The sequence below is a fragment of the Engystomops pustulosus genome, chromosome 5 (genome assembly GCF_040894005.1).
Source record: "Engystomops pustulosus chromosome 5, aEngPut4.maternal, whole genome shotgun sequence".
NCBI classification, from domain to species: Eukaryota; Metazoa; Chordata; class Amphibia; order Anura; family Leptodactylidae; genus Engystomops; species Engystomops pustulosus.
The window spans coordinates 187,650,625-187,794,803 of record NC_092415.1 but is presented as its reverse complement, the minus strand read 5'-3'; the positions used below and the strand labels follow the sequence as shown (position 1 = coordinate 187,794,803).

Sequence of the window (144,179 nt, the reverse complement as noted above, 5' to 3'; positions counted from 1 at the left end):
CAACTCATATCTTAGCAATGAGGTTACAGAATTTGGTTATAGTAAAAGCGTAAACGCCTAACCAACCCATCTAAATCATTCAAAAACAATTATTAACAACTATTAATATCGGGGCCCTTTTATAATGGTTATTTTAATTCTATATAATTTTGTTTATTTATTTTGTATTTTGGCATGTTTTTTTTTTCAAATATGTTAAGAACTGTATATTTAAAAACAGGACAGGTGATAAGGAGGATAATCACTAATAGTAGTTGCAGCATTTTAGCACATTTCACCTTTTAAAGGGAATTTTTTTTTTTTTTTTTTTATAGATTAGTGGATTCTTTCTATAAAATCGGTTACCCCTTTAAAAAAAAGGAAGGAACTGCTTTTAAACTGCTTAGGTTTTGGACAGGTTTCTGATTTTGCAGCATATATTTTATTTCATTCTACGGATGGTTTAGAAGGGGTTAAAAACAATAAAGGCGAAAATACCCAGCAAACCTTTGCGACACTTCCCGGATTCCACGCCTGTCCCTCCCTCCCTCCCGACACACAGGAAGTGGAGCTCAGCCAATCGCAATCTGAGGTGGGTGGACACTGCGGTCAGTGATTGGTGGATAGGATGGAGAGGCCAGTGGGAGACTGGATTGTGTTATAATATAACAGGTATTGGGCGATGGAAGTTTTACTTTTTATAATTTTATTTTTAACTAAAAAAAAAAAACAACCTGGAATTCATTAAAACCTTTTCTTTATGAATCCCCCTGTTCTGGTGCTGGGAAGGGATGTGCTTGTTTATCTCCAGTGATTTCCAGTTAATGGGAGACGTGAGCTTCTTTTCTGGGGATTTTCATTCCTAACAGGAAAGTGATTTTCTACCTGTGTTTGCTCTACATTAGACTCCTCTGGGAAAGGTTTAATTTAGGCCTCAGCTGCTCTGCCCCCACTGTTTACTCAGCTGCCGGGACACAGGCGGCTCCTCTAGATCCTAACCCCTCTGTATCATGATCGGAAAGAGGAAAATGAGAGGGCTTTGCGTCTGTAGTATTAAGCTGCACGGGGTATAATTGGGTAATGGAAGCGATGGGAGAATGATTCTTCTCCCGGATAAGCCAGCTTTTATCTGGAATATAGACTAGCTGATCAAAGGGAACCTGTCTCATTAACAATGAGGTCAGAGCTGCAGGCAGCATGTTATAGATCAGGAGTAGCTGAGCACATGGAACATGGTGTCCTATCTGCAAGCAGCATGTTACAGAGCAGGAGGAGCGGAGCAGATTCTACAGAATTCCCTATCAGCAAGTGAGTGTGTTTATAGAGTAGGAGGATCTGAATTGATAAGACAATATGGGCAATCTGCAGACCGCATTGTGTATATACATAATCTACTCCGCTCCTCTTGCTCTATTTTATGCTTCTTGCAGATGGGACACTATATACCACCTGCTTAATCCCTTGTGCTCTATAACATGCTGCCTGCAGATAAGACACTATGTACAATCCGCACAGATCCTCCTGCTCTATAACCTGCTTCCTGCATGTTAGAGAGCATAGAATTATTAATAGAATATCACATGTCCTGTATAGATGGATCCTGCCCCCTCATCTCCTTCCTGCTGCTCCCCAGTTCTTGCCTTGAATTCATACAGACACATGGGATGTTTGGTTGTGTGCAGGGTACAGGTTGGCGCTTGTGACCATGTTATGGAGCTGTCTGGGGGAAGGATGTGCCGGCTCTGTTGTAACAGCTGATGAAGTCAATCTTCGTGTCGTGTTGCAGCAATGTCGCTGGCAGGATGGTGGTAACAGCAGCTCGTGTTTATCTTGTTCCTGGATTGCACCCATACCCTGCCGGCACGTCAGTGTTTGTCTGAAGAACTGACCCTAAAGCCTCTCATCTAGATTTGCTCTTAGGCTAAAGGAAATCTACCATCCTGCTAAACCAGGGCCACTTAATCATAGATCCAGGCCCCGTGACTGTGGTAATCTTCTTATGTTTTTTTAGCATGCCCTCCTTCCTTATAAAATCATTTTTTATAATTATGCTAATGAGCCAGAAGGGCTTTGTGGGCATTTTAAGAGTCCTTCCATGCTGCAGCTTCACAAACTGTTAAACTCTCTACTCTTTTTCTCTGTTCCCTCAGCACTTCCACCCTCCTACTCCAATGGGAAGGGGACATGCTCCTGCACAGTGTAACAGACTATGAAGCTACAGCATGGAGGGGCTCTTGTAACATTCACACCCCAGAGCACTTATGTCTCATTAGCATAATTTTAAAAGTTTGCTTTAGAAGGAAGGAGGCCATGGATAACAAATAGAAGATTACCACAGTCACGGTGCCTGGATCTATGAGTAAGTGTCCCTGGTATATCATGATGGATTTTGATTGTTTGAAAGAAAATCTATTGCACTCTGTTAGCAGCCATTATTCAAGGAATTGGCTTCGACTGGAGTGTTCCTTTAGGGTGCCGTCACACTATTTTTCTTTGTCTCGGTTTTGAAACGGAATCAAAGGGCGCAAGGTTCAGACCGCGGCCTATCACATATGCGCTTCTAATCAAACACTAGCAATTGGCTACCAGCCCCCTTTTGTCTTCTATTGTTTAAATTTAAAACGAGGAGCTGGTTACCGATCGCACCCCCATAGAGTCCCGATAGAAACGCATATGGATTCAGCTGTGGCCCACCCCCCTCGTGCTTTGAATCTGTTTCCAAATTGTGTGACAGCACCCTTAGACGCGCTGAGGTAGGTGCCACACATGGTGTTTTGATCCTGTGTTTTGGTTCGTTTTTAAGCAGTCCGTCCAAAAAACGCATGGATTTTTCGAAAATGCATCAGTTTTTGACAGGTTTTACCAATTATCTTAATTAAATCTGGTCAAAAACTGATGCGTTTTTTTAATGCATGCGGTTTTTGACGAACTGCTTAAAAACGGACCAAAGGCGGATTACAAAACACCATATGTGGCATCACCTTTACTGTGTGTGTGTGTGTGTGTTCAGCGCCCTAGTTTGGGGGGGGGAGGGTCTGTCAAAAAGAGGTAGAAACTACTTTCTTTACATAGAAAAGCATTGTCCGAGCAATCATCTACTACAGACGTACTGTGGAGCGTGTAGACAACTGCTATAACCCTTCTCTATTAGGTATCACATGACATTTGTCCAGGGCTGATTTGGGCAGACGCCGCAGGTCGTAACGGAGGTCCCCTCCGTATAATGGAGACACAGGGGGAGAGATTTATCAAAAGTCTTTTAGACCTGTTGTAGTTGCTCATGGCAACCAATCAGAGCTCAACTTTTATTTTCCCACAGCTATTTATAAAATTAAAGCTGAGCTCTGATTGGTTTCCATGGGCAACTAGACCAGTTTTACCTCAGAAACTTGATGATAAATCTCCCCCACATTTGTTTATGTTCATATTGGGAGGTAAGGCCGGGGGTGCTGTCTGTGCGCCTGGTCCGCTGCCACTTGTTGCTTGTTATACGGATGAAGCATTGAACAGCTGCTCTGCGTGCGGCCGGGGACACTCGCTCTGTGTCTGCCATTGTGCCCGGTATAAACGTGTATCACAATTTTGGATAAAATAGCAGCTTGTTGATGCGAGGCCCAGCGCTCGCCAGCTGTCCCCGTCTTGTGTCTGCAGGCCGGACAGCTGCTCCATGCTGCCACAACCAAGAGACGTTACCGCCAAAAGATGCAAATAGTCCTGATTGTTTTCATCTCATTTTTAATTAAATTTTTCCTATTTTGTGACACATCTAGACCATGTTCACACACCCCATATAAGCACAGAGTGTAAGGGTGAGGACACACATGGCGTTTGTAGGCCGTTTTTAATAGTGTTTTCAGATCGGGAAAAACCGCATGCGTTTTTGACCAGTTTGAATTAAGATAATTGGTCAAACCTGTCAAAAACAAATGCGTTTTTTAATGCATGTGTTTTTTTATGATCTGAAAACACACTAACGGACTGGTTAAAAACCAAAAACGGACCAAAAAACGTCTTCTGGTCTTGGGTGTGTTTAAACCCTAAATACTTTACATCTGATAACAAGCAACATGTGTCTTACTTTGATGGTCGTTGCCGATCTGAAGCATTTAGGGTGCGTTCACGCTTGCGTTTTCAAATGGCTCACAACAGCCGAGAAGAGATTTTCCCATTTACATTGCTGATAACATTGCGTTTACAAACGCATGTGTTAATGCCACGTGTGAACTAAGTTTGCATGACGCATCGAAACCTGCAATCAAAATTCTGGTGCTACCCAAGTGTGAACGCACCCTTAGGTCTAAACACATCAATGCTAGGGAGAAATGCAGTGTGAGAACATGGCCTTGAAGGACATCTACTGTCAGAATCACTGATGGTTGACCCCTAACATTTACATATACATGTGATGTGTAAATGAGTCTGAGGGGATCAGCAGGGCTCCTCCACTCTTGGCCGTCTTAAATTAATCATTTATCATTCAAGGAAATCTACCATCAAAATCCATGATCTGGTAATCTACTTATATGTGTTATCCATGGCCTCCTCCTTCTCAAATCAACTTTTACAATTATGCTAATGAGCCAATTGGGCTTTGGGGGGTCTCTACCAGATCCCTTCTGTGCGTCATCTTCACAGACGGTTACGCTGTCTACACCCTCTGTCTCCAGTTATCTCACATAGTGGGAGGAGGAAGTGCTCCTGCACTGTGTAACAGCCTGGGAGGGGTTTTGTGCTGTATCACCATTGGTGCGAGCCTTCGCCGTTGCTTGCTTTTACAAGGATCACTGTATGTATACTGCAAAAATGCATTTTTTTCTTCTCTTTGCAATAAGTCCCCCTAAATTCATGGATGCAAAACAAAAGTTTTTACTTTGCATCCAGGTCAGGATTGTGGCTGCTCAGTAATGTGACAAGTACAATGTATATATGTATACAGAGTGTGTATATACTGTACACCATCGCATACGCTTAGCCTAATTATATCTCCCCTGACGCTGCACACAACACGCTTGTTGTGCTCCATGAACATTTCCCATGTGGATTTCCCAGAATCCCTAGTTTCCTTTCTTCACAGGATGTTTCTCCTTTTTTTTTTTTTTTTTTTTTCTTTTTTTCTATTAAGTTAATATTGTACTTTTTTTCTCTCCTTATTTTCCAGACGCATTAATTTTCTCGAATTAAGTTCTTATGCTAAATTCCAGCTCCATATGGCGACGTTCTCATAATGATCTTAACAGACTGTGAGGAGATGTCGCTGTTCTTTTTGGAGAGTGTTGTTCGTTGTGTGTGGTTTTTTTTTTTTTTTTTTTTTTAAATTGTGGAATTTCTCAAACTTAAATTCCATAATTGAAATTTAGTAGCACTGTCATCCTGTGTGGACAGATCATTTAACCATTAGTTTCTATAGTTATTTTGGTTAAGTGGGGGGGGGGGTGATAAAAAAAAAACTTTTGCCATGTCCTGGTGGTTAATCCCCTGCCACCAGTAATGCTGCCGTCATGCTGTCATGTACTGTGCGAGGTGTCATTTTTTGTGGGATGAGGAGATGTTTTTATAGCTTTACTACCTTTTGATCGCTCTTTATTCATATTTCTGTGGGGATGATTCTTTATAATTCTTTCATCATGTGCTTCTATTTTTGTGCCAAAGAGCTGATTGTGCCTATATATTCACACTTTTTAACCTGTTCACAACTGGTCATCGTTGTGCTGAAGTGGTTTATGGAGAGGGCGCACAGACCTGTATACAGCTGTATTACACCTGCCGGTAACTGAGGCGGTCACTGCTGGCACTGATTGCGGCAGTTAACCTGTTAGGTGCCCTGGTCAAACCTCTGTGGCATTTAACAGCTCTGCTCCTGGGTTCCGCCTTTTTTCAATGCCAATGGGCGCCCCAGTGATGTCATTGGAAGGCGGCGGTCGGTTTTATAAGGATTTCCATATGGCGGTCTGCCTGAGATAAGCTGCTTCTATAAAACAAAATACTGTAATAATTGTATTACATTTTATTGTATCAGTCATCAGACCCCACAGGGTTCTTAGTACCATAGGGGGGCTGACATAAAGGAAAAAAAGAAAAGAAATAAGCTTTTAAAAAATATATATATAAAAACAGTACATTTTGGGACCGAATATATGTCTATCTAGCAAAATATAAAAGCTATTAGTGAAAAATGGAGCCTAAACTTCCAAAGCACCACTTTGTTGCCTTCATTTTTTTGTTAACTGTATTTAGGGTTTGATCCCTGATACCATAAACCGTAACACAACTATATTGAGAGCATGGAGCAGGGCTGAAAGTGGAGTGCGGACATGACCAACAGGGCTACGAGGGGATAGAAAATGGGGGGGTGGATGACTTGGCGTAGGTTGATAGAGGTTTTTGAATTTAGTGGGTGGAGCTGTATAGGGGTTTATATAGTCTAAGGAGGGACGGCCACCCCAATTTAGCTGTTTTATGTGTTAGTCGTCACTCGTGCGATTATCAGGGAGGAACAGATACAAGAAGTTGTTTAGTTCTTGATGTGCAGGGCTGGGGTTCAGGGGTAGGTAGTGGCAGGTTGGTATTTCCTTTGTTGATTGGCAGATGCTTGGAAACGGCTATGGAAGAAAAGGTGATGTGTACATTTTTATTACATTATTTTATATATTTTAGCTTGCCCAGAGGATTGATTGTGGGAAGGAAGGTTTTGTTTGCTGAGATCACACGTTGGAGGTTTGCGGCTGATGGATCAGGTTGTGACTTGCACGCCTTGGCGCGCTTATTGTTATTGCAGGCACTGGCTAAAGTGCTTACATTTTTGTTTTATGCCACCAAAGGGATTTTTTTTCCCTTGCTGACATTTTGTGTTTTTTCTGATTGTTCTATTCTAATTTCCTAATTTACAATCTGTAATATAAGAACATATCTTCAAATAATTTAATAAAGCTGTGACCATCACAATTTCAAACTCCAATTGTGTATTGTGTGTTTGTTTTTTTTAGTTTGGTGGTGGTAGGCAGCTGTTTTCTTCCTTCTCTTAGCCCGTTTTCTCCCGAGTCAGCCCTTGCTTGTTCATGCAGTATATGGTGAATTTGCTGCCGATCTTTATTGGTCTGCCTCAAGCAGGCTGTAACAGATGCACCTAAATGACTGGCCTGGAAGTCCAGTCCACGATGGCTTGGATTATTCCTGACCTTATAATTTCATACTTATAGAGCTTTGATTTCTTATCTCTTTATGGAGAAATACTTTTAGTCTTTCCTCTACTTGTAGCGGTGGAAATCCACTGTTTTACACCTAACTTGAGTAAACTGGACCCTTGTGAGGTTATTGCAGATGTGGAGGCTATTTGCTTCAGGAAAGTTCCTTGAAGTGGAACCATTTAGGTTTCGGGTATGGGCCTGTCGATGTTGGATTCAGTTTGCTTTGATTTGCTGTGTTAGAAGATGGTAGAAAAAATAACATTGGCTTCTAATGTAGTTGCCAAGAAGGTCCTTGTCCTGAGTTGGAAGACCCCTAAAGCTCTCTTGGTTCAACAGTGGATAAGACTTGAATAGAAGTCAAATGTAGCCTAATACATGAAGGGGAAGCCTCGGATAGATTTATCTACAAATCTAGACTGGAGTTTATTAAAGGAAACCTACCGTTTCATTTGATGCATTATGAAGCAAACATACCTTGAGAATGCTGTAGCTACATTGAGGCAGAAACATATCTTGTTTAGTCCCTGAGTCTCTGTTACTCCTGGATTCAGCGCTTTTCCTTTCATATTAGTTATTCAATGCACCAGAAAATTATGTAATTGCTGTTCTTCCTGCCAGACAGAATAATCAATTGCTGCACCATCCCCCAGCTGCTGTGTATGAGTAATCCAGCTCAGGTTGATTAGTCCTGTCTTGGCTCTTCAGAAAGCGCCGTGTGATGTGGATCCAGCTTTCCCAAGGTCCTGAATGTTATAATTGTTTGTTCAGCAAAACCACTCGGCTCAGGGATTAAATAAAATATGTTACTGCATCAGTGTAGCTACACCATTCTCAAGGTATGTTTGCTTCATAATGTATGAAATCAAATGGTAGATTTCCTTTAAAACCTGAGTAACGTTTATTTATTTTTAGCTTTCGCTGCCTATGGACACAAAATTCACAATCCGGAAGAACCTGACGTTTTGCTGCTTTTTCTTAAAAATTGAGATTCTATCGAGATGAATGTTCATTGTTTTCCGCATTTACTTGTTGAAACCCTTAGAAAAACATTTTTTATAGCTTTTATTAAGAGTTGTCTCTTGCACGTAGCATATGGTCGTGTATTGTGGCTGTCTGTCCTCGCTGTCTTAGATGTCGGCTGTAGAGCAGCCATTGGGTGTCAGTATAAGTACACGGCAGTGTCTGAACGGTGAGGACACTGAGAGATCATCCTCTGTAGATCGCTGTCCATCTGTAGGAGTATTTCTATTGTCCTACAACCTGGAGCAACTATAATATTTTTAGGATAAAATAATTATACAATATCATTTATTCAATTTTTTTCTTTGTTTAACCCTTTTAAGGCTTTTTTTTTTTTTCTTTTCATTTCGAATTTTTACTCCCCACAATCAAAAATCGATAACTTTTTTTTTTTTCATTTTGGTGCACGGAGTTGTGGGTGGTGTCATTTTTTGCGACTTTTGATGAAGTTTTCAATGCTACCATTTCTAATCACTTTTTATTGAACTTTTTTTTTATATTTTTCAAAAAGGCAAAAAAGTGGCATTTTCAAATTTGGGCGATTTATTTATTATTTTTTTTTCCGTTGCAGGGTTAAATGCAGTGAAAAACTGTTATATTTTGATTGAGCATTTTCGGATGCGGCGATACCTAATATGTTTGATTATTTATTTATTTTTTTTACTGCTTATCTATATCAGTTCTATGGAAAGGGGGTCATTTTTAATTTTTAGGATTTTTTTTTTTTATATATTACATATTATATTTTAACTTTTTTATTTTTTCAGACTCCCTAGGGTACTTTAACTCTAAGTAGTCTGAATGATCCTACCATATACTGGCATACTATTGTATGGCAGTATATGGGGATTTTCATTCTAATACATTACTATGTGCATTGAGCACATAGTAACGAATGGTTAAATCCAGACAGCCTCGGGTCTTTGGAAGACCCGGGGCTGTCATGGCAACCAATCGCCGCTCCCCGATGACGTCAATCTCCAACAAGATGGTGGTGCCCATGCGCTGCCATCCTTTTGAAGCTGCCGCCGCCGATGTGCGGGTTAACACCAGTAAGTCTTTGCTGCCGGAGTTCATGTGCAGAACTCCGGTTTAGAGGACGAGGGTGCGCAGCTCCTCATAGCTGCACGCCAAAGATATCTGGTAGGAGGATCAAAGAGGCTACTGGGGAGTGGAGTAGCAGCGCCGTGTAGCCTCAGCTGAAACTTCCTTACTATTGATTGCCACTTCACCCATAACTGAGAACCCACCACTAATCACATAAACTGTAACCCAGTTTTGCACTTTGTTGTTGGGGTCATAGAAGTCAGACCCTCATTGATCACATTATTATCCCCTATCTAGTCATTACAGGAAAACTTAAAGTAACACTTGAGTTTTAATCTACCACCAGGATGAGACTGTATGTAAATGAGCTTGAGGGGTTCCTGGCTCCATAGGTGTTAATGAAGTCTGGAGCCCCTCTGGTTCATTTGCATACAGCCCAGGATCTTGGTGGTAGATGCCCTTTAAATAGTTTGTGCTACCCCTTTTGAGTGCCCATCATATTGCTGTCCTTCCTCTTGGGTGACTTAGTAGCTGCTAGACCAATGGGCACCTAGAAAAGGGCAGCATCGCAGTATTTTATATAACCTGCTACCCAAACCTGTGGAATAAACAAAGTTATTTTATTAGAGAATAATTCAAGGACTTTTCTGAGTTTAAGATTCTTCTGAGCCACACGACCATCTCTGAAGACTGATCTCATACAGATGAGCTCACCAAGTTTCTTATAGGAGGTTATGTCAGTACCAGATACGAGGCTCTATATTTGGAGACTTGGAAAAACCTCTGCATAGATCTGTATATGTACACCGTGGTTGTATATACAGGCAGTCCCCGGGTTACATACAAGATGGGGTCTGTAGGTTTGTTCTTAAGTTGAATTTGTATGCAAGTCGGACCTGTATATTTTATCATTGTAATCCCAGCCAGAACTTTTTTGGTCTCTGTGACAATTGGATTTTGAAAATGTTGGATTGTCATAAGAACCAGGATTAACACTAAAGCTTCATTACAGACGCCTGTGATAACTGTTACATCTGATTACTGTAGCCTGAGGCTAAAGTACAATAAATTACCAATATCCAGAGGTCCGTTTGTAACTAGGGGTCGTATGTAAGTCGAGTGTTCTTTAGTAGGGGACCGCCTGTATTGTGATGTGTAGGATCTGCACTGCTGCTTCCGGTTATTTTCTATAACTTATGGTTCTTTTGAGAAGTTCATTCTCTTAGCATAAGGTGGATATTGAGAGTAAAGCGCCTTCTCAGAGATTGTTAATCATGTGGTTGAGTAGTTTTGCATGTATTGTGTTATTTTTGGACCCTATAGAAGGTGTGAGCTGTTACTAGGGAGCAGATCAAACATAATCTATATTGAGTATATTGAATACTAGGTGTGAGCTGTACTTGGTAGTAGGTTTGGGTGTAACATAAAGCTCCTAGACGTCTAAGAAAAAAACTGTCGGTCACCGAAGCAAAATACTGCAACTACATTCTCTGCATCTACTAAGGTTATAGTGATGGTTCACAATCCAGATAAGAAATCTGACCTAATGTGCACTTAAAATGCAGAATGAAGAAATGCAGCAGGCCACATCTTTCCATCTAGCTCCATCCTGCTGAGTGATGTATATGCTCAGCAGAAGCCTTTAGAGCCTATGGGGGGGTACAGATGCAGTATATTGCATCCATCCCCAACCTCCGCTGAGCAGACACTCTGGCAGGTCCTCTGTGATGTCCATGTCCATATGAGGGGGAAACACCTTGAACATCTGCAGCAGACAATCAATCTTCTGCCGATGTTCACTCCTCCCGCTTTTAGGGGGAGGAACAGGACGACGTATAATGTTTGTTATATTATATAATATTTCTTATTCGCTCACTGATGTAAAGACACAATGGGAAACCAACCAACATATCCTTACAACTGAAGGCAAAAACAAGTTCCTGTATGAACGCATCTATTTTTTTTCCCTTGGATTTTTTCCATCCATGTGTTTATCGGTGCACAAGCCCATTGTATGTCTCTGTGTAACTATTTTCTGGTGGTTTAATGTCCTCCTGTTCAGCGTTGGACAAACTTTTTGAAAATTTAATTTCCAGATCAAAAGAAGCCAAGTTTTTGCAAAATCAAGAGCTTGTGAAACTTATTTTCCCACTCAATGTGAAAATTAGTTTTTCTGCTGTGTGATCCTGCACTTTTTAAGGTAGTTGTGTTTTTATGACCTCTAGTCCCTCTAGCATTAGATATTTCTGAAAAGTAGAAAAAGGCTAATCCGTGGCCTCTGATTTATAGCTCTCATATTTGAGCAGAAGCAGAGATTCAGATTGTGAAAGGTCTGTGTATATGAAACGACCATCAACCTCTCCCGCAGCAATACTCTCATGTACACAAATATAGAGAAAATGGGTTACTCCCTAAATTATCCCCCCCATGAGGGTAGAGGTTCTGTTAGAAAAGAGACTCCACGAAAAACAAACATTCCTGTCCCCAGCTGTAGAGGCCAAAGATTGGCTCAGCGGTTACATGGATAACGGATGTGATGAGACTGGAAGCACCATATACCGAGAAGTGTCACCCCCCCCTCGCCAAAAGGGATATTTTTAGTCCCTCTATCTCCTCTACAATACCTGCCCTCTTAGGGGGTTTTCCAGGAACTGGAGAACCCTCTAAAGTTTTAGTCTCCACAGAACGGCAATTACGCATGGAGATAGACCTGCTCTTCAACATCCTCCAAAAATTGCCCATATTTGCAGGTATTTTTATGTTCTGTAATTCCACCTCTACTTTATATTTGAAGCCAAATCATTTCAAAAAGTTACCACCACAGAAAGTTGCAACAACCACCAGGAATGTTCCCTGTGATGTACAGCTATGTGACGTGTTGTCCATGGTGCTGAACACAAAGCTGAAGGCGCTGGATCCAATTGCTATGAACCCAAATGAGAGTCTAGAGATAATGGGGCTCATTTTCTTACCCGGTCCATTCACAATCCTGCGGCGCGTTGTCCGATGTTGATTCGGAGCTTGCTGGGATTCACTGAGGTTGTGCGCCTGATATCCACTAGGTGTCGCTGCTGCACCAAGGTCTGCCGGAGTTCACCATCCTCTTCCTGGTGCGTGCCAAGCGACACATATATATTTATTTTTTTCCGAATCCGTGGTTTTCTGACGGCCACGCCCCCCCCCCCTGATTTCCGTCGCATGAAACCCGGTGCCGATGTGACACAATCCGATCGCATGTGCCAAAAACCCGGGCCAAAACGGTAATTTTCGGGAGACCAGACAAAAATGAGCGGTTCGGGCCCTTAGTAAATGACCCCCATTGTTTGTACTGATAACTCTTGAACCATAAGAGATATTACAGATCTGATTGTGGGACAATCAATTTCTGGGACAAATCTGGTCTTTGGTTTGCTACATGAACACATTCCCATTAGAAAAACTTGCCCTTGATCCTGTGTGGTGGCTTTCAAGATGGCGGCCATGTTCCGGTCATGTGCTGTCTATATATTGCACATGCCACCACCTCTCTCTGTATTCTGAGGTGTGAGCAAAAACTAGGCCAAGCCCGTGAAACAATGTTGCACAAAACATATTTTATTCGCAACCTGGTAAAGAACAATCTGATAGGATGATAATTCACACAATATCGCTTATTAATACCGATCTCACTAGAGAGAGGAGGGAGAGGACAATCGTCCAGGACTTTTTCTGTCTTTAGATAAAGCCTTCGATTCTGTAACTTGGGAATATTTATTTTACACTCTTGGGAGTTGGGTTTGTGGGAACAATTTTCTCATGTTTTTGAAGGCCGCCTACTCTTCCCCAATGGGTTCTGTCTGGATTATGGGCTTTGAGTCTTCAGATTTTTCCAACAGGTCTTGATTTGACTTGGTTGCTGCACCCTCCGCGGTATGTCTCCATTTTTGGGCGCCCGCCCCAGTCATCCCTCCCATGTCTGTGCTGTTTTATGTTATATAGTTTGCCAGTGGCCCTGGCTTATGGCAGACCCATGATACATAGCTGAGATATGGGTGGCACTAGTGAAGCTGAATTCACTTGTTATCTTGTACTGCCTTATTATACATATTTGTTCTAGTAGAGTGGAGATATCCAATAGAGTGAGTATTGGGCCCAATGTTGGGCTTTCTGTTTAGGTCTTGTGGATCAGCCTGTAATTTTGCAAAAGTGACCTATTTTATATGTTGTACACAAATTGCATATGGTTTTAGATGTTAAAGAAAAAAAAAACTTTTGAAGTTTTAGAAGCATATTTTAGATTTCTGTATTATTCACTGTTACTCGCCATCTCGTACATTCTGGAAGAAGCCTTTTCATCCGCAGGAAATCTTGGGACAGTCGACTCTTTGTAAACTCTAGCAAGAATAATAGTCGGGAGGTCAAGTGCTGTCGTATATCATGTTCTGATGAGCCAACCCTAGTAGATGGGCGGCTAACTAACTATGCATTGCCATAATTAATGCACAACACTTTCCAAAGTTTTATTTTACCACCTTTTTGTGTGTGTATATGTATGTATTTTTTCATGTTATGTGCTGTACTGTTACATTTCTTATAGTACAGGTAGTATACTATACTGTAGCATTGTTTATCACGCTGCACTATCCTATCCCTCTTATTCCTCATGTATGTGTGTGTATAATAAAATATATATATATTTTATTTATATGGTCAGCAGGGTGTGTCCCTATGTTGTTGGCAGCTCTGATTGGAGAGTGAAAGACTATGCAAAGACACGCCTCCAACTGTTAACGCCCAGTTGTAAAATTGTTGTTCCAGGAATCTGGGGGAACAAAAAAGTAAACTTGCTTAGCCCTCTCTCTGGCTTCCGGTCCCTATATTTCTGCGGCCACTAAATCATGGAAGTGAAGTTCCCTGGAAACTAGAAGAGATGAGGGGCTATTCATATGCTGTATCAGGTCCCCTCCTCCTTTTCTCCAGAACTTCTAGCCAGACACAGGCCCAAAACCAGAAGTACCAGCGCAACCAATGAGTCTGTTCCATAGGAGTTCATCAAAAATCTGAAAAAACCCTTATAATTCTGCTTCATTTTTTGTTCCTCGTATTCCATTAGTACATTAGATTTTCTATGTGGCCTGCTTTTTCCAGTACTGTTTTTTTGAGCCTTTGCCCTGCCAGAAATTCTGTAAGGGGGAAGAACCCAAATGACAGAGAAACTGGTAAAATGGCAAAAAAAGAGTTCCACTTGAAGATTTTGCATCATGTAAAGACACAGCTTGTTGTGTTTGCGCTGGAGATCCGCTGACAAAAATGTAACACGTCTTCTGCCACAATTCCAGCGAAGTAGAAAGAATGCTTCCCTTTTATAGGAACAGATTCCTATGTCTTTGGTTTTCTTCACATTCCACTTTTTGTGTGGGTTTGTACTTTCTATGGTACATTTGCAGTTCTAGAATTTTGAATGAAGAAATCCTATATTATTATGAAGAGTGAAGACAGATTTGTGATACTCAACCATGTGGATTTTTCCCTATGTTAATATCATATAGAATTATTGTATTGTAAATGATATGTAGAGACTGGTAACTGGAAGAATTGCTGGGTATTGTTGTCCACCACGTTTGCACTTAGTTTAAACTCCTGAAAAGCAAGGCCTCCTAAAGAAAGTTGCCATGTTTTTCTAATCTTGGACTTCACCTTTTAAGTCAGTGATGGTGAACCTTTTGGAGACAGAGTGCCCAAACGGCAACCAAAACCCACTTATAAGTTGCAAAGTGCCGACATGACAATTTAAGCAGTAACTTATTGATCCCTGCTGTATCACAGGTTTCAATCGTATTGGCATCCTGATGACACCCATACAATAGAAAGAAGATTGAGAAATTTGGATTGTAGCTTCCCTTCAGTGTCTCCTGAAGAGGAAGAATCAGGGGACCCAGAGCAGGAGCTCCGACAATAATCCATCTCTGTCCACACCTTCTCGCTTCTTGTGTAGTCCTGGCAGCCAAGGATGCCGCTTTAAAATGGCAAATCCTGGGCTGTCTTGGAGCACAGGAGAAAGTTTGCCAGACAAGACTCAAGGCTATGGGCTGGGCTAAAGGCCTGGGTGCCCACAGAAAGGGCTTTGAGTGCCACTTCTGGCACCCGTGCCATAGGTTCGCCACCACTGTTTTAAGTTGTCTTCTGCTTGAGATTATCCTTACCCCCTCAGGTAGTGTATGAAATGTCCTTTCTAAAATACCCTCTTTTATGTGAAATGAAACCAGTTTAAAACGTGTGTGTCCTGGTTACTGTAATTAGGGTTGTTTTCAAACTAAGTACATTGCATATAGTACAAGTACAGTTGGTAGCTTTTTTTTTTTTTTTTTTTTTTTTTTTTTTTTTTATCATTAAGTGTTGTTTTATGTCCTGTTATCCACTCCTTGCACCAAGGCCAGAAATTTGTACAAAAACACTTCACCTAGGTGGCATAATCACATACACATACATTACAGTATACCTGCTGCTGTCTAACCTTAGTGTATGACGTCTACGTGTTACTGCTTAGACACCCCTGGTACCCTAAAGACCTGTGGTTTCCAGAGGCCACACAAATACGTAACTCCAATTTGAGGTATGAGCTTCTGGTCACGATTTGACCTATACAGACATAGAAATGGTCCTATACTGTCCACCCTCATAGCTGTAAAGCCTAGTAAAAGGTTTGTGCAAAATTAATGTATAGTAGACCGTACCATATCAGTGCAAACTCACATTGGCATTAAAGAGTGCATCAGGACTGTGGATACACAACTGCAGATAAAGGCAGAAACTGGAACTTTATCTACAGTTCACATTTCCAACAATGTAATTAACCGCCCGTATCTCTGGTTCTGTACGGAACCAAAATCACCATCTGAAAGCTGAGATTCTTATCTTTTAGTATGAGCATCTGAATTGACATTGATCTTGACGCATCTTGGGCAAAATATGACTCTTCTCTGCATTTTGCAGGAGATTTTTTTTTTTTTTCCCCATAGGTAAATGGGTGGGCATTCTAGACAGAACATTTGATACCTTACCTGAGGGACCTGATCGTTTTAGTGGGGTAAAATCTGATGAACGTTTCCTTTTTAAGTATTACATGATACCAATTGTAGATTGTCTCTAATTATGGAGAGGGCTTAACTTACAGAGAGCTACTCACTACATCGGCCAAGGGATGAATCTATCTCCCCCCCCCCCCCCCCCACAATATTGTGCTGTCACCTTGGTCTTACGCGGTTAGTAGTCCTAGCAGTCAAAGCAGTCCTGGGCTGTAGTATGTAGAGCGCAGGCCATGCGGCTGATTTCGGTGATGAGTGTTTGACACCTGACCGGTCAGTATAGGGAGCGCTGTACTGGAAGTTGTGAAGAAGTTTTAGGATTCTTCTTACTTTCATGCATAGTTTGCCATTAACTTGCAATTCCAGTGGAAGGTGGAAATTATAACCTCATTTATTTTTATTTTTTAGAGGTTTGAGTGGTTGCTGTTTGGATTGTAAAAAAAAGAAGCATCCTCCAGGCAAGGAAAGGTAAGTGCTCTTTGACTATTGCCTCTTGTGTAATCAAGTGAAGCGGACACCGGAAAGACTACAATCTACTTCTAAATGGGTCTAAAATATCCATAGAACTGGTGTTGTATCAATGGGGAAGGGGGTCCAACACTCTCACGGCACCTCCACAGATCAGCTGTTATCAGTAGCTAATAAAAAGATAGCAGATTCCTCCGTTCTGTGTGTAGTGGCCAGCCCTGGTTACTACAGGTCGCCCCTATATCATTTCAATGGAAGCTAACTGCAGTGACTCCATTCAGCCACTGCACAGAGAATGGAGCTGTCTGCTTCATGTTCCATTCTCTGTGGATCAGCTGCTGATTGTATCTATCAATAGACTTGTTCATCATTTATATATATATATTCCCATTAACATATGGATTATAAATCAGCCACACAAGGGAATGGTAGTCTGCTTCATGGTCCTAGGGACCACTAATAAAATGGGATATTATGTGAACTACAGCAAACGGAGCCAAACACTATATTTAAGGCAAATGTCAGATACTTTGGTGACAGGTTCTCTTTGAAGTGTTAAGATTGTACGACATCAAACACCTATATGACACCAAAAGTACAATTCTAGGTACTATAGAACTGCAGTTGGGGGCATCTGACGCAGATGGAATGTTTGCATACAAATAATTCTAGGGAGATGTGGTAAGCGCCTGCGGGGGTTCAGCATCCATCTCACATTTAAGGAGGTTAAACCAAATTCGATTGTTATCCCCTCAATAGGAGGTGGAGGTCCGATTGCTGGGGACCTGAGCTCATCAGGAAACCAGGGGTCCTGTTCTTACTAATTAATTGATTTGAATCAGCAGGTTGAGCATGAGTCTTTCCACTTTAGTTAATGCTATGTGAGCAACAAAAATTGCAGAGCACAGCGCTTGGGTATCTGCTGCATTCTGAGCGGGTTGGAGATACCTGAGCACTGTGCTTGGTAATTGATGACGCTCTCATAGTATTGAATAGAGCAGCAGGACATGTTCTGGACCAGTTGCTCTTTCAATTACATTGGAGATGGAAGTTGAGCCCCCACAATCTTTTTGTTATCCCTGTTCTCCTCTTAAAGCCGAAGAGATGGGAAGTGTCTTCTTCAGATCTACCAAATTCAGCGTTTTTACCTATAATTATTAGTTTTGGGCCAGTGTTCTGTAGGTTTCTGCGTATCTTGTATTTCCATTGGTTATTTTTATTTACCTTCCTCTGTGTCCATTCACCTCGCCCTTTCTATATTCCCATGAACTTTTCATCTTGATAACTTGGCGTGAAGGATGGATGACACAAGTTAGTGGATGGTAATAGACGCCAGGGATCGGATCCATGATACTATGAATTATTGGGGGAATATTCGGTACAGCTGTTTCTAATGACTCTTCATCCTCAGAGCCGGCTATAAGGAGGGCTCTCCCCCACCCCTCCTCCCCTCTCCACTTTTTGGCTGAGTACATTAGTGATTTAGTAACACTCGCTGGAAGGATTACTATACGTCCTGAGAGCAATAACCATGCATAATGGGAAATTACAGTAACTAGGACTGAGGGGTTAATTTATAGCCGCCTTCTAGGCACAATAAATCCAATATTATACTCTATATAATTTAAAGAGGATTTATCTGCTTTCTTAACATGTCCCTTTTATTAAAGGGGTTGTCGACCCCTTTAATGTTAAATATTAATATTATTATTAATAATATTAATTTAAAATATTTTATTAAAGGGGTTTCGGTAAAGAAATTTGGATGCTTTTGAATTTTTAAAATTTATAGATATTTTCCTTAGAGGAAATCTACCATCATAATCCATCATGGTACACCAGGGACCATTACTCATGGATCCAGGCACCGTGACTGTGGGAAACCTCTTATAATTGTTATCCATAGCCACCTTCCTTCTAAAAGCAACTTTTAAAATTATGCTAATGATCCACAAGTGTTTTGAGGGTGTTACCAGAGCCCCTCTGTGCTATAGCTTCACATGCTGAATCAACTTGCTGATGTCCGTTTTTAAGTTCAGTGAGTCAAAGTTCGGTCTGGGAAATCCCATAAGGTCACATATTGAGTTTCTCTGATCTGGTTTTACTGATCCCTACAGTTCTGAATTATCCTGGTTCCTTGTAGAACTTTGTATGTATTTTTCCCTCCTGTCAACTTGCCATCATGGACACGAGGTCTTGTACAGGCGGACCCCTACTTAAGGACATATAATATGAGACTGCTGGGAATAGGGGAAAATCTGTGTATTTGGGTAAGTAATTGGCTTAGTGATAGAAAACAGAGGGTGGTCATTAATGGCACATTCTCAGATTGGGTTGACGTTACCAGTGGAGTGCCACAGGGGTCAGTATTGGGGCCTCTTCTTTTTAATATTTTTTATTAATGACCTTGTAGTGGGTTTGCAGATGATACTAAGCTGTGTAAAGTAATAAATGCTGAGGTCGATAGTTTAGCATTACAGAGGGATTTCTGGAAGCTTGAGGAGTGGGCAGGGAAATGGTTGATGAGGTTTAATGTAGATAAATGTAAAGTTATGCACTTGGGCCATGGAAACAAACAGTCAATTACTTGGTAAAACTGAAGCTGAAAAGGACTTGGGCGTATTGGTGGATGGTAAACCTAATTTTAGTGACCAGAGCCAGGCGGCTGCTGCTAAGGCAAATAAAATTATGGGATGTATCAAGAGAGGAATAGATTCTCATGATAAAGACATAGTTCTGCCCTTATACAAATCCCTGGTCAGACCACACATGGAATATTGTGTACAGTTTTGGGCACCAGTGTATAAAAAGGATATAGTAGAGCTGGAACGGGTGCAGAGGAGAGCAACCAGGATTATTAGGGGAATGGGGGGACTAGAATGCAATGACAGATTACAAAATTTGGGATTATTCAGTTTAGAAAAAAGACGACTGAGGGGAGACCTCATTACAATGTACAAATACCTGAACGGACAGTACAAGGATCTCTCCAAAGATCTTTTTATACCTCGGCCTGTGACCAGGACAAGGGGGCATCCTCTACGCCTAGAGGAGAGGCGATTCTACCATCACCATAGACAAAGGTTCTTTACTGTAAGAGCAGTGAGACTATGGAACTCTCTGCCGCAGGAGGTTGTTATGGCCGACTCTATGTACATGTTCAAGAGAGGCCTGGATGACTTTCTGGAGAGCAAAAATATCACGGGTTATGGGGATAAAACATTTATTTAATTCTTAAAGGTTGGACTTGATGGACTTGCGTCTTTTTCCAGCCTTATATACTATGATACTATGATACCCTACTTACAGACGACCTCTAGCTACAGAAGGACCTCTCTGCCCACAGTGACCTCTGGTGACGCTCTCTGGATGCTCCAGAGTGCAATGATCAGCTGTAAATTTTAGTAATGATCCCTGTTCCAATGACAGCACAAAATCTTGAAAATCCAGTTGTCACTGGGACAAAAAAAAAAAAATTTTGTCTCTAACTACAATTATGAAATATACCAGTTCTGACTTGCATAGAAATTCAACTAAAGAACAAACCCAAAGAAACTATCCCGTACGTAACATTTATATCCTATCTGGAGGCCCGGCTATAGAGAGTCCGGATTGGATCGGTAGGGGGACGAGACTTCCATACCTCTGTTCTGCTGGTCATAGTGGGCGTCCAGTGTTAGGACCCTCACAATAGGACATTTATTCACAGACCTGTTGATAGTATATTGTGTCTTCTAAAAATAAAATCCCTTTAATGTGGCCTATTGTGTGTTCCATAACTCTTAGTGCATGGGTATGAATGTCCTGACCTCCTGCAGATGAAGGACAAGACGTGCAGGGATTTCCTGGAAGATGATGTGTGTCCAACCAGGACAACAAAACAAGTTATGGTTATGTAAGTGTGCGGAGAAGGAACAGACGCTGCAGACATTATGTTCTTAACCACCGTCATACACTGGACATTCACCAAGATATCATTGTCTATTTTATTTTTTGTTCATCCAAATAAAATTGCATTGCAAAGGGGTAAAATTCTACACCCGGAAGTGTCAACGTTCTTTGCCATTTTGTATGTTTAATCCTAAAGTAGAAACTGATTTTCAATGCTGTTTAGGCCGCGTTTACACATTGCGTTTCAATCGCATTGTGTAACACAATTCAAAGGCTGTGAGTGGGGACGGGCTCAATTCCATCCACTATGCTAATACAAACTAGTACTAGTAGTTTTTATTGATGCCGCTTTGGGGGTATACATGACATTTTAAACATTTTCAATTCAGAATTGTATGGGTAGGTCAGCTTAAAAATCTGTTTCTAAACACAATTGAAACTCAAAGTGAGAACTTGACCTCACACGATTTTTCTTGACTTTCTGAATTGTGTTAAAGGGAACATTTTTCACATATGCAGCTAGTGACAGGTTCCCATAGAGCCCTAGTAACTGACACCCTTCTTTTAACTAAAAAATTGTTCCCTTCAGATTCCCATATATTCAACTTTATAAGTTTACGTGGTATAAAGGGATATCTATAGCGAGTAGAGGTGGGTGTGGCCTCCCTGGGCTGAATCCAGCAGCCCCTCCCCATGCTTTCGCTACATGCATCAGCAATGTCATGTGACCAGGGTGACAACATCGCAGGTCCTTTAGCCTTTTAACACTAGCAAACTGTACACCAAGCATATCTCTCATGAAATCACAGCATATCATATCACGCGTAATCACAGCAGCCTGCATGGAAAAAGAGTTGAAGTCTATGATGGGATTTTTTATGTGGTCATATATGTGCATGGGACACGTGGTCATATATGTGCATGTTAAGAGGCCAAAGGACCTGTTATTTCACCCTGGTCACATGACATTAGGCCACACCCCTCAACTCTCTCTGTAGATCCCTAGATACCAGGCAAGTTTATAACTCTGATTTTATGTGGATCTGAGGGAAACCATTTTTAGTTAAAAGGGGGTCAGATAATTTCTAGGGCTCTATAGGAACCAGATGGATTTGTGAAACATGCGGTGACAGGTTCCCTTTAACAGTTTCTAAAATCCTATTCAAATGAATAGAATGAAAATCTGAGCACTCTGAAATCCTTATTTTGTGGCGAGATTCACGGCCTCTTTGGACTTTTCACTTAGTTGTGGTCTTTATACATTTTTGCTCAAATTACACCCAAAAATTCTTTTACAGCCACAATGTGTAAAAGTATCCTGCTGCACTGCGGTTCTATCTTATGTATCTGGATCTGGAGTTTCTTTCCTTCCCCCTATAGACACTTATGACTAATAGTATATAACGCGCTCGGTCAAGCCTTCCTGTAGGTACAATGCAAATGTTGACTTTGTCTTTGGGCTCAGTGGCCACAGGCAGTGAATATGAGAACAGCTGATTTGATCCCAGCAGTTTGCAGAGCTATTTATGGTAGATCAGCCCGGAGCATGTGTTCCTCTCTTCAAGCCATAAATGGTTGCTCCTCTGTTAGTTACCGCACTGCATTTGGCTTGGAGCGTCCGGAGGTTGCAGCAATCCTCTCACTTCACACAGGCAAAGCCAGGCATGGATAAAGACAACCCTGGCAAAGTCAGCCTCTTCTGCTACTTCAAGTCCGAAAACTTTTCCCCAAACTTTTTCCCTAGCCAATCCAGAATTTTCCGAGGCAGTGCTGGGGTTGTCCTCTGGTCACGTGTCTGGAGCGAGTGCGTTTTAGCTGCCGTCTGAAATTACTCTTCTTAGAACCTTCTTGGCAGCGGGCAACGAAAATGTCTGCTTCATAATATTCCCTCATTATCATCTCACATCTGGGAGTGACCTCATTTCTATTTTTTTTCACTACACTTCTGTTTTTTTTTTCCTTTTTTGAATATACTTTTTGAACTTTTTTTTTTTTTTTTTTTTTTTTTCCACTTCAAATTTTTTTTATTATTATTACAAACAGGTTTTTGGATCCTGAAAGCGGATGGTTTATTCTCTGAATTAATTGAGTAAGTCTCTTCTTGAAGATCTGGTCTTATTATGGAGCTAAACTTGGAGTAACAGGATTTTTTTTTTTTTTTCATGTGTAATGTTACGTATATATAATATGGGTTAAATTATTTTTTGCCATGACGTATATCTCTATTTTATGTGTCTTGTTAAGCTTTTATTTACTGCAAGGTGTTTTTAAGTGCTTGAATCATGGCTTGGAGGAGCTCGGATGAGATGTTGGAGGTCTGGCTTCTTTCTGTGTGTTTTATCCCTATGGTAATGTCTTGATGTATTTTATATGGATGTGTTTCGAGTCGTCGTATGTCTTTCCATGTATTAATTCTCTGTGGAATTGTAAAGCTTTATGTTGGTCTCGCTAGTTTTGAGGCCTAGGTGGACCCAATAAGTGGTATTCTTACGATTCCATATGTTTTGGATAGTTTTGCCTACTATTTTACGATTGAACTTTCTTCAGATTCAGTAAGTTTTTAACTATACATCGATGTTGTGGCCGCTTAGTCATATCATCCATTGCAGACCTGGTAATACATGAGCTACGTTTGTAATCTTCTATGAAGTTTCCTTTTAACATCTCTGCCATCGAGCTATAACCTTCACACCTATGTGAGATGTTGAGGGATGTTAACAGGACCATGAATGAGGCCATTGACTGTTCCTTTCTGTCTGTCACCAAATTTTTCTTGTCATGGTGGTCGTCTTCTGTTGCTTAGTGTTTGCTTGAAAAGAGATAACGAGATATTTGGGGACCATAATAATGTATTTAAGTTAAGGGTTGCCAACAAAGGCCATAATCCAGGAGGGGACGTTTCTTGTTGAGGACCATCTAAGATGTTAACAAAACCATGAATGATGTCATTCACCATGATCCTTTGCTGGGTTATCTTGTTTCATTATCATAGTCTTCTGTCGCTTAGTGTTTTAGGTTCCTTTTGCTTGAAAAGAGGAAAAAAAAGCATAATTAAGGTTCACAAATACTTGTTAGTTTAATGGTAGCCAACAAAGGCCATAATCCATGAGATGACGTTTGTTGTTGAGGAACATCTGAGAGGGATGTTAACAGATCTATGAATGATGTAATTCACTACGTCCCTAAGCTATATCTTGTTTGATGGTAGTCGTCGTCTTAGTACTTGGGTTCCTTTTGCTTGAAATGACGTCTCTAGTTCGGTTACATCTGAGATGAGTAACCTTCAGCTTTATAGATGTAATTAATCCTCCTCCTTCCTGCTGCCCGGCCACGTGGTCCACGCATACCACCATGTGGGAGAGATTCATGTAGGAGATGCCTGCCATAACTAGTCATAAGTATTTGGATGTAAGAATCTCTACTAATAGTAACCAATACAACCAGAACTACTTGTAGTAGTAATAGAGGTTTTCCTTGGACCCTTCCCAGACGATAATAGGCTGAATGGCCAAAGTCAAAGTAACCAAAATCCTCTGTGCTGTAATTGGTGGAAATAATTTACTAGAACATCAGTGCTGCCGGGCACAATATTCTTCTGTAACATAATGATTGTAATCCTAGAAAATTTGACTAAAGCGTGCAATAAAACTTGGCTAGTGCTACTGGTTATGTGTACTACCTCAATGGTGAACAAGGAAGTTGTTGGGCCCCTGCAGGAATGCTTTATGGGCCCCATGTTGTCCCATATCTTGTCATCGAGCACCATCATTGTACTTATTACTTAGGATTCATCGCGCCAATGAGTAGAACTGTAGGAAGGGACTTTGTGGAGACAGTAGATGCCTTATAGCCTCCCCTGGGCAAAGTTCTTAAACACTCCCTAGGAAGACCCAAATTTAATGCAACTTTGGATGGTGACCTAAGAATTTTTAGCTCTTCATTTGTTATGTTTAAAGGTATAACTGGTTTAGAGAACATCTTTAAAGGACATCTACCAACATCCATGAAGGATTGTAAACCAAGCACACTGACACACTTTACTAAAAAAAAAATATTACAATTATGCAAATGAGCCTGAAGAGCTCCAGGCTACATTGACATCTACTGAGTTTAGAGCCTCTCAGGCTCATTTGCATGAGTTTTAAATTCTCCTTTTGGAGAAACAAGGGCTTAAGAAGCTAAAATAAGAGCATAACCTGCCAGAGGGGGCACACACCAGTATATCCGTGTGCTTGGTTTACAATCCTTTTATCCTGGTGGTAGATGTCATTTTAAAGGGAACTTGTCAGGAGCGAACTGGGACACTAAACTGGTCACAAGTCCTTACAGACTAAACCTTAGTTGTGTAGTGGAAGTATAGAAAGTTTAAAATTTTCTCACTGTAACATCTGTTTTTACTCATTAGCCATGAACAATGTACAATATTCAACCAATTAACACAAGACAATAGTTATAAGCACGTGGCTCTTTACTGGCAGATGAGTTACAGATCCTTCCTTATTAGGCTCTGTTCACATCTGCATCATCTTCAGAAGCCTCTGTCAAAAATACTTGACAAAGTTGAGGGGCATACTGTGTTATGTTATGTTTTTTTTTACTGCCAAATCCCATATCGGTAACCTGACAGAACGTACAGTGCCCGGCGAAGGGTCTACCTGTCCATCACGCTCAGTCAGTATCTGCCATGTCAATATGTTGTCCTGCTGGGGACTGTGAAAAAAACTTCAAAGAACTTCTTCATGTTTACAGAATCGCCACCTTATCTCCAAAAAGTTCACAACGAGCAAATCCATAGAATTGGTGAATATAGGCTTAAGTCGAAAGTATAGTGAGAGTATAAGGTAAACCTTTTTCTATACTTTTAGACATTTACTTGCCTACACAGAGTTTCTGACCTTATCACTTGCCCGGAGAGGTCCTGGAGGTCAGTGCATTCCAGAGCTAGGATACATTTCCTTTTATGTATGTCCTCTACCCGTATGTTAATATCTACTAAGTGCGCTATAGATTGTAGGGCCTTTAGGTATAAGTGAAGACGGTCTGCGTCACAAGCTCTGACTCTGTATCTCTTCCTTCTCGATGTTTCTGCTAAGGTACGACCTATTGCGAATAGCTGACAAATATGGCCACTTGCTTGGCTCATCGAAATATTCTGAATGGATTGTTGTCTTGTGATCACTGTATTACAATGAATATTCTTGGTTCAAATGGTCAAGGGGTTTCCAAACCTTTGAGATATTGATCGCTTATCCATTGGATAGGTTATCAATAACATTTGGTGTGTAATTGTTCTGGATCCATTCTTTGTAAGCCAGAAGTCCAATCCTGTACTTTGTGGATCTACCGTTGAGCTTCTACTAGAGTGTGTAGGACTGCTACACAGGGATGGGAGCTGGACTCTAAGCCTAATTTTTTAGTAAAAATAGCTGCTCACTGGGGCTCCCCCTCTGATCAGATATTGTTAGAGATAATGGTAACCTACAGTATCCATATGTTAAGTGGACCTTTTAAGGTCACTTTATCACAAAAGTCAAAACCATGAGTAGGTCCAAAGCACATTTGCAGTAATTGTAAAAATCTGCATAAGACTCATTTAGACATTCATATTTGTTGTTTACAAAAGCCCTTAAATGTTCAGCACAGTGATCTGTAGCAGTGTACTCTACAATTTGTACAACCAAAAATAGCTATACTTGCAGGGGTTATCCCCTTTCACCAAAGAATTGATATTATTTGTGTAATGAAAAGTTAGTTTTCCAATATACTTTCTATCAATTCCCCGGTTTTCTCGATCTCTGCTTGCTGTCATTTTACAGGAAACTTCAATGTTTACTTCCTGTGGATAGAAATCTGCCCCTGGCCATGTGATGTCACACAGGTGCATGGATCGTTATGTCACATAAAGTAATCAGAGCTGTGTGATGTAATGAACCTGTGCGACATCACATGACCAGGGATACAACGAGCCGTGCACCTGTGCGACTTCACATGACCAGGGATACGAGCCGTGCACCTGTGTGACATCACATGACCAGGAATACGAGCCGTGCACCTGTGCGACTTCACATGACCAGGGATACGAGCCGTGCACCTGTGTGACATCACATGATCAGGGATTGGTGTTTATTCACAGGAAGTTAACAATGTAAGCTTCCTTTTAAATGACAGCAAGCAGAGATCAAGAAAACCATGAGAAATTGACACAGAAAGTATATTGGTAAAATGTGTTTTCATTACACAGACAATATTCATTATTTGCTGAAAGTGGACAATCCCTTCGAGTCTTTTTCTCTTGCCTTCACCTTCTCACTGGACATAAGGACTGAACACTTGTATGAAGTAGTTATCTGAATAAGGCCTTTATGGTTTTATTTCAGATTTTGGTATACTGCCGAGTAAATGTGGCCAAATCCTGAAATCGAGTCCTGGACAAGCCAAGCAGCCAATCCAACCTACCGCTGGCACATAACTTTTGTGTTTTCTGTTGTCTACAGCATTTGCTTGACTTCTAACATCTACTTGACATATATATATATATATATATATATATATTTTTTTTTTAATTTTTTTTATTTTTTTTTTTTTTTTTTGTAGGTCTGGAGTCTAAAAGGGGTCACTAGGGTGTTTACTAGGGCAACTGATTGTGATTATGATGACCTTTCTTTCAACAAACATCCATCCATTGCTTATGACATCCATAGCTGAATGTAGGGTTGACTGGAACATATGAGTCATGTCTAATAGTCTGGTGGGTAGGGATACTCGGAAGGACTAGAGCCTGTCACTGTCACTTTATCTGGTGGCATATTCTAGTCTGTGTCTGATTACTTGGTTCCTCTGCTTCGTGTAGATTTGCTTTTCAGCTGAGGGTTGAGAAGAGACTGTGATCCTTGAGTAAACCACCACTTAAAGTTCTAGACAAGTCTTTAAATTTATTTTTGATAAGTAGAAACCTATTATTCTTGACATTTGTCATCAGGTCTATGAAGTTCTTCTCCATGGTGTCACCACGCATGGAAGAGCAAGTGTTTTTTCCTTGCAGTCGGTGACATTGGTAGAGAACGTTGTGGAGAATCAAACCTGCCAAGTCAACAATCAATTTGTAGTTGACTTTATTTAAGTGTTATTGAAGGTTTCATCACCTATTTGTGTTGAAGGTCAAATTTTAACAGTTAAACACGTGGTAGGTAGGCTCATTTTGGTGTCGAGTGTTGCACTGATGCTATCCAGGAGACCATTGTCCACCATGAAACCTCAGGATTTACTGTCTCCTACTGTTTTCCCTGCTTGCTAATAATGAGTTTTCTTATAACACATGGACTTCTCATATATGGAGATTAAAAGCAGATAGGCTTTATTACTGAAGAGATGATCTCACCCCATGCCTGGCATTTCTGAAGTGTGTTTTTGGATGACATAAATAACCTCTAACAAGGTTGCATAGAAGGCAAGGGGAACGTTCTACACGTTGAAAGGAATCTTCTGTCTATATCCTACTCCTTTACATGTCCTATTAATCGAATATCACAGATCTATTGAGGTTAGGTTTGTTTTACTTGTATACAGTTTTAGGCTACATTCACACTGCCCGCCCGTACCGTAGCGGGCGACGGCAGTGCACCCCCGCCCCTCTCCATAGAGATACATGGCGCACGGCGATGTATTACGGGAAAAGATGGGACAGATCCTATCTTTTTCCCGGTTACGGAGCGGTACGGTGCCGCACGTGTGCTGCACCGTACCGATCCCGTAGGGCGCCGCGTGCCCATTGCCGTCTATGGGGGACGTATATCGGCTGTATATACGTCGCCGTATATACGTCCCCCATACGGTAGTGTGAATGTAGCCTTGGTGAGTTTCTAAAGATACACATTATTGATTTGCATAAAAAAAAAAAGTCTTCATTGTATCGCTAATGGACTTGATCAAGTAACAAGAAATGTATGAAAACTAAAAGAAGGATTTTCCCAGACCTTTTTGGGCCCAGTATACATAACATACTCTGCCTCCCTGGTCCTACCTGAACTTCTGCTCTTTGGAACTTGTGTATGGCCCGGAGATCACAGAACCTGCTTTATCCAATCTGTTTGTCAGCCACCTAGGAAATTTACTGGGGTGAACTTTACAAACTTTACAAACTTCTTGGTCACCCAGCATGAGCAACCCTCAACAATGAGGGATTGTCTGTAGAGTCGCCATACTGCGTTTTCGATGTTATCCCAGTTCGGGTACCTGAGGACCATAAACTAGCCAAAAAAAAAAAACAATGGTGGGGGGGTGATTTAATAAGGCTGTCTATTTAAAAATCCCTGCTTGCTACCCGCCACTTCCATAGTAGCGTGCAGGACGAACAACCAGCAAAATCCAGGGAAATGCCTATATTAATTACCCTACCGTGTGTCTGGACTGTCTCTAAAGAGAGATTCCAGTCCCATCTTCTACCATGACATAAGTAAACCATGTCTTTAATTTGCACAAACTTTGCAGGAATCCGTCTCGTCAACAGTTTCTGGTCATCATATGACTTGCATTCTCCATATTCTCGCGGCCTTCAGGTCTACAGTCTTTGGGGGAGATTTCTCTTTTGCTGAGGTTCTTGGTGTATGATCCAAGCCGGTGCCGGTGGATACATCGGGCAGTTCCAGCCTTCTGATGTATCAATTGGCTGCACAATGTACAATTCTACGATGGGCGCCGCCTGCTGTAGTTTTTTGCATTTAGATATGGACCCTTCAACTGGAACTGTCGAATCTACATTGATTGTGAAAACCACTGCACTGCTGCCCATGCCAAAGGAACATGGAAGGGCATGGAGGAGGCCGTGGAGGTTGCGTAAAGGGTAAAATAATCGCAATGCCTGGCGGTTTTTAAGGCGTTGCTATTATTTTAGGAAATATGGCATACAAGACCTGATGAATCTCCTCTTTAATGTTCAATTTACAATCCTCTCTGTTGTAGAGGATGGAGATGTAGCTACTGTGACTCCCTGCTCCCCCCTCTATGTAATGTGACGCATTAGGCGTATTCTGCTACCGAATTGTAACTAGCGGAGATTTCCAATTGGGACGCAGTATGGAAAGAGAAAACTTTCTTGTAGTCACTTGTTTTATTGGCGCCTAAAAGTGCCTGTTCTTGTTAGTGACCATTTCTATACTCCCAGGGTCTGAACTAAAAATGTGATGGTAAAATATTATCTGAAGGGTTAAAGAAAGATGAGAATAATTCCTGTCTGTAATTCCCTATGTCTGCCTACTTTAGTTGGCCGAGTAGCGGGGGTGCCCAGGGGAGCATACTTCATTAAACCCCAGCCTCCATGTGACTTGGCACAGATCTACTTCTCACTCCCAGGTAGGGGGTCTACGAAACTGTGCAGCTATTAAAAATAAATCATCGTTCTTTCCCGGACGAGTAATGAGCTCCATGCCGCTGCTCACTGTAGAGACGTACAATGTCACCTATGCTGGTAATTGGGTCACCTATTACATATCACCTATAACAATGTTAACTTTTTAAATAGTTAAAGGGGCTGAATATGTACAAGCTGTTTGTTTGATACAAAAGTCTTATCTGGTCTAGATAAAAAGGAATTCAGCCCTTCTATGCTAAAAGGATCCTAAATAGGGCACCGGCCAATGGTCCTATTGTATGTAACTTGGCAGATGACCAAATGGACAGTTTATAAAAAGTTGATATTCGCTGCTAATGAATTGACCCAAAAATGTGTCCACTCACTGGTGACTAAGCCAAGAACTAAAGTGCCACATTGTAGACAACTGAGATGAAGATATGATGGAAACTAAGATCTGTGAAGTCAATCCAGAAAGTCCAGCTAATGTATCACTCGGTACTCCATATGCAAATTAAGAAGAGTTCTTTAGTGAAACAACCTATCGCAATCCACAATTATTTCATTTAACGTTTCGGTCGCAATACCTTCATCAGAAACTGTGAGAATAGCAATCGGTGAAATAAGTACGTTAGACCATAAGACAGGTTGAACATGATAACATACAAGTTGGAATAGCATAATCCATAAATAATATATAACTGATTGTGTTATCCTGACTTGTGACCAAATGTTAAATGACATAATTGGGGAGTGCGATTTGATGTTTCAATAATGAACACTTTTTATTTGCATATGGAATGCTGAGAGATACATTAATTGGAATTTGTTAAGGGTTGGAACCCTACTAGTGCATCGACTTCTTTAAGTTCCACATGTTGGAGTGACATATAGTAGTCAATCCAGAAAAGACTCCTAGTAGAGAGGGTGAGGGTCCTGCTTACCCCACCCACACCCTGTCAGTCACTGTGGTATAGGATGAGAATACATGGGACTTTGGTCTAGTCTGCATATATCTGGAAAGGTTGGATGGAATAACTGATGGCATATTAAGTGTATAACGGTTATCGAACATTTATGGCCTTGTGTATGATGGGGACAGGGGACACCGAATATTAAAAACAAATTTAATGTAGGATAAAATATTCCACATCGGCCTGCTCAAATTTAGGGTTGGGTATATTCCCGTTACCCTTTCAAATGTGGTAGTCTGTACTCCAGGTAACAAAAAAACTTTGACTCTTGTATCTAGAATGACAAGGGATGTGTGCTGGATAGACTAAGGTCTAAATGTTAAGCTAGAAGGTAGAAATGTGGTACCAAGAATCAAATTCTGCCAAAATCATTGACTTTTCTACTGTGTTACAGAAATGAGTGACCTCTCCCATGAATGAGATCCACTCCCATAGTATGTAAAAATATATATGTATTCATGATTTAATACCTACTTGGAAAATACTCGGTGCAAACCTTTCCTGTTGGAGATCCCGTAGCTCGGCGTCTATGAGGTTGTTTCTTCATTACGTGTATGTTCGGCTTTCTTGTCCATTGCTTTTCTATTTTGTGTGACTTAGTTTATACCTCAAATTCCCATCACTAAGCACAACACGGGTTGCACTGCCAGACCACGGAGCTGTAACACTCAGCGAGAAGCCAAACCCGGATTAACAAAGGAGACAATCGGCCAATTTTTAGAGGAAGCCGAAAAACCACCAGAGTCCTGTCCACCTGGCAGATAAAGTGACTGCAAAAGGAGAATGTTTGTTTTATTGTTGATGGCGGAACGTGTCCACCCACATTAGTGAGGCTATGGGGGAATGTATTACCTTAGGACAAGTGCCTTTGATTAGGATCCTGATATGGAGCAGTCGCCCCCACAATAAACCCAGCATTGTGTATGTGCACCGGGGGTGGGGCTGAGTCTGCTGGTGGTCTTTTTGCCAAGAAAGATGTATATGTAGATTTCTTTAAAGAAAATCTAGCATCAAAATGTATCCTGATAAACCAAGGGCACTTTACTCAGAGATCCAGGCAATGTGATTATCTTCTCATAGTTGTTATCCATGGCCGCCTTCTTCCTTCTTTTAGAATTGTGCTAATTACCTTGAAAGGCTCTGGGAGTGTTACCAGAACTCCTCCATGCTGCAGCTTCATAGGCTGTTACACTGTGCAGGTGCACTTCCTTTCTCCCCACAGTTGTACTAAAACGTCCTCTGCTGCTTAGAGGTTACTTCAGGGGAGGGGAAACGGTGTAACACCCTGTGAAGCTAATTCATGGAGGGGCTCTGTTAACGCCCGCCCTAGCCGTTCGGACTCTTGAGCATCAGATGATTTTAGAAGGAAGGAGGTCATGGGTAAAAAAAAAAAAAAAGATGGTCACAGTCACGGTGCTTGGATCTATGAGTAAGTGCCCCTGCTTTATCATGATGGATTTTGATGTTAGATTTACTTTGAAGGGTCAGCAAAAGTTGACTTGGGAGGGAAAAAAACAGCATTTTGGTTTATAATGTAAAAAAATGCAACACTGCTTTATACAGGTGGGGTGATGTGAGAACTGGAACCTTTCTTAAATTTGTTATCCGTGGCCTCCTTCCTTCTAAAATCGGCTTTTAAGATTATGCTAATGAGCTATAAGGTCTCTAATCGTGTTACCAGAGCCCCTCTGTGCTGTATCTCTCCGGGATGTTACATTGTTCAGGAACACTTACCCCTCCCACCTACTGCATAGCTACAGAACAGAGGTGCTCCCTTACCAGAGATGAATTCATTTTAGAAGGAAGGAGACCATGGATAAAACAAATATACGTAAGAGGATGACCACAGTCCCGGTGCCTGGATCTATGAGTAATGTCCCTGGTTTATCATGATGGACTTTGATGGTAGATTTCCTTTAATTGTTGTTCTCTGTCCACAAGATTGGGGATTACAATCTAATCATTTGGTGCACAACTGTTTGGACCCTCTCGATGACAAAAATAAACTCCTGCTTATCATGAGATCAAGTTCTCAAACATGCTATGGGAGTGTGGGATATTGCTGAGCACAGTGCACAGGTATCTCTGGCATATTCTTATCACTCTCCTGGACAGTGAAAGGGAGTGCCGGAGATACCCCAATGATGTGCTCAGCATTTCCCATAGCTCCTTTGGTATTGAATGAAGCAGTAGGATGCATGTTTACCTGTTCATTTAGTCAGTAATGATGTTGTGATCTGTGGGGATCCATTCCCGTGATTAAAGTGTCCTAACAGTTGTATCCCCACCCCCCTAGATGTGACACCTTATTATCACATGATCTGTGCAGTCACTTCTGGTGTAGATGTTCTGCTCCCCCAAGGCCTTTTGTTTTATATATTCGTGTATTGCCCTGATTTTTTGTGAATTGTTACCTTTTTTGGATTTTATATTTGATGACCTTGAGTTGGCACATACCAGCTATGCCCCTTTTATATGAGACTGATTCATAGATGAAGGTTTACAGATCCACTAAATTGTTATGAAATGCCCCCCCCCCCCCACTTTTTTTTTTTTCCCTCCAGCAACTACGGTAATTTCCCTTTTTATGACCGCTGTTAGTTTTGTACTTGGAGGCAATATTTTTTTTTTTTACAATATTGCAGAATTGTGCTTTATGTATAATGATCAACCAGGTCTCTGTCCAAGTCTGCTTTTCCGGGAAAATCAAAATGGTCAAATCGGACTACACAATCCCAGAGACTTCAGTGTATAAAAAAAACAAACCAAAAAAAAAAAACACACTGGTGATTATGAAAAAAAGAAAAAAAACATTGTGGGAGATTTGTCAGCACTTTTTGGGGTAGAAGTATAATCACAATTTCTTGAAGTGTGCATTATGTTTTTGTGACTATGCCATCTTTACGCCATGTGAATGTGGAGGACCATGGCCACCGGTGGCAGGGTAGACCCGTGTCTGTGTGCTTTTAAAAAAAAAAAAAAAAAAAAAAAAAGAAAAAAAAAACACAAAAAACAAAACTGTTTTCCATGAAACTACGCCAGGTCAGGCCTGGTGTAGTTTTTCTAGGCGGCACGAGAGGCCTAAGCCGGCGTGGTCTTATCCCCCCCATTGTCTGTTACTTTCCAAATAATGTTTGTGCTGCTGTAATTCGCGGCTAAATGTCCTCACAAAATTTACATCGAATTTATTTTTTGCAAAGTGTGCTACATCTTCTACATTGAGAAGCAGCACCCTGTCTGCCATTGCAGTGTTGAAAGCAGCAGCAAATCTGGAAGATGCGAACAAGGTTCTAATAACATTTTTTTTTTATCCATTGACCTGTGGAGATATTTGGTGTAGTCGTAGTCAGAGGGGTCCTAAAATCTTTATTACATTTTTTAAAAATGTGTTATTTTTATGCACACAATATTCTGTCAAATGTCGGAAGAATCAGTAATACAGATTTTTTTTTTTTTCTCTAGTGCAGACTCGTATCCGTGCAGATGGGCTATAGGTATCTGCACCGGAGGGGAAAGGAGTTGCCTCTAATATCTGCAGCTTATTTCAGTTTTCGTTTGGATCGGTCCACACTGTGCTCATATGTTTTTATGATGTTTATGATACATTCTTTAAAGGAAATCAAAATCAAGCATAATAAACCCGGGACACTTAACCATAGATCCAGGCACATGGACACTGATAATCTTCTTATATTTGTTATCCATGGCCTCCTTTCTTCTAAAATTATCTTTTTAGAATATGCTAAGAAAGGGCAGAAGGGCTCTGAAGGTGTTACCGGAGCCCTTTGATGGTGTAGCTTCACAGGAGGTTACACTGAGCAGGAGACCCCCCCCCGGCTATGTGAGATTACAGCAGGCAGAGGGAGGGGTAAGCGCTGAGGGGGCAGGTAGAGAGTGCGCCAGTGTAGCAGCCTTTTGAAGCTACAGCAAGGAGGAGCTCTGGAAATGCCTCCCAGAGCCGCCCTGGCTCATTAGCATAATTATAAAAGTTGATTTTAGAAAGGAGGCCATTGATAACAAATGCAAGAAGATTACTACACAGTGCCTGGATCTATGAGTAATTGTCCCCGGTTTATCCTGCTTGATATTGATGGTAGATTTCCTTCAAGGGTGGCCACAAAGTGTGTGCTTGATTGTTGCAGGGTCTGAAATTGGATTGATAAGAATCCAGGTAACTTTAATGGAGATTGTATTCAGACCTCTAAACGTTTTGCTTTCAGGAATGAGTAACATGTTCCTGTTCCCTAAGCGTTTAGTTCCAACCGCCTCTTCATCCGGCAGTAGCTCCTCCTCACTGCACTTCAAAAAGCAATTCAAGTGCAACATGTGAACACGGCCTGAGGTTTTTTATCCGCTACACAATGGAACAAATAATTGTCTCTTTAGCACGTGGTTTACATCCTATTGTGGTCAATGTATGAATCCGGGTAATACAAAGCCAAATCAATTATCCGGAGCGACTGAGCCCACGCATTGTCCTGACATCATTCTCCTGTCATTCCCAGATTACTGTCTGATATTCCGGGTAATACAAACCACATGTGCAGCAATGTCCTCCATCAGCTGTGTGATAGCGCTGTGTGCACACGTTCCTACCTGGCGGTATACAGCTCCTTAGCTCAGCGATCTGATAGGAGGGGTGACCCGCACACTCCTGGAGGAGAGATAGCACTTTGGAACATTTTTTTTTTCTTCCCGTGTCTCGGATTTTCACTTCCTTCTGTTACGTTGCTCTTTTTTATTTATTTATTTTTTACATTGTTTTGTGTCATTTCTGTAGCGTATGTTTCACGTGCGCTTCTCCCCATCTGCGGGTGTCGCCCAGCGTGCACTTGAGTGCCTAATTTCTGCCTGTAATCTGATTACTGGCTTGGTTTGCTCCGGCTTCCCAGCCCATTGCTATGCACTCGCTGTGCTTAGTCTCTCCAGCCTGACAGCTTCAGTGCAGGATTGGGACGTTGCTCTGTCTCTCCTTTTGCCGGAACGGGCCTAGAGCTTGGGGGTCTCTTCACATCTGCTCCGCTCCCGGGTTTACATTGAGGCGTCCGACAGGGAACAATGTTCAGGAACCGATGGATTTCCAGCTATGTCGGCAGCGTCATTTGCCCTGAGGATCCAGGTTAGTGGCCGAGGCAATTAACAAAATGAGCTTCATCTGATTTTTCTTATTAATTTCTCGCCGCTCTCCTTTTACAGGCAGTTTTTTTTTACTATTTATATTGTGTGTCGTATTGTCCTTTGTCGCTTTCCCTATAGACTACCTACAGATTACATAGATCTGATAATAAGCTTACGCGGACTCTGCCTCCTTAACGAAAAATATGTCACTAAGTTTAATCCAGATCTGTGCGTGTGCTCTGCTGTGTTTTTTTTTTTTTTTTTTTTTTGTTTTATTCATTTTTTTAAGCTTCTGTTTGAAGGAGATTTATCTCTGGAGCTCGCTGTGTTTTCAGGTAGTGCCCAGTCTGTACACAGCTGCAGTGTATGGAAGTGCTCTGTGCACCCTGCTGCTGCGAGTTATCTCTACATATTGTGTATCCCCGAGTTGTGGTTGGGAAGCCGTTTTTGATATGGTATTAACTGCATCTCAGACTTGGGGTGTGTTCACATATTGCACAAAATGCAGCAGATTTGTGTATTGGGGTAGATGAAAACCTGCACCCGATGCCCATCTATATCCATGCAGAAAGCTGTGTATAATGAGAGAGATCTACTGTGTATCCGAAAGGAGAAAATACTTATCGACGTGAGATTTGATGTGAACAGTGGTTTTAGAAGTTTGTGTCATGTCGATTTTCTGTAAATGCAGTATAAAGTCAGCGTGTGATTGCAGCCACTTGCTATTATGTGACCTCCATCATTCACATAAACTGGGCTATGGAATTGGTGAACCAGACTTCCAACTCCTGTTGTTCTAGCAGCTCTAAGATGAGATTCCCAGATCCTTCCCAGTGACTTTTTCCTCTGGTCTGTTGCGGAGGAGCTTCACCACTGAGCATGTACATAAAGTGCTGCCACATTCATCTAATTTAAAAGTGGTGCACAACCGAAGGCCGCCAGGCCACATGGGGCGTGTCAAACCCACTCTGCAGGCAAGTCAAGAGTCCAATGGGCCATTACATCACTGATGGAAGCGTTCATTGGTGTAGGAGGCCGAGTAGCAGTGAATGCAGCTGAGAAATCCTCTCTAGCTGCTGCTGCACTCTATATCCGGACACTGGTTTTATGCAGCGGCCTCAAGTCCCAGAGCAGGAGAGGATCCAGGATTGGTAAGTACATGGGAGCAGTACAGTACAGCTGACAAGTACTTACTCCCCCACTCCTGTTACCGCTCTGCTCGGAGTCCTGATACTGGCGCATGGAACCAGCGGAGGACACAGAGTGGCACATGGAGGAGAAACAAAGTTTGTTTAGAGCAGGATTTTTTTTTTTGTCCACTCTGGGGTCTCTCCATTATTGTTGTTGTCTGCACTGGGGTTTCCACTATTATCGTCTGCTTTGAATACAGTGTTTGGTACTTTCCTGTGCTGTAGCACTTGGTGGTGTTAGTGCATCTACTGATATATCGTGACACCAAGACTAAAATTCACAACTTTATTAATCCATTAACATGACCTGTCCACTTTGCAGTATTCCTGGCTGACGTGGTTCGGGTGCTCCATTGCCTTTAGTTTTGGAATGTACCAAGTGAATACACATATATATGTATAAAACAAGCTACAGCTCTGTGTTTTTGTCTCCCTTGTGTCATCGGCTCAAGTAAGCTCTTGCTATGAAGACTTCCTGAAATATGGTTGTAAGTTGTTCTAGATTAAATCAAATAAAAAGACGAGGGGGCACTGTCTCCGTTTGGAGAAAACGAGTTTTAATCGCCAGAGGGCTACAGGGCTTTTTTACTGTGAGAAATGTCAATCTGTGGAATAGCCTGCCTCAGGCGCTGGTCACAGCAGGGACAGCAGAGAGCTTCAAGAAGGGTCTAGATGCCTTTTTACACCTAAATAACATTGATGGCTAAGTTATATAGAATTTTTTCATTCGTTGGTTGAACTTGATGGACATGTGTTTTTTTTCAACCGTATAAACTATGATACTATGACACCCACACGAATCCATGAACGCCATGGTTGTGTGTATGAGCCCATAGATGTGAATATGTCTCTGTGCTGTGAATTAAAACTGCATTCACTTTCATCTGTGTTTGTAAACACAATTCAAGCTTGGTGGGAAGAGTTTCTAGCAATCATATGCATTTAGAGGTAAACGTTTGCGACCGGGAATAAGCAACATGTATTTGGCACTTTAAGTGCATCTCTAAGTGCAGTTCACATGCACAGTGTGAATGCGGCCTCATGGAATGATTTCCACTTGAAGCAATCTCCATAATCTTCATTTGTTACATAACGGCCTATGGATTGCCTTGTACTCTGTATGTGCCATCATGCAGTCTCTTCGGACGGACAGGATGATATATTATGTTTCATACAGATCTTCCGAGGAGAAACAGTCTCTTTGGTATTGGATTCTGTAGACTCTTAGTGTTGTATAACCCTGGAGTATGAGGAATCTCCGGTCACTGTTATTACCCACCTCCTGACCATAGAAGCCGCATTACCTTTAATGATTCGTGCCTTCCTTAATGAAGCGGAGTAAAACGCTGAAATCCAATAACGGCTCAGTCACTTAAGGGAATCGCCTTATGCAATATATTCCAGAGAAGTTTCTACCTGGGAAAATTGTGAGACCCAAGCCCCGCTTCTCCTCTCCTAAGTTGTGGTGTCCTACATAGGAAAAACCCGATGGCACGTTATTCTGCAAGCGACAGTGTCTGGCCTGCGATTTGTGCCACTTCAATAAAACTGATCTGAATGACTTGTGACTGTGGAGCACAGCTCCATTGTCTGTACGGAGATGTGGAATGGGGGGAGTATGCCTCCCATTCTCTGCCCGCTCTACTCCCATTCTCCCTCTTATGGCACAAAGTCGAGCCGGATGCTAATCCGTGGATGTGACAGTTGTTCTTGGATTCAGGTTGGACTGTATAAGCTCATGGAAGGTGCTGCATAAAACGTCAGCGGCAGTAATTTTCTTATATTTTAAAGTGACTGAATATATTTTATGAACCTTCTATAATAGCAACAGAGTATATTCTTATTATCTGAGTTGCTTCATTGACTTACTGGGTGTACATATTAGATAATTGGGGAGATGTCTCCCGTTTTCTTAGGACAGGCCAATTGTATCAGATCGGTGAGGTTCCAATGCCTGATTTCTGCATTGCTCCACCATTTCAGGCATTTCTAATAATAAACCATCCTCTATGCTGTGACTGTAAATCACTTGGGGCTAGCCTGTAGCTTTTGCATCACTTGTCGCCCTTGCATAGTGATATTGATGACCTAAGTGTCTTCTGCCAATACAATATTATATCCTCTCTGTAGTCTCCCAGCATCTAGATTTTGGGGCCTGTCCTTTTGTGTAATGACAGCAGCCTGTAATCTGGGGGACTCCGTTTTTGCAAATGATCCAGAAGTTGTCCTCCACAATGACAAAGGAAAACGCTGCTTTGTTGTCGATTTTGCTATTGCAGACGACCAAAATGTCACGCTGAATGAAGGAGAGAAATTGTTCTGTCGGTTTCCTATAGGTTTGCAGAGACGTGGAGCCATAATAATTATAAAAAATAATAATAATGTTTGGCAAGGTTCCAGCTAAATAAGTGCCGATATGAAGTGTCCCAGAAATAGTTTTCCCGTCATACAGGAAGCACTTCAGAGCACTAGGAGAAGTATTGTTGTATTGTCCTTACTGCAAGTATACAATTCCTTTATTTTTGTCTTCCTGCTTGTCAGTTAACTTCTGCCTTGAAAAGCATCTATTTATTTTACTACACCTATTTCCATATCCTTATAAAAACCCTGACAGGACTCCGTGGGGAGACAGCAAGAGTCCTGATTGCTCCGCCCACACACAGGGATTGGCAGTGAGTGACTATTACTCCGCCCACACACAGGGATTGGCAGTGAGTGACTATTACTCCGCCCACACACAGGGATTGGCAGTGAGTGACTATTACTCCGCCCACACACAGGGATTGGCAAGCCGGCAAGATCTTGTCTTGTATCAGCCTGGACTGGCCTGGACTCTCAGGATAGGGATATAATATTACCCCTGTACAAGGTATTGGTTCCGCCCAGAGATCGTGATAACGCCTCTACAAGCTCCGCCTATCCCCATGGCTGTGTGCGATCGTGCACACAGAGCCATGCACAATATTGAGGGCATTATGCCATAATTCTCTCCCCCCCAAATAAATTAAATAAGTTTAGTGGTGTTGGCTCCAGCCCACACTGTAGGGGTTTGTGGCAGGCATTGTGTGTGTGTGTCGAAGTTGGCCCGCTCTTCCGGTGGAGCGTCAGCCCTGGACCGCTTATTTATATAGCGCCATCATATTCTGTAGCGCTTTACAAATCATAGGGGACACATACAAATAAAATAAGGCATTACAGAGTTAAAACAGTCATATGGAACAATAGTCTATTAACACTATATACGACTATGAGTTATATATTTGTATTACTGAAAATTTCACACTCCTCCTCGGCTGAAATTACACCTCAAAAATGGTGAGAGGAGTATTATTAACCCTTCTGGAAAAATGGAGGGTCTTGGTTATGAGGAAAGAGTAAAGCTACCAGGTTTATTTAGTCTGGAAAAGAGACGACTAAGAGGGGACATGATTAAAAATATGGTGGTAAGTTGTTTCAGATTAAATCAAATCAAAAGACGAGGGAGCACTGTCTCCGCCTGGAGAAAACAAGGTTTAATCACCAGAGGCGACAGGGCTTTTTTACTATGAGAACTGTCAATCTGTGGAATAGCCTGCCTCAGGCGCTGGTCACAGCAGGGACAGCAGAGAGCTTCAAGAAGGGTCTAGATGCCTTTTTACATCTAAATAACATTGATGGCTATGTTATATAGAATTGTTTCCCCTAAATCCCTTCCTCATCGAATCCCTTCCCTTCCTTGGGTGAACTTAATGGAAATATGTTGTTTTTCAAGTTGGGCCTCTAGAATAAGGGTCCATATATTGATGGTGGATGTTTTTATCTTCTCTTGGAAGTAACACTTGATCCGGTATGATGCCTGTCCGTCTTGGCGCAGGGTATGGTCTCATATCTTGGCTTTTTATTGGCCACATTTTAATGCGGTGACACAATTGTCAGTAACTCGGTATAGTCACCTTTTAATAAAAGCAGAAATCTCTGTCTTGTACTTATGGCATCGGGTCTGGTGTCATGTTTTGTTTTTAGAGCAATGACTCAATGCCATGACATCCTACCGAATACCAATTACCACCCCTTCTATATTTGTTTTCACTAAAATAAGTGTTCTGTGTGTTTCCTCTTGTTATGGAAAAGTTTCCATTCATCTGTACATATAGATATTTTTGCATGTTCCAGGGCTGTCCGGATATTTCCCTTTTTGACCCTAATAATTAAAGGGGTTTTGTCTGGAGATGTAAAAACGTGGCTGCTTAATATCATTCGTCTACCGATTTTAAAAATGTTTTATGTAAGGTTTTATGTAAATGAGCAGAGAAGCGTCATATTTTGCCCATGAGGAGTCTCTTTTAGAGGCTTAACCTTGACCTAACATACATCTTGGTAGGGTTTCCTCCTGGCTTTCGTTGAAAAGACTTAAAATTTACAGATATCGATATTCAGGAATTTATTTTTACCTAATTTTATTCTTTTCCATAGGTTTTAACAGAGAAGGCCCAATCAGTCATAGGAATCCAAGACTCCAACTAAGGAAAACCTCAAGGTACAAATCACATCTATACTATATGAATTATATATCTGTATGTACGGTATATATTATATAAAATATGGTACACTTTACATCTATACATCTGAATGGAGCATGCGTCCTTCCACTCCACCCATATGTGAGAACGGGACCCTGCTCTGTGGATTGGCTCCGGCACACAGACCCTCGCCATTCAGTTTGTTCTCTTTATCCTGTGGATAGGGCAGTGATGGCGAACGTTTTAGAGACCGAGTGCCCAAACTACAACAAAGACCCGCTTATTTATCGCAAAGTGCCAACACAGAAATGTAATTTGTGATTTATACTCCCTGCTCTGTCACAGTTTTCATTGATACCAGCACCTGAGGACACCAATAAAGCAGAAAATAGTCCCAGGTAGTGCTGTCACTTTAAAATAGCTCTGTGCACAGCAAGTCCTGGGCTGTCTGGGACTGCAGGAAGATACCTGGAGTCATCTCTGGTGATGGCCTGAGTGCCCACAGAAAGTGCCATAGGTTAGCCATCACTGGGATAGGGGATAACTAGCACAGTCCTGAAATATTTAGGAGGTTAAATATTCTTGAAGAAACGGAGGCCAATTCTTATTTATTTTTGTTCCTTTTTGCGCACACACCCTTCATTTGCTGAGTAAGCAGTGTGTGTGGTCACGGCATCTCGAGAGCACTGGGCGTAGAAGCCAAATCAGTTTCCTTTTTTGAGCGAAAGGGCAATGGATTTTGGGTTTTATCCTCTTCCAACGCACATTCCTCCACCCCACGTCCGACTAGAATCCCTTATCTCTGCAAGTTTTCTCAGCTCCCTTGTGCCAGCCTGGAGATTTCCCTTTCATTAGACAAAGGGGATCCGGGAGATTTTCCATGTGAATTCCTCGCAGCCTGAGGTCACGTCACTTGTAATAATCCAAGTATTCTATAAGAATCTACATGGCTGAGCTGTCGTTGTGCAGCGGCCGTTCTCCTCCCTTGCCTATATACATGGCTGAGCTGTCGTTGTGCAGCGGCCGTTCTCCTCCCTTGCCTATATACATGGCTGAGCTGTCGTTGTGCAGCGGCCGTTCTCCTCCCTTGCCTATATACATGGCTGAGCTGTCGTTGTGCAGCGGCCGTTCTCCTCCCTTGCCTATATACATGGCTGAGCTGTCGTTGTGCAGCGGCCGTTCTCCTCCCTTGCCTATATACATGGCTGAGCTGTCGTTGTGCAGCGGCCGTTCTCCTCCCTTGCCTATATACATGGCTGAGCTGTCGTTGTGCAGCGGCCGTTCTCCTCCCTTGCCTATATACATGGCTGAGCTGTCGTTGTGCAGCGGCCGTTCTCCTCCCTTGCCTATATACATGGCTGAGCTGTCGTTGTGCAGCGGCCGTTCTCCTCCCTTGCCTATATACATGGCTGAGCTGTCGTTGTGCAGCGGCCGTTCTCCTCCCTTGCCTATATACATGGCTGAGCTGTCGTTGTGCAGCGGCCGTTCTCCTCCCTTGCCTATATACATGGCTGAGCTGTCGTTGTGCAGCGGCCGTTCTCCTCCCTTGCCTATATACATGGCTGAGCTGTCGTTGTGCAGCGGCCGTTCTCCTCCCTTGCCTATATACATGGCTGAGCTGTCGTTGTGCAGCGGCCGTTCTCCTCCCTTGCCTATATACATGGCTGAGCTGTCGTTGTGCAGCGGCCGTTCTCCTCCCTTGCCTATATACATGGCTGAGCTGTCGTTGTGCAGCGGCCGTTCTCCTCCCTTGCCTATATACATGGCTGAGCTGTCGTTGTGCAGCGGCCGTTCTCCTCCCTTGCCTATATACATGGCTGAGCTGTCGTTGGACAGACGTATTTGATAATAAGATACAGAGGTATTTTAGTGAATCTTAGGTCTAATGCTTCAGGGATCTCCTGGTCCACCAAATAAACGCATCTATGAATAGTGCCCTATAAATCAACCATTTTTTTGCTTCATCAAGTTTTACTTCTTTCAAATATATACATGTATTTACATCAATTCATTTTCATTTTCTTAAATCTTCTTATATATTATAACATTTTTTCGGCTAGTGTACGTACGTCCTAGTGAGTGTGCTATCACATGAATTTTAAAGATATAAAGATATAAAGAAATTCATCTCATTTGGCGTTCTAGTAGTGTTTTTTTTTTCTTTTTTTTCTTCTTCGCAACACTCACATGTTTGGAGGCCCCAGGGCTGAGACTGCCTTGTCTCTGACTGTTGGACAGAGTGGTATCGTCCACCTGCTGTGACGTTTCGAGGGACACGCCCCCTTCCTCAGACATCATTGTACATGGCGATCGTTTATTAGATCTGGCGACAAGTTCACATGCGGCTTCCCCCACTTATTTTTGTTCCCACATTACATTTCTATATGGAATAATGACATATTTTTGGATGGAATGTGAGCGGAGGATAGTCTTGTATAACTAGTCGTCCACCAATAAACCCAGTCAGCAGTGATGTAATATTTCCACAGGCTACACAACCAGTTTATTTTCATTTAACAGTTGTATTACAGCCATGACCCCGTGCATCTCTCTGGTGGATTTCAGTATCGGAGAAGTTAATCTTGTGTCAAATGCCTTTCGGAATGAATTTCCTTGTTAAGGGATGAAAAATGAGACCGGTGTTTTATAAGTTTGTATGGTTTGTGGAGCAACAGTTTTATTAAAGGTTTACGGGAATCGGAGGTCAGATCCTTACCAGTGGGAAATTGATGGCATATCCTAATGCATATAGAACACCCATGATTAAAGGGTTTTTCCAGGACTAAAATATTGATGACCTATCCATCATCCAATGGTTGTCGTGGTGCAGGGTGTTGGACTTCCATTATTGATCTGATATTGATGAACTATCCTAATGAGTCAAGGCTTCCCCCTGCCCACAGGGAGATGGTTTCGATTACCCCCTGCTCACCGGCAGCGAGGGACATCGTACAGCACCACTAAGCCCAGCTGTATATACCACCAATTTGCTAATCTCTCCCAGTGCTCTCCTGCTGCAAATGTCATGCATGTGCAGATGCCGACACAGGGGATCTGTTAGTAATTTTGGCCATACAAAGCTGCATACCGTGTTCGGTGTTGGCCCTGGATATCTGTGTAGTCATACCTTTGTGAATGTTGTTAGTGGTGCAGGAACTGTGAAAAGTGAAGTTCTAGTCCAGCTCTGCAGATCTTTCAAGGACTCTGGATGGGTCTTTGGCCTGAAGAGCTTTCTGCTCTCTACATTGTGCCGCTTACCAGCCCCTACCCTCTTCTATGAGTAGGGGATGTATCAGGATTTTGGTTGGATACTTACAGCACTCTCTCCAAGCAGAGGGGAGGGGCTGTGGAACAGTTCATTGCAAAGAACAGAAAGCTCTTCAGGTTGAAAGACCCGCCCAGGGCAGTTGTAGGAGCTCTTTCAGCATATTTTGCTACTTATTACAGCCACAACTGTGATTCCACAGTTCTATGGGGCCTAGAACCAGCACTGTCTGCAGTTTTAATATGGTCAAAACTGATAACAGGTTGCCTTTAAAATGAGGCCCATCATCCAATAACACTTACCGCGTACGTACCAGCCATCTGCGCATGCGTGTGGTGTGCAGCAGGTGAACAATTTTATCAGGGCAGATTAATGGGGTTGGGTGCATAACTTGCACGCGCAGATTGCCGACTTTGCCGCTTGACTCCATTGAATTGAACAAAGCTTAACTGCAATACCGCTTATGAACAGAAGGGGCAATTTAAAAAAAAAAACTTTATTTTATTTTGTACAACCCTTTTTATGTAGAATTATTGTCAGTGATCGATCGGTGGTGATGTTATATTTTATATCCCCGATTTGTAGCTTCCAAAAAACCTTTGGCTGCGGAATTCAAGGAGATCTCGGAAACAACGCAAAGGATATTGATGCACACATACTTGCTGTTCTTCCTAAAGGTAGGAACCTGTAATATATACATCTTTACCCACCTATATACTCTCTGTATATTCGCATATGTGACTTTTTATATAGACAAATCCCCCACTAGACACACACGTTCCTAGTAGAAGATCCTACTGGCACGTTCTGAAAGTGAACACTATCATCTTCTGCCTCGGTTATTATAAGTGCTGCAGTTGCTGCCTCATGTGGAGCCAGCAGATTAATATTCCGCCTCATGGAAACTCTGAGATATGGAAACCTGGAAGCTGTTCCTCTAACACCCGTCCTGGACGCTGCTTACTATAAAGAAAGTCGACGTTACTGTTCCCTGTTAATCCTCTGGCAGCCGATCCGGGGGTTCACGTGTAGAACGTTTCATTAAGTTTAATATTGAGGTTATAGCTGTTTTCCATGGTTATTAATTGTTCATGGGGGAATTTTTTCTTTTCTTTTGTAGTAACTTGTGTTTTTGTCCTTTTTTAAAATTGGCCTTTTAATATTTAAGTGTCAAGAAATGTAACGCTGATACTTTGTAGAAAGAGCTGGGAGCGCAGAGCTTGAGGTTAGCTGCACATTGGCCGCTTGCTCCATTACTGGGTCAGCGAAGGTTCTTCTTCTGGGTGGGGCTGTCCTCGTACTTTTATAGATGCAGCGTTTTCCACTGATTTTTCTTTTCCTTTCCCATTTTATATGCTGAGAAAAATCCAGGGAAAATAGATGGTTAAAGGAGCATAGTTTATGGAAACTCCACCGTTTGTCAGCTTAAATCTTTTAATTCTTCTGAATACCAGCTTGCAGGTCCTGGTCTTTGTAGGGTACACAGTCTATTCTCTCAGTCCCAGATGCAGACTGAGGCCAGTTGCCCACAAGCCAAGAGACAAATTCAACTTTTTTTGGGTCAGTGCTAGTGCTATCTGACTATTTGATTTTTGTTGTCCCAACATAACTCTCATCAGAATAGTGTATGCTGCAATCTTTCGGTTATGGCTTCAACGTGCAAAGCATCGATGGGTAATTGTGCTATGCATTCATCCAATCTGTCAAAGTAATATCTGCATGCTGTCTGACGTAGACTCTTGTACGTAACAATTAATGGGAAAGGGGCCGAAGCTCAACTCCACAACTTTTATATGAGTGCTGGAGGACTCGCAAGAAAGGAGAACATCAGAAAGGAGGTGTTACCAGTTTGGACTCAAACCCAAAACCCAAGGCCTGCAAGGCTAACCAACGATCCACTGTGCAAGTGGCTAGAGTTGTGTCCCCAACTAACTATACAGAATATTTATTATAGATGTTCAGTCAAAGACTTTTCTAGGTACATTTACTAAATGTCTATTTCACTGTAAAGTTTAAAGGGTTTTACCCTTGGTAAAACACTTTGAAATCTTTTACATTTTTCATTGCCCTTTTAAGAATTAGAAAAATTTTCCTAAAAATATGCTCAATAGATTTGCTATACACAGTAAACTCTCTAAAATCTCAGATGCTTCATTCCTCTAATACTGAAAGTGTTTTTACTCTTTAGTTTCAGAGTTGAGAAAACTTTTTGAGCCCAACCGGAGGGTGATCACAGAGATGAAGAGGTAAGTGCCACGTGATGACTTTGATAGTCACAATTGATATGTTGGGGTTCTTTTTATTGATGTGTGTTTTGACTTTAAAAATAGAAAAAAATTAAATAAAAATGTCAGTGAATTTAAAAAAAAATTATTTTATGTTCCATGAATGTGCTCTTCTTCTTCTATATCAGAAAGGAAAGAATTGCGAGACGTCTTGAAGGCATTGAAAATGAAGCGCCCCCTATTATGTTGCAGAACAGACTACTGGAGGAAGACACCCCAAGATACATGCGAGCAACTGATGCATATAACCCTCATATAGGTAGGTGATCTCTATAGAACAGTCCTCCCTCTTCATATGGTATGTATGTTTTCAGCAATAGGGCAAAATTTCTGGTTGAGCCATTTCTTTCTGTGGGTGGAGGCCTCTCCATTTTTTTCATGGACATGGTATGAAGTATGGGGCAAAGCAAATGTGTAAAGTTTGTTTGAGAAAACCCCATAGTAACCCATGCAGCTCTACTGGACAGGCATACAACATCTCCAGTCAGAAGTTGCGAGTTCCCACCTCATGGATGAATAATTAATAACATTTGCCCAGGAGTCCTCCTATCACTGGTTCTCCTGCTTGTTTCTTATGTAGTCAATGAATATTTGATGTTTAGAGTTAACGCTTGCCTACATGGAACATGCCTTGGTTTAATGTCAATTCTCTCGAAAACCACTTACAATATTTCGTTTTGCTAAATGCCCTTTTATATATCCCCCAGGACACTCAAATGATGACGCCACTTCAGAGTCTTCAGTAGAAGCACCTCCAAGATTACGATATCATCCAAAACCATCGGACAACAAGGCCGAGACTAGTATCGTTCCAGGAAACATGGATGTCCCAGAACAGGAAACTAAAGCGGACAGGATAGCAAGATACAAAGCTGAACGTAGGCGCCAGTTGGCTGAAAAATATGGCCTACCTTTGGACACTGAAGGAAATTCGGAATGCCAGTCTAGGTATACGCGAACAAGGAAAGACAGCGACACGTCTGAGAAGAGGTCGGGAATTCTTGAGGATGATGATTCCAAGGACAGTCTATCTGATTACTTGTATCGGCCGGAGATCCGGAAGACTCGTCTACCTGACATGAAACTTCACGATGTTAATGAAAATTTAGCCACCCGAGATGCTCTGCAAAATTTGGAAAATAACCAGTTTCATGGAATCTCAAAAGTAGATGGTCCTGCACCAGTTTCTTCTTATGCAATGGGAAATATTTTGGGAGAAGCACCACAGTCGCCCAAGGTCCCCCGTCGCGCATCCCAGACCTCGCCAAAGCGCCCTTCATCTCCAGTTTCTTCCACTTCTGAGCAGCAGATGGAAATCAGGCAAGGGTAAGCAAGAATCTAATGTTTATTGCTTTTCACAATACAGATTTTGAATTTTTTTTAGTTTGTCCGGGTATATATAAACTGATATGTGAGTTTTTTGCAAATTGACCACGTTTGAGCTTGAAAATCTCTAATTTTAATGTAGTGATGACCACATAAAGAAGTAACGGAGAACCCGATACCAGCGATGGGTCTTTTACGTCTTTTCTTGATGTGTTTTTCATGGAATCACTGTTCATCTACAGAAGGAAAAATATTCATCAGTCTCCAGCTGCTGCTGATTGACAGCTCTTCCCTATAGGGTACATAGAGGAAAAAGCCGTCCTTCAGCCATAGGTGGGCAGAACCAGTAGTGAATGGATGTAAAGGACTCAAGAGCTCAGTATTGTGCAGGCGTCTGCCTTGTCTCCTTTCATACCTTAAAATTGTGATTTTTATGAAATTACGGTATTAAAATGGTGTCAAATATAGATAAATTAAGTCCTTCTTACCTAGAGACAGATTCCCTCTAAGTGGTCCCTTATAAAGCCCGGTCTGGCAGAATATGGTGGATTTTAGGCAACTTTGCAGGTTTTGTGCCACTTGTAGAACAAAGGGACTTCCTTGACCGTGCATCGAGAACCCAATATAATGTAACCCATGGAACAGCGCCGGGAAGGCCATTGCGCTGGAATTTTTTTCGGAACTTTCTTGTACCATAATCTTGTGTATTGATTCCTTTTCCTTGTGGTCTTCTCATTGAGGTCCTAGATGCATCATAATTGTTTTAGTATATCCGTTGCTTTGGATGACTATTTGGGAATAGAAGTCCATGACGTGTAGAAGACTCGTGGAGCCTGAGAATTGCTTTCATGTTGTGGTGCTGTATATATTCTCCTATAGACGCCTCCATCCTTGTCCTCCATATGTCCTCATTGGGAACAGCCTGTAGATTTTGTGGCATAACCCGTAAAAGTCCTGCAGAAAAATCACACAAGTGTCACATGGACCTCTGACGTACAGTATGTAGTTGAGGGATTCTGGAAAAGGTTACAAACCTTTTGAACGCTTTGCTACTATTTTCACCAAAGAACATTTCCCGTTCGGATCCATCTCCAGCATTTTAGGTCATAAACTCTGACTTTGGCTTTCTTATTCTTTGCAGTTGAATTTTTGTGTAACTTCTCGTGTTCTGTGGCTTGGATGCATGGAGGGTGTTGGATATAGTCGCTCTCTCTGGTTTTCGCTGTCTTCTACAATAAGAAACGTCTTCCGATGGGTTTCATTTTTGGACGTTTTGTGACTATTCCTACTGAAAACTGGGGTAAATCTGCAGCACGGTGATCTGTTCTTTAAGGGGTCATCCACTTTCGGCACATAATTGATATTGTTTGTGTACTGAAAAGTTATCCAATTTTACAATGCACTTTCTGCATCAATTCCTCATGGTTTTCTAGATCTCTGCTTGCTGTCATTCCATAGGACGCTTCAAGGGGGTATTCCCACTTTGGCAAATCAATGTTATTCGGCAAAAAATATTATTTTTCCAATATACTTTCTGTATCAATTCCTCACAGTTTTCTAGACCTCTGCTTGCTGTCATTCTATAGAAAGCTTCCATGTTTATTTCCAGTGGACAGAAATCTGACCATGGTCACACAGGTGCACGGCTCGTAAGTATCATAGAGAGTAATCAGAGCCGTGTGATATAACGAGCCGTGCACCTCTGTGACCATGGTCAGATTTCCATCCACTGGAAGTAAACCTAGAAGCTTTCTATAGAATGACAGCAAGCGGAGATCTAGAAAACCATGAGAAATTGATACAGAAAGTATATTGGAAAATTGCATAACTTTTCATTATTCAGACAACATCCATTATTTGTTGAAATGTGAAAACCCCTTCAATTGTTTTCTTCCTGTGGATAGAAATCTGTCAAATATTTGTTGAAAGTGGCCAACCCCTTTAACTATCCATTTTCTGCATTAATGGGATTATAGGTCCCTGACCCTTGACCTTGAGATCGCGGAGTTTGGTGCCCACTACCTCTACACTGCGCCAGACGTTGCATTGTGGCTGTGTTTGGTATTAAAGCTCCCTCTTATTAATTTCAATAGGGCTGAGCTGTGGATGGGCCACGTGATGTATAGACTTGGAGTCACCGGCCTGTGAAGCAGAAGCCGTGATCACTAGAGCTCATTAATGGGGGATGCTGAGTGTCCGACCCCCACCAATCTAATATTGATGACTTGTTCTAATTATAGGTCATCACTATTTCCGCCTTGGGGAAATAAAATTCCCTCAAATTACACTTGTTTACTTTGTACGGTGGAAGAACCTCTCTAATGTTTTGTGTGTCACATATCGGCACCCAATCTAACATGAGGTTTTTTTAATGTATTTGCTGTGTTATTCTGGCTGATCCGTCCTATAGTCCTCCTAGTAATAATGTGCCAGTCATTTGCAGGGACGTGGTCCTGATGTGAGACCTCACACTCTGCATGTCGAGGAGTGTATCCATGGTGGGGAATGTCCTTGGCAAAGGGAGATTTATCCCTTGTGTATTTATCCCCTTCAACTTTGGTGCTCTTTTTTTTTTTGTCCCCCAAAAATGGTGTCAAAAACTATGGTTTGTGTGTACGACATGACGAATCTTCTACGATTTGGTGAGGACTGTCCCATGTTATGTTCACCTCTCTCTCTCTTCTAAATCCACCGCATTAATTTCAGTATAGAGAGAAACATTAAAGGGAACCTGTCATCAGCAATTGACCCCCTTTTGCCTTCAGAACTGCTATATATATATATAATACCCTCACCAGCCACTTTATTAGGTACACCATGCTAGTAACGGGTTGGACCCCCTTTTGCCTTCAGAACTGCCTCAATTCTTCGTGGCATAGATTCAATAAGGTGCTGGAAGCTCCTCAGAGATTTTGGTCCATATTGACATGATGGCATCACACAGTTGATGCAGATTTGTCGGCTGCACATCCATGATGCGAATCTCCCGTTCCACCACATCCCAAAGATGCTCTATTGGATTGAGATCTGGTGACTGTGGAGGCCATTTGAGTCCAGTGACCTCATTGTCATGTTCAAGAAAACAGTCTGAGATGATTCCAGCTTTATGACATGGCGCATTATCCTGCTGAAAGTAGCCATCAGATGTTGGGTACATTGTGCTCATAAAGGGATGGACATGGTCAGCAACAATACTCAGGTAGGATGTGGTGTTGCAACGATGCTCAATTGGTACCAAGGGGCCCAAAGAGTGCCAAGAAAATATTCCCCACACCATGACACCACCACCACCAGCCTGAACCATTGATACAAGGCAGGATGGATCCATGCTTTCATGTTGTTGACGCCAAATTCTGACCCTACCATCCGAATGTCGCAGCAGAAATCGAGACTCATCAGACCAGGCAACGTTTTTCCAATCTTCTACTGTCCAATTTCGACAAGCTTGTGCAAATTGTAGCCTCAGTTTCCTGTTCTTAGCTGAAAGGAGTGGCACCCGGTGTGGTCTTCTGCTGCTGTAGCCCATCTGCTCTTCTGCCTACCTTGGTTGTAACGGGTGGCGATTTGAGTCACTGTTGCCTTTCTATCAGCTCGAACCAGTCTGCCCATTCTCCTCTGACCTCTGGCATCAACAAGGCATTTCCGCCCACAGAACTGCCGCTCACTGGATGTTTTTCTTTTTCGGACCATTCTCTGTAAACCCTAGAGATGGTTGTGCGTGAAAATCCCAGTAGATCAGCAGTTTCTGAAATACTCAGACCAGCCCTTCTGGCACCAACAACCATGCCACGTTCAAAGGCCTCAAATCACCTTTCTTCCCCATACTGATGCTCGGTTTGAACTGCAGGAGATTGTCTTGACCATGTCTACATGCTTAAATGCACTGAGTTGCCGCCATGTGATTGGCTGATTAGAAATGAAGTGTTAACGAGCAGTTGGACAGGTGTACCTAATAAAGTGGCCGGTGAGTGTATATTGTCGAGAGTAGAGAACAAGGGAAGACTGCATATATTTGCAATGTGGGTCTTGTAGCCTTTGTGCCTCTTGGCAAGATGAATCGCTTTGTATAACGCGAAATGAATCGTCCTTCACGCCCTATATCCCCTGCATGTTCTACCCCTCCCTGTGTCGCTTGCATGTCTTTTATGAAGAGATGAAATAAACACAGATTTTCTACAGGACGGTGAGTGCCGACTTTTCCTTTCTCCTTTGAGTACTACCAGTGTATTGTCAAGCAGTGTAACACCATCTAGATTTTGTCTCTTTCATGGCCCAGTGTGGTGACATCGTCCAGAAAATCAACTTAGAAGTGAGATGTAAATTGGTTGCATAAAGTCAAGGAGGTGAAGATTTTAACACTGAAGTTGGGGTGAGGGATCTTTGATCGCCTCCTCCTCTGTGATTGACATCATGCATCGGACTTCAGGAGATCTGGTTAGTTCTGTCTCTGGATGCAGGACAATCAATTACAGTGAATGGGGGTGTTCTGAGGAAGAGAGAGCTTGACTTTAGTGTAAAAATCTCCACCTCCTTGACTTTATGGTAAAGTTGATTTTCTCGATGATGCCACCACACTGGATCATGAGAGAAACAAAATCTGGAAGGTGTTCAGTTGTATAACAACGTACTGCTAGTGGTTTGTTAGGTCACTTTCTGCGGACAGGTTCCCTTTTAAGACCTTTTCAAAAACTTTGCGGAGCAGCTTAAGGCCTAAGGGAACAAAGAATAGGCATACAATAAAATCCAGCAGATGTTGGTGGTTGTCAGAGAAATCCACCCACGTGATACACAGCCGTTAAAGCTCACCCTGCGGATCAGATATCCGCAGCACTAGGCCATTTCTGATGCAGATTTGTGTGTGTATAAAGGAGAGATTTGTATAATAGAGCAGTTTCCCGAGAGTGGGTGGGGGCGACCGCTTCTCACTGGCCGCTCCCATGGGACACAGGACACTGCCCTGCGAAAACAGAGAACTTTCGTCTAACTTTTCTTTACATCGGAAAAAGCCGGCTGGGGGGGAAGAGGGGGAGCCAGTTAAAGGTCTCCTGATGACAGGTTCTCTCTAACTTTTATAACACAAAGCCTTTTCTTATACACTGAGCAGTGATGTCATTGGAGCGCTGTGTTTATTCAGATGTTATCTCCAGGCGTTCTTACCCCCTGGCTATGTATGGATGCTCTTATTTCGGAGATACGGTGACTTCACAGCTGTGTATATAAGAACTCGCAAAGCTCCTGTACTTAAAGATGGATTTTTTTTTTCCTCCACACTATCAATTGTATATAAATGTATAAATTCCCAGCCCGATGGGAGACAGGTTATTTGTGTGTTTATGGTCCCTTTGGTGGGCCTAAAGTCACTCTGGACAAAAATCATGTAATTTCCAGTTTTTGTGTTTTTTGTTCATTTTATTTTGTTTCTCAAAGTTTTCGAATGTAATTGTTTTAATTTGTGTATCTTGGGATCTCCGCGCGCCGATATATTACATGTAGTCAGGTCAGAATGACTCGGGAGTAAAACAAAATCCCATATGTTAATATTTAGCGAGTGGATGTCAGATGGTATTTTAATAGATACCAAATGGTCCTGAAATAATAGAAATCCTCAATATTTTCCTTTCTGCTGTTTTACTCCTCTCGTCTCTTTTTGTGAGAATTCGGGATGGTCTCCACAAAGTGATGATTTCATAAGGGTCACTGTAAAAATTGATGTAAGGGAAATGTGTGGATGGCGTGGACTCTGGATTTCGGAGCGGGTTTAGATTAGTATTTGGTGTGTAGGAATGGTCACTGTCTTTTATAAAAACATTTCACATGTAGAAGAGTCGTGTCCGGAGTTATGATTGGTGGGGATCTAGCAATTAGACCCCCTGACAATCTACAAAGTGACTGTCTGTCTTCTATGGGCTTTCTTTGACCTAGTTGCCTGTTTTGGAAGGAAGATAAGAGGAGCCAAAACCCCTAAAATGAAGGGATTTTTAGAGCGGTTGTCTGGCCTTCTTAGACTTTTTGATAACAGATTCGTTATACAGTCAGTCCCTGGGTTACGTACAAGATAGGTTCTTTAGGTTTGTACTTAAGTTAAATTTGTATGCAAGTCAGAACTTGTATAATTGTACCTCCAGACGACAATTCTTTTTTTTTTTTTTTTGGTCTTGGTGACAATTTTGATTTTTAAAATTTTGTGGTACCATGTAAACAAGGATTATCAATAAAACTTCATTACAGACACCTTACAGCTGATGATTGCAGCCTAGGGCTAATGTAACATCCAGAGACTTCACCAGAGGTCACATTAGGTGGAGAGATCAGTGTGTAACTAGGGGTCATCTTTAAGTCTGGGACTGACTGTACTCCGTGGCTGGGACTATGCTTTGAATGGAGCTATAAGAAGAAGGTCTAGCAGTTTGACCTGCACGGTTTTGATACTGATGACCTATTCTGTAGTAGATCCTCAGTACCAAAAATGAATAAGGGATCAGACAAACCCTTGGGGTACCCACTGACCATTCAATCCAGTGAGCATAGTTTTCCTTATGTGGACACATTTTTTTCATACCACTCTGGTGTCTAACCCCATGTCCTGACAGCCCTATCCAAACCATGTAGAAGGTGATGGTTAGCAATTTGCCTGATCGCGCATGTATTTCTACAGACAGAGATGCGATCAGACTATGTGTGAACTACTTCTCGAGAGAGATCCAAATGTTTTTTTGTTCCATTAAGAGCGTTGGCCAAGCATTTGGACCTAACAAGGAATTGGGCGCTGAACAAATCTCACATTTATCTCAATGGAAACTAAATTGTGTCTCGCTATTGACTTTTGTGTGGGAAGAAACTCCTTTTAATTCTGGCAAAAACTAGTCACTTGTTCTCCTCTATGTGTTTAGGGGAAATCTGAAACCTTCAGTGTTTATTGGACACTAAACTACCTCTCCAAACCTTGGAAAAAGCTGAAATGGAAGGCAGAGCATTATAAATTCTCACAGCACATTACGGCTTCCAAGAAAACCACCGCTGTGTGATCCTCCGCTCATGTTACATTGCATCGTAGGGCTAATGTTAATCAGGCAAGAGACCGCAACGCAATTACCTAATACACAGCTGTTGTTGGAAGCCCCTCTTACAGGTAGTAAAGCGTCTACTCTTATCTGGCAGCATGAAATAGAATAATGGCTCCTATAATTTTTGGCTATTCTTTTAATGACTAACTAGATTCTTCCAGCCGGCCAAAATGAGATTAGTTTTAAATGTACTGGGAGAAGACCTCTGGCATATAGTCTCCCACCTTGGATTCTTCCCCTTCCTTGGCCCTTTCCAAGAAAATCAATTAAAAATGGGAGTTTCAACTTCATTGATGGCTTCTGACTGCTTCAGGGATGCAACCATCTGCTTCCAGCTCTGCCTCCGGTGGCTTACACTCCACTGATCAGTATGGGGGCTGTGTGTCAGCCCTCGCTGATCAATCAAAATTGTACCTTACCGGGACCTGTGCGTGTTAGATGTTAAATACTTTGTAGGGTTTGGTGATGGTTGCCTCATTTGCTCAACCGTTTTATGTATCGGAGGTTGATGGGCAATGTACCCATCAATCTCCCAGCAGGACCCCATGGAAGATGTTGCTAGTAAGAAGCCATAGCCTGCAGTGCCCCAAAATTCCATTTGATTTCTTGGGGTTCCACCACCGGGTTCTTTGCAAATGACAAGAGGAAGGGTCTTGTGTAGAGTTTTGGATAGTCGAGTAGCCATTTCCATCAGTCCCCATCAGACGTGGACACTCTTTCCATGACTTGTTGTGGGACCCCCCCACCTGTGTATCTGTGAGGTGTGAATGTGGCCTAGCACCTTTATGGTTGCATCTCGACTTTTCCCAAAGACGGCAAGTTTAGTGGGTAAGGCACGTTCAATTTTTAACATAGCTGTGTCAGAAATGTGAACATGCACAGTAACATGGACCATTCTCATTGTGCCAAGAATCGGGCTGTGTCTGCTCCATTGAATTTATGATCTCCTTTCATGTGACATTTTTGATGAAGTACAAGAGCTTTAAGAATGTGTGTTGCATTGCCTTCTGTGGTGGTTGGGAATTGGGAAGACCGGACTAAATCATATGGTCACCATTCAATGCCGAGGTCCCTTAAAGGCCGTCTACCACCAGGAACAAGGACTGTATGAAAATAAGCCTTAGGGTATCCAGGCTCCATTAAAACCTATGAAGCATGGAGCCCCTCAGGCTCATTTGCATACAGTCCTTCACCCTATTGGTAGATGCCCTTTATCATGAAAAGTTAATGTGTATTTTCTTCCATATATTTTCTTACATCTGAGTTTTAGGATTATCCGAACTTCAATTACAATAGATCCAACCGGCAACTTCTATATCTGGGTTGAGTTCATCCATCTGCTCGGTCTTTGTTTTTTGTCTGTGTCTGTACATTTGCAGCTTGTCCATCCTTTTTGATGAATGGGAATCCTTCTTCCGTTTCAAAATTTTCCAGTACCGGAACGGAAAATGTAGAAGTTTTGGGCTGTGGTCTTCTTGCCAACAAATACTGAAATTTCCCTTTTTCCAACACCTGCTCTGCTTCTTTTTATGACTTGAAAGTGAGCGGCGTGCGGTATAATGGACGCGCCATGTACGGTATATTAGTCTGGATTACTGGAAGGCTTTTAAGGTGATCTCTTTTATGTAACAGTGCAGGGAAGCAGACACCAGAGTGGTTCCTGCAGAAAGATTCCCATGGGGACACAGCGTCTCTCATCAGCTGGCCCTCCAGGTACCAGAGCTTGTGGTTTTGTGGCTAATTCTTACAGATTATAATTCGAGTTGCTTATCCTTAAAAAATTTTTTTTAACCAAATCCAAAAATAACCACATTCACCCCTTAACCACAGATCTGGAATGGCCCGTGTGGCATCACATACGCACCCGTGTTGTTTTTCTCTGACACAAACGTATTGCACAACTAATTGGCTAGTAAATTTAAAAAAAAAAAAAAATTTAAAATAATAAAAAAACTAAAAAAAAGTTTATTTCCATAATGACTAAATGTAACCCTTTCCTTTTACATACAATTAAGGGGTATTCTGAAATCAGATTTTTGTTTTCTTAGACCAGAGTTAGTTTTCTGCTCACATAGGGTCTTCTGATGCTCTTGAACCCAGTGGCAACTGTCCCCGTTCCCCCAAACTCCCCCCCCCCCCCCCCCCCACTTCCCCAATTTCATATAAGAATTGTTGTGTACATATTATGTGTCATTTTTTTCTGATGTCAGAAAACCCCTTGAATAAGGAATGCTCTAAAGATACATTGTATATTCAAACCTTTTCCTTCCTGTTTTATTTAATATTTTTGTGCTTTTATTGTTGTTTTTTTTATTTTATTTTTTGCTTTTAACTGATGGAACTTTCTGTTGAATGTTGTATTAAAAAATTTTAAAAAAATTGCGCCAGACTAGTTCTACTCCACAACCATAATGCAGGTTATTACATTATCTTGTATAAAGTGCTAGATTTATTTTTGAAACTTAACCGAACCCCTCTCTTGCCTTTTAGATAATTCTGTTTTAGTTCTCCTCAGTTCTTTGTAGACATATTTATTAAATTGACAACTTGGTCTTATTCGTTGTCCTTACAATGCCTAATTATTTGACCTGGTAGAAGAGTATCACATTCACATCACTTGTGTTGTGGATATGTACAGCATATATTTGCAGGTAGTCTCCCGGTGTATACCTTGAGCGTATCCATAAACATATACTGGCAGACGGAGGCATTTTGCACAGTTTGATATATAGTGTGAAAACACTTGATGGATAGAACGGTGTATACACTTGGTGGAGGCTAAGGGGATGGATGCAAAGTATTGCATCCATCTCTGGCCTCCTACGAGAGTACACTCGGGAAGGTTCTCGTTGATGCAACTGTCCATATAAGGATGGTGACATCACTGGGGAAACACACTGAACATCTGCAGCAGCCAATCACTGGCTTCTGTCAATGTTCACTCACTTTTGGGGGATAGAGAAGAGCAGGACAACCTATCCCACTGTATGAGTATACAATGGGATAGAGTTTAGCCATCCATTTTAAGGACACTCCAGAAATCCCCTCAATATATCCTTACTATGGAGGGCAAAAACATGGTGTGATCCCAGCCGAACACCTAGTTGTCAATTTTTTTCATACATTAAAGGGGTTATCCCGAGGCTGAAAAACAAGGCTGCTTTCTTCCACAAACAGCGCCACACCTGACCATGGGTAGTGTGTGATATTGCAACTAAGCTCCATTCATTTCTATGGAGCTGAGCTGCAATACCAGCACTAACCATGGTCAGGTGTGGCGCTGTTTTTGGAAGAAAGCAGCCATGTTTTTCAGCCTCCGGAGAACCCCTTTAATGCATGTGATAAAGAAGGGGAAACACCTCTTGTAGTCATAACATTTTCATGGGTAACACAAGTAGTCATCTCTTATAGGGAAATGGCACCTTTTGGGGCCCGCTGTAACTCCTGGATCCAGGTGTAGCCCTAGACCCCCTTGGGTTATGCACTTGGTGCAGAGCTCAGCCTATATTACTTAGCTGGATGGGCTTTATGAACAAACCTCCTGCTGGAGGAGACACGTTGGCCCAGATCTATTATTCTGCATATAAAAGAACATCTTTGGAACTTGCACATGTATGTATGTTGAGTTGCGGCTGCTCTGTGCCGACAAGACAGAAAAATGTGCACCTTAAGTGGGTGTTGGTGCTTAGTCGGAGTTTGGAACATATTTGGTACATATTTATTACAGCGACTTGACAGAATTGTCGCACGCTGTAAAGTAAAGGTGCACCAACAAATAATGGTTCAGACTTCAAGGCAGTGGAGGGGGCGTCAGATTATTGAAGACCGTGCACCAGTATACAATAATCTGGTGCACCCGGCACACTCGAAAGGCTAACTGCACTTGGTGTAAAAATCTGGGCCATTGTGATACTAACAGTTTATCCCAACACACTCCCCCCTTGTAGGTTGTAATGGAAGGGTCGTGTGAAATTTCAGGGTTACACGACTGGAGCGATTTGTTGGAGCGAGTGTTGGGTGGATGTAGGCCGACCACAGCTGGTCCCATTAGGGAAGGAGATGAGTTGATATTAATGAAACAAGAGATTTTGGGTTGTTTTGATTGTTAACAAACCTGAAATGTGTCCTGAAAAGCTGTAGGGATAATCCAGGGCAGGAAATTGAGGAATTTAAGGAAGGGTCAGTACTAGATGTTGTTTCTTGTTAGACGAGCACTGCAGTGTTAAGTGTAGGGTCTTTGTTATAGGGATCTGGTCTATCCGAACGTGGGTAAATTTTTAGGTATTTTATTTATGAGAGAGAATCTTTAGATTTCTATATTTTGTTCTCCCTCTTTATCTTTCTATGAGTGGGCTATAGGTTTTAGATAATGGATTATAAGCTAATGCACTGACTGATGTTCTAAGCTACCACTGGCATGTAATGCTTCTTATCATAACCTACCTACCTTGTAAGATATAGCATTGATAAGCGGTAAGTTTTCTATTGGCTGTTTAGTCTACTGGTATAAAAGTAGGTAAATAGGGGGCGTTTAGGTTTGTAAATCTTAAGCCAAACTTAGAAGAGAAGACTTTGTACATTTGAATCAAACTATTTGAAGTGAATTGTATCCAATGAATATCCATGATCATCTCACCTGTCCTAAAGAGGACCATACAGGTTTTGGGGGTTGAAGCTAAATGCCTGTGATGGTGACCGTCTATTATTGTGTAGGTCAAACCCAATGTCTTCATACCTAGTTAAACCTCTAGAGAACTTTACAACCTACTACGTTAGTGTTGCGCCTCTTCTTTTTAGCTTTCTGTTTTTCTGATTCTTTTCTTGACTTTGATGTTTTTATATTGTCCCATAATTATTATACTGAAATTTAACTTTTAATTACATTTGGATTTCTAATTCGTTTTCTTTTTTAAAGAGTTAAAGTTAGAGACAGATTGGTGCGCGATGAGAACATGCAAGGGAGTCCAAAATTTGACAACGAGACCTCTACCCAAAAGAAGCACCATGCTGCCCCAGTCTACTATAAACCGTTTCAATCCGAGAACTCTGCATTCGAAAGGGTCTATAAGCAGCCAACCCCAAGCCGTCAACCCATCCACGGCTACATCCAGCCGGCTAATGTAGCTCACACACCAAGGATTGTGTCACGTACCGAGTCTGACAACGTTATGGTGTCTGCCTTTACTACCTCACTTAGAAATCCAAGGGCAGCCAATGATGTGAATGTTGATAAATCTCGGCAAATTTATCAAGGCGTGACCAATACCTTCGAGCCTTACAAAGCGGAGACTAGAAATGGCAAGATTCATGACTCTTTTGAGGAAAATCCAAGATTTACATCCTCCTACGTCGACAAACAGAAAAGTGAAAATATTTCACCTCCTGACGAAACTCTTCCATACATGTCACAGAATGTTCTACCACAGAACAAGCCATATAACAACTCGGGGAAAGCCGAAGCGATTATGTATCTGCAGAGTGGACTAGCTGCACCCGCCTACAGAGCGATGGGGCAACCCAAGGAAGTTTCGACTATGAAGCATAAGATGCTTGTGCGCTCAATGTCCGACTCGGGCACACAGAAATCTGAAGCAATTCAACTAAAAGATACAGAAGAACAAAAAGAGATGGTATTTTTGGGCACTGAAGACAATTCCCACTTGGCCAACGGAGAAGCTGGTATGGTGAACACTAAGGTGTCTGTTGCCCAGCTTAGGACTGCATTTTTGGAGACGGCAAATTCCATCAAAAAAGTGGACCCGTGGGTGATATTTCCAAATTTTTTCCCCCATTAATAGTGTGTGGCCCCCTGCACGTCCTCAACTTACTGCACAATATATTCCTAGACGCACTTGTTTGGTGACCAAATAGAAATCCTCACACTGTCGGCACTAGGCTATCTCTCGTCTGGAATGTTTTTGTCTGCCCTCTTGCATGGTTTTGATGTGTGAAATGTTTGCGCTGCTCTTTTCTTCCATCCTTATCTTTCTCTCTCTTTTTCTCCCTTCTCTTTTTTTCCAATAACCTTCATCGTGGTTACAAAGTGAACCCAAAGCTGACATGCCAACATCAAGTGTTGATCTTGGTCCTGCCAATGAGCGGGAAAGAGGCCCGAGAAGGCCAAGACTCTATATCACTCCTGGGGACAATAGAAAAACCTCCGAAAGATTTAGAACTCAACCTGTAACTTCCGCGGAACGCAAAGAAACGGATAGGTACGCATCGCGACGAATAGCCCAAATGAGGCCAGTGTTTCAACGCCATAACCTTGTAGTTTGGGCTACAGCCAAATGGATATCGATGTATTTTACTTGATCATTTTAGCCGATGATATTAAAAAACAATGTTACTTATTTTTCGATAAAAATGATCATGGCTTTAGGTTGATGTTTTTAAGGTTTCCATATGTTTTATGTCTTTGCAAAGTTGCTGTGAAATGAATGCATGCGTTTTCCATAACAAAATCATGAATGTCTTTTAATCTGTCCAGTTAATGATCATTCTCTTTTCTACAGGACGACGTTTCACCCATCCCCACCAGTGCAGACCGCTGAAGGCAAGTATACCACTATTGGGCCCAGTTCACATCTGCATTATTTTATTTGTTATTTTGCATCAATGTGAGCCAAAACCAAGAGTGTCCAAGGTGTTATACATTGCCTATACCTGGTGAAATATCAGAGAACTGAACCTACATTGTCAGTCTTTAAAAAGTGTGCAAAATTTGTGTTTTGTGGCTATAATATATTGGTACACATGTGCACGAATCTGTGAAACAAGAAAGCGAAAGTGGGAAATAATCAATCCAAAATTGCTATTTGGCACTTGGTTTTCTATGGTCTCTATCCCCTTTTAAGATGCCATTACTTATTACACTGTATTTTTGCACTTCTAATGTTAAAGTGTAACTAATCAGTTAGCTCAATTTTACAAATGAAAAGTGCAGAGGATAATAGTAAACTTTGTTATATACTTTATTATAGAAATCTTTTCCTGTGTCCTGCTTTTACTTCCCTCATTTTAAGCAGTGTGTGGAAATCCGTTTTCAATCCTGAATCCACTGACAGCTGAGAGATAAAGGAACCTGATAAAGTGTCTATAGACTCGAAGGGGTTTTCCCTGGGAAATCGTGAGGCCCTATCCTGGCAATAGGTTTTAACTTGATCGGTGGGGGTGTCAGTGATGAGACCCCCACAGATCACAAGAACATGGGGTCCGAGGAACCTCTGTCAGACACCTCGTTTTCTACAGAGATGAGCGGAGAAGCCGGCTGCGCATGTTCGTTCTGCTCCATTCATCTTTATGGAGCTGATGGAGAATGCTCACATCATCCAACGGTCCTATAGATGGGGCCTAACTTGTTTCCTAAGAAAACCCCTTTCATCTTTCTGAGAATATTAGACTATCCAGAGACTGTCTAAAGAGTTAATCAATATTGTCCAGGTGTGGAAAGAGTTAATCATTAGCCTCCTTATCTGAAGTGGATGGAGCTCCGAGGGCTTTCAGACATACTGATCACTACAGGAGAAAGAAGCAGAATAAAAGCACAGAAAAGCGGCTTTACTTAATAACATATATTACAAAGTTTACCATTCTCACCTGCGCTAAACATTTCTTCAATAAAAATGCTTCAAATGTTTAGTTACTCTTTAAATACCTTGTCCACGATTAGAAACACACGGCTGCTGTTTTGGGTTTTGATCTGTGCCGCCTTAGTTCAGACTGGGGATTTTGGCCCGAAAAAATAAAAATCCCTGCCCTTGATTTATAATGAGGCCGTGGGATCCTTTTTTTTTTTTTTTTCAAGTAAATCAATAAAAAATAAGTAGAAAATCGTATGTTCGTGTAGTTTTTCCACTAAAAGTAATTTAAACACAACAGAGGCTATCCCTTACCTCAGTGATGGCAAACCTATGGCACGGGTGCCAGAGGGTGCACTCAGAGCCCTCTTTGTACTGGGATGACAAACTTGGTGCCCACAGTTTGCCAGAGAGGACTCTGGGCCTTCTCCTGCAGTCCCAGACAGCCCTCTCAGCGCTATTTTGAATCCACACTTCCTGAGCTGTCTGGAGGAGCTACAGGAGGAGCGAGGAGCTGTGGACAGAGCTGGATTAACATTGGAACTCCTGATCCGGGGCTGTGCTTAGAAGGAAGTTACAATGATGATCCAAATTTCTCCTCCTTCCTCCTTCTGTATTGGTGTCCTCTGGATGCTGATACGATTGGAAGCTGTGACAGAGTAGGGATCCCTGCTTTACATGGAACCCTAGGGGAGACGTTTTGATCACCTAGTTTCGGTTGCGCTCCTCAGCTACCAAAAGACCCAGTGGAGATGTGTATTGGGCCTATGTCTGTATGTATGTATGTTTTTTTTTTTTATACTCCAACATCAAATGTTTTAGAACGTCATTTAGTTCATACATGTAACCGTGTGCATAAAATGATTGACTAAATATAATTTTCCTACAGAGGAAGCGAAGGTAGACGAAAGAGCGAAACTTAGCGTCGCTGCAAAGAGGCTTCTTTTTAGGGTAAGTAAGACATTGCCCCATGTTTGATCTGTGTGAAGACCTGGTTATTACAGAGTTCATTATTTTTGGGACAATTATGCATGTCCCATGTCCTGCTGTCTTCTGTTGGAGGTAGGGGGTCCCCCTTTATCAGGCGTTCCTTAGCAATGGTTGGAGGGGTGCATGGATGTTTCTCAAATAGTACTTACCCTGGTAAAGTTTCTGTAAAGCTGTCAGTCTTGGCGTGTCATGTGACCCCTGGGCAGTAGGACACGTGACTTCCTGTGACGTCCTGCTACCTTCCGGCAGATGGATGTGGCTGTGCAGACATTACAGTTTGCATCCCCCCCCCCCCTTCTTTTTAACCACTTCCATCAATGGGATTGGACGTTGCAGGAAGTCCCAAGTCCTATTACCCAGGAGTCACATGACCTGCCGGTATCAGTAGCTTTACAGAAATTTTACCCACGCAAGTAACTATATGGGCGACCCTTTTAGGTCTTGGCCACAAATCTTTATCAGGGTAAGTACAACCCCATTAATAGTGGTCCTTGGTGCTTCACAGCTAATAAGGAGACTGTGTAACAGTTTGTGAGTTTACATGAGGGAGGGGCTCTGGTAACACCTCCCTAGAGACCTTCTGGCTCATTATCATAATTTTAAAAGTTGATTTTTGAATGCATATGGGGCCATGGATAACAAATTTAAGAAAATTACCACAGTCACGGTGCCTGGATCTATGAGTAATGTACATTGTTTATCAGGATGGATTTTGTTGGTCGGTTTCCTGTGACATGCGTAACAAACGTGGGCCTTTGGTCTATCCCTATTCACAAAAATGGTAAATTAGTTAGTCAAGTGTATCTAGACAGGAAGAAGAGGGAAGGGGAGACATTGGGGTGATATAATAATACTTAAATTTAGATTGAAACTAGAATTGAATTTCACACTAACACTGGTCTGATGTCAGCATTGACATTTTAACCATTTATTGGCGTATTAAACAATTTTATTTCCCTTTTTGATCTTTTCTGTTGTTTTTGGAGCCTATTAAATCCTTTTCTTTCTCCCTGGCTTATTATTTTATCGCTTTGGGCCTCAGTTATTCTTCTTGGCGTAGCTACTAGCAAAATGTAATTTCCTGCCAATTGTTTCTAATAGACACCTTTAATCTGTTGTTGTATGTGTTAGACTGCAACAGGTTTTATCCCTTTAACTGCTGTTATTTCTCTTGTGCCAACAATTTTACATGTTATTGTGTAATAAGTATCCGGAGCTCCCTCGGATCTATTCTTATGCCGATGTGTAATGTGGGTGCAGATGTGAAGGGATTTCTGGGTGACATTCTGTAAAACCTGTTCAATTTCAATTGTGTTTGCGTGGGTTTCCTCTGGGTCCTCCGGTTTCCTCCCATACTCCGAAACATACTGGTAGGTTGATTAGATTGTGAGCCGCACTGGAAACGGGGACCAATTTGGCAAACTGTGCAGTGCTGCGTAATCTGTGTGCGCTATAAATATTGTTGTTATTATTGCAGGAAATGGAAAAATCACTGGACCCGAAAGCCCCGAAACCTCGTGCCAGGAACGCGGCGGTGGAGAGGAGGCTCCGCCGTGCCCAGGACAGGTCCCGCACTCAGCCCGTCACCACAGAAGAAGTGGTGATTGCAGCGACGTAAGTGTTGGCACGGGCCCAGCTTGTTGTAGTGCAGGGGCTGGGCTCTCTTCCCAGTTTATTAGTTAGGATGAGGGAAGAGGAGAGGGATGGAGAACTTGTCGCTTGGGGACCCGGGCACATCACCGCACGTCTGCCAAAATGATGGATATTGAGCGAGATGTGCTGTGTTTCCAAAGGGAATTGAGACATGAATCATTTGCTCTGCAATGTAGTCAAGACTTTTCCAGGAAAAAAATTGCTCATTATTTCATCCCTCGAACACCAAATAAAGTGCACGCTGCGTCTTCTGAAATCTGAGCGGGTGATACTTCAGCTACGTGGTAATTGGGTTATATGTGACGTGACGCTGTAAGAGTGTAACTTTCCTGGGTATAGTGAGATCTTTCGGATTTGCATTCTATGTATTCAATTGTTTCATATCCTCGGATTACTGTGGATACACTGTGCAGCAACAGGGGCAGTTATATGCGGAGTGCACAGGTAGCACTTGTATCCTGTATCTATTCCTGAATGCGGCATAGACCTCAATTCCTCATAACGTTACAAAAATATCAAATAAAATATTTTTTAAAAAAATATAGGATAGGTGGGACATAGGTATAGACTTGGGTATATGTTACGTAGGAGCGCAGTGTGGAAAGTAGTTTTAAGCACATAACAAATGGATTTGCCCCATAATGCTCTATAGTTACAGCAAATAATACATTTTAGTGCATCGCCTCTATCCATAATGGGCTATTTTTCAAAATTGAAGTTAAGCCTCATGCACTTACATGGGTTAGGATGTGATAGGGCTGATACTGAGATTTCTATGATTTGGTGTAGGATTTCTGAGCAAAATAAAGAAAATCCCAATTCTCACCTTCTCCTTGAAGAGATACGTTGTCTTTTATTCTTGTACAGTTCTTCCGCTTATCTTTTGGTTTTTACTTTTTATGTTTTTAGTTATGGACTCGTCATCCATTCATACACCTTTACCTCTCTCTCGCACAGCTATTCACGTTATAGGCTGTATTTTTTTTAACCCTTTTCCTTTCCTCTCTGCTCATGTGCTATTCTTATTTTCTCCTTTTTTTGTGATGTTTAAAGCAAGCCTAGCCCTGCCGCACACACAGTGACTACACACACTGTCACCCCGAGACTCCCTAGTCCTACTGTAACTAAGAGTTGTGTGCACCGGATCAGGTACTAGAGGGGACGTGTCCTGCATGTCGGACATGACAGATGCCAAATGAATTATTAACACCAACTGTTGCTGTAACACGGTCACTATAACGTGTGTGTGTGTGTGTGTGTGTGTGTGGTGTGGACGCATGACTCCTAACCTGCAGGAAAGATGCATGGAGTAAAACCAGTGTTATTTTTTTTTTTTTTTTCCAAAATGACTGTTCTTACAAATAAAATGTTTCTGCTCCGATCCCAATGGCACCGTAGGCTCGACTGCACTGTACTCCCTGCTATATGCTGACACACAGGAAGTGGTTAGGGATGATTGCTCAGCCAAGCATTGGACAAAGTGGTGGCCTGCTTGGGCCATACTTGTGCTATTGTGTGTCGCATATACCAGAGTGCGGAATGGAGTTTGGACCTAGTGAAGCCTTGGGGTATACATTTTTTATGTTAGTGGATCCATATCTCGACGATTTATAAATATTACAATTAAAGGATCTGACCTTCAATGCTTATTCACACAGATATGTCTGGTGTACACTGTGACCTTTCTGCTTGCAGCATGTTATAGAGCAGGAGGAGCTGAGCAGATTGTACATAGTGTCCTTTCTGTAGGCAGCATGTTATGGTGCAGATGGAGCTTAGCAGATAGTACATAGTCCTATCTGCTTCCAGCATGTTATAGAGCAGGAGGAGCTGAGCAGATTGTACATAGTGTCCTTTCTGTAGGCAGCATGTTATGGTGCAGATGGAGCTTAGCAGATAGTACATAGTCCTATCTGCTTCCAGCATGTTATAGAGCAGGAGGTGCTTGGTAAATTGTTTTTGTAGTGTCCTATCTGCAGGAAGTACTATCTGCTTGAAGCATGTTATAGAGCAGTGATGGCGAACCTTTTAGAGGCCGAGTGCCCAAACTACAACAAAGACCCACTTATTTATCACAAAGTGCCAACACAGAAATTTAATTTGTGATTTATACTCCCTTCTCTGTCACAGTTTTCATTGATACCAGCACCTGAGGACACCAATAAGGCAGAAAATAGTCCCAGGTTGAGCTGTCACTTTAATATAGCTCTGTGCACAGCAAGTCCTGGGCTGTCTGGGACTGCAGGAAGATACCTGGAGTCATCTCAGGTGATGGCCTGAGTGCCCACAGAAAGGGCTCCGAGTGCCACCTCTGGCACCAGTGCCATAGGTTAGCCATCACTGTTATAGAGCATGAGGAGATGAGCAGATTGTACATGGTGTCTATCTGCTTGCAGCAGGATGAGCAGACAACTTTGAAAACAGTGTCCTATCTGCTGGAAGCAAGTTATAGAGCCTGAGGAGCTGAGCAGATTTTACAGTGTCCGATCTGCATGCAGCATTTTATAGAGCAGGAGGAGAAGAGCAGATTACATATATGTGCAGGACGTATGTTATAGAACATGAGCAGATTGTACATGGTGTCCTATCTGCAGGCAGCATGTTATAGAGAAAGAGGAGCTGACCAGAATGAAGTGTAGTTGTAATCTCTGCATATGCTGTATTTCGATGTCCATGAAAGGAATAAAATGTTTTGTAAATCAGACACGCAAAGCGGTGATAAAACCGGCGTGTGCGTCCTGCTCCGTGTCCCTGCTTGGCTCAGGATGTATACACGCTTGTGACATTTTAATGCTACATGTGATTGGTGTAGCATGTTCTGTGCCTCGGCGCATGGGGTTTTATGATGGTGGCAGCCAGCTGTTATTTGTGTATATGTTATTTATACGTCTCTTCTTCTTCTTCTCTCTTTTGGATCTTGATTTTAGTTTACAGGCATCCGCACATCACAAGACTGCTTCCCAGGCAGAACCGGAGATCCTGAAGGAAATCCAAGCAGAACAAAGTCCCGAGGAACCCGACTCCTCTTCTCTATCCTTGGCTGAGAAGATGGCGCTATTTAATAAGCTCTCACAGCCAGTCACAAAGGAGAAGTCTGCCCGAAGCAGAATGGATATTCGGCAGAGGAGGATGAACGCACGCTACCAAACCCAGCCGGTTACACTGGTGGAAGTAGAACAGGTATCTCCATCCTATTGTTCTTCCTATAGACTTTACTGCACTTCTTTCAGGTGGCCCATAGCACCCTGGACACTTACACATTTTCTTCTTTTTCAACACTTCAGAAATGTCAAAAAGTGTAAAAAGCTTTGGTGAATACCTACCAAACTGTGGTCAAAGGAGGGTAAACCATTGAACCAGACACTGGGCCTCAGGTTTATTAGTCTCTAATTTGAAGTCTTTCTGAATCGCTCTTGATGGCCTATACAAAGAATATGTTAATTAATGGGGGTTGAGCTCAGGCCCCTGCTCCAATCAACTTCTTGGCCCTGGACTGGCAGAGCATATGGAACCAGAACCAGTTTGCTGTGTCTCCTCCTAGTGGCCGGACACTGTATTGCAGATGTAACTGTAGCTTCTGGCTCTTGAGTGCCGCCTCTGGCACCCGTGCCGTAGGTTTGCCACCACTGCTGTAGGGTGTGTTCACATGTAGCAGTTTAAACTGCATTGTAATCGGTTTTGATGTGGTTTTAGGTGAAGTTTCTTTAACGGGTGAAAGACTTGATTCACATTTAGTGTCTCCTTCAAAATCAAATTCACCTGTTAAAATCAGAAACCGCACAGAAAACCACATCAAACCTGACTTGTATTCCTTCATATGCCAATAAGCTGAGAAGAGTCATGTATTGCCCGGGATGAGTCGGTCATAGAGGCTGGAGAAGGAGGTGTTACTTACCACTATCTTTGGTTCTCTAGCACCTATATAAATGCTTTCTTTCAGAACACATCAGGCTTGTAATTCTTTGATCTAGAATCTAGGAAATGGATCTTTATCTGCAGGTTACATTTCCAACTGTGTCTTTCAAAGTGGTTCTCCCGAGGTTAAAAAAACAAACAAAACATGGCTGCTTTATTCCAAAAACAGCGCCACACCTGACCATGGTTTGTGCAGGTATTGCAGCTGTATAGAATAATAATAATTCCTTTATATAGCGCACACAGATTACGCAGCGCTGCACAGAGCTTGCCAAATCTGTCCCTGTCCCCAATGGGGCTCACAATGTAATCGACCTACCAGAATATTACGCAAACACAGAGAGAACATACAAACTCTTTGCAGATGTTGACCCTGGAACTTGAACCCAGGTCCCCAGCGCTGCAAGGCTGTAATGCTAACCACCTAGCCACTGTGTTGCCCTAAATGAATAGACCTTAGTTGCAATAGCACAACACTACCCATGGTCAGGAGAGGAGCTGTTTTTGGAAGAAAGCAGACATGTTTTTCAACCTTGGGATAATCCCTTTAACTGTCTGTATCTCCAGCTCTGTAGCTCACAGAACCACAAGCCGTATTCACATGTGGTGTTTACATTGGGTTTTGAAACCCAATACAACAGCTGAGAGGAGGAGATTTGCCCAAGTACATTGTGTAAACATTATTTTAAACAAAATTTTAAAAATACTATGTTAACGCGTCACGTTAATATTAGTTTTAATGTTGTGTTTACAAACTGCAATTGTTAACCATTGCATTATGAAACACAACTGTAATACAATTTTTAACAGCAATGTAATTGGGCAAATTGCCTCTCCACAGCTGCTGTGACGTTTTGTGAAACACAATACGTGTGAACACAGTCTGATGCCCTTACCTTTACTATGACACCAATCCATAGGTGTTCTTCTAAGTATAAAAAGCTGGAGGGGGAATGACACTTCAGATCTCTATAGTAGACTCATCTCAGGCAAAAAGTAACCCTCATTTTCACTTCACTTTGGAGGAGATTTTTTTTTTATAGGTAACTGAACAAGATTTAACATAAGGGGAAATTCTAGAAAGGACATTTAATATCTACCTGATGATAGTAGTTAAATGAAAGCGTCCCATTAAATCCTTGAACTTGCTCAGTTAAAATAATTTCGTTTTTTTGCATAAAAACAAAGCCGTAAAGCATCAGGGACACTAATCTGTATCCGCTGGCTGACATGTGTTTTGGGTTTGTTGTTGTCTGTGCAGTTCAAGAACGGAGGTGAAAAGATCGCTCCATTATCTCAGACCGTGGTGACATCTGTGGCGACTCTAACGTCTCGATCGTCTCCCGTCTATCCCGGGGACATGAATGTCACCAAGTCGTCTAATTATGACGAGAGAATATCAAGTGTCTCCAGCGCCTCGACTCTGCTTCACACTTCAATGGAGACGGGAAACTCTACAGAGAGAAGCCTGTTGCTGTCAGAATCGTGGAGCTCTCCCGATAAAGACAAAGAATCGAGGAAAGCGCCGCTGGAGGAGAGCAGGGTGTCTGCGGCAGGCGATAGCAGCAGCCTGAGAAAATCTAGCTTTGTTCAGAAGGAAGCCATTCATCCTGCCCTGGATGTTACAAGGGAGGAGGAGGAGATGCTTGGGCATGTTATCTCAAGTAAGGGCACGGCCGAATTATTCAGACAAGAGAGCGCGCTCCAGCCGGCTGTATGTAGAGATCTGTCACTAGGAGAAGGCGCCCTGCAGGTGGAGGAGATGCAAGAAGAGAGGAGGCATCTGCTGTCAGAAGGGACCACGTGGAGCGAGAAGAGTGATCCAGGTAAGGAGCCGCTTCATTTTCGCCTCACAATATTGGTTGTGTATTGTCTACTATTGTTGCCACTGCTGCTCTGTTGTACACCACAATGGGTCATGAAGCAGAGGTATTGAAATGTCTGCAGGACCTGCAGACCTCACCTAGATGAATATATTAAGGTCCACAATATTATCCTTTTCTGTTATTCGTGATTCCCATGATCGCGGTCCTTCCCTGCTATCTTTATATCAATCACAAGCGACAGTCGCTGGTTTTCCGTGCAGACAATCCACTGTTCTGCTTCTTGTCTGCTGTGATGATCCACACCTAGTACACCTCTTATACAATGTACAACTACTAAAGATGGACACCATGTTTAGCGCTAAGCTCTGTGTCCGTCTAGAGCAACCCTGCAAGCCCTGTACACGCTAGATTCCTATGTCTGTGAATGGAGACGAAACTATCAAATTTTCCTTTAATTCATTATCGTCTCTTGTTTTGGCTACATTCACACGGCCGTTTGTGGACGTATATACGGGCCCCATAGGCCGGCAGTGGCCGCGCGGGGCAATATGGTGCTGTACACCTGTGGCATTATACCGCTCCATACATGGGGAAAAGATAAGACATGTCCTATGTTATCCCGTGTTATGTCGCCATGCGCCATGCATCGCTATGGAGAGGGGAGGGGTCAGCCCCGCATATGCAGCCCGGCGTATGTTCGTGTGAATGTAGCCTTATATTATATTTGTGTGTAATGGCGGACCATGAGTAGATGTGTGGTATCCCTCACCTATTTGTTAGAATGTGACACTGTCTTGTAGCCGAGTGTGCATGTCTATAATGGGAGAAGCAGCTAGTCCCTTCAGGGATTGCGATCTATTGTGAATGACGGAGATGTGCAAATATGGCAGGATTTACATGAAAGGGATTGTCTTTTGAAAAACATGGCTTTTTTTTCCCCCAAAAACAGCGCCACACTTGACCCGGTGGTTTGTTCCGCTATTGCAACTTGATCTCCATTCATCTCTAAACAGCTGGGTTGCAATACTGGCACAATCCATGTTCAGGTGTAGAGCTGTTTTTGGAAGGACGCAGACATTTTTTTTTTGGACAACTAGTTACCACGGATACTAGATGCTACTGATCCATAACACAGCAATTGGATGTTTATGTTTTTGTGCATGCATTCTCTATCTAGCGGTCAAAATGCTTAGAGACCATTATCCAGCTGCTAAACTAGATAATATGTGCAATACAGGTGCAGAAACAAGAGATGCAATAGTGAAGGGTCAATTTTTTTTGGTCCTTTTTAAAGTGTCTTGAGAAACAGAGCCCAACCTCTGACATGTCGCCTACTTGCCTTAAGGGGGTAAATGGACACAGGTTACCTTCATGAGTCATAGCAATAAGTAAATGGCCACCATTGTATCCTGGTTCTTCAGAATCCCTCTATTGTCATCGCGTCGCATTCACGGCCACGTCTTTCAGTATTTTATATCCTGGACTTTGATCATGGAGTGGCGAGCGAGTTGGTAGTATTACGTCCCTCTTAGTCATTGTCCCGGGAGCGCTCCCTTGTTTTGGTGAGTAGGAAATGTAATGTCTGGATTGTTAGAAATCCATCCATAAATATAAACCCTCTAAGGATTTATTTTACGGAGCTGCATATTGTTGCCCACACAATGCAGTACAGTTTCAGACCACTGCCAGTCTGTGAGCGCTATAATACATCCCTGTGTACGGTTTAGGTTTTGTATGGAGTTTGGATTTTTCATACACTTTGTCCCGAAACATTGGAATTACATTTTATCACTGCAATTTAAATATTGATTCTGCGCAAACCGAATTAGAACACTCAAAAATGTGTAAAATTATTTAGAAGAATTTTGATTTGAGTGAAAATTCTGTAATCCAGTCATCTAAAACTATGACTCCCATCGTTGTATCTGCTGGACGTTGTAGTCTTGTAGTGAGCCTTGCTGCTCTTGTGTATGGCAGTCGTATTGTGTTGCCTTTGACATCCAGGCGCAGTGTTATTTTTACCAGGGCCCTAGGTGTCACATTGCTGAGCTGTATTTCGAGGGATTACATGGTACTAAGCAGTGTACAGACAATGAGGGCGATTGTCACCTCGGGCCACTGGATTTTACAGATCGGGGTCAGCGCTGATCGGTTTGGCTGCTGGTTTGGCACCCCCTGCTGGCGAGTACAGTTAGGCACCGTCAGGCTCCTGTGTAGTGACTTGAATTTTTACTGCATTGATGAAGGTTTATAGTAAGAGGGGAGGCTAAACATGGAAGACTACTGATGTTAAAACTTGTATTGTACAGTATTGGGACCACTCATGTATTACTGGTTTGCTTCTCCATGGGGCAATATAAGTACAAGTAATTTATACTTCTGAACGATCAATTAGTGCACCTAGATTTTTTCGGATCCAGACGTTCCCATATGTACTGTAGGTTATGGGGCAGAAGGCGTTCTCCTATGATCAGGATCTCCTCTCCAAGTGTTGAGACTGATATTTTGATATTCTGAGAATTCGTTTAGACCGCAAACTTTCATAGATCACTTACTGATCAACGTAAACACAGCGAATATTGAAATATACAAATCCTCGGCCTGCAGACCACACATGACACAGAAGATGATATTGAGCAGTCAGTAGGTCAGCGGAATATAGATTGAAACATTCAAAGGCTTTTCTAGGATGTGAATAACGCTGACCTGTAATAACTTGTGCTACCATTAAACAAAGGGGGCGCTGTTATTAGACAATAGACTGACAGACTGCTTTTAAAAGCAACTTACTGAACTACATAGATATGGGGTAGTGTTACACTGGAGTTCCTTCTATATATCTACGGCAGTGGTGGCGAACCTATGGCACGGGTGCCAGAGGTGGCACTCAGATCCCTTTCTGTGGGCACCCAGGTCATCACCCAGGTCACCATTTAGGACTCAATACCTTCTCCTTCAGGCACAGGCAGCCCAGTACACGTTCAGCGCTATTTTAAAGTGACTAGACGTGCAGGAGCAGCAAGGAGGTGCTGACAGAGTTGTATTATGATTGTAGACCCTTCTCCGGACCTGTGATTGATCCTGTTAAGGGACCTTAGAGGGAAACTACAATAATAATCTGAATTCTGTCTTTCTACTGTATTAATGTCCTCAGGACACCAATACGTTTGAAACCTGTGAGTTACTTTAGTTGCTTTAAATTGGCATTTGGCACTTTGTGAAAAATATGTGGCTTTTGCTTGTAGTTTCGGCACTCAGTCCCCAAAAGGTTCGCCATCACTGATCTAGGGTCACACATTGGGTTAGGACCTGGGCCCCCCGCTTCTTTGGCGGACCAGTCCGACACTGGTTAGGGTATAGAAGGGTAAAACTGATAATCTTATAAGTTCCATGAAACAGGTTTTTGATTGCAAGTGTAGGGGGGGGGGGGCAGTGTCTTTTTGCACTTCACCAATTCCACCACATGGCTCTTCTTGTCTCCTGGTTGGTTGCTGGAAACCTCACCACAGTTGGGGATCTTTAAAGGGACTGTGCCGTTTCCACAAATAAATGTTACTGTTTATGTAATGCAAAGTTATACAGTTTCCCAATATACTTTCTGCATCAATTCCTCACAGTTATCTAGATCTCTGCTTGCTGTCACTCTATACGAAGCCTCATTGTTTACTTCCTGTGGATACAAATCAGGCCCTGGTCATGTGACATCACACAGGTGCACGGCTCGTTATATCCCTGGTCATGTCACATCACGCAGGTGCACGGCTTGTTATTTCCCCAATGTGTGACATCACATGACCAGTGATATAAGGAGCCGTGCACCTGTGTGATGTCACACATTGGGGATATAACGAGCCGTGCACCTGTGTGACATCACATGACCATGGATATAACGAGCAGTGCGCCTGTGTGACATCACATGACCATGGATATAACGAGCAGTGCGCCTGTGTGATGTCCCCTGACCAGGAACTGGTGTTAATCCACAGGAAGTAAACAGTGAAGCTTCCAGTAGAATGACAGCAAGCAGAGATCTAGCAAACAGTGGGGAAATGAGTCAGAAACGTTTAATTGCAAAAGCTGGAATACAACTCCTTTTTAAGCATCTATATGAGTATGTCCAGGATACTACAAGGGGGATGGGAACCTTAATGTGCTGTATTAGCCCAGCAGTTCTTTCCTCTTATCTCCCAATCTCCCTACATGTCCTAGTGGTTAGGATGAGCGCAGCGCTCGGGGTGTTTTCTCCCTGCTTGTCTGTCCTCTGTTAGAACGCACAGGATGTTGTTAATCTACTGGATACAATGTGGCTGTCCTGCCCGCTGCTGCCCTGAGGGAAAGGTTATGGACGTTGCCACCTCCAATGACTCATGGAGTATTTTCCTTCCTATGAACTCTTTGTAGCACTCGGGATACAATACAGCAGAACAAATAGTATAATGCTAAGACTCTGCTACCATGTATCTGCCAGGGAGAGGTGAGTGGATAAGACGCTTACATGCTGCAGATCTGCAAACAAGGGGATAGATGGTATTACCTCTCTGTAATGATGGGGGTGCATTTATGCTCTAGAAATGATAATATTTTTTAGGAACCACATGTGTAAGGAAGGGGCTGAGCTCAGCTGGTGGAGCGAGGCGAGGGGCGGAGGAGTGGGGAGAGGTTTACAAGTACAAGTCTGCGAGCCATGTGACCGCTCACTAATGCTGGGCTTTTCTTCACAATAAGCAGAGATTGTCGAGCCGGCATCTGAACCTCTTGGCAGCCCCACAACATCACAAGGAGTTTCTCACACTTCGCCTGTTGCGGTCTCCGGCAGAGCTCAGGCAGCGGAGCTAGAGGAAAGGAAGACCCCCGAGAGGACAACCGGGATCTCCCCCACCAATTCTGAAGAGGATCTTGACATTTCTGGCAAAAGCATGTCCATCCGTGACAGGTAAAATCCTACGGAATTCTGAGAGTTCTATGAATTGCAACAAATTTGTATCACGTTTAGTGTGTCATATTAGTTTATTTTATATTATACTTTGTCTTCTGAAATCACATTCTGTCCACTTCTCCAGCAATAAATGGACTGGACCCATAAGATATTATATTAGGGTTGTGGGTAGATTACTTTAAGATTGCAAGTATCAGTCGCACCTAATATTAGCTGCACAGAAATCCTGCATAGTTTTCAGTGCTGACTTTTACAGTGTTAAACTTGAGATGCATTGACGATCAATAGATACAATGTATCATAGCCTAAGACATAAATCATGTGCAAAGACGACACGGGATATGGATCTTATTGAATATTTAAGCCCGTTATGTCATGATCCCGGGAGACGGTATTCCCTCTGATGCATAGTATTCTGCTGTCAGAGCACTTTCCTATGCTCAGTAACATTGACTCATCTGCTGGTCTGAATCATATGCTTCTCATTACACTTTAATTGCTCTCTAAGTCGATAACCGCAGCATTGTGTCCATTAGATAATACCGTCATAGATAATACCGTCATACACACTGACAGAGAGACATCCAGACCGTCCTATTGTTGTGATGTGACAGCCCCAGGGCGGGGGGGGGACATGGAGTTTCTTTCTCTCTTCTTAGAACTTTTCAGGGTCTGAGCTGTAATCTATTACAATGTCGTCTCCATGCTTTGTAGATGACTTTATTTCACCCTCCATCTCTGGGGTCAGGAAAGTTCAACGTGGTGTCAAATGTTCTGTGTTTTCTCAGAACTGTCTCTGCTCTTCAAGGTGTCTCATTGAATGTATTGAATATGTTCTGTGCATAGTTATGTGCACATGTGTCTATAGATGTAAGGGTTAAAAGCACCAGCACACTTTGTATACACAGCACCCATAGAGTATTTTATACCCCCATTCTGATTAGTATACCATAGCCATTTCTTTATGTACATGCACACTTGGATCTGTACATGTTGGTGACTATGGGTGAATAGATTTATAGTCGCCCATAGTTCTTGCATATCTTTCACTATAAAGCTACCTGTACAGATCCATGAATCTATTTATTGATAGTCTCCCCCAGAGTTAATCAGGCAGCAGCTATGAAACTACATGCACAGATCCAAGTGTGCATGTACATGGAGGGGATCACTAGGAATGGTTGTCTGCTTAACAAGAAATCAACCTAATTGTTCCTATTAAAAATCTCCCCAAATTCAAGGAAAATGAGCAGAGACGAGTCATATTTTGCCTGAGAGGGGTCAAGTTTACAATTCAGACACTCCAAGCTTTTTTGGCTTTATATTAAAAGTAAGGATTTCATATTTCAGAATGCATCAGGACTGCACTTCTGTAACCTCCAGAATCTGAGACAAAGACATTATTGGAAATGTGAACCGCAGATTCAGTTAACAAAACTTTGTTTTCTGATTTTATCAGGATTTCTTGCTCTCAAGATCAAGAGCCTGATGTTTTCTTGTAAGATGAGATTTTTATCTTTAATTTGAAATCTATATGCTTTCTATGTGCTATAGAACTGAAGATGGGGACTCCTGCAGGTTCTAAAAGTGACTAATCTCTGGCAAAATGTGACTCAATTTCATAGTATCATAGTTTATAGGGTTGCAAAAAAGACACATGTCTATAGAGTTCAACCAAGGAAGGGAAGGGATTGGATAAGGAATGGATTTAGGGGAAACCATTCTATATAACCTAACTGTCCATGCTATTTAGATATCAAAAGGCATATAGGCTCTTCTTGAAGCTCTCTGCTGTCCCTGCTGTGACCAGCGCCTCAGGCAGGCTATTCCACAGATTAACCGTTCTGTTTCACAATTTCAAATGACTTTGCAGGATATGGTAAACAAGTAATATTTCACATAAGATATTGCTCATGACACCCTACCAGAGGGGACTAGGAGTGTAATAGGATAAAATCTGGGTAATCTTTTTACATTTGATGACAACCTACATGCTCCAAGCCGGACAAGTCTTGATAAATGATGACCCTACATAACGCCTACAATGTCTCAATTCTGTTTCATGAAACTAAATGCCAGGAGTCCAGACAATTGCTTTTTTGCATAGTAGGACATCCTCTATTGTCAGCCTTGTCCAAAATAAAATAAAAAAATAAAAAAAAAAACCCTTAGTTGAAATGTTGTTTCGGGTCTCTGTGGACGGTATGACTTGCTAAGAATGTCTCCCAAACAATGTGGCATATTATTCCTTCTTAGGCTGGCTCTGCTGAAGAAGAGTGGGGAGGAAGACTGGAAGAACAGGCTTAACAAAAAGCAGGAGTACAGCAAAGTGTCTGTCATAGAGCGCAGCTCGCACACCCAGCTGCAAGAAATTGAGCAGTCGCTGAAAAAGAAGGTAAAGCGCACCATGTTAGGAATAACGCGTCCACCTTGTCCCGTCACTTTGACATCTCCCAGTCCTGCTGGATGATTGCGAATAGCTCCTGAGAGAGCAGGACTCGCACACTACTCTGCCCTGACCACAGGAGCCCTAATCCCAGTCCTGGGAGCCGCCTGCTGCATACACACGGATTGTTATGTCTTGGATTGTTAAGTTTCTTGGAACAACTAAATGGGTTTGTAGGCCATAAAATTCTCCATCCGGGCCAATGATCTAGAAATTAACACGCCATACAGATTGTACAATTTTGTAAGGCGTTATGGAATTTCATGGCGCTATATAAATAAAGATTATTAATAATAATATTACAATCTCCTCTCTTTAAAGAAATCTACCATTTAGATCCATCATGATAAACCAGGGACACTTGGGCTACATTCACACTGCTGTTGCCCGCCCGAACCATAGCAAGACGGGCACACGGCAGTGCCGGGGGAGAGAGTGCTGCTGCTCACCCCGCCCCGCTCCATAGGAATATATGGCGCACAGCGCTGTATTCTAGAGCAAGATAGGACACATCCTATCTACGGGGTATGGAGCGGTACGGTGCTGCACCGTACCGCTCCCGTTGGGTGCCGTGAGGCCATTGCGGTGTATGGGGGACATACATTTGTGTGAATGTCTGTGGTAATCTTCTTATTTTTGCTATCCATGGCCTCCTTTCCTAAAAAAATAAAAAAAAATAATCAACATTTAAAATTATGCTAATGACCCAGAAGGGTTCTGAGGGGTGTTAAGAGCCCCTCTGTGCTGTAGCCTTACAGGCTGTTACACTGTAAAGGAGCATTTCGTCCCTCCCACTTTTTGCTGAAACTCTGCTGCCGTGAGATTACAGCATAAAACAACGTGGGGAAAAAACGGCAACAATGGCGCTAATAGACACTCGCTGTAAGGACTGATTTGGCAAGCTCTGTGCAGCGCTGCTCAATCTGCTATATAAATAAAGGAATTATTATCATTTCTTTTTTTTTTACAAAGGCATATAGAAATCGGCAGCAATATTAAAATTAATATAATGCATTTTGGGTCTCAAAACAACCCTTCATAAGATTCAAAATTTCATAATGAAGATACAATAGCATAACTACATAGATAGATATCTTTGAATACAGTCAGAGGTGGGTGATCTGTCTATCAGATAAGTGATGTCTGTATAACAAACTGTGTATGTGTCATCCTGCCCTCTGTAATCGAACAGCCTGTGAAGCTAAATCGAGGTGCTCAGCTAAGGCCTCCCATAGCACTTCTCCCTTATTAGCATAATTTTAGAAGGAAGGAGGCCATGGATAACAAATATAAAAAGATACCACAGTCACGGTGCCTGGATCTATGAGTAATGTTCCTGGTTTATCATGATGCATTTTGATGGTAGATTTTCATTATAGGCTTGTGAAGCAATAGCACGTTCGCTTTATCCCTTCAACCTCTTTAAGCAGCTGGTTGGCTGATGGACCAGGTGCGGCACCGTTGCCATTATGCCCTATGGGAAGGGTAGGCGATCCAAGTTACCGTATTTTTCGGACTATAAGGTGCCCAAAAAATTCTTTGATTTTCTCAGAAATCAAAGGTGTGCCTTATAGTCCAGTGCGCCTTATATATGAACCTTACTGACAGACAACAGCTGCCTTGACCTGTGCACAGGTCTGCCACCTGCTGGTCATTCCTCCTTATAATCCGGTTCGCCTTATATATGAACCTAGACGTTTTAGCAGGCATTTATTGATGGTGCGCCTTATAATCCGGTGCGCCTTATAGTCCGAAAAATACGGGTATTGAAACTTGAATACCCCTTTCATTCTTGTTATATACGTGGGGGGAAGGGAATAGTAGAGTAATTGCTACTTGATCGGACTCCATTGAATTTGTGGATATGTCTGCCCTGTAAACTTTTCAGCTCCATGTTATCTGGAATTCCTCATGACCCTTTTCAGCCCAGGTCATGGGCCATGCAACATATTGGTCTCACTATATCCTGCTGCCCCTGTGTGACTGACATGAAGGGAAGCGACTGGCAGAAAACATTGTGCATATCCTGCATTACATCTCTGTGTTTTTAGAGCTAATTCCTCTTCTATCAGCAAAGAAATATTTAGGAGCACAGTCATTGCCTGTCTGTGTGCAGTTACTCTGCGGATTTTTACAGTGGAATTTATTGGATTTTCCCATATTGGTTTCATTAGTGTGGTGGGTGTTTGAGCACCCCTAGATTGAGAGTTGTCACGATGGTATGCTTACAGGGAATTGATCCTGAAAGGCAGATGCACACGGTGGGGACAAGTTACAGTGGGGGCTGTGGCGGAAGGTTCTGTGTGCGTGTTTTGCAGGGGGGGGGGCCCTGTGTGCGTGTTTTGCAGGGGGGGGGGCCCTGTGTGCGTGTTTTGCAGGGGGGGGGGCCCTGTGTGCGTGTTTTGCAGGGGGGGGGGCCCTGTGTGCGTGTTTTGCAGGGGGGGGGGGCCCTGTGTGCGTGTTTTGCAGGGGGGGGGCCCTGTGTGCGTGTTTTGCAGGGGGGGGGCCCTGTGTGCGTGTTTTGCAGGGGGGGGGGCCCTGTGTGCGTGTTTTGCAGTTGGGGGGGGCCCTGTGTGCGGGTTTTGCAGGTGGGGGGGAGGCCCTGGGTCTGGGTTTTGCAGGTGGGAGGGGGAGCCCTGTGTGCCCCAGGAGGTGTGCAGGTTTTGCAGGGGGGGAGGCCTTGTGTCGGGGTTTTGCAGGGGGGCGGGGGGAGAGGTCCTTTGTGAGTTTTTTGCAGGTGGGGGGGAGGCCCTGTGTGCGGGTTTTCCAGAGGGGGGGGGGGGCCTGTGTGCCCCAGGGGGTGTGCGGGTTCTGCAGGATGCGGGGGGGGGGGGGTAGCCCTGTGTGCGGGTTTTGCCGGATGGTGGGGAGGCTCTGTGTGCGGGTTTTGCCGGATGGTGGGGAGGCTCTGTGTGCGGGTTTTGCCTGATGGTGGGGAGGCTCTGTGTGCGGGTTTTGCAGGATGGTGGGGAGGCTCTGTGTGCGGGTTTTGCCTGATGGTGGGGAGGCTCTGTGTGCGGGTTTTGCCGGATGGTGGGGAGGCTCTGTGTGCGGGTTTTGCCGGATGGTGGGGAGGCTCTGTGTGCGGGTTTTGCCGGATGGTGGGGAGGCTCTGTGTGCGGGTTTTGCCGGATGGTGGGGAGGCTCTGTGTGCGGGTTTTGCAGGGGGACTCCGTATGCATAACAAACTTTAAGTACTCTTAGCATTGAGCTGGACTACAGCCCCTTGTTGGACTCCTGATCAGATACTACACAAGTCATACGCACTGGTGCTAATGTTTGTCTCTCTGTATCACATAGATGGCCCATTGACCCTCATAAGTGCCCTGTAATACTTTATTTTCCCTTTTGGTGTTGCTGCAGGGGGAATAGGGCATTTAGGGTATGTGCACTGTAGTGTAGTGAATTTCCACATCTTGACTCAGATCTTGGGGTTCGGGGCTGCACCATAAACCAAATTGTGCTGCAGGTTTTTGTATCCATAGATGATGAATTGATTATCCACTTCTGGGGGTTTATATATGGAAACATTGCACTTTATCTGCTTGTCTGGACTGTAAGTGAGAAGATTGTGTATATACTTATGATGATGATATTTCCAATACTTCATATAAACAGTGAATATTTTACGTCTTCAGGCATTTTCTCCATCGCAAATTAAATTATAGGTAGCATGGAAGGTTTACATATAAAATCGCACATACACATTACTGTAATAGGGGTTGATCCTTTGAGTCAACAGTATGTTAAAAATGTTCCTCTCCCTCCCAGTGACGGATCCCTGCTCACTTAACATGAAAGGAGGTCCGGTAATGAGTCCCAGGTGCACCCACCGATAGATGTATACCTCGGAAGATGAACGATGTAGAGAAATGGCCCTATATAGTATCCCCTTCCATACTGTTCACACAGCTGATGGCCATATGTGGTGTACAGTTCTCATAGAGCTTTCCTGTCACTTACCGGAGATGAAAGCAGATAATATACATGTGTTCTTCAAGCGGGGAACACGCTGCAGGAATGTCATTAATGTTGTCTTTTACGAGGTTTATGGGAAAATAAGTTGTCATTTGTTTGGCCTTAAAGGAAACCTACCATTTGATTTGATGCATTATGACGCAAACATACCTTGAGAATGCTGTAGCTACATTGATGCAGAAACAAATCTTGTTTAGTCCCTGAGGGTGCGGTCACACGTTGCAGTTAAAACTGCACCGCAATTAGTATTACTTATTTTAACAAGTGAAAGACATCAAGTCAACAGGCGAATGAAATTTGTGGAACAGCTTTTTCCTTCAAAATCAAATTCACCCGTTCAGTTCATATCTTTCACCTGTGAAATTGACAAAACTGCACCTAAAACCACCTCAAAACTAATTGCGATGCAGATGACTGCACCTTCAGCTGAGTGGTTTTGCTGTAAAAAAACAATTATGATGAGGCTTTGTAGCTTCTATGCCTGGCTTGGGGCTTCTCCTCTCACCCTAATTATGCACTGCTCCAGAGAATGATGTAATCACTGTGTTGTCCTCGGCAGGCAGAAATAATCAATCGCTGCTCCCTACCCCAGCTGCTGTGTATGAGGTTGATTAGTCCTGTCTGAACAGTTCAGAAAACTCTGTGCAATGTGTTTATCAATGGCAGGCTGAAGCAATCCAGCTTTCCCAAGGTCCTGAATGTTGTAATTGTTTTTTCAGCAAAGCCACTCAGCTCAGGGATTAAACAAGATGTGTTTCTGCATCAGTGTAGCTACAGCATTCTCAAGGTATGTTTGCTTCATAATGCATGAAATCAAATGGTAGATTTCCTTTTAGCATCTTGGGCTCAGTTCATACAGCGCTGGAGACTACGTTTGGAGGTATATGTGGTATAAGGCATTTTTCTGATATTTTCTACTTTTGGAAGGCTACAAATATGGAAATTCAGTTGCTTGTGTAACTTGTAGCTTACCATTATACCAAAAAGTTTGTGGTATGCATTTTTTCGTTTCCTGGTTCTCTTCACACTATAAGGCCAAACAAAGAAGTGTTTCCCTACTCATGTGGGATGAATGGAGTCCTATGTATACATCCTTCCCTGTACGCATCAGAAGCTTTTGTATATTTTATTGGATCTAGTGTGGAACCGGAATGAAAAAATAGATTAAAAATAATCATTGCTCAATCGGTGTATGAGGTGGTTAACTAAAAGGATATTTTTCAGGAGTTTTTTTTAGTCCAGGCCATGAGTGGGTCAGTATAAATTTTCAATTTCTTGCTAAAAAAAAATAAAAACTTCAGTGTGCCTCAAAGTAAGGGTTCATGAACATAAACGTTCATTTTGTAGCACACGTCCCCATATATTTCAATAGGCTCATACACACAGGGCTGAAAATTGTTGCAAGAAGTCTTACTTCTGTCCGTGTTTGAGGCTTGGGCCAGAGTTGCTTTGGACCAATGAAAAGCGCACGTCCATGATGAAAGATCTGATGTAATATAAGACTGTCAAGTCTAATTTTGCACCTCCTTTAAGTTGGCTTAGTTTACATGATAAATGCACGAGCGACGCCCCTTTTTCATTGAAGCCACACCTTTTATTTTTGGGGTTTTTTTTTTTAAGGCATTGTCCCTTTTTATTTTTAAGTGACTAAAAATGGTCTTCAAACCTTGTTAAACATGGTGCATTGCATTCAGGACAGTTTTTTGGAACAAATTGATAAGTGTCTGTCTCCAGCCCTATTCAGGTTTTTACTTTTGTAGTCCGTTCTTTAAAAATATTTCCCCCGAAAAATCAATTGAAACTTGCAATTACAAGACCCAAAACACTTTCCTGGAAAATTTCGTAATCACCTGCCCAGATGTTTTAGGGAGGATAAGGTCTGCCCTAGGGCCTTTGTGCAGAGTGATAAGGGTCATTTACTATGTGAGTGATGTGTATTACACACTAATTGTGGGTTATTGTTACATATAGGTTTGTTATACTTTTATGATCTTTGCATGTGCAGGTAAGGGAGGGAGCCGTGAGGTTTGGGCACTTGGTGACGGTGCTGTACATTGCACTAGCTGTACATTGCAGGCTCTCTACATGGTGTATAATTAGAAGCATTGGTAATTATTCAAGTAATCTCTGAAATTCTATTCTGTTATCCCAGGCATGTCGTGACACTTACTTGGGGCTTGTAAGCAGCAGATATGTGGCTCGCCAGAGGGCGTACGCTCTGCTATTTTACACCTAGGAATCTCAGAACTTTCCACTGACATTACAGAAATACGTGCCTGCAGTTTTCGAAAGGGACCAAATTAGCGATTGCAATAAACTGGGTTATGAAAGCAGAATGTGATTTATATATGTGACGTCCAAGGCTGGAACTTGAATCCCCTAGATATCCACGCCTCCTTTACCTCAGAAAATTGAATAAAGTTATAATGTTCAATTTCTCTTAAAGTAAACTCCTGTTTACGGGTTGAATTTTTGATTTTCCATGTTTTAATCCTACCCGGTTGATTTGTAAATGGACTCTTCCTGTTCTGTCGGAGGTTTATTTGCGGCGGTCACCTCATTTACTGCAGCGGGAGGATTCCTGGGTGCAATGCAGATCACCTTGTAGAAATTAAAATAATGAAATGATATAAGTGCTCTCCTCCAGTTTCATTGCAGAGATGTGGCCTCTATGTTGTTTATATACACTAGTCTGGCTAGCGTAGAAGTGCCAGGAATCACTGATCGCTTAGGGAAATTGGTTTCCTGATCCAGTGAGGCCACTGATTGGTTGAAGCGGTCACATGATCCATCACACTTCTTCTGCTTTAAATGGGTATATAAAGAGAAACAAGAGAGCTAGAAGAGGGCAAGTATGTTCCCCTTATTTTTCCCCTCCCAAATAGTTCAACTAATATTAGGAGCATGCTTCTCAATAAGTGGTGATAGACCTTATCTCCTCCCCTCCCTGTACAATGACCTCTATATAGATAACACTGACCCATCATTACATCACTACTGACAATAGATGATGTCACAGTTTATCCCCTCCTCCTCCCTGTACAATGACCTCTATATAGATAACACTGACCCATCATTACATCACTACTGACAATAGATGATGTCACAGCTTATCTCCTCCCCCTCCCTGTACAATGACCTCTATATAGATAACACTGACCCATCATTACATCACTACTGACAATAGATGATGTCACAGCTCATCCCCTCCTCCTCCCTGTACAATGACCTCTATATAGATAACACTGACCCATCATTACATCACTACTGACAATAGATGATGTCACAGCTTATCTCCTCCCCTCCCTGCACAATGACCTCTATATAGATAACACTGACCCTTCATTACATCACTACTGATAATAGATGATGTCACAGCTTATCTCCTCCCCCTCCCTGTACAATGACCTCTATATAGATAACACTGACCCATCTTTACATCACTACTGACAATAGATGATGTCACAGCTTATCTCCACCTCCCTGTACAATGACCTCTATATAGATAACACTGACCCATCATTACATCACTACTGACAATAGATGATGTCACAGCTTATCTCCACCTCCCTGTACAATGACCTCTATATAGATAACACTGACCCATCATTACATCACTACTGACAATAGATGATGTCACAGCTTATCTCCTCCTCCTTGTACAATGACCTCTATATAGATAACACTGAGCCATCATTACATCACTACTGACAATAGATGATGTCACAGCTTATCTCCTCCTCCCTGTACAATGACCTCTATATAGATAACACTGACCCATCATTACATCACTACTGACAATAGATGATGTCACAGCTTATCTCCACCTCCCTGTACAATGACCTCTATATAGATAACACTGACCCATCATTACATCACTACTGACAATAGATGATGTCACAGCTTATCTCCTCCTCCTTGTACAATGACCTCTATATAGATAACACTGAGCCATCATTACATCACTACTGACAATAGATGATGTCACAGCTTATCTCCTCCTCCCTGTACAATGACCTCTATATAGATAACACTGACCCATCATTACATCACTACTGACAATAGATGATGTCACAGCTTATCTCCTCCTCCTTGTACAATGACCTCTATATAGATAACACTGACCCATCATTACATCACTACTGACAATAGATGATGTCACAGCTTATCTCCACCTCCCTGTACAATGACCTCTATATAGATAACACTGACCCATCATTACATCACTACTGACAATAGATGATGTCACAGCTTATCTCCTCCCCCTCCCTGTACAATGACCTCTATATAGAGAACTCCGACCAGCTCAGGCAAGATGACTGCCAACATAATCATCAGAATATACTATGAACAGAAAATATAATTGGGTTAAAAAAAACGTGTTTAGCTTTTTTTGGGTTTTACTTTGTGAAAAAAAATTTTTAGGTGACACATTACCTTAGTTTCTTTAAGCTGGAAACAGAACACGACTTATCGAGTCAATGTTTTATACTCCTCGTCCAGAAGTGGAGCTGCTGAACGGTGAATTGAGGTGAACCCCCAGTAAATGTTGCAGAATGGTTTTGTGTTTGGGTCTCTTGGGTTATGGGGGAGAAAGGGGGGAAATCGCCTCTCTCCAGATGTGTCGTCTTGTAGCACTTTTGTGGGATTTTTGGCTTGTTTCATGTCTTGGCTCCTTCCATCTTGGATGAGATTACAGTGAGGCTTTAATGGGATAACACGCCTAAAGGAAAATATGGTTTACGATTATTGGCAGATTTCCCCATTTTCTATAGTACAGTATCAGACATTCACATAGGTCAGAGCTCATCATGTACAGCGCATTAATAATGTGCGGCCAGATTTGTATACAGTAATAAGATGTCAATGAAAGCATCATCTGTCGGCTTCATTAACAAAACTTCAGTGCTTCAGGAGTCCTGATCTTTCCCCGTTTTTCTCAAAATTAGCCCGAATGTGATTTTTCAGAGTACAGGCAGTCGTCTGTAAGTCAGGTGTTCTCAAGTAGGGAACTGGCTGTAGAATTGAAAAATCAACCCTACTCTGAAAATAAGCCTATATTTTCAGAACCATTGCACCTAGAAACACAGGAGAATCTCCCCTTAAATTCTGCGCAGAGATTGTGCACCTAGGTGCCAAAGATATGGAGATTTCCATTGTTAGAGTAGGGAATGAATGAAAATTCTCCTCTTTAAAATGGCACCATGACTTTTCTGGTTGTCATGGTACAGAAGTTGTAGCAGTTTAAAATGTTTCTGTTAGTTGAAGTAAACATGAAGATGAAGGAAGAGGGAGCTGCAGGGAAGAGAGAACTGATAGATTCATTGCTCTAGGAGCAGGACAAGGACGGGTTGTGTAAGGAAGGTGCTAGACATGAGAATTTGGGATGAGCCGTTCTAAAGGCAGTAGAATCACAAGAAATTCACAATGAATTTTAAGGTTTGTATGGTTATGATGAGGTTGCAGAAGATGGTGACGTGATTGTTTGCGTCTATATGTTGATGAGCTGATGGGTTCACACATTCTCGGTCCCTGCCTCCACAGCCAAGTCTCTGCATATTGATATGATATTCAGTGCCGGGCAACCAATAGAATTGTTTCTCTGTCCTGCTTGTCAGGAAAGTAGCAAAGCATTTCAAAGTAAGGAGGTATCTAATGCTCTACCAGAGGTGGAAAGAGACTATCGGAGATTGTGGCCAAACCTTTCCTGAAAAGGGAACCTGGTTCTATAGTGCTTTTTAACTTTTAAACCACAATTGGCAACATTTTGGAACTTTAGGTAGGAAATTTATCATTGCAATCCATCATAAACTAGGGGCGATTACTCATAGATCCAGGTACCATGACACTGGTACTGAAGTAAACTTTTACAATTCTGCTAATGAGGCTCAAGAGCTCCTGTGGATGTTACCAGAGCCCATCACAAGCTGTTACACGGTCTCCCCTCTGCTCTCTTCCCCCTTCCTCTGATGCAATCTCACTGCAGCAGGGAGATTCAACAGACTGAAGAAAGGGGGAGGGGGGCTCCAGCACAGTGTAACAGCCTGTGAAGCTATAGCATGGAGAGGCTCTGGTAAGAGCTTTTCAGGCTCGTTAACATAATTATAACAGTTGATTTTAGAAGGAAGGCGATAATGGATAACACATATAAGAAGATTGCCACAGTCCTGGCTCTGAGTAAGTGCCCTAGTTGGATTTTGATGGTAGATTTCCTTTATATTATGGTATAAATCCAATTTTAAAGTATTGATTTTAAGTTACTGGTTAAAGCTACATAGTCATGGCGTAACGCTATGGAAATAATTTTAAAAGGAAATATTCTGTGTAAACCATACAAGCTTAGGCGCCATAACTGATATAGAAACAAACCCTCTCAAATAGTAGGAAGGTCATAATGATGTAATTCTATAATTTTTTTTTTTTTTTTGGTGAATTCCCCCAGACTCAACCCCCCCCCCCCATGTCACCCGCACAGCTGCGCAGTCATGCTCTATATTGAGTAACTGTATTAAGTATATGAATATAATCTTATGATTTCTGAAGTTTTTGCTTCACTTGGGTCTTTCTCCTTCGTCTCCCTGTAGGAAGAAGGAGATATTAAGGATGATTATGTCCTGTCTAATCAGCTGTGGGTAAGCCGGACTATGCCACAACGGCTTGGAAGAAGTGTTTCTAATATTGGCTGTGTGCTGTCATACGCTTCTCTGTGCAGCTTGGAAGTGACGTCCCCAGATATCGCTCGGTCCATGATTGACGTATATACGTTATTGTTGCTGAGAAATGCCGTGTGCTGTATTACATCTGAGGCCATTGCCTACTGCCCGCTCTGTGACTGGCTCCCCCTACAGTAGTAGTTGTACATTACACATACCTTGTCTACAGGATGGGAATATACAGGATCGTATCATACACAGGAGGATATAGTCTATGGTCCGTGGCTGTATAAATTGCATGGGCTGTGTATGGCTTTTATAGGCACGTATGGAGTTATTACATTTGCATATGCTTGTGTCTTGTCCCCCATGTGTCTTGTCGCTCTGTGCTGCTTCTTAAGCTAGCTCTCTATACTTTTAGGTTTTTTTTTTCCTCTAATTTTCTTGCTTTGCTTCTGCCTCTGTCCATAGGAACCTGTTTATGCTTCTATTTACACTCCTGCTATACCTGCCGCCTATAAATGCCAGTATTTTGTTCCTATTCATCAGGTGAGGAAATTGTGTGCACCAGCAAATACCACTATTGCTTCTTTATGAGCAACAGGGACTGGTTGTTGCAGACGTTTAAAAATAAAAGAAATGGCCCCTAAAGGACATAGGTTTTAATAAAAAATTGAGCTTGGTTTCTCCTCTGAAAGTGCTTCTTCTCACACACTCACTGTCGGCAGCAGATAAAACCATCAGAGAAGCAGTGTAATGTCTTTGTTTTTCTCTTATCTAAATAGTGGTAAGAAACGCTCATTTAAGAATGTTTTGTCAGTCCTATAATTGGCTTCAATGATTGTTTCTAACTACTTAGGAGAAAATGGTTAAGAAATCCTCAGTGTTCCCTTAGACTGCTTCTCTTATAGCTTTCTCTGCAAGGGAACGGTGTGGATTTCTTAACTCTAAGTGGTTAGAAGCTTTCATTGATGCCTCTTCTGACAATGCATCCTCTTAAATGAGTGTTTTTAACCACTAAGAAAAGATATGAAATCCCCTCTGATAAGATATTCACTCTCTAGATAAATCTAGATAAAACGTTTCCCCTATGAGACACCAGACTGCTTCTTTGAGAAGATATACACTCTCTAGAAATCTGTTTTCTGCTTGGCAATTTTATGGCTTTAATGAGTGTTTCCAATCAATCATCCTTTTAAATGAGTGTTTCTAACCATGTAGGAGAACATAGAATAGAAATCCACTCTGAGATATAAGGCTGCTTCTCTAAAAAAAAAAAAAATTATGCAAAGGGAGGAAACGGCTATTGTGGACCAAGCTTTTTTTTTTTTCCCCCCAAGGAAAACCTCATAGGCCAAAAACTCATTAACAATAAAAAAAAAAAAAAAATCCCCCAAAGTTGTACATTGCCTTTAAGTAGTGGGGGCACAAAAGGACAGATGGTGGGAACCTCTTATAGCAATTATTCAAGTAAATGACTTTTTTATTAGGCCAAGAGCGCACAAATGTAAACTGTATACATCTGCAGTATTGAGTAAATTAACTACTTGAAAAAATTACAAACTAAAAACATATGGTGAAACATGATACATCAGCACAACATTACAGATATATGTACAAGAGCTATAGGATACGTATCAGACTGATGTTGTTGCTGGCCAAGGCCCTTTATATTGGGACCGGCCAACCATCTTCTGGGTGTGGGAGCTCTTGCCTATTACTTACCCCCACTTGCCGCTTCATGCCCCTGGTATTGGGTACTAGTATACATAAGGTTTGAGACCATCTATATGGTAGTGTAGATATTTGGCCATAACTGTATATGAATGGTCAGATCAAGGTGTGAGATTAACCCTTAGATGCCGTTGGCGAAATCGCCAGCTAGTGTGCCGTTTTGTTTTTTCTCCTATAACTTTGCTTGTTGTAACTTTTAGCTCACCTGTGTTGCCTATACTACTGCTTTACTACCTATAATTCACCTCTGAGAGTTATATTACAGCTGCCACCATGGCTTTTCCCTATTGGTCCCCCTTCCCTTTTAAAGTACACACAGCTCTGGCTGATACTAGCGGGTTGCTGTTTGCTGTGTTCTCCTCTCCCATAGTTCATTTCTTTTTCTTTCTTATTTTCTGTTTTTTGTATTTCTCTTGCGTTCAAGGTCAGTAATGATAGAGAGAGTGAGTCGAGTCCGGTGATGTTTGCAGAATGTCATCCTTGGCGATGGAAGGTGATTTTTTTGGATGTGTAGAAGATTTCTGGGGCACAAAATGTTAGGTTTTGCAAAGGCATATGTATAGTAAGAGAAATCTGGTGTAGACCACAGCAATGATGCATAGAAGCTGCGGGTGGCAAATAATGCAAAGATTTATACAAACCTGGCCAATCAAATGGAAGTCTCGGAATCTCTGGGATGAATTTTAGGAATTTGTGCAATTTTCTTTCATGATGTGGAATTATCCATGCCTTGATTTAACGTTTTCTCCAAGATTACATATACATCTGGCCCAAGGCCACCTCGTATAATCCCATTAAGAGTAGGGTTGGCACAGGTAGAACGTCTTGTGGTTGGAACACATTCTGAACATCACAGATTAGCCCTCCCCATCTCTCACTAAGCTACATGAGAGCAATAAAGGTCAGATGCCATATGTCTAGACTGCAAAGGGCTCATCTCTATCTGCCATTCACCATTTTTTTTGGGGGGGGGGGGGGGTGTCAGGGTAGTTTTCATAAAACAAACATATTTGCATGTGATATGATCCAGCCGAGCACAGCCCATAGCATTCAGCCTAAGATATACAGTTCATTATGGAAAGGGGATTTTTGCAGGTAATTTAATTACGTCTCGCTCAGACATACTGAGATGAGGGGCTGCCAAATACCCCCTGAGCTGCTTATTTTAGGGGAACTTGTGGCGGAATAGAGTTGTACAAGAAATATTGTATTTGTCTCGTCCATTTCCTCTTGCCTTCAAGCATCTGGGATTCTGGCAGCTCCACCGTAGACATGGATCCTACTGAAAAATACTAGTTAAATATCAGTATATTAGTGTATATAATAAAGCTTGAGAGCTGGTCCGCGTGATGTGGTGTAGCCAAGGAATGGGATGGAATGTCATCAAATCGTCTTTGCTTCTCTATTAACATGGGCATGATGTGGACTTTTGCTGTAGCTCTGGATAAGACCATCTCTTTTTATAAATGGTTCTTCTTGCTCTTTTTATACAGATCTTAAAAATTTTGCTTTTCCCAGTGCTAGACATGGTCCTGGTTGTATTGTATATCTGTCTGTAATGGCTCAGGAGTGCACTAGAGAAGAAGCTGGCCAAATACATACATTAGTAATAATTTACTTGTATTTGTGATACATAACAGTGATTACTTACAGGAAACACAATGCAACGGTATGGCCTCCATCTCTGACCTCCCCTGAGTGTGGACTGGAAGGTCCCTAGTAATGTAAGCGACCATGTAAGGACTGTTTTATGTCACTCAGAAGGCAGTCGCAACATTGGCAACAGCCAGTTGCTTTTGGGAGGGAGGGGGGGGGTCTGGCCCAGATTACATATTCTTACAACTAATAATACATTAGTAGGTGATACAGATAATACAGTGTGACTAGGTGATGATTGAATAATCAGGAAATATATATGTTTAACTATTTAACCAGCAGCGACTGCAGTTCTTTCAATTTGCCGATACACGAAGGACACTGGGCCGTGTTATGTGGTATTGAAACTCTGTCCTAATCGCTTAAATGGGTCGTACCAAGATCGATTGTTCTCTATTGGTGTTGGTCCAACTGCTCGGATACACCCTGGTCACAAGATCTGGGCCCGTTCTCACTAATTGATGGAACGAATGGTGTAACATGTGTCCTGTCGCTCCATATTATTCAATGGGTGTGCAAATATTGCAGAGGACAGCGCTCTGGTATCTCCAGAACTCTCATTTACTATCTGCTAGGGGCCATAGATGCCACAGTTGCTTGATCATTTCTTATGCTCCCAAAGTATTGAATGGAGTGACGGGATTTGTGCTCTTTTTGCTGCTGCACCTATTAATGACAATGGGACCCCTGTTCTCCTGATCTGTAAAGGACTGGTCTTGCGAGCGTTGGGAGTTCCAGCAGTCAGACATAAGAGAGGGCAGTGATGGCGAACTTCTTTAAAGATCGAGTATCCAAACTACAACCAAAACCCAGTTATTTATCCTGGTGTGTCAACACGGCAATAAGCAGTAGGTTATCGCCAACTGCTCTACCAAAACTTTCAACCGTATCAGCATCCTGAGGACACCAATACAGTTGAAGGAAGCTGGAGAAATTTAGATTGTAGCTTCCCTCCAAGGCTCCAATGAACAGGAAGAATGGCACAGCATAAACTTGACTAATGCAACCCTGTCCACACCTACTCGCTCTACCTGTATTCTCAGGAAGCCCAAAATGTTGTGTTCAAATTCACCTGAGCGCCACAAGTCCTGCGCTGCCCAAGACAGCGGGAGGAGGCCATGAGTACTGTCTGGCAAACTCCTGTGCTGGGGCGACAGCCTGGGTGCCCACAGGGAGGGCTCTGAGTAACACCTCTCGCGCCCATGCCTTAGGTCCTTCCTGTCACTGGGATAACTGTGTATCTTGGTACAACCGACTTAACCCACAAAAAACTATAGGGCCAAGTTGAGGTGGTTCTTTCATGTGGAATATAGAAAGAAAAATGTAGCATCTTCTGTAGCAGTCTGCAACTGTGTAAATTTCCCCCCAAAAAATTAATAAAAAATCCTCTGGTAGAGCACATCCTATATGTGTATAGATGGCAGGTATACAGTGCGCGGCACAGGTGGCCTCCGTCCAGTGACAGACACATCCGGCGGTGCTCTCCATGTTACGCCGGGGGATGCTGGGGGTCAGGTTTCTCTCTTTTTGTCTCCTCGCTGAACTCCCTTTGAGGAGCAGAAGCCGGAGATGTGTCCTTCCTGTCATGGTTATCGTCTTCTGCTGTCAAAAATTGGACTTTCGGTGTCTTTCTGTGCGAGAGATGTCTGACAGTAAGGGGGACGCAGCAGGGGGCTCTGTATCTCTCTAGTCATGAAATTCATCTGGATATAATAAGTATTAGAACTGCCAGAAGCAACGCAACGTAACTCTTTACATCCCATATCGCTACAATAATATGATGATATACAACTGTTACTTATTTTTTGGTACTAATTACCTTTGACTTAATTTTTTTAAAATCATTTTTATTAAGATTTTCAAGAAACACAAACACACAACCCCACCCAACCCCGACCTCTTTCCTTTGAATTAATTCTTAATAGTTGTCGGTGGTTTATTATTTTTTTTATGGTAAAGATCTGTAAAGCCAAAATGCTTTATCATAATCACAATGTATCCATCCTCAAGATGGGTACTTACTATTTTCTGGGGCTTCCACTATTGGTTTCACCCTTGATCACAGTAACAGGGATCACAAGTACCCCCATTTTGAAAGACTTAATACTTCAGTGAAAGTCTAGATCATATAGCTGAGTACTGCACTGGATAGAAGCAAAAGTGATTGTGGCAATCTTAGTTCAGAGCTCATCATGATGGGCGCTACTAGAGCTGAGGGGGGCAGGGTGGATGCTATTGGAGGTGGAGGGGGTGACCCTACTAGAGCTGAGGGGGGTTTGTGGACGCTACTAGAGCGGAGGGTCAGTGTGGAAATACTTATACATACTATAGTATAATCCTCAATGTTTTGGGTTCATTTCTCGTCTCCTTTAAGAGGTCCTCATTGATCCATGTTCTGATTGGACACAAATGAATCCCAAGGACTATAATGGTGTCTGTTTTCGGTTATTGTGTCATTTTGCGCCACCATTTTTATCTTTTTTTTTTTTTATTATGTCTCCTTATCTTGGACACCGATATGAGACTCTAAACCTTCTATGGGTCCTTTACAGACATGTGGTGTAATGTCCCTAATCGCAATGTCCCCAATTCTGTTCCCAGCACATGCGTAGTCTGTTCAGTGCATGCACAATGCGGCGTGTACCAGGCTAGTTTCATTAAAGCAACGGGCAGATGTCAGGAGCACCAGAGATGCTACCGATGCTTCTCACAGGACCCATCTCTAGGTTCCCTTTTAGACTTTATTCGCACTAAAACCTTTACACAGACATTTCCCAGGGTTACGTACAGGTTTGTCCTTAAGTTGAATTTGTATGTAAGCTGGAACAGGTATACTTTGTAAGGGTGCTCCATACAAATTATTTTTTTATTCCTTGTGACAATTGGATTTTTAAAAATTTTGGGTTAACAATGGAACAAAGATGGAACTTTATTGCAGACCAGTTACTGTTGACTGGGACTAAAGATCGGCAAATTGCCAGCATCCAGAGAGAGCTTCACCAGAGGTCACAGAAGGGCAGAGAGGTCCTTTTGTATCTAGAGGTCATCTGTAAGTCAGGTGTCCTTAGGTCAGGGACTTAAGAATCCCCTGCAAACAGTTGTTAAAAGTTATAAGTGACGTCTGAAGGTTGAGGGATATGCTGAAAAATGTTTTGTGTATTTTTTTTTTATTAATAGATTTTTCTCTCTCCCCCCAAAGCAGAGGGTCACTGATGGCTCGGGGACACGCATGACCATTGAGGAGAGGAAACAACAGATCACTATTAGAGAAGAAGCCTGGAAGTCTAAGGGCATCGGAGCCTCCAATGACTCCACTCAATTTACTGTTGCGGGACGAATGGTAAAGAAAGGTTTGTGGCCTTTAGTTTACTTCCTTTTTCCATATCCAGGTTGTCGGTAAGCCCAGGTTTTCAGCAAACCCCTTCTTGTGTTCTTAAAGAAATCCGAATCCTTGGATACCTACCTCCAATATAGAGGAGACATTTACTTTTGTATTTCACAAAATGCATTTTGCCTGTAAAAAAAAATTGTGTGAAAATTGGTTTTTTTTATTTTTTTTTTTTTTTAGTGGGTTAATTCCAGGTTCAGAAATGGGTCTGACATTTACTCAATGGGTAGCCATGTGTTTTGCATTTATCTTATTACTAAAGTAACTTTGTTTGAATTCTTTCCCTGTTGCAGGCTTGGCATCTCCTACTGTCATTACAGCTTTACCATCACCAGTGGCTCTTAAACCAAAGTCTATCAATGCGGTCACAAAGCCTTGTGAAGGTTAGTAGGTCGCTGAGTCAGCATCCCTTATAGATGTATAAGACTAAGAAAAAATCTTGCTAAACAATATCGGCATATTTTAGAAAGTCAGGAGTATCTATCACTGCCAAACTGTCCTGGCCGCTGAAGTGGAGATTGGGGGGGGGGGAGTGCAGGCAAAGCGCTTCTCCCAATCGCCGGGAGAGCAGAGCCACACGTGAACATGTAGGAATGTTACAAACCTCATATGATTACATACATACTCAACCTTGTATGTGTGTATTCTGTAATGTACTGTATATACTCGAATATAAGCCGACCCGAGTATAAGCAGAGACCCCTAATTTAAACACAAAAAACTGGGAAAACCTACTAACAGCCCCCTCTAGTATGTAGCTTGCCAGCCCCCTCTAGTATGTAGCTTGCCAGCCCCCTCTAGTATGTAGCTTGCCAGCCCCTGCTCCCCAGTATATAGCCTACAAAAAAAAAGTGTGCTCCCCTTCCGACATCTCCTGGCAGGTCCTTTTCCAAACATCGCGGCCCGGCATCTGCTCTGTGTCCCCACGCGGTCTGTCACAGGCATTGTGCTGTCAGCGTGCCTGTGATGAACCCTGCAGGGGAACGGAGCCGATAGAGGACCTGCTGGGGGGCCGTCGGAAGGGCTGTACACTAAGTTTTTTTTTTTTCTTATAGACTCCAGTTTAAGCCGAGTTACAGTTTTTCAGCACATTTTCGGCTTATACTTGAGTATATATGGTACATGTCCGCCTCCACACTTGGTAAAGTTTGGGTTAAGAACTCCCGTTTTATTAGTAACGCTGATACAGATTGTATGATTTTGGAACAATGTGCCAGAGTTTATTTCGGCTGTAAGGAAACAACCATACAGTAACTTCATGATCTGGCAGCATCTAGTAGTAATGAAATGGAAGGAGACCACACGCCTCCCGCATAGGGAAATACCTGTCACCGTCCTATTGTGTTTTGTTTCATCACCCATCGTTTATTCGCACATTCTTGTTTTGGTGCCATAGGGGTCAGTTGTTATGTGCACTTCATACAGTGAGCTGGAAATGCAAAGCTTAGCATGTCTCTGAATTATTCCCTTTATGTTCTTGCACACATTATTTTCTTTAATTACACTAACTAGTATTACCTTTTATCTGATCTCCACTTTTGGCTGTTGCGTCATGGGGGTGAAATAAACAAAGGGAAGGGGTTTAACACTCTGCTGCCGCAGAGGAAGGGTAGAGGTTTTACACTTAAGGGGAAGCCGTGACCAGTTAGGACCATACAAAGTAGTAGACCGTGTTAGAAATTTGCCCTGGATATCTGTGTAACCAACTTTGTTTGTACCTGGACTTCTATAGAATACTTAATGGAAATCTACCAATTAGTTTTTGTTTATTCTGAACCAAACATACCTTGAGAATGCTGTAGTTACACTGATGCAGAGACATATCTTGTTCAGTCCCTGAACTGAGCGGTAGTGGCAATTTACAAAATTTCAGGGCCTTGGGAAAGCTGGGTGCTGCTGGCTGCAGTACGCAAACACATAATTTCCATATACACAGGAGCTGCTTGAACGGTCCAGTCAGGACTAATCAACCTGAGCTAGATGACTCATACACAGCAGATGGGGGATGGTGCAGCGATTGATTACTTCTGTTTGTTGAGGACAACAGTGAATACAGCGTTCTAGACTTTTGCTGGGCAGGACAAGGCAGTGCACTCAATTCAGGGATTAAACAAGATATGTTTCTGCATCAGTGTTGCTTCAGCATTCTCAAGGTATGCTTGGTTCGTAATGCATAAAAACAAATGGTAGATTTTCTTTAAATGGACTGCTGTACAGCAGGGACTCCGAGCAAAAAGGAAGAACATTGCTGTGCTCAGTTAAGAGATCACACACACCAATGCTCAAAGTTCAGCTACAATCCTAGAATATAAATGCTTTACTTTTTTCCACAGTCCTGTTGCTTCCAACAACACACACAAAGTTATGGTTACACAGATCTCCAGGGTCAATACCGAACGCGTTGCTTTGTATGGACAAAACTGACTACCTTTTCAAGTGGTTTCCATTACTTTATTATTGACATCCTATGCTCACGCTAGGTCATCAGTAGAAGATTTCCCCTGGAACCTCTTCAAATCCAGAAGACCCCACAATGCACCAGAAATGGGCACATACTGGCTGTTAGGCCCCTTCTCCACTGGCGTTTTTCACGCGGGAGTTCTGCGCGTGCATTTGACGCTCAGAACTCGCATTGCACTCTGTCCCATTGTATTCAATGGGTCTTTCTCCATTTGCGTGGTTTTCAACGCGCGTGCTTGCGTTCGTTTGCACGCGCGTCAAAATCGCAGCATGCTCTATTTTTGCGAGTCACGCGCAATTTTCACGCCCCATTCAAGTCTATGGAGATGCATCAAGAACGCATTGCACTCGCAATCATTGCAAGTGCAATGCGAGTGCAATGCGTTTTAAACGTAAGGGTTGCTAGGTGACCAGTATAACAGTATTTCCCCTGCTCGCGAACGATCATTTAATTAAAAAAACATAATGAAGAACAGTGAAGAATAGAATAAAAACAGTGAACACAGTGAACACAGGATCATTTAAGATAAAAACACAGTGCAGAACACAGTGCAGAATAGATTACAGATGTTCGGCACATCTGCTTACTTGTCGGGAGATACGCGCGGAGCGGTGCGAACAAAATAGCATGTGAAGAACAATATATATGTGTGAAGAAGACATTGCAGATGTATGGAAACATCTGCAATGTGTTCTTTACACACATATATATTGTTCTTCACATGCTATTTTGTTCGCACCGCTCCGCGCGTATCTCCCGACAAGTAAGCAGATGTGCCGAACATCTGTAATCTATTCTGCACTGTGTTCTGCACTGTGTTTTTATCTTAAATGATCCTGTGTTCACTGTGTTCACTGTTTTTATTCTATTCTTCACTGTTCTTCACATCTGCTAACTTGTCGGGAGATAATATACGCGCGCGGAACAGTGAAGAATAGATCGCAGATGTTTGCAACTTATCAGAAGACATTATTTTTCAATTAAATAAAACATTTTATTCCCGAACCTTGGTCCCTTTGAAAAAGTCCCATTGACTTAAAAAAACGCGCGTGAAAAATGCACCGAAAACGCAAAAAAACGCGAACAAAAATGAAACAAAAACGCAGCAAAAACGTCAGTTTTTCACGCATTGCACCCTGACGTGAAACGCAACGCTAGTGTGCAAGAGGCCTTAGTATTGCACTCTATTAAGGGCAGCTCCTAGTTACTGATGAGAACCAAATGGGAGCAGAGCTGAAATGGCCTGATATTACCGCTCCATACACTGCGCTACCTCTAGCAGCCTTGGCTTCTGCGTGAGCTGATCTGTGGGGGTGCAGAAGTCATCCCATCACTATTCTATGAACGGATCATCAATCATCTAACTCATTGCCTCATCTATGCCCGAGAGGGAAAAGTTCAAGCAAGTCCGTAACTAATGGGTTACTCTGAGGCTACTACATGGTTATGATGTATTGTAATAACCAACACACAGCTTCGTTAAGCAGTAAGACTTCTCATCCCCATCTCGTAGTTACACAAGTGTCTTGTAGCCCCCTCTAGAGTTCATTAGGTGCAATTAATCTTCTCGATTGTTGTCATTTTCCGACTACACAAAACGACTCGTTCAGTGTCGCGGAACATGACGGATTTGTTTACGTTTTGTCAAGTGATTCTCGTCGTTTTGTAAACTTTAATTAATTTTTACTAGAAATTGAAGCCAAGCCTGAAATGCACTTGGAATCTGATAGAAAATTGGACAAACTTGAATCATTTTTGGGAAGATTACACAATAAAGGTGGGTGTGTGCAGGTTCTGGTGACGCTTGTAACACAAACTGGAATATAATTTGGTACTTTGGGTTTCAGTAAACGAGGTGTAATGGAGATTCATATTGTGTGATCTGATTGCTGAGGATTTGGTTAAATTATAAGGGAACTACATGTTCTCTCCCACCCTGGCCAGTATTGGTCCTTCCCACAGCAATTTTTTAACCTCTCTGCAGTAGTATGGGCGCAACTACAAACTTTTAGGAACTTTTTGAAAACTTGAGATTCATTATAAAGTTATAATGTATTTAACAATCAAAAGTTGCCTTATGTAATGTGCAATAAAAGGGTTTTTTTTGACAATTTTTTTTTCAGTTGGAGGCCTCCAGGACACGACGCTCTCCGTCACCAGTAAATCTGTGAAAGAAGTCATGAAACTAGATGACGACGAGACGTTCTCTCGCTTTTACCGGCCACTGGAGTTCCAGGCCACCCCGGCATCGTTCTTATTCGATGATGATTTTGATCTTTTGTTTAGCGCTGAAGAACCAAAGTGAGTGAATCCGATCAATTATAAAGTAGCCTCATAAGTTTTGACGTGGACAACATCCAAAATGGCACCTCATTTGTTCAGAGGTTGTGTATTGCAGCTTTTGTAGGAGCTGAGCTACAATACCAGGTAATGCTGGGACTGGTTATGTTTCTTTCCCCCGTTCCAACTTTTTTTAAAGAGTTTTCCAAGAATAAGAGAGAACCTCCGAAGAAATGCATTACCACCTCCCGTTTTCAGTTTTTGGAATTGCACCCTGCCCAGAGTTCCCAGTGATCACAGGTTCCACTTTATCCAATGAGTGGCCTCCTCTGTCCACTGGACGTCACTTTCTTTTCCCAAGGGAACTATGTTGTCCATATGTCCGAGGAAGCAACTCATTGGATGTCGGAGGGCCTGTGACTCCACCGGGACTTCTAGTGGGACACAGACCAGAAAGCCGGAAGTACTGGAGTAAGGAATTGGGAACTATTGCAGGGTGAGGATTTTTTTTCTTCCCATCCGCCCCCCCATGGGTTTTCCAAATTCCTTGAAAACCCCTTTAGGTATGTCACAGCCTGTTTTTCTAGATGTAACTTTAATATGACATAGGGTTTGTTCACATGTCAGATTTATGCTTCTGTTTTTAGATAAAAAAACAAACGTTCACGCAAAATCCAGTTTCAATTGAGGTTGAAAACTGAGCCAAAAAAGAAGCAACGTGCCCCATATTCCCAGAGGCTTTCACTAAAAGTGTTGGACATTATTGTCGATTTTCCCACCTGAATGCAGAAAATTTGTGTAACCCTATGCAATCCTACAACAGCATGTAGATAAGCGCTGTCTTCTCTTCACTGCTCACCCAGCACAGCGCCGTACTTTACATGGTGGCTGTGCTCAGTGTTGCAGCTTAATCTTTTTAATGGATGGATATAACGTTACAGACCTGGGAAGATGAAGTAGTGCACAACTGTATAGCATTAATGACCTCCTCTAAGGATAAGGCAGCAGTAATTTAATCCTGAGAAACCCCTTTTTAGACTTTTTTTCTATTATGAAAATTCTCATCTTCCATCCTCACGACCGTTCTGCTTGTTATGTGTTTGAAAACTACAAGTGGACATTATGTTGCATAAAAAACTTTGAAGGTCTTTACTTTTCATCATTCTGACATGAGTCCTGATCCGTGCACATTCTTTAAAGAACGGTGCTGGATACTAAATGGACATAAATGACTATATAGACATTGAAATATTAGAACGTCCTGGATTATGGAAAAATTATTCCATCATTTTTCATTCCTTCTCCCGGCCTGAACGCCATATAGAGTGTTTACATTAGTAGTAGCGGGCTTTTAGTAGAGTAATACCCGTAGTAGGCTTTGTTTTCTCAGTTGGTTTTCCCAGGCATTTGTGACCCATGGGTATCGTATTGCAGAACCTAAGATGGGTCAATGTATTTACCATCATCCCTCATTCCCCCCCTGTGGCCGGCAGCAGATATATACACAGCTGGGGGCCTCGTACAGCATCCATTGCTAGACATTGCATGAGCGACCAGACACTGGGGTGGTCTGCGGGGTCATAATATTTAATAAATCTGCTGGAAGAGAAATCTAAGGAGCCCATATGATAGATCTCTATAACCCCTATTATACATGGGTGGTTCTGTGTGGGTCTCATCATACTGTAGTAGCACAGCTGCAGGTCGGAAAGTATCATGTACATCAGTTCCATATTTATTTTGTGCATTTTTGATTTATTTGCATTATTATTGTGTACTGTTTGTCGAAATGACTATGTCTCCGCGCCAGAACTGCACCCACAATGTGATCTTTGTGTAGTATTACACCGCTGTGTGGGTCCATTAGGCAAGAAGCTTTATTAGATCACAGCGAGAGACAGATTTGGCTGAGCCTGGCATTTATTATATCGGCGTCTACTGTATAAAGTTATTCAGCATGACGTGGACCACTAGGAGACATCAATCACATAGTCGGGCATGAGATTTCCTTACAATTTATGTTCATCTTCTGCCCTGATGATTGCCCTGGGATTGTAACATAAAATCTGAATTGGAGATGCCGAGAATGAAAAAAACTATTGGATCCATTTTCAATGACATAATTCACACCAAAGAACATGAACATTCCTTGTTAGGATATTTCCTGACAGCATTGTGAGGGTGTGTGATACTATGCTTGGACACATATCTGAGGGTTCCCATTCTGGGACAACAAGCAGAGTTGTTAGAACCCAAATGGAAAACTATATACATTTAGAAAAAATTCTACCCTAAATCACAAAATTCTAAGTAAAGTGAGTACCGACAGGATTCATAGGAGAGATGGTGAGAGTCCCGATTACTCCGCCCACACACAGTGATTGGCAAGGAAAGTCCTGATTACCCCGGCCACACACAGTGATTTGCAGTGAGGGCCCTGATTACCCCGCCCACACACAGTGATTGGCAGTGAGAGTCCTGATTACCCCAGGCCACACACAGCGAGTGATAGTGAGAGTCCTAAATACCCCATCCTTACACAGTGATTGGCAGAGTCCTGTTTACCACCCCACCCCCCCCTGAAACAGTGATTGATAGTGAGAGTCCGCCCACCCTGACCACACACAATGATTTGACAATGAGGGTCCTGATTGCTCCGCCCACACACAGTGATTGGCAGTGAGGGTCCTGATTACCCCGCCCACACACAGTGATTGGCAGTGAGGGTCCTGATTACCCCGCCCACACACAGTGATTGGCAGTGAGGGTCCTGATTACCCCGCCCACAGACAGTGATTGGCAATGAGAGTCCTGATTACCCCAGGCCACACACAGCGAGTGATAGTGAGAGTCCTAAATACCCCATCCTTACACAGTGATTGACAGTCCTGTTTACCACCCCCCCTGAAACTGTGATTGATAGTGAGAGTCCGCCCACCCTGACCACACACAATGATTTGACAATGAGGGTCCTGATTGCTCCGCCCACACGGTGACACTGGGAGTCCTGATTACTCCACCCATAAATGAGTCTCTCCCAGGTGTCCTGTCAGCAGAATGACAGGTTTGCTATAATCATTAGCGCCTCTATAAAAACTGAAAGGTGACCTCATGATATAACAATAAAAATTCTGCAGGCCATTTATATGTGATCCTGGCTGGGGGTCATCTGCTGTGACCTTTACCCCTGGACACATCCTCCTGGTCCTGGGTTATCGGGAGTGATCTCTTCTGAGTGTGATAATACGTGGCGCTCCTGTACTTTCCTAATATGTGCTCAGCCTGTACTGAACCAGTGGGAATTACATTAATGGACACTAAATGTCTTGCATGTTTTATTGCTTGTTTGGAGTGGAGTCTCGCTGCCGGCTAATAGGCCTCGGCGTCCCGGGCGTTCTGCTCATCTGTTTACAGGCGCTCAATGTAATCAAGGCTTTCAGCCGGGCAGCAACATTAGGCCGTATAATTCATGCCTTACCTTAAATGGATTATATTCCCTTATTTAAGCACAGGCCGGGGGTATGGAGGAGGGGGCTGATCTATTGTAACCTAATATTTACCTAGCCATATGTTATATGCTTCCCGGCAGCGCACATTCATGCTTCATGCTCTGAAGGTAATTGGCGTCATTGATTATTTACAGAGAAAGATCTCAGCAGAAATAGGAGCTAAATAACAACCACACAAAAGTCTCCTTTCTAGATTACCTTCTTTTATGTGATATCTCACCCATTTTACCTATTAAAAATATCCAATGTCATGTGAAAATGAGCAGAGAAGAGTCATATTTTACTTAAGGTCAGTCAAGTTTAGAGGTCAATTCAGACGCCACTATCTTCGCTTCTATAGTACCTGAAAACATGTTCTTGGTGTCATCGTAAAGATGACTAATCCTTCTATAAGATCGCAGTAAGCTATAGAACCAGGCAGCTAATCACATAGGTGGGAATTACCGTACTTTTCGGCCTTTAAGGCGCACTGGAGTATAAGGCGCACCTCTAATAAATGCCTGCTAAGACATCTAGATTCATATATAAGGTGCACTGGAGAATAAGGCGCAGGATCAAATGCAGTACCTAAAAATGACCAGCAGGTGGCAGACCTGTGCACAGTTCAAGCCAGCTACACTTCCCGGGAAACTTGTCTTCAGCGTGTCAGAGAGCTCCGATCTCAGAGGTATGGGCTGCTGGGGGTTAATGCAGGGTGATGCAGCAGGGGTTAAGGGGTCTCCCTCTGCCCCTTCTCCTTCCCTCCTCTGCCAGGGTGTTATTCCTGTGGGGTTCCCTGTGGCTCCTTCTCTTTCCCCTGTTACAGGGCTGTCAGGTATGGGGGATGTTTACTGATGATGATGATTGCCTTGTGGTCGGCACTATGGCAGCTCCGGTCTCTCCGTGCTAGGGGAGGGCAGGATGGGCACAATGTTAGTTGTGGTGCCAGGGCACTTCAGGAGCCAGGGACCCTGTATACTGTGTGGGAAGGTGCAGGACATTTCTGGGGATGGAGCTATTACACACTGGTCAATGTACAGTACATCTTGTCTGTAGTACATTTCTGTACAAGTTCATCTATAAGGCGCACTGGCCTATAAGGCGCACCTTTGATTTGTGAGAAAATTAAAGGATTTTTGGTGCGCCTTATAGGCCGAAAAATGCTGTAAATCTTTATCTGTGTTTCAAATTCCCAACTATTTCTTTAACTGCCTGTATTTTTGATTCTGTAGCTCACAGAGCAACAAGCCCAATGTCATCTGAAAGATAAGATACTTATCTTTCATATGACACTGAAATGTGCATCTATGCATTATAGAACTGAAGCGAGCGGTTTCTGAATTGACACTTGTTTTGCATCCTCTAAACTTGACACATCTCAAGCAAAATATGACTCCTTTCTGCTCATTTTCACATGAGATTTTTTTATAGGTAAATGTGGGAGATTTCACATAAAAAAGGAAATTCTAAAAAGCCTATTTTATACTCTACCTGAGGGGCTGGTAATTTAATGGGGTAAAATCTGATGATCGGTTCCCTCTTGTCAATGTGTTTTTTCTTTTTTGCTTTAAATCCAGGTTGACCTCCGCCGTCGCAGAACACAAACGAGCCGTCAGACCTGTACGAAAAGTCCAGGCTTCCGGGAACCCACTCAAAATGTTGGCGGCCCGCGATGACCTCCTGCAGGAGTACACGGAGACCAGGCTGAATGTCGCATTCATGGAGTCCAAGAGGATGAAAGTAGAAAAGAGTACGTGTAGGATTATCTGTTGTCCCTTCAGAGCAGAACCAGTTGGGTCGAGTGACCTGCTTACAGGATCTGCAAAGTCCAATGAGTAATTGAAACTTTGCGGAAGTAAATTAAGTTATGCCAGGGGGGGTGATTTATATATTTTTTTTTTTCCGCTCTAGTGTCCAAAAATTCTAACTTTTCTGAAGTGGCGCTGGCCGGTCTAGCGAGTAAAGAGAACTTCAGCAGTGTCAGTCTACGGAGCGTTAACCTTACAGAGCAGCACTCCAATAACAGCGCGGTGCCGTATAAGAAGCTGATGTTAATACAGATTAAAGGTGAGAACGCTGGGCGTTACTGTATATTATGTGTATGTGCACATGTCCCACTCATGTATTCAGGGTCATGGAGATCACATTATCATCCTATGGAGTATAATACACATGGGGGGGGGGGGTGGATTGGGGGTTCTTTTTATATTTATTTTCAATAATACCATGGAGCTTGTCTCTAAACGTTAATTGTCCGAAACGGAATTCATGGGGATGACCTCCTATTGAGAGTGCAAGTTAAAGGGGGTGGCCAGGATAAACTGTTGATGGCCCATGTACAGGGTTGAACAGCTGATCCATGTGGGAAACTGGGTCTCATGTGGATTTGCCATTAGATTTTTTTTCCTGGCCAACCCGTTTAAGAAATATTCCCACAATTGGAGGAATTTTTCATACAGTGCGGCGCTATATCATGGAATCCCCCACCCACTCATCGGGTGCCTTAGTCTACCTCCCTGCCTGGTGTAGATTTGCACAAAAACCTACAAAATTTCAAAAGTGAACATGTGGAAGCTATAGGTAAGTGCGCCAGTGCAGGGTAGGGTTACACCTACTTGGTTTGGAAGTGACGTGAAGGGCAAAAAAAAAAAAAATCATAATTCGTGATTAATTGCCATTATTTCAGGGCTTCTATGCCAAAATTCTATGCATAAAAGTCCTAATAAACGCCCCCTATGTTTGCATTGTGCAGAACCATTACCTTAAAAAACCCACTAAAAAAACACCCATTTTATTTTAATGGGAGCCATGGATCGAATGGCCTACCTCATGTTACTCATGCCTCTGCCTCCAGAACCAACTTTCCTTGAAACACTTGCAGAAAGCAGATAACCTAAAATCCATTCTAAAAACTTATGGGTCCTGGTTTATTTCCAGTTAGAATAACAGAGGAAGGGATACAAGTATTTACCAAAACGGATCAGTGAGAAAAGCCTATACAAGTGGGGAGGGGGTTTCAATTTATTTGTCTGTTTCTGTAGTTTTCTGTGAATTTTACGAATAACCACCAATGTCTTGTCCAGGACGTAGACACGTTCAGTCGCGGTTGGTAGAGCCCCGGGCGTCCTCCCTGAACAGCGGTGACTGTTTCCTGTTGATATCGCCACATTACTGCTTCCTGTGGGTTGGAGAGTTTGCAAACGTCATAGAGAAAGCAAAGGTTAGTGATCAGTGATGTGACATGTTCTGTGTCATCTAAACCTCCATATAAGGTCCGCAGGAGACTGATGGGGCTGGGGATGACAGCATTGCCAGGGCTTTGATAGCTGAGCCAGGAAATCCTCCGGGAAGGAGGTCACATGCTATTAGTGTCCTAAGGTTTGTTTTGTTTCTTCGCAACAAAGGGGGATGTATTTAGTTTTAAGGATACAATCCCCCTCCACGAGTCTGCAGAGAAGCCCTCAACCCCTTCTTCTTACAGCAAAGGACAATGCACACGGCACAATGATGCACTTTTGTCTTTGCTTGCACAACCTCCTGCAGATTCTGTACAGGAAATTCCCACATTAGAAAAAAAAATGTAATCTTGACAATAATTCAATTTTACAATTTTGGGTTTGCATGTAATGAGATGTTGATCTACACCCATACAGCCATGGAGGAGATAATAAGGACCATATGAGCGCATTAACAATAATCCGCTCCGTGGTCCATGTGAGGACAGAGATGTTTGGAGAATGAGCTCTGACCCTTTTATATGTTTGCACAAACTCTTGGTTTTGTTTTTGTATCCCCTTTTTATCTGCTTCAATGAAATCCGTCTATCCCCAGGCGTCAGAACTGGCTTCTATAATCCAGACCAAGCATGAGGTGGGGTGCAGAGCGTCCTATGTGCAGACCATAGAGGAGGGGATCAACACCCATACACACTCCGCACGGGAATTCTGGAAACTCCTGAGTGGACAGACGGAATATCAGGGTAAGTTCTTTGAAATAATCTCTGATGGAGAGTTTATTGGCTGCATGCCACCAATCCTGCGCTGCAGAGATGTTTTATTATTTTTATCTTTATTATTATTTATTTTTCAGTGTCTCCCAAGCAAAATATTTTAAAAAACCCTCAATTTTGTGATTTTGGAGGGGTTTTTTTATGCTATTTGTAGCCACCTAGTGGGTTGTGTTGTGCATTGCAGCCTGTTGCAGGTTTGCTGACCTCTCAATATAAAAATAATTATTCCTTTGTATATAGCGCACACAGATAACGCAGCGCTGCACAGAACTTCCCAAATAGGTCCCTGTCCCCAATGGGGATGACAATCTAAACAACCTACCAGTATGTTTTTGGAATGTGGATGGAAACTGGAGAATCCAGAGGAAACCCACGCAAACACGGAGAGAACATACAAACTCTTTGCAGATGTTGACCCTGGGACTTGTACCCAGGTCCCCAGCGCTGCAAGGCTGTAGTGCTTACCATTGAGCCACCGTGCTGCCCTTATATAAGTTAATGGGAAAGTAATGGGAATGTTGGTCATGTGTAAAGTTTTCAAGTAGAATTGACCCAAAATTTGTTAAATCTGCATATACAGGAGGTCATCACAATCATTGATTGGCTAATAATATAAATGGTTATTTATATAGCGCCGTTATATCCCTGCAAAGCTTATGGGGCGCTACTCGCAAGAGCTTACAATCTACAATACACTTCTGTCATTGCAGATGCTGGAACCCCAGAGGAAGATGAACGCTATGAGAACGCAATCATTGAAACAAACTGCATTTATCGTTTGGTGGATGATAAGTTGGTCCCTGACGATGAGTTTTGGGGTAAAGTTCCAAAGTGTTCTCTCCTGCAGTCTAAAGAGGTAAGTGATTCTTCAGAGTCAGACAGTCTGATCATCGAGCCCCTATAAGACATAAACCTACCTTATAGCCTAGGTCCTCAGACTGTGTATATCAGGCAGTTTCGGTAATACACTATATGTATTATAGAGGAAGCTCCTGTTGGTCCATGATGGAAGGGGTATCCAGTTCACAAATACATATGGCTTATTGACCCTACAAGGACTTTATTTTACTATCAAAATCCATCATGATAAACCAGGCACTGTGACTTTGGTAATCTTCTTATATTTGTTATCATGGCCTCCTCCCTTCTAAAATCACTTTTGTAAATTATGCTAATTAGCCCGAAGGGATCTTGGGGGTTTTACCAGAGCCCCTCTGCCTGCTGTTTTCAGATACAGTTGAACAGGAAAGGTGTTTCTGCACAGTGTAACAGCTGCAGCACAGAGGAGCTCTGGTGACTCCCCACAGAGCCCTTCTAGCTCTAGACGTAATTTTAAAAGTTGACCAAGCTGAAGAGGAACCTACTCAAAGACTTCAAGTAGAGTAGCTTCTGTGGAAGGAAGAAACCTATCTTGGTACAGTTTCTCTTGCTTCCCACCGCTGTCAAAGGTTCTTCCGCTAGGTGGCGCTCTCTACAGAGATTCTTACATCTCCTGTTCAGTTCTATGGCAGCTGTATACATTCATTTGAAAGAGCTCCACCTGGTGGTGACTATAGGAATTAGTAAAATTTTTGCTGGCTGATATTGGTGCTCTTTTCTTTTTTATGTATAGTGTCAAAACTGAAATATTTTGTTGGCTGTTTGTTTTTTGCAGGTGCTGGTATTTGATTTTGGCAGTGAGGTGTATGTGTGGCACGGCAAGGAGGTGACTCTGGCTCAAAGGAAAGTGGCATTTCAACTCGCAAAACACCTCTGGAATGGCATCTTTGACTATGAGAACTGTGATATCAATCCTCTAGATCCTGGGGAGTGCAATTCACTCATACCAAGGTAAGATGTTTATACGTATAGTTTGGCAGCTCGTATACTTGGTCTACACATAAGACCAGAGCCAAAATGTGGGTGATGCAGCCTTTGGGTCTAGCAAATACATCAGACATGCCAGTCCTGCATGTAAATATGTATAATCGTCCACTAATACAGATGTCATGTTGTTCTCCAGGAAGGGACACGGTCGCCCAGACTGGGCTATATTTGGTCGACTGACTGAGCACAATGAGACGATTTTGTTTAAAGAAAAGTTCCTGGACTGGACAGAAATGAAGAAACCCTCTGAGAAGACTTTGTGTGAGGAACCCCCAAAGCAAAAGGCAAAAGCGCTAGGACTTATATCATGTGTTTAGCTCTTAACTCCAAGGCTTTGCTGCAGGGTGATGGGTCAGCAGTAGGGTAAAGGGGTCGGCCAGGAACAATCATAACTGCTACTCAAATAACTTGGTCGTATAAGCCGTTGTAGGATTATTATTATTATTTTTAGCTGGATGGGTAGATTTTGGTTATCTCCCCCCCCCCCCCCCCCTCATCCATTCTCATTCCAACGTGCGCTCCAGCCTGCCTTCAGAGGTGCAAATTGGGAGATTAACAGGACTGCGTTGCACTGTATGATGGGTTTGGGGATTTTTAAAGGGAAATGGTCACCAGATTTTACACCATTGAAGGAAATCAAAATCCATCATGATAAACCAGGGACACTTACTCATAGATCCAGGCACTGTGACTGCGGTAATCTTCTTATGTTTGTTATCCATGGCCTCCTTCATTCGAAAAATCTACTTTTAAAATTATGTTAATGAGCCTGAAAGGTTACTCAGGCATTTCCAAGAGCTCCTACGTGTTACAGATTCACGGGCTGTTAACTCTCCCTCTGCCTGATATAATATCACTGCAGCAGAAGAAGTTTCAGCACATGGGAAGTGCTCCTGCACAGTGTAAAAGTCTGTGAAGCTGCAGCACTGAAGGGCTCTGGGAACTTCCTCAGTATCATTTCAGGCTCATTGGCATAATTTTAAAAGTTGATTTTACAAGGAAAAATCCCATGGATAATAAGGTTACCACAGTCACGGTGCCTGGATCTATGAGTAAATGTCCCTGGTTTATCATAGTAGATTTCCTTTTAAAGAGGCTTTCTGACCACAGGATAGGGCCCAACTTGCTGATTGGTGAGGGTTTCGGTGATTAGACCCCCACAAATCACGAGAACACGGGGTCCAACTGGGTCCGAGTACTAGGGTATGAAATTAAAATCATGTGAAAATGAGCTGAAAATTGTCATGTTTTGCCAGAGACGAGTCAGGCTTAGAGGCTGGAGCATTAATTTTGGACCTTTATATCTTGGGCACTACAGAAGCTATAAGCTAGTTCTGGTGTCCTATTAAAAATGAGAATCTAATTTTTTAAATCTGGTTCGAAGAGCTACAGAACCGGAGATGTAGGGGAAGGAGTGGAATTGGATCATCCTCTGCCAGATGTCTTTAATTGCCTATATCTCTGGTTCTGTATCTCCATTTGAAAGAGAAAAATCTGTCAATCCGCTGCCAGAATTACTTGCAGCTGTATAACCAAGGATATAAGCGTCTAAAATGACATCTGAGTCTGATTCCTCCTTGGCAAAAGATGATTCTTCTCTGCTCATTTGCATGTGGCTTTGAAGGGGATTTTTTTTTTAATTAGGTAAATGGGTGAAGTTTCACATTAACCCCTTCCCGACATTTGACGTAATAGTACTGCATCGCGGGAGGTGCGTTCCCGCAAAATGCAGTACTATTACGTCAAGCTTCTGGCGCCGGCTCCTGAACGGAGCCGGGGCCAGAAGCTGCGGGTGTCGGCTATATATTATAGCTGACACCCGCCTCTAACACCCGCGATCGGAGATTTCTCCGATCGCGGGTGTTAACCCCTAACACGCCGCGGTCGCGCTGACCGCGGCGTGTTAGAGGCATTTAAAGATAATTAATCCTGAATCGGACCCCCACGGTAAGCGCCGCGGGGGGGTCCGATTCAGGTTTAATTATCTTTAAATGCCTCTAACACGCCGCGGTCAGGCGGGTGTCAGCTATAATATATAGCCGACACCCGCAGCTTCTGGCGCCGGCTCCGCTGGCTCTGATCGCAGCCCCGGGACTGCCGGTGCCCGGGGCTGCGAGATCTTGATCCGGAAGCCGGGTCCGTGCCTCCTGGCAGGACCCGGCTGTAAGACACTGGGCATGCGCAGCATGCTCAGTGTCTTACATTACACAGTGCAATACATCTGTATTGCACTGTGTAACCTGTAAAAAAGCTTGAACAAGTGATCAGAAGATCACTTGTTCAAGCTTAGATGTCATTAACAGTAAAAAAAAGTAAAAATAAATAAATAAAGGTTTTTTACAATAAAAATAAATAATAAAAGAAAGTGAAAGTCCCCCCAAACACCACATTTCCCTTTACACAAGTAATAAAGTATAAAAAACACTAAATCACGAAAAAACCCCACTTATTTGGTATCACTGCGTCCGTAACAATCTGTACAATAAATCCTAATCATAATTGGACCCGCTCGGTGAACGTGGTAAAAAAAAAACCCCAAAAACTTGCCAAAAATGTAAACTTTTTATCAAATTGCTTTACAAAAAATGTTCTAAAAAGTGATCCAAAAAAGTTACAAGCACCAAAATGATACCAATAAAAAGAGCAACTTGTCACGCAAAAAGCTTACAACCAGCTCCGTAAACCAAAAAATACTATAGTTATGCTGCTATAAAAATGGCAATACTAAAACAAATGCCATTTTTTCTATTCTAGTTTTCCTTCAATAAAATTGGACAAATAAAAATAAAACTATATAAATGAGGTATCACCGTAATCGTAGTGATCCGTAGAATAAAGATAATATATTATTGTTATGCTACAGGGAACACCTCCCCCCAAAAAATGCTAAAAATCCAAAACAAGAATTGATGATTTTATTTTCCTCTACACGTAAAAAGTTAATAAAATTGCTTCAATAAGCTAAAAACCCACTAAAATAAAGGTTTTTTTACAGTGCATCTCGTCTCGCAAAAAATAAGCCCTTATTTGTCTAAATTGCTTAAAAAATTAATAAAGATTGTATAGCCTATTCCCAACGAGCGTTGTTATAGAACGGTGCGGCGGGTAGTGACTTTCCAACACCGGTCAGACACAGTGATCGGGGTAAGACTGCGGCTGTTCCTGACAGCCATCCATCCTGCCCCATGGACCAGAAGGGTTACGTCCCCCCCACACACCCCCAGTTTATTATCGCTGCTATTGGCTCATCAATTCAGATGTGCCAATAGCAGCAAATTTACTTATGACGTCAGTAATACCGGTCACCATGTCTATAGACACGGTGATCGGGGGAGGGTGGCGGCTGTTCCTGACAGCCACCAATTTTGCCTTGCGGTCCAGAGGGGTTTTGTTGCCCCCCTCTGTCCATGTTTGCCGCTATTGGCTGGTCGATTTGGTCCAGCCAAAAGCAGCAGTATTCGTCACAATGGGCATCGCTAAGGTGAATAAGGGCAACACTTGGCGATAATTTCCCTACTAAAACGAAGAAAAGCGCTGGCCGTGCACATTGTTCAGATGATGCTGTACAACTCTTACGTGCTGTTCCAATGTGCAGGTCCTGCCGTATCATTTCTCCGTTTTCAAGAGGAAGATATTAGGAAACTAATATTGGGACAAGAAGGACGGGGCCCCTGTACCTCTGGTTTAGATGTTCCTGTGTTTTGCCAGGACAGCATTTTCCTGGTGAATTCTGCTGCTTCTAATGATAGGACTCAATAAAGAGTCTGTTCCAAAAGAGAAGTTAGGATGGACACTACATACTACTAAGAGACCTGCGACACCTCCAGAGTGACAAAAGTTTAGTTGGTCCCTTGGTATATTCTACCTCCTTATACACTAGACATTCACAATTCACGCCCAACCTATTGTGAATTAATTTTGGTAAAATGAATAATTGTAACAACTGTTATGTCCCGTTGCTCCCTATACCCCTCCATTATTTCATAAGGGGCGCCACATAACGGGCACTGAACTTTCCAGAAATAATTGAAATTTCCATCTTGGACTCCATTGCACATCATATTTGGAAACCACCTATATGTTCAAAATGCTCATTTCACCACGTGTATTACACTACACCACATATTACACCTTGCTATATTCCCCAAGGGGTGTACATTCAACAATTAGGGTCACTTTTCGGGTTTTCCTCTGTTTTGGTACCACTACGGCTCTCCAAATGTATCCTGACACGTGAAGGATTTCTTGCAAATTTGGCCTCTAAAAGACAAACACCCCTCTTTTCCTCTACTGTGCGCCCATAAAGCATTTTATATGCACATGTGGGGGACTTCTACACTCAGGAGAAATAGTTTTACACCTTTTTTGGGGTTATTTAATATATTATCCCTTGTGGCTTACATAAATTAGGGGTAAAGTGACATTTATAGGAAAATTTTCACCTTTTTAATGATTCGGGCCTAATTGGATCATTCACCTGTAGGGGCAAATACATATATTACACATTGCAAAATTCTCTAAGGGGTGTGCGTTCAAAAATTAGGGTCACTTTTCGGATTCTTCTCTGTTTTATACCACTAGGGTTCTCCAAATGCATGTCAAACATTTCTGTCAAATTTGGCTTCTAAAAGGCAAACATTCCCCTTTCCTTTTACTGTGCGCCCATACAACATTTTATATACACATGTGGGGTACTTCTACACTTGAGAGAAATAGGTTTACAGATTTTGAGGGGTTATTACATTTTTTTATCCCTTGTGGCTATATAAAATTAGGAGTAAAATGACCTTTATAGGAAAATGTTCACCTTTTATCTATTTAAGTCCTAATTAAATCAAACACCTTTACGGACAAATACACATATTACACCTTGTTAAATTCTCTAAGGGGTGTGCTTTCCAAAATGGTGATACTTGTTGGGGTTCCCCTCTGTTTTGGTATTACCACGGCTCTCTAAATGCATCCTGACACATGTAAAGGATGTCTGTCAAATTTGGCTTCTAAAAGGCCAACGCCCCTCTTTCCCTTCTGAGCTTCACTGCGTACCCATACAACATTTTATTTGCATGTGTGGGGCAATTTTATACTTGGGAGAAATGCTAGTACACATTTTTTGGGGTTGTTTCATCTTTAATGCCTTATGGGATACAAAAATTAGCCGTAAAAGTGACTTTTTGGGAAAATGTTCACCCTTTTCCTTTTAGGGACCTAATTGAAGCAAACACCTGTAGGGGAAAATACACATATCACACCTTGCTGAATTCTCCAAAGGGTGCACTTTCCAAAATGGTGATACTTGTTGGGGTTCCCCTCTGTTTTGGTACCACTAGGGCTCTCCAAATGCATCCTGACACATGTAAAGGATGATTGTCAAATCAGGCTTCTAAAAGGCCAAAGCCCCTCTTTCCCTTCTGAGCCCTACTGTGTACCCATACAACACTTTATATGCAAAAGTGGTGCAGTTCTGTGCTTAGGAGAAATAGTTTTACACATTTATGGGGTTGTTTCATCTTTTATCCCTTGTGGCTTACAAAAATTTGGGGTAAAAGTGACTTTTTTGAGAAAAGTTTCACCTTTTTTCACTTTTGGGGCCTAATTGAATCAAACACCTGTTGGGGAAAATACACAAATTACACGTTGCTAAACTCTCCAAGGGGTGTACTTTCCAAAATGGTGTCTCATGTTGGGGCTTTCCTCTGTTTTGGTACCATTATGGCTCTCCAAATTCATCCTGACACATGAAAACTTTTTCAGCCATATTTGCCCTGCAAAAACGAAACAACGCTCTTTCCATTCCAAGTGCCCCCATGTGCCCGTACAGCAGGGTACAGTGACAAAATGGGTATTGGCATGCTCAGGAGGAATTGCCCTCAACATTGTAAAATGCATTTTCCTTTTTAACCCATTGTGAAGGTGCAAATTTTAGTGTTCAATGAATCTATAGTGAGATAAAATTACATTTCTCTAATTTCACTTTCATTTATCTTTCACCCTCATGAAACGCTCAAAGGGTTAACAAAATTCCCAAAGGTTGTTTTGAATATTTTGAGGGGTGTAGTTTCTAAAATGGTGTAATTTGTGGGGGTTTTTTGTCATGTAGGCCTTATAAAGTCACTTCTAACTAAATTGACCCTCCAAAAGTAGGTTTTGATGATTTTCGTGAAAATCTGAAAAATTGCACCTAAAGTTATAAGCCTCCTAACATCCTAAATAAAGGAAAAGAGGTTTGAAAAATGATGCCAAGTTAAAGCAGACATATGGAAAATGTTAGTTATCAAATTATTTTAGTGATACGACCAACTTTCCAAAAAGTAGAAAATTTTGAATTTGGAAAACATTGTTTTTCTCAAAATTTTTGCCAAATTTCCATTTATTTCATAAATAAATACTAAATATATTGATTAAATTTCTCAACCAGCATGAAGTACAATGTGTCACGAAAAAACTATCTCAAAATCAACTGGATATGTTAAAGCGTTCCAAAGTTATAACCACTTAAATAGACACATGTCAGATTTTAAAAAATGGGCCGTGTCAGGAAGGTGAAAAGTGGCTTCAGCGTTAAGGGGTTAAAGAGGTAATTCTATGAAGGACATTTACCCTACATGTGGGGCTTGCTATGTTAGTGGGGTATAAGTAGGTGACAGGTTCCCGTTAAAAGGGGGGAGGGTCTAGTATCGGGAACCTGTCACCTACTTATACCCCACAAAAGATTAGGGGGGGGGGGGGTCTGAGTATAATCTTCGCCATCTGCAGGTTATAGTTACTGTGAACTGTAATACACTTCCCAAAGTTTAAGCTACAACTTAAGTCCATAATCCTATACTGTAATATGTATATAAAATATATGTTTACTTATGAGTTTTCTTACTTATGATTTTAATTTATGAGCCTCCCACTCCTTGCAATCCCACCCAATAAGTCTCCTAATTATCTATTTACCATGACAGGTTGAGAAGCAGGAAGATGTGAAGGGCTATGATGTCATGTTGATGGTCCCCGTGTCCCAGGCGGCGGTGGGATCAGTCTTAGATGGCTTTAATGTGCTTCGCGGTTACGGGTTGATTGAAGGAGATGACGGGAGGCAGTATGAAGTTACGACGGTATCTGTGGACGTCTGGCATACTTTGGAATTTGACTACAGTCGGCTCCCGAAACAGAGTATCGGTCAATTCCACGAAGGAGACGCGTATGTGGTGAAATGGAAATACATGGTGAGCACTACAGGTAAGAAGAAGGTCTGCGTCGTTGCATAGTCATTGTGTGTGAACATGGGCTGATAATGTATCATAATAATAAATCTTTATATAGCGCCATCATATTCCGCAGCGATGTACTGATCATGGGTGACCTATACACTCAACACAAGACATAAAAGAGCTATAACATGATCAGATGAGACAATAAGGAGGAGGGTCCTGCTCACAGGAGCTGACAATCTATGAGGCACTTGTTGCATATAAGAGGGAGGGCCGGTCACTGATACAATCCGTGGTTGTCCTATAAATAGGGGACACCCGGGTTATAACAGTACAATGCTCAGTATTATACTGTCCCTGCCCAGCGCCTTATAATACATCTAATCCCCTCTACGTCGCCCTCTCCGTGTAATTAATGGCTCCCAGTTCCTTCCTTTCACTAATTGGCTTTGATTCCCGGTGACGTAGATCCATTACATTCATTTCTGCTTTATCCGCCCTGAATGTCACAAAGCCATTGTCACAGCCACCAGCAGGATTACTGTCAAATTCTTACTATTGTCTGTAGTAAAGGGTTTTTAAACACCATTTTTCCCTTTAATGTATAGAATTTATCTACAGAAAAAGTTCAGTCACAGAAGTTACAGATTGCATTATACTCCAGAGCTGCGCTCACAATTCTGCTGGATGTTGGACTAGGTACTATCTTTAACAGCAGCCCTAAATTATTGTACAGTGTCTGTGCAAAAATGATGCTTCCGAGAATACAAATAAAGCCCTGAAATAAAGGGAAGAAACAAAGAATGCTGGGAGATTTCAGCCCTGAAGCATTTATTATTGTAAATGTGACTCTGGAGTAGAATGCAAGAACGGTAAGTGAGGGTTAGTTCAAGTAAAGAAAGTGACTGCACCACCACCAGCAGCAGAATAGTGAGTGCAGCTCTGGGGTATAATACAGATGTTCTTTCCACACCACTAGAGCATAACTCATGCAATGTTATATGATGTATACTGTATACACCTATGTCTGCAGTGGTTCCGGAGAATGTAAACAATGGGTCTTACTTTGCAATTTAGTAATTTTTATAGAAGATAATGAGAAGAGGCTGAGATACTGGAATAATCAGGAGTCTATAACTTTAAATTATTTAATCCTTTTATTTTCCTCTTGGACTTTCTTTTTTTTTTTTTTGTCATCTAGTTGGGCAGCGGAACAAGACAGAACATGTCCGGGTGGCTGGGAAGGAGAAGTGCGCTTACTTCTTCTGGCAGGGGCGACACTCGACGGTTAGTGAGAAGGGCACCTCCGCGCTGATGACCATCGAGCTGGATGAGGAGAGAGGAGCACAGGTAAGTCACAGCCACCGGATTGTCCCTATGTTATGGTGACTCTCTGCCAAAAATATAGGAAATTATATGGTCCTGCCCGAAACATACACTGGAGCCATCCTGTACTGGGGGATCACGGTAACTATTGCTCTGGATCTGAATGTGGGTAGGTCCTTGTTTTTCAGGATGACTACCTATCATCAGGATGCCTCATATCAGATCCATTGATGCTAAAGGATCACTTGCTAGAACCGCTGGAAACAGCTGATGGGTGGGGTAACCGGGTGCCACACACCAGAGGATCATATCCCAAGGAAAGGGCATCAGAGAGAAAAAAAAAATTATGTAATATCCCTTTCCAAAGTTATAATGTCAACAATCAAATTTGTCTGGGTCTGACCACTGAGACCCCCACAGATCACAAGAGCAGATGGGGTTAATTCCCTACAATTAATGTCTGTAGGTGTCTCAGATGTTGCTGAACACAGCGCTCCGATATCTCCGGCGCTCTCGTAGTATTGAATTGAGGGGCAGGATGCAGGAATCTAGTATAGATATATACAGCAAGTCTATAAAATGTTCCAACAATCTCTTATCTTCCAGGTTCAAGTCCTTCAAGGAAAGGAGCCGCCATGTTTCCTTCAGTGTTTTAAAGGAGGGATGATTGTTCACGCTGGGAGGAGAGAAGAGGAAGAAGAAAATGTGCAAAGTACGTCCTGCCCCGTGATGTTTTGCTGATTTATTCATGTTTAGTGTAATAAATGTTGTAATGGTCACTAGCTATAGTATAACATCCGGGGCTGTATAGATTCTGATGGGTCCATGACCAGCGATGTATCTATAATATTGGTCCGCTCCTTGCAGGTGACTGGCGACTGTATTGTGTCCGGGGAGAGGTTCCTATGGAGGGGAATCTGATAGAAGTGGCCTGTCACTGCAGCAGCCTCCGCTCCCGGACCTCCATGGTACTGCTCAATGTCAACAAAGCCCTCATCTACCTTTGGCACGGCTGCAAAGCACAAAGTCACACGAAGGAAGTGGGGAGGACGGCCGCCAACAAAATAAAAGAAGAGTGAGTATGGGGGGTGCCCGGCCATACCAGAATATCTGTAGGAATGGTTCACTAACAGAAAGCTGAGCTCCAGTTATACAGGGTCAGACACGCACGTCTGTCCACGTCTGTGTGTGCATAACATCTCATTATATGCACTTGGATTGAGGTTTGTGGCAGTACCAGACACCACCACTGGACAGGTGTGGCGCTGTTATAAAGAAAAGGCATCCATGTGTATTATCAGCTGGGACAATCCTTTAAAGCAATAATATGGATGTACTTTGGATATTGATGGGGTCCGGGTGATGAGACTTCCCATTGACTGCTAGAATGAAGCCTGGAAGAGACTCTCTTGGCTCTACGGGGTTTAAATGAGCCATATAAAGTATTATTATTAATTATTCCCCATCACATTGGTGAAGACTTCACTTCGGGGAACCATCATCGTTCACTAAAACAGGGGTCTTAGTAATTGAGTGACGCTGCTCCATTCAGTACTATGGGAGTGTCAGAAATTGAGGCTAAGGGACCGCTGACACTCTTGTGTGCAAGAGATACCTGATCGCTGTGCTCAGAAATTCCCAATGCTTCCATAGTATTGAATATAGCATCAGGGCAAGGGCTTGTCATACGGCTGCATCAGTTAGGTAGAACAGGACTCCGTTTTTTGTGCCAGCTGTTAGACCCCCACCGATCAGATTTTTTTTCCTATGGATAGTTCCGGTGGATAATTCTTTGGTACAATCCATTTAAAGGGGTTGTCTACCTTTTTCATATTGCAGTTTTTTCTGTGCTCCCCTTTCCTGTGAGATAGGTCTGGGGTCTCATAACCTCATTATCCGCTCCCTACAGATGTCCTCTAGAAGCCGGGTTGCACAGCAGCAGCAAGGTGACTATATACGAATGCGATGAGGGATCGGAACCTATCGGGTTCTGGGACGCCCTGGGAAGGAGAGACCGTAAAGCCTATGACTGCATGCTGCAAGGTACAGACCCAGGAGCTCCATTATTACATGTTTTCCGGATGCTTTGTAATACTCTACACTCTTGTGCTCGCTGTGTGCCCGGGACTTGTATTTCATGTGCCAGAAGCCGTCTTATTACATACATCAAACATTAATGTTTTTAAAAAATGTATTCCAGATCCTGGAAAATTCAACTTTACCCCCCGGTTATTCAGTCTCGGAAGTTCATCTGGGGAGTTCACCGCTACAGAATTTATGTATCCGTCCAGGTTGCCGTCGGTGGTAAACTCCATGCCGTTCTTACAGGAGGACCTGTACACAGCCTCACAGCCAGGTAAGTCGTCCCAGCCATTGTGGCTCTATAGGGGATTTGTTATGGGCTAATAGTTTTTGCTACTTCATTCGTATTAATTAAGTTCACGATTAAAGAGCTTGTCTAACCACAATTAGTCCTGAGGAAGTCGCAAGTAGGCGACGTAACGCGTGGGGTGCCTTCAGCCACAGGTTTACTATCCAGCATTTCCTCCTTTTACTCTGGTTTAAACTGTTATTTAATGTGCCTTCGGTTTCGTCCTATGTCAGAGTTTTTTGGACTTTTTATTTTTCTGTATCCATATGATCTAGCCTTATCTTCACTTACCGTAGTACTCTCTTGCTCTTATGTTGTTTGCTCACTTTGGATGCTTGATAGTTACACACTCCATGGGACCCCATTTAGGCACACATATTTGAACTGTTTTGTACTTCTTGAGGGAGGTTTTTGTTCAGACCGTCGTGCTGTGCACGTACCTGTGGCTGTGAGTGGGCCCTTGTTATTGGCTCGGACCCACTCTGTTTCTTGTATATATGTGTACTTGTACACCTTTTAAGTGGTTTTAAAGCATTATTGTGGGACTATTTGTATTTTGTGGATTGTAATAAAGTTTTTTGATCCTTTTGCCTATACACACTTGTTCTTTTCTTATTTGTCTTCAGTTTAACTATTGAGTGTGTTGGCCCCTTTGCATTACCTTGTGTCTTTGTACACACCCACATTGTTGGATTTCGGGCTAATAGTTTTTGCTACTTCATTCGTATTAATTAAGTTCACGATTAAAGAGCTTGTCTAACCACAATTAGTCCTGTGAATAGGGAAAACTTGCTGATCAGTTTGGATCCCAGTGGTGGGACCCCCACAGATCACAAGAACTGGGGTCAGTTGTACCCCAAATCCGGTTGCACATGCTCCTCGCTGCTCTAATACTTTCTGCGGCACTTACAGCGATACGTAAACGCACTATTTGGCTACTTTTATAACCGCTGTAGACCGTGAATGGAGCAGTGGTGCGTATGTCTGACCGGCAGCTCTATCATTTGGGGTATAAAAGAACAGTTTTCTCAAGATCCATGGTGGTCCCACCACTAGGACCACCAACTATCAGAAAGTTATCCCCAAGATAGGAGATGACTTGTTGTCACTGGAAAACCCTTTTGAATGTCATGCCCTATACATAAGATGGAGATCACACGCTGATCAGTGGGGGGGTCTAACTCCTAGGTTCCTGTTTCCCCAAAATAAATTAACTTCAGTTTAAAGGTTTTGGTCCTAAGGGTTAAGGTTATCAACACTATAGAGCAGTGATGGTGAACCTTTGAGTGACCGAGTGCCCAAACTACAACCAAGTCCCACTTATTTATCGCAAAGTGTCAACACAGAAATGTAATTTGTGATTTATACTCACTTCTGTGTAACAGCTTTCATTGATACTGGCACCCTGAGGACCAATAAAGCAGAAAATAGAAGAAATTTGGATGATCATTGTAGCTTGCCGCCAAGGTCCCATAAACAGGAAGAATTGTCGGGGCCGGAGCAGGAGCTACAATGATAATCCAGATCTGTCCACACCTTCCCACTCCTCCAGTAGTCCCACTTTAAAATATCTCTGTGCACAGCAAGTCCTGGGCTGTCTGGGACTGCAGGAAGATACCTGGAGTCATCTCTGGTGATGGCCTGAGTGCCCACAGAAAGGGCTCTGAGTGCCACCTCTGGCACCAGTGCCATAGGTTAGCCATCACTGCTATAGAGGATAACTAGGTGTTCGGACGGGGGCTCCGCAGACCTGCGGCGATGATGGAGCTCTGGTGGTGTTTTTGTGAACAGTGGGGGTCCCTGCAGCCAGACCCTCACTGTTCACCTTGTTATTCCTGATCCTGTGGATGGGGGATAGCTTATATATTTTGGACAAACCTCCAAAGCATTTGCCCTGCCGCTCCATTCACTGTCTATGGGGCCCAGTACACATTGGAGCAGCAAGACACCAATCTTTGAGACACTGAACAGGAATCTTTTTTTTATGCAGCTTTATTCCTTGTTGACAACCATCACGAGGTTTACCTCTGGCAGGGCTGGTGGCCCGCAGAAGACGACATCACTGGGTCCGCACGGATACGATGGGATACAGACAGAAAAAGTGCAATGGAGACCGTGCTACAGTATTGTAAAGGTGAGAGGCCAGAGATGATGTAGATCTGATCTCATCCCGTTTCATGCAATAGAGACCACCAGGTGGTGATATACATGGGACTGGCATACCAAGCATAGCCACTATACTATGTACGGCACTGTGATATTGCCTTTATTTTTTTTCCTTTCTGTTAATGCTAACTGCTGACTAGCGTTTTATACTTTATGTAATTGTATATATGTATTATTGTATATTTCTAGAAATAATATGAATTATTGTGTTTCCTTTTTGTTTTGTTTTTTTAAAGGCAAGAACGGTAAAAAACCACCCAAGTCCTACCTAATTCACGCCGGCCTAGAACCTCTCACCTTCACCAACATGTTCCCCAGTTGGGAGCACAGAGAGGACATTGCACAGATCACGGAAAAGGTGCGGTTTTTTTCGTTGAAAATTCTGAAAAACTTGGGAGCGTCCACTGGACTCATAAGCCCAGAATGAGCAATAGTTTTGATGAATAGCACTGAGCACATGTGCAGGTAAGTCCTGCTTGTTTCACTTACCCGCTGTATTTTTTATGTATATACAGGACTCGGAAGTCTCCAGTCAGATCATCCTTGTGGAGGACGTCCTGGCCAAACTCTGCAAAAAGATCTACCCCTTGGCAGAACTCCTTGCCCGTCCTTTGCCGGAGGGAGTGGACCCATTAAATCTTGAAATTTATCTTTCTGATAAAGATTTTGAGGTAAGGATCATATAATGGAATATTCTGTGTTCTAAAGGGGGATTCCGACCATAACCACTCATGTGGTGTCCGTGAGATGATCCTTAAAGGGAACCTGTTACCAGTTTTACCCTATTATATTACTGGCCCCCCTCAGGTAGAGTATAAAATGTTCTTTCTAGAGTTCCCTCTTTAATGTGAAATCTGTTTACATATAAAGATATAAAGAAAAAAAAATTATCTCCAAACTCAAGTTAATATGAATAGAGAAGAGTGATATTTTCCTGGTGAGGCGAGTCACCTTTAGAGGTTGCAGGGTGAGTGTCACTTCAGACAGCTGTATGTTTTAGATCTGTGGCTCCTACAAACGGTGTCATATTGAAAATGGTCCTGGTTAGCTTTCCCTTTCTGTCCAGAGTCGGGAGGACACTGGATGCTACAGGAAGTCCCAAAAGTCAAGTCAATTCTAGTGGGTCACATGACCTGCATCTCCTCCATACATAATGGGAAAGGTTAATGGAGGAAGTACAAATAGGTGACCCTATAAAAGGATTGTGACATTGCAGGTAAACTTTATTTCTGACCATTCCCTTTAATGGCATTCAAGTAAAATTGCCCTTGCAAGACCATACAAACACAGCTGATTGTACTGATAGGTGGGGCTGAACAAATGTGCAGATTTAGGCTACATCCACATGGCCGTATGGGGGGCGCATATACGGCTGTTGAATGTACGCCTTGTATATAAGCCCCCATAGACGGCAATGGTACGGAATGGTGGGGCACCACACATGTGCTGATCTGCACCCGGGAGAAAGATGGGACACGTCCTATCTTTTGCCGTAATACAGAGCCGTGCGGCATACATCGCTATGGAGTAGGGCGGGGGTGAGCAGCGCCACGGTACGTCAGGCACGTAGTTGTGTGAATGTAGCCTTAGTTCGGATTCGTCAGAGTGACCTGGATATATTGCCGGCCGAACAGCCAGTTCGGCAAATTGATGCCTCTTGCTACTAGCCAAAGCTATGATCAAAGGGTATCATGGCCAATGCCTGTATCTAGGGGCATCAGGTTGCCGAATCTGCGGATCCGCTCATCTCTGCTGATAGGTGATGAGTTTCCTTTTAAGGACACCTTCAGTTTTTGGATATTGCTGCTGTAACAATCTCTGAATGTGATGTCTTCACAGATTGCGTTAGAGATGTCTCGAGAAGAATACAACACGCTGCCGTCCTGGAAACAGGTCAACGTCAAAAAGGCTAAAGGACTCTTCTAGAGCGGGAGACGGCGCCCGTCCTCTGGAGCTTCCCCCTCTGGGTTTGCTGGACGACCTGTGAGCCTGCAGTCGTCTTCCAGCCGCCTCCTCTGCTGAATTTTGCACTTGGTGTCATTACAATTTGTGCACAATTCGCTGTGTGGCCCTCGCGGACATCCGCTGTGCGATCGGACGCCGGGGACCCGCCGCTCAGGAGACAAGGAACCCCACAACTTTCTACCGTGCACTTAAGCTTCTTCCTGGGCGTAAAACGTTGGCGTTCGCGGAGGTGTTTTTTTTTTCTCTCTTGTAAATGTCGTGTTATCGGACGGGATAGAATGTATTTATATCAGCACTGTGTATTTATCTATGCAATATAATCACTGTGTACGATTCGTGTGTTATGGCACAATCATGAATACAATTACGCCAATACCGCGCTGACCGCTCCCGTACCATATGCGTTTGTGACAGACGTTTTTTTTTTTGCATGTGGTGGTAAGTGATATGGGGGTCACATCATGGGTGCTACTCTACCCTAAAGCCGAGCGATCTGTCCCCATCATTATGCAACATTATCTGGATCCCCGCACAGAAGCACTGCAAGATTTTTCACAATTTTTTTTGTTTGTTTGTTTTTTTTTTTGGTGCTTATCCGTCAGACTGAAGGGGCTGATAACCGACTGTATAGTGCCTTGTTTTTGTGTACAGTTTATATACAGGATAATGTAGTCTGCCTTTTTGGAAGCAGTTATAAATATATTTAAAAAAAAAAAAAAAGCATCTGATATTTGTACTTTATTATAGATGACATCTCAGTTTCTAATACCTGATGTAAACTATAAACTTGTATTTTGTGATATAAGATCCCAAATTAAAAAAAAAAAAAAACTTCACAAAGTATTTGTGGTGTGAGAGTAATTTATGGTAGTATCTCCGCATCCCATAAAGGAAATCTCTGCCTACGCTCCCTGAGCCGGCGGGATATGGCATCTACCGGGGGTGTAACTTTCTGCTGGACACTAGTGCATAATCTCTTCCAGCCCCCCCCTACTCTATAATTCCCCCCAAATCCTATACAACAGTGGTGGCGAACCTATGGCACTGGTGCCAGAGGTGGCACTCGGAGCCCTTTCTGTGGGCACCCAGGCCTTTACCCCAACACAGAGTTTGCCAGATATGTCTCAAGGCTTTCTCCTGTGGTCCAATACAGCCCAGGACGTGCCAATGCTCAGCGCTATTTTAAAGCAACATCCTTGGCTGCCAGGACTACAGGAGGAACAAGAAGGTGTGACTAGAGATGGATTCTCATTGGAGCTCCTTCCCTGGAGGAAAGCTACAATACAAATTTCTCTATCATCTTTCTATTGTATTGGTGAACTCAGGACACCAACACGATTAAAACCTGTGATACAGCAGGAATCAATAAGTTACTTCTAAAATGTCACGTTGGCACTTTGCGACATATAAATGGGTTTTGGTTGTAGCTTGGGCACTCGGTCTCCAAAAGGTTCGCCATCACTGCTATACAACATTACCGTCTGCACCCCTAGCATCTACTGACCTAATTAGAATGTGATGTCACACAGGTGGACGTCTCGTTATATCACATGACGAAAGGTATAGCGACGTTGTGATGGGTGGTCAGCAGTTCACAGTCCTGCCCCCTGAGAGGCGGTCCCCCCGCCTTCGCGTCGTCTGGGGCACGCCCCCTGATGACGTGTAAGGGGATTGGCACCTACGGTGGGCACGACATAGGCTACTTCACAGCAATAAGCTGATTATGTGCTAATAGCACAAGGAGAAAATTTGGGGCCCTAATACCAGGATTGACCTACAGGAATAATTCAGCTTCAAGTAATTAAACAAGGGGATTCATATTAAAAATGACACAAGTAAATGTAGTCTTTAAAATGAGTTTTGGGTCACTGAGGTCAGAAAATGGGACCATTCCGGGAGTATGAGAAGCATAAGGGTATCCATACTGCTGACACTCTATGCAGGACATGTGGGGGGGGCTACAACTTACATTTCCACACTAATCGCTATCGGTTGTAACCTTGGAGATGGACATTTCCTCATATGAAGGGACGTGATGGATCCTGGTGGGCTGCAGTATTTGGTAATTCCTCTATATGTGAAGTTACTTTGTATCCCATAAACCACAAATTGGTAAAAGTACAAAATAATTGATCTCATTCATTAAGACTATTACAAGCCGAGTGCTGGAGCCGTGCACAGAGGTTGTTATATGGATAAGGATCCTCCTGCCTGATGGCACCCTCACATGTCTCCTTTATTTCGGTAGGCCCCCCCCTATTTTTAATGTCCCCTTTTTCTGTCAAACCCCCAGATATGACATCCCCTTTACTTAAGGTCCTCCACCATATATTTATCCCCCTCCTGTTCTGGTACCTCCATTGCTCTGGTGCCACTTTCACACAGTCTGTATTTTGCATCAGTGTTTGAAAGGCAAAACCCAGAATGGGTCCAAAATGGAAATAAGATGCACATCTTCCAGTACACTTTTCTATGCTGGTTCCACTTCTGGTTTTGTCATACAAATACTGATATAATACTGACCGTGTGAACATAGCCTTACATAGTGAAGCCCGCACTCCCATATCATCACATTGTGCCTTCCAGTCATACCTGCACAACGCAACAGCAGCGGCCTAATGGTGGAGCAGGGATCTGACAGATCCCAGCTTCACCATTCCAATTCATCTCTAATAACTGTTGATTTTGGGACACACATTCCAGTGCAGTGGAGCAGACCCCCAAAATCTGGGTCAGTCCCGCTGGATCCAGGATAGTTTGGAGGTTATGCTTTACAAGTATATGACATTTTCAAAATCTCCTATTTTTACATTCACAGCATCTGTTTCCTGTAGCTTAAAGGGCATCTACCACCTGGATGAAGGACTGTATGCAAATGAGCCTGCAGGGCTCCAGTCTTCATTAACACCTATGGAGCCTGGAGCCCCTCAGCCTTATCTGCATACAGTCCTTCATCCTGGTGGTAAGTCTAAAAGTACTTGAAAATCCGGATTTTGCAGATATTCCATACGTGGATATAAAATGTGGATCCTGATGTGGTTTCCCTTCATGAGGATTTGCTCCGTGTTCGCTTTGTTTACTTTGTATCGGCTTGTAGTGGATGATGGATTTCCTGTAGGACACTGTATGGGCGCACGCTGGCATTTATGGGCATAGGGCCGATAGGTCATAGACTCCCAGGTGCAAACACATTGAGAGGATTTAAAAGGAGGATTCGTGGGATATTATGCACCAAAATTATTAAAGGGGTTGTCGCTTCTTGGTTGGTCTTCTGTATTCTGGGCTTAAATAGCTGATTAATATGGGTGCCGGATGTCTGTATCTCTCATCAATCAAAGGAGAGAGCAGGATATGGCCCTCATTCATGTAGAGAAAATGCAAATATCTACAGCAACAAATTGTTGTCAGATGCAGTTCTGCCATTGGCCAGTAGATGGCGGTCTTCAGTCTTGCATGTCCTGTGCTCTGTACCAGGTCTCACAGGTGAGGAGGAGGATCATATATTATTAATGGAGGGATGAAAGAGACAACAAATGTTTACTTGGCAGATCCATCCCGGTATAAATGTGTAGAAATGTAAATTATATATTACTTCTCTTTGCCCTTGTAAATTTACTATGGCAAATAAATATTTATCACTGACAGCTCGACCCTCCTTCCCCTGTCCTTGTTATAATTTACCACCCCATACATTCATATTTAGGAAAGTGCTTAGACAACAATTCCCTAATACAGGGTTAGAACCTGTCATCACGCAAATTGCTTATTAACCATATGGGCTGTTAACTGTTTTTTAGCCACTTCTTTATAAGCTGCCAGCGCTGCCTTTATCCAGAAAAATAGTTTTATTCTTGAACAGCCACCAGTCAGGGGGAGAAATGCACTTTGCGCATGCGCAGTGTGCTTTTCTCCCTCCAGGTACACGCAGGGCCAGAGGGGAAAGGACAGGCGCTGCTCATGTGCAAAATTTGAAAAGTGATCACAGGGAGACATTGAAGATCAGGGGCAGGGCAGTTATCATCTCCATGGAGGCAAGGAAGCGTGGGCTAGATAATAAGGGGGGGGGGGGGGTGTCTGCTTGACTGCAGCTCCCTATACCCCACCCCCCTGACTGGTGCTGTCCAAGAATAAAACTTTATTTTTCAGGATAAAGGCAGCGCTGGAAGTTTATAAAGACTTGGCTAGAAAACAGTTAACAGCCCATATAAGCTAAGTTTAGTGGTTCAGAAGTAATGTGGCTGGTGACGGGTTCCCTTCGTCACAATGAAGAGGAGTCAGCACACTGTGCAGAGGGGGCCGCAAGGTTTTAATGGGACACAAACTTATGCTCCTCTTTCTATAGCCCCCACAACTATATCCCTCAAACCTATTACAGGCGGTCCCCGACCCCTAGTTACAAACAGACCTCTGGATGTTGGTAGTTACTGTACTTTATCCTTAGGCTACAATAATCAGCTATAACAGGTATCACAGGTGTCTGTAATTAAGATTTATTGTTATTCCTGGTTCATATGACAACCCAACATTTTTAATGTCACAGACACCAAAAAATTTTTGGCTGGGGATACACAGTTCTAACTTACATACAAATTCAACTTAAGAACAAACCTACAGAACCTATCTTGTACGTAACCTGAGGACTGCATGTATATCCCCCTTTCTGCAGCACTCCAACTTATGCCTCTCTTTCTGAAACCACCTACACCTTTGCCCCCCTCCTTTAGGTAGGTATGCTCAGCTCTTCCTACTCTGTAGATAATATTCTATGTACAATCTGCTCAGCTCCTCCTGCTCTATAACATGCTGCCTGCAGATAGGACACTATGTACAATCTGCTCCGCTCCTCCTGCTCTATAACATGCTGCCTGCAGATAGTACACCATGTACAATCTGCTCAGCTGCTCCTGCTCTATAACATGCTGCCTGCAGATAGTACACCATGTACAATCTGCTCAGCTCCTCCTGCTCTATAACATGCTGCCTGCAGATAGGACACTATGTACAATCTGCTCAGCTCCTCCTGCTCTATAACATGCTGCCTGCAGATAGTACACCATGTACAATCTGCTCAGCTCCTCCTGGTCTATAACATGATGCCTGCAGATACAATACTATGTGTAATCTGCTCGGCCCCTCCTGCCCTATAACATTGGGCTGCAATACCCTGCACAGGTCATGTGTAGCCACAACGCTTTATCCGCTTGTAGAAAAAAGAAGTGACATGTCCTATTTTCTGATATTGGACGCCACTTGAAATATAGGACATAAGGGTTGAAAATCCATTTGGTAAAACTCAACCGTGTGAACGTACCCTTAAATGGGAACAGTGCTGCAGTAACCAGGAATGGCCATTGCATAATGTATGGCGCTGTCTGCTTCTAACGCCATGCACAGGACTACTCCTGACAGCAGCGGCTCCCCAAGATCTGATTCTCTGCCTCTACTCTTCCTCTCTTATTCCTCCTGGAAATGTACAAGTCCTGTAACAAATGGGTGTAACCCTTAACCACCTATAACAATCAGCAATTGAAGCTCTGGTGACCCCAGAAGAAAATCCAGCAGTCCTTAGATTCTGCTCCCTGTGCATTCATTCTGCTCCTACACAATGCAAATAACCAGCTAGTCAGTGGGGATCCCAACAGATAAGAATGGGGTTCCTGATCCCCCAGAGTGTATGGAGTGACTGGTTGCACATGAGATGCCTTTATCACTTCTATGGAGCTGCTGTATACTAGTATATACCATTTCATCTCTGGGGGTTCGACCTATGTGTTTTGAAGGGAATATGTCAAATTGCCTCTTCTGTCTTGTTAGTATCAGGTGGACTTTGACATATGCATTTCTATTCCAGGATTGTAACTTGACTTGAAGTACTGTGATGGCTTCCTGTGGAAGATATCTTCATTGTACTAGTGCAAAGTGCCAACTGTACTTGCCGTAGAAGGCTTCTGTTTGAATACTACAGCAGTTACTCAAGGGGAAGGGCTGTGCTGTGCTTGGTTATCTCACACAGTTCCAAGTCCAGCTATAATCAGGAAAACAAATGTATCTCCAACAGTCCTGCTGCCACTAATAACACTCATGCATGTGTACAGCAGTATCTTACCTTTTCTGCAGGGTAGTATCTTAGTATGGTCAAAACTGCTGACAGATACCCAAATGTAGGACTTATCGTACAGGTAGTAATATCACTGAGCTGGTGGGACCCCTTTAACATATCTCCCAACTTTCCTAGAATCGTTGGGACAGTCACGATTTTTGGTCCTTGTCCCATGCTGTCCCGACACTTGGTCTCTGCCCCAACATACTAGAGGTACAGAGCTGAGACCAAGAGATGGGATCACTTTCGGCTGCCTCCTCTCTATTTAAAAAAAACTTTACTCACCTTTCTATTGTTCTCTTGTAGTCCTGCTTCCTCCTCTCCCTTGGGCCCCGAGTTGACACAACGAAAGAAAAGACCTACCTTTGGCTGATCCCGCTCCCTCCGCCTCGTCCTCTTGGTCTCAGCTCAGCTCTGATCCACTAGTGTGTAGGGGTGAAGACCAGGATTTGGAACTTTGTGGGATAGCGTGGGACATTCTCCCTCAGGATTGTCCCGCCGGATCCGGGACAGTTGGGAGCTATGTTAAAGAGGTCCCACCAGCTCATTGAGGAGAAGGTAGGACTGCAGGGGAAGAATGAAAAGGTGAGTAAAGTTTTTTTGTTTAATAACCAGGAGGGGAGAGGGACCACAATATAAGTGAGGTTTAAAAGGTAGGGGGCTACAACATTCAAAGGATCGAATAATAAGAAGGGGGGAGTCTAGAGGGAGCACAATAAGAAGGGGAGCATAGAAGGGAGCACAGAGGAAGCACAATAAGAAGGGGAGCAGGGAAATGGGGACCAATGAAAGAGGAGGGAGAGCAGAGACTGGCTTGTAATAAGAGATGGAGCATAGAAATGGACCAGAATAAGAGGGGAGGGGGAATGGGGCATTGCACAGGGTGAGAATATAACCTCGAGGCTGCGCTCAATAAAGAGGCTGGTGAAGAGCGTCGAGTAACTCAGGAGACTGATAAATGTCACATGGACATAAATCCTGCTAAGCGTTCATGGAGATTTCTTTTATTGTTTCTTTTCTTGTAATTTCCTGCACATATAATTCCTTTGCTTCTTATAAACTAAGAGAAAGAGCCGGACCTCAGTATATTATACACTACAACTGTAATGATTCATTACCCTGAATGTTCTGGTCAGTGTATAGTTGTATGTTGTGTGTGTACAGGGCTCTATATGTGCCTATAGTTTTGCTATCTGCCTTATCTCGGCCCCAGGGAACACAATAGGGCTGTCATGATAGGGGTTTTCTCAGAATATTGGTGGTCTTACTCCCAATACCCCCATGGTCCACCTATTGAAGGTGACATTTTTATGTTTGTGATGCCCAATCCTTCTGCCACATCCTTGGTACAGTTCAGTCCCATTTAAAGGGGTATTCCTCCCACGAAGACAAGTTTCTTATATGTACTCAGGGTAACAAAATAACACATTCGTTAATTCCCTGTTATTAACATAAATACAGCATTTCACAGATATAAGTCCAACCTGTCTCTATCAGTCCTGCTGTACACACTTTCAGTTGCCCCTAGATCCAACCCTGTAACTTTAGCCCTGGATGAGATTGTACTGCTGAGATTACTGTCTGTCTCTGCTGTGTGGCTGTTGCCCCGCCCCCTGCACAGAGCTCAGAGACACTCACTGATTACATCCTGCCAGGACATCGTGAGCAGAGAGAGAGGCTGCAAACTACAAGCTACAAGGAGATAAGTGATCTGGGGGAAGGGGAATTCAGGCACATATCTGTGAGATGTAGCAGAGCTCACAGAGTAACACTGTAATCTATCTGCCTCTATGTAATCATCTCATGCATCTGTGATCTGTATCATCCCTCCTTCTATGTGTCAGTGTGTTAGTACAATGTCAGAAGCCAGATGAAAGGGTATATACACCTGTACCCTGATAATGTAGCCACATTGTCACCCCACAGAACTAGATGGATAATAAGGTGTCTGCTTAGAGAGGCCCCCGCCCACACCCTGGGATTGTACACTGAGCAGCTGAGGGAGTGATTAAAATTGTAAAGTAATGGGTTAAAATGATCTTTATTGTGTTATATCACTAGAGGATTGAAATGTGAGAATTTTCTTTAGTGGGAAAAGCCCTTTAAGTAAACACTCAAATATACAATGACGAAGGAACCAGCTCCTTACTGTTCTGGATTTATATTTCTTCATAAGGATCAGTATTAACATATTTACCTTGGATTGATTATGAAATGACTCTGTTGACTCTATCCTCATCTACACAGTAAAGCCAGTAAGAATACTTATCAAGTGTCATGACTTTTCAAGGGCAATTCCTAGTTTTCCAAATATCTGTGAATGTCCTGGTCTGAAAAGTGGTTGTTGCTTGTAAAACCTCCTCCCAAAGTGTACGGTCCTATTGGGTTTGCGAAAAGGGCCATATAGTGTGTGAAGGGTTCAGGGAGTGAGACTAAAACATTCAGATTTTACCTGTAAGTTTGTTAAAGGAAATCTACCATCAAAATCCATCATGATAAACCAGGGACACTTACTCATAGATCCAGGCACCGTGACTGTGGTAATCTTCTCATATTTGTTATCCACGGCCTCCTTCTAAAATTATGCTAATTCGCCTGAAGGGCTTCTGGGGGTGTTTCCAGAACCCCTCAGTGTTGCAGCTTCACAGGCTGTTACACTGCGCCAAAACACTCCCCCCCCCCCCTCCCCACTACTCTCTCCCTCCTCCCTCTGCCTGTGTGATCTAGCAGCAGCAGGAAGTGCAAGGGGAGGGGAGACCTGCTTTGTTCATGCTTATTGTAACAGCACTGAGAGGCTCCGGTAGCATAATTTTAAAAGTTGATTTTAGAAGGAAGGAGGCCATGGATAACACATATAAGACCACAGTCATGGTGCCTGGATCTATGAGTAAGTGTAACTTGTTTATCATGCTGGATTTTGATGGTGAATTTCCTTTAAGTATGAATTAGGGAGCTGCAGGAACAGTAGAATATGCCCAGCGGTCCCAGTGGTCGCAATTGTCACCATATTCACAAGCCAGAGGACCACAAGGTTCTGTACAACACTTTGATGTTTCACACAATTTAAGCATCGTAAATCCTTCAGACTTACTCTTACTCTTTTATTTTTGTTGGCATGCGGCCAGGCATGTCCCCTATTCTCATTGGGAGATGATTAACCTTTTAATGCCAGAAGTAGCAGAAAGTCAGTACATAATCAAGTATCAGAGTCTATAGAGAAATATGCTCCTGCTAGGGTTGCAGTGTTCTCCTTTTACTGCATTGTCACTAAAAGCTTATAAACTGGAGTGCAATCACTTCTCGCTGGCATCTAATCCATATTATAGAGGTGTCTACCGTGCACAGAGCTGAGCTGCTGTATCTAAGCTGCCCTTATATAGGGATCCAGCTTACATAGAGCTGAGCTGCTGTATCTAAGCTGCCATTCTATAGGTAACCGCGTTACATATTGCTGAGCTGAGATATCTAAACTGGAGATTCATTACAACGTGCCAGTGGCTCACTGTAATGAATCCTATGTAATAATGCCACATACTGCAAAAACCTAAAAATTCTAATCACCTCCCCTTTCCTTAGAACTGATATAAAACTATGGTAAATAAACAGTAAAAATCACAAACATGTTAGGTATCGCTGTGTCCCAAAATGCCAATCAATCGAGCGGGTGTGGAGCATGGTTGAAAGCTTCTTTCCGCAGTCTCATGTCGCCAAACCTTTTTCCTCCTGAAATCTCATCTCACTTCAGATTTAATGATTGTTGCTTTCTTACAAGAACCTATTAAAATCCAGTGTAGAATAAGATGAGAATTCAAGATATGTAATAATTCAAGATTTTTCTTCCAACCGAGCGTCAGTCGTACAATTAATATAAATTATCTTCTGCTATAAAATGTATCTTCTATATTCTGTCAATGTCTGACATGGCGGAGGCTGACAGTCACTTGGCTTTGCTGTAAGACAGTAACTTAGATTCAGAATGAATGTATTTTTATGATGTGACCACTAGGTGTCAGTACATGAGTGTAGCCCAGCCGCTGCCTATGGCTACAGGCGTCAGGTGTGGCGTCTTTTTATTTTATTATTTTGTGTTGAGTTTTCATTCTTTTTTGTGTTTTGGGGTTTGCTTCCCTATAAACTTTCTTATTTTTAACAATAATATAAAATTAGACATAGACCACCTGCATATAGACTTTGTCATTTTTTGAATGATTTTTTTTTATTACTGCATCATTTCCAAGCTGCTGCCATGGATGAGCCTAATGATCGGGCATGGATATTGTATATGCCTGATCCTTCTTTGCTCAGGGAGACCCTGTCTTATTTTCTGCCTTTTGACAGTGTAAAACTTTGTACAAGGTAGCAAGAGGAGGCATTGTTTTTCATTTAACACCTTGGAAAACATATTTGCATATTTCCCAGAATTCCCTAGTGGAGTATCTATGGCTTTAAGTCTAGACACACCAATAATTTGCCTTAATTGGCAATCTCTCTATAAGGAGAACTCTTACCTTCTAAACAGACAGTCTAAAAATGTGCCAAAAAATGGCTTTATGATAAATTTGATGGCTCTTTTGACACTTAAGATTCCTAATCGGTTATTTTACATCATTTTGTATGTTCTGATTCCAGACCACACCCCCTATGTAGCCACACCCCCTGCATTAAGCCACACCCATTGCATTGCCAGATCAGTGGGGCTTTAGCCAGATTTTTTTCACTTATTTTAATAAGGAAAACCACATTATAAAAAGTTGCTCATATTTAGTCCACCGACGGATAAGCTCTCATCATCTTTTTATGGATATACACATCAACCTACAGGTGCATTATGGGTGAGCATGATTTGCATACAGCCAAAAATGTTGTGGAATCACTGCCTAGCTCATAATCCACCCAGAGCTAATGGGGGGTGGGGTGTCCACTATTTGTTATGATAAACAAGGGAATATTTGAGGGAACAGGAGATTGTTTTAGTTTCTGAATTTGTAATAGGGCCATGGGAGGTCACTGCAAAGGGGCCCACTGAGGCTCTGTCACTCAGGGGCCTTCTGACACCTGGAGCTGACCCCGAGTGTCTGGCAAGCATTTTCTCCAGTCTCATATAGAAGGAGGACTGAGTGTGCATGTCTTTTAGGAGGTAAGAAGGAAAAGCTATTGGGTCCATTACTTTTTCCATGCAGAAACCCTGCAAACAGCTCCTTACATCTCGTCCTCCAGGAAACCTATAGGTGAAAGCACAATCTGGGGCCTCACAGCTACATTTGCCAGCGTATATATACATTCACCTTGAAGAACTCGTATAATCTTGGCAATCCGTCCCGGTGTCTGTTCCAGCTGTTAGCAGCACCGATAAACATTTCCCTCGCGGCCTTTGAACACAATAAATCCCACATTACACTTCTATGGCCCCAATATTCATCACTTCTAAAGAGATTTGGGCAAGAGATGAAACTCAATCCTGAGGCCACAGCCGGGGTCCGTGTGTTCGGCTGCCAGCAGATATTCTTATAAGATTCTTCAGATGATATATACGGTCAGTATACAGGAATGCCATTGGTTGGCTCATAGCGGTAGGATCTCACCTGGTATCGGTAATCCACGGTTTTACAAGGACGATTTAGAACTTTTACGACCACAAAAACTTAAAGGGGTTATCCAGGCATGTTTTGTTTCTACAAACATTTATAAAGTCATGTTACAATGCTCTGGTGTTTCTGTGACAATATTCACCCTTGGTGGCCCCTATAGTGGTTCCCACATTGTATAAAGCCCCCTTTCCTGTGACCTCCCACACTGCATATTCCCCATTGTTGCCAAACCAGTGTATAATTCTCCACCTTCTTCTGACGCATACTATATAACGCCCCACACACTGTAAATTGCCCTCCTATTGTGACCTAACACTCCATAATGCCCCCTTCCTGTGGACCCCCAACTATATAATGGCTCCCACCCCCTTATAGTCATCTCTTGGAGCGGCTCTCCTCTGTCCTCTGTCAGTGACTCTGAGGCTGACCGGCACAATGGTATTCCTACATCATGCCTGCTGGCCGTCACTGAATGGTGGATCGGGAAGCTAAAGCTCCCTGCTCCATGATTGTATTAAACTCTATCTGTATCCTCAGGATCTCCTGCTGCCCTGGACTGTAACAGTAAATCCAGGACTATCCTGCTAAATGCAGCATGGTTATGGTGTATGAGAAGATCCAAAACAGATGGAACAGAAACATCTTTCCTATTGAGAGTCCTGGACCCAACTTTCCTTTGGTTCTCAATGCTGGTCCAGTGTATAATTCCCTGGCTGAGGGTTGGCACAGGTGTAACATGCGGAACATCCCCCACTTGGGCCTAGCCATTTCTTGGGGCCTGGAGCCAGCCGGGGCCCAGAATACCGGAGTGGCTGGCTATTGCGGCCTAGGGCGCGCTGATGTCACGATGCTTGGTTTGGGGACCGGATGGATATCCTACAGCCTGGCAGGTCTCCAGCAGGTGGTGTGTGCAAGAAATATGGAGGGAGAGGCTAATGTTCTGGTTCTCCCTGGGGCAACCCATGAGTGTCTGTAGGATGAGTCCCTGGGTGAAGGATGGGGAAGCCCGTGGTGGTAAGCATTCATATCCAGGGATCAGTCAGAGGCAACGTTGTACAAATCAGCTTACAGTTCTTTATTGAACCTCCAACAGCAGGCAACGGCCAAACACGATTAACATCGAATTCTGGTACTGGAGTGGTCATGGAGGGTGGTCCAGAGGAATGGTGCACCAACCAGATAGTAGATGCAGGCTGGGAAAGTTGAGATGGAGCTGTGTCCAAATTGTGGAAGCTGCTGCTCTGGGTTAGAGTCTCCTGACTCAGTTCCTGGGATTAGTATCTGTGGCAGCACTGAAAGTGTGCTGCACACACTGGGGCAGATTTACTTACCCGGTCCTGTTGCAATCCCCGATCTGGACGGTCTGACGAAGATGAAGTCCGGCTCGATTCACGTAGCTCATGCACCCAAGTTCGTGCATCCGTCGTCTCCCCGCTGAGGTCCGCTGGAGTTCACCTCCTTCTTCCCGGTGTAGGTGCGTGTCTTGCGACACAATTTGAAATGTTAAATCCCGCATGTAGTCTGAATCTGCCAGGTTGTCTGATGGCCACGCCCCTGTAAGCCGCCGCCTATGTGCCAAAATATGATCGCGTGCGACACAATCCCCAGCGCGATGTGGTGCAAATTGGAAATCGTCGGAATATCCGACCAAAGTGCGGCCGCAGGACCCTTAGTAAATGAGCCCCACTGTCTCTCTCTTCACTCTGACTCTGCAGTCTGGACCCAATATCTAAGACCATGTGCTCCCTCTGCAGTGGGGTTCCATACTCCTCTTGGTCAGGTGGTAGCACCTCTCCAATCACACTCCAGCTAACAATACAGCCACATAATTGGATAATTACTTAAACCAATTTAACTGTTGCTTTTCCAGGCAGAATCTACAGCTGCAATTTACACTAAGTTCACCTAGCATTATCTTCTAGGTGAGTTGCGCAGGCTTACCGGATAGATCCTGACAGGGAGAGGGTGCTGTTCGCAACTACCACCTTCCCTATACATTGGCAGGGGTGTTGCACATGGATATAGATTGCTTAGTCAATGTAAAAATTTAGGGGGAATTTTTCATTCACCAGCATCTGGTGTATGAATTTTTTTATATTGTGTATTGTGTTACTAGGACCCAGTGTTGGGGATGGTCATAGTCTAGAATCCAAAGATTCTGCATTTGTCAGGTACCGTTCCCCTTTCCATTATCAAATAGCAGAAAAAAATTGTGCACTCTATTGTGTAACACATTGTAGAGGGGTGCAACATCTTGATAAATCTGGTACAGATTCCACATCAATGCTTAAATTTCATGACTCCCTTAGCATATCAACCATAATTTGGGATTATAATAAAACTATGACACCTCCATGCTATGTGGGAATGGAGGGGGGCGTAGAGGGGCACGGCTGCCAGCGGAGTGGACGGACACTGGGCGTTCCTGCCCCGTGCCTGTGTATTTTTTAACTTTCGTTCTCAGATTTTTATGCATAATTACGCCAGGTCGAACCTAAGCCTCTTGATGTATCCGGCCGGGGGGAGATTTTTCATAAGACTCTTAAAGCAGAACTGGGGGAGATTTACCATAAGTCTCAGAGTAGAACTGTTCTAGTTGTCGATGTTACAGCTGTTTATAAAATTAAAGCTGAGTTCCGATTGGTTTCCAACTGGGGGCAACTACTAGTTTTACCTCGGAAATTTGATGATAAATCCCCCCCTATGTGTCTCGAGGAGAAGGTAAAAGCCTCTACATACACGTATGCTATGGTAACATAATAAACACAAATTTTGGTTTGACATTCCTTGTTTTATTGTAATTAACTTTTATGTCTCGGTTTACATCCATCGCTGCATGGAATTCGTTACTAATAGCTGGATTGGTGTTTTCTTAGGAAAATTCGTGAGATGCCTTTCAGTGCAGCCAGTCGCCCCTCAGCTGCCGGTGACGATGCCAGGAGGCCACCTGCACCTTATTGAAGACATCCAGCCCGGCACATCTGCTGCGGAGGTTCGCTGTCTAAGCGCTTTCTCAGAACCTCTCACCAAGTGACTCTACCTGGAACCCGAGCTGGAAAATGTTTGACATTACTGCGGCAGGCGTGTTCTCAGGAAAAAGTGATCCGCTCAAAATTAAAGGTTTCTAACCCAGCCAATTTTCTTCTACACAAGAGCTAAACCTGCAGTTCATTATAACCCTGGGCGCTCCTTAGACTCCTTAGCATGAATCCGAAGAATGTGAAATGTGTATTTTTCTCCTCTCGCTCCGTACAGGACACACTTACATTTTCCTGCTGTCAGTGAGGTCGTTATAGAGAACGTGAAAGGGACAAGTTTATTTCCATGAGGGAAGAGGGATGCAGATGGATAGTAATGAAAATCCCTGCTATTCTTCTAAGGGGAACGGATAGCGCCAGAATTTATTTATATGATCATTATTAATAAGCCCTCGTTCACACAATATAACCGTATGGATACCCAGGGGTTTGCCCATGAAAGAAAATTCTCAAATTTAGTGATTTTTAAACAATAAAGATCATCTTTATCCCTTTACTTTACAATTTTACTCCTAAGTTATTGCTGTTTTAGCTCCTATCACTCAGTAATGGTCAGTGTAAGATTCCAGAGTGTGGATGTGGCCTCTCTAAGCAGGTACATCATGATTCCTCTGTGCTATGAGATGCTGTGCTGACAATGCGCTTAGATTATCACACTTTTATTTAGTTTATGAACATTCACTAGTATCTTATACATAGAAAAAGAGAGAAGCAACAGATCAGAGATGAGAGATGATGAGATCCATGAGATGCATATAACACATGAACTTTTCAGCTCTGCAATCACAGCCATAACATACACTGTCGGCTCTGCTGTGCCTCTCTCCCCTGGATTAAGACCTTTTCTGTCTGTAGCTTTACTCTCTTCATGCTTTTTGCCAGAGGAAGTATCTGTGTGTGAGCTTGTCTTGAAATGCAGAGGGAGGGGCCGATGCAGAGAGGACTCAGTGCAACACCTGACCGGAGAACACTCTGTCCTACTCGACCATAGACTTTTGATTTAGGGTCGAATCCCAGGGCAACCGAAATTGTATACACCAGGACTGATAGAGACAGGTTGGAATTATGTCCGTGAAATGCTCTATTTTTTTTTAATAACAGTTAGATTATAAGTATAATAATAATAATATTACACAAGTTTAAATTTTTTTACATTTTTTATTGATCGTGGTCTACATCCTATCATATATTACTTCCCAAATTGTATTTACTGACACGTGCCTTTAGGAGCTGTTTCTCCACAGGGGGTGATCAAAGAAACTTCAAGGACCCTGACACTAGCTAGGTACCATGGCCACACTGCAGGACCAAGGGAGGCTCCATCCGCAGCTCACCCACTCATGTACATCCGGCCAAAATAAACCACAAACATGGCATCAATTTACCCTGCTAACAGCTTGTACTCCACACACAGTCGTGTACATGAGGCCTCAATGTGATCTACTCATCTATTTCGAAAGAGGCATTTTACTGGATTTGTCCTTGAAGTGTAAATAATAGACATGAATAGGGAGATTTATCAGAAGTGTCAGAATTTAGAACTTTTCTAGTTGCCCATGGAAACCAATCAGGGCTCAGCTTTCATTTTCCAAGAGCGGTTTATAAAATTATAGCTGAGCTCTGATTGGTAGCCATGGGCAACTAGAACAGTTTTACCTCAGACACTTCTGATAAATCTCCCCAAAATCTTATAATATTATCTCCATGTTCACTATAACAGATGGAATGAAGGATCCTCCTGTGTAGTGACGATACAGGGAGCAGGTGCGGGAGATTTCAAGATCCGCTACGTCCCTGTAGAATATTCTAAATAAGGAAAATGTGACTTCAAAAAGATTCTTCAAACAGATAGTGAGGAGTTTAATGACAGCTCTCCCCTTCAGGACCAGACATATATAACAGTGAGACGTCTCCACATCATCTGTAAGTAACATGGCTCCCGACTGTCTTGTCTATCCGCTGCAATGTACATGTCTGAGGAGAAAACAGTGTAATGAATGTGATGACATAACGTCCTCATGCCACAAGTACAGATAATAGGTCTCAATGTTGTAACTTTCACTGTAAAAGGCTGAACAGGGGGAGATTTATCATACGTTTCTGAGGTAAAACTGTTCTAGTTGCCCATGGAAACCAATCAGAGCTCAGCTTTCATTTTATAAACAGCTGTGGGAAAATTAAAGCTGAGCTCTGATTGGTTGTCATGGGTGACTAGAACAGTTCTGCTCTAAGAAAATTGTGATAAATCTCCCCAGTGAGTCTGTTTATATAGGTAGTCACCTGTCCCACCAGTCGTCTGTGGTGGTGGAGGCGCCCGGGCACAAACTTTTGGGGGCCCTTCAATCAATTTTTTTCAATAAAGTAAATGTTGCGCCTGGAAATAATAATGCTTCTCCAGAGATTGCTGATAACTAGAGATGAGCGAGCACTAAAATGCTCGGGTACTCGTTATTCGAGACGAACTTTTCCCGATGCTCGAGTGCTCGTCTCGAATAACGAGCCCCATTGAAGTCAATGGGAGACTCGAGCATTTTTCAAGGGAACCAAGGTTCTGCACAGGGAAGCTTGGCCAAACACCTGGGAACCTCAGAAAAGGATGGAAACACCACGGAAATGGACAGGAAACAGCAGGGGCAGCATGCATGGATGCCTCTGAGGCTGCTTAATCGCACCATTATGCCAAAATTATGGGCAACAGCATGGCCATGACAGAGTGACAGAATGAAGCTAGATAGCATCTAAAACATCCAATAATTGACCCTGACACTATAGGGGACGGCATGCAGAGGCAGCGGCAGCAGCGGCAGGCTAGAGAGTGGCATGGCGACATACCCTAAATGGACTCAGGCTTCAAACCAATGGGTGTCAGAGAGGAACCAAAGGAGGTGAGCAAGAAGCGCTCAAATAATATCGGTACATGATAAAAGTTTGCCAGTATATTTTGTGGATTACACAGCAGGGTGGCGACAAAGTTAACATGGAAGCCATGAAAACAACCCAAAATTCTGCCTGACACAGCTCGTTTGATAAGGGGACCATGTATGGAGGCAGTGAACTAGTAGTAGATTAAAGGTGCTGCAGTTAAAACTATGTTAGTTGGATCTTGGCATGGAGCTGGCGCTCCGCTGCCAGGCGAGCTTTCGCCAATCCAAGCCCCTGTCTCTAGGCTACTCCCCAAACAGCACTTCTAAGAACCTTTTGTATAAGATCAAGTGTAGTAGCGTTCTTATAAGTTTAGGATATGGCGGGTGAGGGGAATGTAAACAGAAGCGCAAGAAGCGCTGAAATAATATTGGTAAATGATAAAAGTTTGCCAGTATATTTTGTGGATAACACAGCTGGGTGGCGACAAAGTTAACAACTTTGATGTGGAATCCATGAAAACAACCCAAATTTCTGCCTGACACACCTCGTTTGATAAAGGGACGATGTATGGAGGCAGCTATATGGACAACTTTTGGAGGAAGCAATGGAGACAACGTGTGGAGGCTGCTATGGAGACAATTTAATTTGGATAGTGCCTGTATGTGGCAGTCCAAAAAAGTTTTCAAACCAGAGGAGCAGGTAGGTGGCCCTCCAGAAAAATGGAATAGATTGAGTGCCTGTATGTGGCAGTCCAAAAAAGTTTTCAAACCAGAGGAGCAGGTAGGTGGCCCTCCAGAAAAATTGAATAGATTGAGTGCCTGTATGTGGCACTCCCAAAAATTGTTTAAAACAGAGGACCGGGTCGGTGGCCCTCCAGAAAAATTAAATGCATAAAGTACTATAGGTAGAGCCAGTGGGCCCTGTCAAAAAATAGCCAGTTTCCTCTGCTTTACTGTACAAAGAGCAGGAGAAGGAGGAAAAT

General features: G+C 42.7%; 1 protein-coding gene across 13 annotated transcripts; it reads left to right on the top strand.

The window, feature by feature from the left end:
• The first annotated feature begins 35,890 nt into the window (after positions 1 to 35,890).
• On the top strand, positions 35,891 to 126,028 carry SVIL (supervillin). 13 transcript variants are annotated; one of them, XM_072154062.1, is made up of 40 exons: positions 35,891 to 36,092; positions 41,734 to 41,797; positions 45,631 to 45,722; positions 47,234 to 47,291; positions 47,459 to 47,589; positions 48,038 to 48,656; positions 60,636 to 61,481; positions 61,765 to 61,935; positions 62,236 to 62,276; positions 64,190 to 64,251; positions 65,768 to 65,904; positions 66,997 to 67,092; positions 68,871 to 69,123; positions 71,120 to 71,684; positions 76,413 to 76,617; positions 78,877 to 79,015; positions 89,629 to 89,676; positions 90,169 to 90,246; positions 91,856 to 91,924; positions 96,287 to 96,437; positions 96,769 to 96,858; positions 100,627 to 100,713; positions 101,060 to 101,237; positions 106,282 to 106,454; positions 106,616 to 106,771; positions 107,788 to 107,924; positions 108,536 to 108,683; positions 109,424 to 109,569; positions 110,368 to 110,543; positions 110,716 to 110,863; positions 117,530 to 117,806; positions 118,980 to 119,128; positions 119,711 to 119,816; positions 119,972 to 120,179; positions 121,014 to 121,147; positions 121,305 to 121,460; positions 123,466 to 123,609; positions 123,878 to 123,999; positions 124,157 to 124,312; positions 125,481 to 126,028. In XM_072154062.1, exons 1-40 carry the CDS (start codon positions 36,032 to 36,034, stop codon positions 125,565 to 125,567), a joined length of 6,864 nt encoding a protein of 2,287 aa, XP_072010163.1. In that variant the 5' UTR covers positions 35,891 to 36,031; the 3' UTR covers positions 125,568 to 126,028. The 13 variants fall into 13 exon arrangements, with proteins under 13 accessions (XP_072010163.1, XP_072010164.1, XP_072010162.1 ...); XM_072154063.1 differs by having other exon boundaries at positions 76,410 to 76,617; positions 96,290 to 96,437; XM_072154061.1 differs by having other exon boundaries at positions 76,410 to 76,617.
• The last annotated feature ends 18,151 nt before the right edge of the window (positions 126,029 to 144,179 follow it).

Coding starts and splice junctions, on each gene's coding strand:
- SVIL (XM_072154061.1), top strand. CDS start 36,032: ATGTTCAGGAACCGATGGATTTCCAGCTATGTCGGCAGCGTCATTTGC. Junction 106,772..107,787: donor GATGTTAATACAGATTAAAG/GTGAGAACGCTG, acceptor TGTCTTGTCCAG/GACGTAGACACGTTCAGTCG. Junction 124,313..125,480: donor TTTCTGATAAAGATTTTGAG/GTAAGGATCATA, acceptor ATGTCTTCACAG/ATTGCGTTAGAGATGTCTCG.